At 42.3% G+C, this 141,358-nt stretch overlaps 10 protein-coding genes across 14 annotated transcripts; 7 read left to right on the top strand and 3 right to left on the bottom strand.

The window, feature by feature from the left end:
• The first annotated feature begins 4,829 nt into the window (after positions 1-4,829).
• LOC307015244 (uncharacterized protein) lies at positions 4,830-10,124 on the top strand. Its single transcript, XM_079643749.1, has 21 exons — positions 4,830-4,971; positions 5,049-5,119; positions 5,203-5,298; positions 5,384-5,508; positions 5,930-6,073; positions 6,153-6,239; positions 6,327-6,491; positions 6,568-6,664; positions 6,749-6,966; positions 7,049-7,205; positions 7,523-7,731; positions 7,810-7,927; positions 8,031-8,230; positions 8,299-8,413; positions 8,496-8,665; positions 8,737-8,834; positions 8,914-9,044; positions 9,136-9,325; positions 9,512-9,653; positions 9,738-9,858; positions 9,929-10,124. Exons 1-21 carry the CDS (start codon positions 4,952-4,954, stop codon positions 9,997-9,999), a joined length of 2,745 nt encoding a protein of 914 aa, XP_079499875.1. The 5' UTR covers positions 4,830-4,951; the 3' UTR covers positions 10,000-10,124.
• A 7,590-nt stretch (positions 10,125-17,714) lies between these two features.
• LOC307014717 (uncharacterized protein) lies at positions 17,715-23,005 on the top strand. 2 transcript variants are annotated; one of them, XM_079642826.1, is made up of 21 exons: positions 17,715-17,851; positions 17,929-17,999; positions 18,083-18,178; positions 18,260-18,384; positions 18,794-18,937; positions 19,017-19,103; positions 19,191-19,355; positions 19,432-19,528; positions 19,613-19,830; positions 19,913-20,069; positions 20,391-20,599; positions 20,678-20,795; positions 20,899-21,098; positions 21,167-21,281; positions 21,364-21,533; positions 21,603-21,700; positions 21,780-21,910; positions 22,002-22,191; positions 22,347-22,488; positions 22,573-22,693; positions 22,764-23,005. In XM_079642826.1, exons 1-21 carry the CDS (start codon positions 17,832-17,834, stop codon positions 22,832-22,834), a joined length of 2,745 nt encoding a protein of 914 aa, XP_079498952.1. In that variant the 5' UTR covers positions 17,715-17,831; the 3' UTR covers positions 22,835-23,005. The 2 variants fall into 2 exon arrangements, with proteins under 2 accessions (XP_079498952.1, XP_079498953.1); XM_079642827.1 differs by lacking the exon at positions 17,929-17,999 and having other exon boundaries at positions 17,720-17,851.
• A 4,151-nt stretch (positions 23,006-27,156) lies between these two features.
• On the top strand, positions 27,157-30,772 carry LOC307014718 (uncharacterized protein). Of its 2 annotated transcripts, XR_013801302.1 has the most exons (9): positions 27,157-27,297; positions 27,375-27,445; positions 27,529-27,624; positions 27,710-27,834; positions 28,243-28,386; positions 28,466-28,552; positions 28,640-28,977; positions 29,062-29,279; positions 29,362-29,500. XR_013801302.1 is itself a non-coding variant. In XM_079642828.1 (7 exons), the coding sequence occupies exons 1-7, from the start codon at positions 28,896-28,898 to the stop codon at positions 30,755-30,757; spliced, it is 1,110 nt and encodes a 369-aa protein (XP_079498954.1). In that variant the 5' UTR covers positions 28,862-28,895; the 3' UTR covers positions 30,758-30,772. The 2 variants fall into 2 exon arrangements, 1 of the variants encoding a protein (XP_079498954.1); XM_079642828.1 differs by lacking the exons at positions 27,157-27,297; positions 27,375-27,445; positions 27,529-27,624; ... (1 more) ...; positions 28,243-28,386; positions 28,466-28,552 and adding exons at positions 29,831-30,039; positions 30,120-30,237; positions 30,364-30,563; positions 30,632-30,772 and having other exon boundaries at positions 28,862-28,977; positions 29,362-29,518.
• On the top strand, positions 30,771-32,545 carry LOC307014719 (zona pellucida sperm-binding protein 2-like). Its single transcript, XM_079642829.1, has 7 exons — positions 30,771-30,998; positions 31,068-31,165; positions 31,245-31,375; positions 31,467-31,656; positions 31,808-31,949; positions 32,034-32,154; positions 32,225-32,545. Exons 1-7 carry the CDS (start codon positions 30,786-30,788, stop codon positions 32,293-32,295), a joined length of 966 nt encoding a protein of 321 aa, XP_079498955.1. The 5' UTR covers positions 30,771-30,785; the 3' UTR covers positions 32,296-32,545.
• Positions 32,546-41,945: 9,400 nt separating this feature from the next.
• LOC307016271 (uncharacterized protein) lies at positions 41,946-58,128 on the bottom strand (the record flags this gene model as incomplete). Its single annotated transcript, XM_079645310.1, has 4 exons — positions 54,639-58,128; positions 44,859-54,329; positions 42,540-42,749; positions 41,946-42,056 (listed from the first exon to the last, which is right to left on the bottom strand). Exons 2-4 carry the CDS (start codon positions 45,732-45,734, stop codon positions 41,946-41,948), a joined length of 1,197 nt encoding a protein of 398 aa, XP_079501436.1. The 5' UTR covers positions 45,735-54,329; positions 54,639-58,128.
• A 5,740-nt stretch (positions 58,129-63,868) lies between these two features.
• LOC307014715 (uncharacterized protein) lies at positions 63,869-69,260 on the top strand. Its single transcript, XM_079642824.1, has 21 exons — positions 63,869-64,003; positions 64,081-64,151; positions 64,235-64,330; positions 64,416-64,540; positions 64,949-65,092; positions 65,172-65,258; positions 65,346-65,510; positions 65,587-65,683; positions 65,768-65,985; positions 66,068-66,224; positions 66,505-66,713; positions 66,792-66,909; positions 67,015-67,214; positions 67,283-67,397; positions 67,480-67,649; positions 67,720-67,817; positions 67,897-68,027; positions 68,119-68,308; positions 68,460-68,601; positions 68,686-68,806; positions 68,877-69,260. Exons 1-21 carry the CDS (start codon positions 63,984-63,986, stop codon positions 68,945-68,947), a joined length of 2,745 nt encoding a protein of 914 aa, XP_079498950.1. The 5' UTR covers positions 63,869-63,983; the 3' UTR covers positions 68,948-69,260.
• A 17,423-nt stretch (positions 69,261-86,683) lies between these two features.
• LOC307014716 (uncharacterized protein) lies at positions 86,684-91,981 on the top strand. The gene is made up of 21 exons (XM_079642825.1): positions 86,684-86,830; positions 86,908-86,978; positions 87,062-87,157; positions 87,239-87,363; positions 87,785-87,928; positions 88,008-88,094; positions 88,182-88,346; positions 88,423-88,519; positions 88,604-88,821; positions 88,904-89,060; positions 89,379-89,587; positions 89,666-89,783; positions 89,865-90,064; positions 90,133-90,247; positions 90,330-90,499; positions 90,572-90,669; positions 90,749-90,879; positions 90,971-91,160; positions 91,347-91,488; positions 91,573-91,693; positions 91,764-91,981. The coding sequence occupies exons 1-21, from the start codon at positions 86,811-86,813 to the stop codon at positions 91,832-91,834; spliced, it is 2,745 nt and encodes a 914-aa protein (XP_079498951.1). The 5' UTR covers positions 86,684-86,810; the 3' UTR covers positions 91,835-91,981.
• Positions 91,982-99,440: 7,459 nt separating this feature from the next.
• LOC307016269 (uncharacterized protein) lies at positions 99,441-104,654 on the top strand. The gene is made up of 21 exons (XM_079645308.1): positions 99,441-99,587; positions 99,665-99,735; positions 99,819-99,914; positions 99,996-100,120; positions 100,529-100,672; positions 100,752-100,838; positions 100,926-101,090; positions 101,167-101,263; positions 101,348-101,565; positions 101,648-101,804; positions 102,082-102,332; positions 102,415-102,532; positions 102,658-102,857; positions 102,926-103,040; positions 103,093-103,292; positions 103,366-103,463; positions 103,544-103,674; positions 103,766-103,955; positions 104,142-104,283; positions 104,368-104,488; positions 104,559-104,654. Exons 1-21 carry the CDS (start codon positions 99,568-99,570, stop codon positions 104,627-104,629), a joined length of 2,817 nt encoding a protein of 938 aa, XP_079501434.1. The 5' UTR covers positions 99,441-99,567; the 3' UTR covers positions 104,630-104,654.
• A 5,716-nt stretch (positions 104,655-110,370) lies between these two features.
• On the bottom strand, positions 110,371-116,527 carry LOC307015833 (uncharacterized protein). Its single transcript, XM_079644733.1, has 20 exons — positions 116,437-116,527; positions 116,292-116,350; positions 116,129-116,215; positions 115,926-116,047; positions 115,689-115,832; positions 115,481-115,558; positions 115,239-115,406; positions 114,844-114,946; positions 114,240-114,460; positions 113,669-113,825; positions 113,379-113,590; positions 112,940-113,302; positions 112,724-112,838; positions 112,478-112,647; positions 112,299-112,393; positions 111,675-111,805; positions 111,064-111,253; positions 110,812-110,953; positions 110,612-110,708; positions 110,371-110,477 (listed from the first exon to the last, which is right to left on the bottom strand). Exons 1-20 carry the CDS (start codon positions 116,457-116,459, stop codon positions 110,401-110,403), a joined length of 2,754 nt encoding a protein of 917 aa, XP_079500859.1. The 5' UTR covers positions 116,460-116,527; the 3' UTR covers positions 110,371-110,400.
• Positions 116,528-127,864: 11,337 nt separating this feature from the next.
• On the bottom strand, positions 127,865-130,175 carry LOC307016824 (uncharacterized protein). 3 transcript variants are annotated; one of them, XR_013801918.1, is made up of 3 exons: positions 129,988-130,175; positions 128,894-129,009; positions 127,865-128,682 (listed from the first exon to the last, which is right to left on the bottom strand). XR_013801918.1 is itself a non-coding variant. In XM_079646146.1 (3 exons), exons 1-3 carry the CDS (start codon positions 130,032-130,034, stop codon positions 128,388-128,390), a joined length of 438 nt encoding a protein of 145 aa, XP_079502272.1. In that variant the 5' UTR covers positions 130,035-130,175; the 3' UTR covers positions 127,865-128,387. The 3 variants fall into 3 exon arrangements, 1 of the variants encoding a protein (XP_079502272.1); XR_013801919.1 differs by lacking the exon at positions 129,988-130,175 and adding an exon at positions 129,101-129,963; XM_079646146.1 differs by having other exon boundaries at positions 128,894-128,989.
• Positions 130,176-141,358: the final 11,183 nt, after the last annotated feature.

Here is a 141,358-nt window from a genome sequence, read left to right as displayed (position 1 = left end):
ATAATTTTCGAATCATAAATCTAATCGATAGATTATAAAAGGGTTTTAGGACTTGTCACTGCACCATAGAAGCCAACTCCATCGATCAAGCTGGCTGAAACGTTCTCTCCCTCTTCTTCTCATACTCCCTGTCACTCTCCTTTAACTCCTCCGGTGACTTTCTTTTATTTGAAGATTGTTTTTTGCCCGGCGCTTGGCCGGTTACCGCTGGTATTAAAAACATTTTGGCGAATGGTTAGGTGGCGCGATAGTCTGTAGTGAAGGAGCGCGCTCCCGCTCACGGGAGCCTGCTCGCGCTGCGCTCCGCAGCAAACAGCTGTTTGCTTTTCACCCAACAATGACAAGCGACTCACGAAACGCTATGTTGTAGCGTTGATAAACGAAACAATTTAACTAAATTGATAGTCAAAATACCAATACCACAGGAAACATTTTTTTTTAAACAATATTTTTAGTGGCCCGAGGCAAGTGGAAAGTACGTTATGCTGGCCCGGGGTGTCTAAATAGTGCTTCCGGGCCAGCGGGCCACTTATAATGTCGAGCCCTGGGGTAGTAGGCCTACATGTGTTTATAGGTCCTGCCCTCTGGAGCATACATATAAGACTAACATTCCTGACAATATATCTCAATAGTCATCTTTTCTGGTGTAAATGCCTTTTTAATAATAACATTTTTGAATGGAACATTCTCAACACGAATGCATCAATCCAAATAAATATAACTTAAATATGTGGGAAAATACTGTGTTTGAAATGTATAATTGAAATGAGATGTTAGCTTTTTGTTTTGATGTATATATATATTGTATTCCAGTCTCCCTTCAGATATGTTAAGTGGCATGTAATTCAACACAATGCTGCTCACCTCCTTCAAAGTGAAATTAAAAACCTCTGCATTTTCTATATAGATATTAACATTACTTAATGTCAGCTTTGTAAAAAAAAAAACATAAAAAATATTATTTACAATGGACTACGCTTAGCTAACAGGCTAATTTCCACCACTCATGGACCACACTCACCTTTTCTCTTGAAATACTGGGTGACATAATGTCTTCCTTTAGTCCCTCTCTCTTTTCTTTCTCTCCTTTCTTTTCTTTTTGAAAGCCTGACTTTGTGAGTCATTGAGACATGGTGTTGTACCCTTAAAAAGGGAAATAGTGAGTGAGAGAAGTGAAGACATACAATCACACTGCTCCTGCCTTCACTCGTCTGAATCGAGCCATCTTTAAAATGAAGCTTGTACATTTACAATGAATACACTCAAATTTCAGGACTAATAATTATGACTAAATTCTCCTTTATCTTTAGCTCTTTAACAGTGGTAAAAAACATATGTATGGACATGTGAATGCAACAGTGCCTAGCTTAGCTGCTAATAACATGACAAACGGTCAGATTCAGCAGCACCACAAGGTATACAGCAGCTAGCTTCAATGACCACAAAGTTAGCCAGAGTTAGCAAGAACCTTCAAACAATACGACAAAGTGCAAAATACACACTTTCCTCTCACAACGAACCACGGTGATGTAATACAGATGACATATATAACATGGGTTGATAGATGTATAGTGCTTTGTATACTGTAATTACCTTAAAAAGGGAAATAGTGAGTGGGAGAAGTGAATACATACAATCACGCAGCTCCCGCCTTCGCTCGTCGCCCCAAGGCATTACCAACAGATTAACGCACAATCAGCCCATACAGTAGGATACATCTATCTCTCAGAATAGACTAGTCTTGTCTGTTGCAATGGCACACACGTAAGTATTAGCATCCCTGCTCACATGCTAGAAAGTGCCGTTAGGAGGCGGAGGTGGGACCAAACCATTACATGTAAATAGAGGGGTTTGTACAGAGGCTTTGGATAATTAACTTTTGGAAGAAAATAAGTTAAATGAATTGTAAGTTTAGTGAGTACATTATCAATATAACGTTATATTAATGTTAATTATTGATGAAAGATGAAAGGTTACTTAAACATTTTTTTCTTAATGTTCTAAAATTGTTTGGACCCCGTGGTGAGGGTGTTTGGGGTGGCCAATAGGGTGGCCAGGATTCAGCTGGGGGTGGCCATGGCCACTCCCAGCCACCCCCCAGCTCCACCACTGCTTATAGGGGGACAGTGTTGCTGAGCCTGAAGATGGATATGTTGGTCCTGGCACCAGGGGGAGGGACAACTGATTTAGTATGAATAGCTGATAAACATGTACCTGCATTTAATGTCAGCTAAAAGAGCAGTGAAATGAAAAACCGCTGAATTTTCTGTGAAGATATTAACAGTAGCCTACTTAATGTCAGCTTAGTCACATGCTTTCACTCTGCTAGAAAAGTGCTGCGTTTGGAGGCAGGAGTCTTAGGACCAAACCATTACATGTAAATAGAGGGGCGTGTACAGAGGCTTTGGATAATTAACTTTTGGAAGAAAATAAGTTAAATGAATCGTAAGTTTAGTGAGTAGCCTACTACGCAATATAACGTTATATTAATGTTAATTATTTATGAAAGGGTACTTACATTTTTTTTCTTAATGTTCTAAACATTTTGGGGCCCCCTGCTAGTCATGGGCCCTTAGAATCGTCCTAACCTTTCACCCCCTTACGGCGCCCCTGCCTGTAACACTCTCCAAACTACGACGTCGCCGTGACGTCTGACATTGTCGTGACGTCGCCGGTATTCTACTTCAACCCATTCAAAATTGATGGAGGCGTTGGCGCACGTTGACACGTTAGTTCTCCGCTCAGTCAGCTTAGTTATCTGTTCTTTGCCCCTAATCACACCTCATACCAGCATGGTAAATCCTCACATGTTCAAGTCTTGCCTTGATATCGGGATGGTTTAGTCTATCTATTGAAGAATGTTGATTATTCTCTCTGAACTAGCTAAATATGGGGCAGAGTTCTTCAGAATTGATTGTTGCATCTCAACCGTGTGGTCAGATCGTGGCCCGTGACATGTCTTGTGAATTCTCTGGCCGAAGCTCCAAATAAACCGTCAGTGTTTGCCATCAAAGCTCAAGCTCTCCTCGTGTCTCTCTGAGTCCCGACTCCAATTGCTTCAGAAGTTTCCCACACAGTCATGACAACTATGCAGTTTCTTTATTGGCTGCAATGTTCATTGGCTTCAATATCATATTTGTCCAGTGTAGGATTAATATCTGGTTTGCTTTGGGGGGACAATGCTTCACATGATGCCAGAAAGGAAACAAAATTAAATAGAATAGGTCGACTAAAATCCTATAAAAAAGAGGTGTATTAATACAATGCTGCATTGATTTGGAGTCACATTGTGGTACAGTAGATAGGCTACATAGATTGGTAAAATGATAAATCAAAAAAGCACAGCACTGGCTCAGTGAACTATAGAAACTAAGCTTTCTTTAAATAGCCTTTCCACAAGCTTCCTGTTGGTTGTTTTAGCAGAATACCTTGTGGCAGTGACTCTTTCTTGAGAAGTCAACCAGCTCTCTTTTAATATAGATCTATAACATCTGTCATTAACTGTGTTGTGGTGTGATCCCAGCATTAGATGGGTTAATGTGTGTTTGAGTCAGTTGGTATGTTCTTCTTTTAACACCAGATGGAGCTGTGTACAAACTGCTGACTGTTAATGAGCTAGTTTGGCAATACTTTACATATCATGACATTTATCTATTAACATTTTTAATGTCTTACAGGTTTTTTCGATGACACCAAGAGTGACTTCAAACAAGTATTGAAGATGAATCCAGATTTTGAAGATGCCAAAGTGAGCCTGAAACAGACACTTCTGGACCAGCAGCACAAGATAGACAGGGGATACTGACAACTCCATAAACTATAGAATTTACCTTTTTATAAATCCTGAAATCTGTTGGCTTGAAGAAACAATCTGTGAAGTTTTGTCAAATTATTTCCAATAATGTACAGCTATTGTATAGAAAATTGGAATTGTATTTGATCTGAACATGAACCCTTTGATTAAAGATATCAGAATGGAGATTAACCTTAAAGTAAACACAAACCACATAAAAAATAACCTACACAAGGAACAGAAACAATGAAAATAAAACTATTGCTGCAAAAACATTCAGTTAGAACCTATTAAACCAAGTAGAAATCCCACAGGGATGGGTGCAACATTTTGATATGGTTTTTGTTAAGCAGAGCATTGATTATTCCTTCTTCTGCACTGACTCAACAGTCTTCCAGTTGGAACATATTGTTATGGCCTGAACATATATCATTGCATAATTGGACAGAGCAGACTAATCGACCCGGGTAGAACGATGAGCTCGGGTTTTACTGTCTGTAATAAATGTTAGTGCATCATCTTGCAAGGAGGTTTGAGAATATGCACAAACAATAATCAAATATTAGATTACAGTCATAATAAAGAGGCTCAAAGGCAAAAATCAACAAATGCACATGTGGTTTGAAGGAAAAGTTTAATTTATTATTAATTGTGGATTATTTTGTTGCTTCTTGAAATATAAAAATGTAATATGTGTATAATATCAAATACAAATCTACTTTTGCTGAACAATAAATACTTTTTTGACACTACTGAAGAATGTGTGTTTTTCCTTTCCATACATATGTTTTTACAATATGTTCTTAATAAACTAGGCATACATCACCTCACCCTGTGTGTGTGTGTGTGTGTGTGTGTGTGTGTGTGTGTGTGTGTGTGTGTGTGTGTGTGTGTGTGTGTGTGTGTGTGTGTGTGTGTGTGTGTGTGTGTGTGTGTGTGTGTGTGTGTGTGTGTGTGTGTGTGTGTGTGTGGAGAATCCTTAACAAGCCTCACCTGTGCTTTGTCGTTAAGTGGAATATAAAGCAGCTGCTGATGTCTCAGTTAATCATCCAGTCCCCTTCCTTTTAGACTTGTGTTTTTGTTGGAAGGTGTGCTGGACATTGACACACTCTGATACTGACTGTATTCTTTTTGGTTTTGCTGCTTACAAACTACACCATGCTGAGGCTTGGGAGAATGTAAGTTACATTTCTTGTAGATTTCTTTCTATGTGTGTACTTAATTGTCTCTAAATGATGTGTTTTATGTATTCAAGCTTGTTATGGATGGCAGCAGCTATCATCTTGGGTCAAGCCAGGCCTAATTTGAAGCTACATTTGCAATCAAGTAAGCTTCAATTCTCATGAAGTCATTTTATACAGCATATTAACTCGGTTTACATTCTCCTCACAAGCCTTTTCTTTTAACAGGCAGTGGGTTAAGGTCTGACTGTGCCGCAAATGTAATGAGACTCTCGTTGGACAAGGCTTTAGCAGTGGGAAACCAGCTTGAGGTGGAGGCTATCAGTAAGTACTTACACTGCTAATAATGAGCTGATTGGTTCATCACTGAAGAAAGGGCTCCCTGACAAAGCTTATTCTCTCCCCTCAGATGGCACCAAGCACATTTTGTTGACCCCTAGCATGGCTGCTCAGTGTGGATACAGCATGGAGTCTGACCCATGGGGTAATACCAGAATCTACACCTCCCTGATTGGCTGCTTTGTGGACAACAAGGTTTGTTTTGAGCTAAAGTGGTTTAACAGCATTCAATGTCATTTTCTACGAAGTTTAGTTGGGGCCACATGTGCTAATTCTGTCTCGAGTGATTGAATTAATGGCTCAACAAGCACATGGTTGCGCCCATTTTTGTGTTTCCCTGAGTTTTTATATTTAACCCCTTACCCTTAAAAGACACAAAGTACATTTCCCTTTTTGTTTGGTACATCCCTAAGATATTAACACTGCTCCACTCAAAACTGTATTCCTCAATTAATCTACTAGGTACTTTCTTGACTCATTTGTTACATACACAAATATCCATTTAGACTTCAAATGTGTCCCTGAAGGCAAGGATATTACATTTTCAATGAAAAAAAAAAGCTGGAACCAAAGAATATTAGGGATTTTCTCTTAATTTGTTGTTATATATTTATAGGATGATGCTACATTTAACGTTGGCTTGAGACTCCAGATGTATGGCGAGAATCCATCAGACGTGTTCAGTCATGACGTGTATCAGACTTGCAGCTACACTCGCTGGGCCTCCAGGGAGATCCTCTGCGACAGGAACTACATGGAAGTAGGTCATCTTTACATTGATGATTCCACCATCTTGTGTGTATGGAAACGAATGCTATAACCACCATTTTCTGTTTTAGGTTTCGCACCACATGGCTAACCTTGATGCTGAAGCTAAGGGTCAGACTCGGGATGGTAAAGACGACAAGCTCAACGCCAATCCTGAAGTATGTTGAATTAAACTGTTCAGATACTACAGTTTAATTCCTCCCTACACCAATGAGGATTTAATCATTATTTGTTCTTTCCTGTAGGCCTCTGGTGCATCACAAGGTATCTGGAAGATGACGTTTTACACCCCAGAACCAGTGGCCATGGTGCTGCAAGAGGCTGAACAAGCCGGCTACGCTGCCAAAACTACCTCTAGTCGTCTGGTTATGCGAAGCCCGTACAATACAGCAGAGACTTATTCAGAGGATGTAAGCAACACACTCCTATACAGTGTTTCTTTCCTTTCCCTCCTTGTCAAGTATATTAAACCTCTCCTCTCTTTAGGTGGCTGGAGTCCCCATGGAAGTTTTCAGGGTGAGCGCCTACTACATGGCACCACAGGGTCTGAATGTAGTGAACTTGGCAGCTGCTTGTCCCAAAGGTGAGTCCTGAGCAACATATTGCCTTCACAGTAAGCTTAATAGTTGCACAGTTAACCTCAACAGCTCCATTTTGTCATTAACAGGTGGCGTCCTCTTCACCGAGGATATGATTTCTTGGCACGTACCTCGCCGTGTGACTCCTCTGTTGGACGGCAGAATTACAGTCTCAGAAATGCACATGGGCATCAACGGGCAGAGGCTTGATAGATCTCAGATGGTCGCACGGGGGTACACACTGAGCACCACAGACTTCCACATCGTCGTCGAGATCCCAGTGGGCTCGCCTGATGGTTACTACAAGGTTGGGGGAAATCTCTAGATTAGAAATGCAAGAGTCACTAGTGCATTTGCATGTTTTATTGAAATGTCATGAATTATTGCAGAGCCATGCCCCAGATGACCAGTACCACATCACCTACTTCGTGGAGCCCATGCTAGAGGTACTGTGGAGGGAAGATGACACCCAAGATGATACCAGATACAAGGTTTTGTTCCCCATCATGACCCCTTTGATGCCTCAATCTCCCCAAATCCAGGATGGTAAGTCACATTTTGTAGTGAGTATGAACAAAATGTTGGCGACCAAAAAGAGGTTAGACTTTTACCTAGCTTTGGATCAACAAGTCTGACACAAACTCGAGGTCTGTTTCAGTGGTCATTTATCTCAAAATGGTGTGTTTGTATAGGAATTCAAGAAAGCCAAGTACAGTATAATCCACTTTTGCTTACAAAGAGTGCCTTTTTTAATTGTGTTTTTTTTTTTTTTTAAAGTAGCACTCAGGCCAACTACTCAATTGTTCTCTATCAATGTTGAGGTTGGTTTAAAATTTGTAAACCTGCCACTTTCTGTTCCTCAGACACTGTCCCAGAGACTCGGGTGTTCAGCGTTCTCTTGGGAACCTTCCTCCATGACGTTGAGCTGAGGAACATCACCTTCTCCTCCGGGGTCCTCACTGTTGAGGAGAGCAATGCCAAAGGCTTCACAGTCCAGGAACACAGCTTGGCTAATGGCTCCAAGATTTTCTCTCTTCAAGTGCCCTTTGATGCCGATGTTGTCTTAAAACATGTATGTGACAAGATACAAAATATCACTTTGTACCAGCATATTTTCAGTGTTGCTGAGCTTTTATTTCATTTGTTGCAGAATCCTGAGCGCATGGTTACATCCTACTTCCTCCCTCTGATCTTTGGGTTGATCATCCTGCCTGAAGAAACTCCTTTTGCTCTCCCGGTCGACCTGCAGGCCTCTCTGCAGGATGTTGGTGAGATCATATTGAATTTGCTTTTGACAATATCTATCATAAGCAAACGTATTGGAGTAAAAGCTACACAATCAAATGGATAATGCATGTTTTGCTGCTTTAGTGCTACCCATCATGGCTGGCACCTGTGACCAGAACCAGTTTTACATCAGTGTGAAGTTCGGGAGTCACGGCTCTAATTTCAAGGCTATCGTTGGACCTCGAGAGCTGACGGCTGAGATGGCTGAAGACTACAATTTCTATGAGAACGGCACACACCTCAGCCTCATTCTGCCATACACTGCCAAGGATGCTGTTTTCGAGGTATGTCAAAACTACAACATCCCACCATAGATCTTCTGCATTGGCCAACTTTTCTTTCTTTTCCACAGCTGCTCACTGCAGAATCAGTCAAATCCAGAATTGACCTGCTTCTGTTGGATCGTACAAACGACTGGGTGCTTGCTGATCTCTATCTGGCTTGCTACTTCCCCTTAAAAGCAACTGGTAAGATGTGACATCTAAGTATATTTGCTGCTTTAATTGATGGATTTTTGTTGCTTTACACATTGCCTGCTTCTTCCTCCAGAGTGCCACCCCAATGGCACAATGACCGCTGTGGCTGTGAAGGTTGAATCTACTCGTAATCTGCAGCCAAGTCAGCTGACGCTAAAGGACCAGTCCTGCACACCACAGTTCAGCGACGATCGCTTTGCATATTTCTCCTTCAGTGTGGATACCTGTGGAACCACCAGAACGGTGAGTGTGAATCACATTTAAATATCAAAAGTTTTTTTTGTAAAATGTTTATATATTTTGTTGTTAAATAGTTCTTTGACAACTACATGATGTATGAAAATGAGATCCGCCTGTCTTACAACAACGCCAAAGGAGCAGCCAACACATCACCAGTTGATCCTGATTACAGGTAAAATATTTGATTCTGTATAATTGGAGATGAACACCTTCAATGTATGCGTTTAAATATTTTATTTTTCCCCTAATAGGCAAACCATTTCCTGCTTCTATGTGGTCAATGAGACTCGGACTGTTGCCTTCAGCGCTAAACCAAGAACCTTTGAGCCCGCTGCAGAGATCGGCACCGGGCAGCTGATGGTGCAGATGAGGCTAGCCCAAGGCATGGTGGAATTTTACAACATCTTGTTCATGCATACAAAACACTGTAAATGTCCAGGCCTCCTTTCTCTAACGGGACTCTTCTCCTGCAGATCCATCCTACGAGCTCTTCTACCAAGCAGAGGATTATCCAGTGGTGAAATATCTGCGGCAGCCTCTGTATTTTGAGGTGGAGCTGATGCATTCTACCGACCCGCACTTGGAACTCATTGCTGAGAACTGTTGGGCAACCCTTTATGAAGATAGGACATCTCTGCCAAGCTGGGACATCATTGTGGACAGGTAATGTTGTGCAAAACTAACTACTTCCCTCAGTTTCTTTGCAACATGTTCTCCACTTATGTAATATTGACTAAGACCTTTGGTCAGAAGTGAGTTGTGTAAACACTGTCTTAATGATCCACTAAAACATTCTAATTTCATTTGTTTAACTTCTGCTTTATTTTAACTTTCGAATTTCTCCACTAGCTGTGAGAATCGCGATGACAGCTATGCCACAGTTTTCCATCCCGTTGTGAGTGACTCAAGAGTTTTAGTCCCGTCCCACATCAAGCGCTTCTCTGTAAAGATGTTCACTTTCACTAAAGATGACGAGGTTCTGAAAGACCAGGTAAGACGTGTAAATCCAAATCAGGAGTCTTTTGGCCACTGCTGCATGTAGCCCTGTGTAACAAATCATCCTGTCTGTCCACAGATCTATGTCCACTGTGAGGCAGTGATTTGTGACACAAGCAGCCAGGCAGATGGTTCCTGCAGAGGCCAGTGTGTGCATCCTCCAGGTCAGAGCTACTCAAGACCTGCAGGTGTAAAAAGGGGTAAGTGATTGAGTCTGATCAAATGTAGTCGATCTGGATGTGCAGCTGGTAATCTTTACTTGTTTTGCAGAGCGAAGAAGCACCGACTCAACACGCCGAAAGCAGATCTCCTCTGGGGCAATTATTCTGTCTAACCTCTGAATATTTTCTGAAGTGTTTACATTTTGTCATTTGCACCAGTTTTATCAATGAATGTACTACCTTTTATATTGATGGATGACAATAATGACTCACGTATTTTGAAAAATAAACAAATACAAAAAATAAAAGCCACATTTATTCATATAGTCTCTTTTATCAATGTGTTGCATCTTCTGTGGTCAATTGGAAATTACATATTAGTAAAAGCAGGTTCTGTGTCAACCAGTACCCTCATAACTCCAACAAAATGCAGAGAATCATCAACATATGTAGAAATTATATCTTGTATAATAAACAAACTCAAAATGATAAGTTGTTAGGCGCTAAATTAAATACATTCTGAAGTTATTATTGCCCCATTGATAAGCTCCGCCTACTTGAGACACACTAAAACGTGATTGGATGTTTTTGAGTGTCCTCACTTCCACCTTTAGGAAACGCAACAAACCTTAACATTCACAGCCAATGGAGCAAGACAACCCTCAAATACTTGGAAATGTTCACCAAGTTTAAAAACCAGAACTTCAAATGTACAGAACAACTGTATACAAAGTTGATCTCTTCCTGCTTACAGTCCAGGTACTGTTTGTTCAATTTTTGGCGATATATATAGCAAGTCTGTAGGATGTGTTAGAGCTTATTCTGCTATCAGTCAAATTCTGCTCCCCCGGGAAGATATATCTTTAAATATTGAAGTTAAATGCATCAATCTGGTGCACTTGGAGAGCAAAATTTAAGAGATGTATTTTGTTCTCTCAACACCCATATGAAATATAACTAAACAGATTTTCATTTTCTTTATGGATATCTTACAAATCACTCCCCTTTTAAACTTTATTCTTGTTTTATTGTCATATAGTATTTCATAACTGTTTTTCATTTACTCATAAATGGTGACCAAAACGTTTGAGACCCGCTGAGATAAATAGACTAAAGTTAACTAAACACTCAGTCCCTTACCTCACTGAGTACTGTAGTTATCTCTCAGTCTGACAGGAGAGCTCTCACTCATTGTTTTAGAAACAGCTTCTAATATCCTTTAGCGCAGCTAGCTAACCAGATGCTAACAACAATAATGCAAATAGTGAGTTTGGTAGAAATATAGGCTACTGTATAATAGTAAAGTTATTTGAGATGTTTCATCAGTTATTGAAGATGTTACATTATAAATATTCCCCAAAATTATTAAAAAAACATATTCTTCAAAACTCTTTGCTGTAGTACGACCACCAGGAGTCTATTGATGTGTGTTGTGAGTTTGGTAGTAATAAGCTGTATAATAGTGATTGAATATTATTGTATTCTCTTTTTTCGGAGTTGCACTTTGCAGACTGTCCCTGAGCACTCGTTTCTTCTCTGGCTGCGAATAGAGACCAATGTAATATGTCCAGCTCGGAGGACGGCGCTAATTGGCTTTTTTTTATCAAAATGTGATAGAAGTTCGTTGTCAAGCCTTACCACGGTACGTAGGAGACGTCATTTGTATCTGAATAACGTTTTGTTCATGAGTTATTGTTCCGTGAAATCAGAATCTCGCAATATCGTTCCAACTTTACTGAACTAAGCCAGAAGACCGTCTCATCTCGTAGACTGCTCGGTTTGCTGTTCCTTCACTTTATTTTTATATTTATATACATTTATTTTGGACGAAAACTTAGCGTGAGGAAAGGCAAGTGTGGCGTGAGTGTGTGAGATATGGGTTAATTGCGTGACTCTCACGCTCAATGCGTGAGTGTTGGCAGCCCTGCCGTGTTTATCACAATTCACTCATGGAACTACAGGTTGGGGGTATTGGTCCGCACGGACACACCTGTTGACTGTACCTCCTGTGTACCTACTGTGTTCCCTCCTTTCTCTTCTTCCCTTCTCTTCCCGGATTTCAAGCCGGCGACATGTGCTTTTCTGCTGCTCAAAGCCAACTTTGCACCTTCGATGCACCACCTCCAACTCCCTTCTCTCGGCACTACACTGGTGACCCTGACATAAGTCTCGCAGAAGTTTCCGAGACTGGACCGAACATGGCTAGAAACGCAGTTTTTCTCAAACTGGCAGGGATTTTTGGAGCCGTCCGTGGCTGCCTCGTGCACACGGACTGAGGCTCGGTGCGTCCTCCGCAGAATGCCCGGGGACGTCGCTCGCCATTCCCATATCGTTTCGGCACTGGGGGACAGTAAGCCTTCCGACCACATGGAGACAATACGCGACCTGCTAGGTACGGAAGAACCCGACTTCTTGTTCATGGGACTGTTTCTTCGGGCAACACGTTCTCACTCCCAACATCTACATCTACCTGGAGCTATCTACAACAGCTACCATCTACCTGGAGCTATCTGCAGCAGCTAACATCTACCCAGAGCTATCTGCAACAGCTAACATCTACCCAGAGCTATCTGCAGCAGCTAACATCTACCCAGAGCTATCTGCAGCAGCTAACATCTACCCAGAGCTATCTGCAGCAGCTAACATCTACCCAGAGCTATCTGCAGCAGCTAACATCTACCCAGAGCTATCTGCAAGAGCTAACATCTACCCAGAGCTATCTGCAGCAGCTAACATCTACCCAGAGCTATCTGCAGCAGCTAACATCTACCCAGAGCTATCTGCAAGAGCTAACATCTACCCAGAGCTATCTACAGCAGCATACATATACCTGGAGCTATCTACAGCAGCAGACCTGCCAACCCTACCGAATTGGGCGGTAGTCTAATGCTTTTGACATGTTTCTACCGCCTACCGACTTAGCTGGCTTTCCCTACCGTTTTCAATCTTCCCAAACTATAACAAATAAAAATGACACTACATAGACACTGGACTCGACTTTTGGCGGACACCGTTTGCAGCGTGTCAAAAACAAAAGCAATGGTGTTCGGACCATTGTCAGACATATGCAGCAATCCTCAATTAAGCCTGACACTGGCTGGTCAGCCAGTGGAACAGGTAAACGAGACTAAATTGCTTGGCATTGTTCTTGATTCTAGTTTACGGTGGACAAAGCAAATTGACAATATCGTAACTAAAATGGGAAGGAGCATAGCTGTGGTGAGAAAATGTACAAAGTATGTAACACCAACCACTTTGAAACAAGTCATTCAGTCTCTGGTTTTGTCACATCTTGAGTACTGTCCGGTCATATGGTCATCAGCAGCAAAAACACATTTACAGAAATTACAAATAGCTCAAAACAAGGCTGCCAGACTAGCTCTCCACTGTTCGAAGCGCACTCATATTGGAGTTTTGCATAGAAAGCTATCATGGCTTCCAGTTGAGAAACATCTGCAATCTCGTGTTATCACTTTTCTAAAAAAATTCCAATTTAGCAAAAAACCACTGTATTTTTATGATCAAATAGTTTACACAAGAGACGAGCATGACCATAAGAATAGACAAGCTACATCAGGCCATCTACTGGCACCTAAACCCAGGACAAATCTTCTGAAATCTTCTGTGACTTATAGAGCTATAAAGAAATGGAACTCATTGCCAAACTACCTTGCTGAAATAGAGTCCAGAGCCTCTTTCAAGAAGAGATTGAAGGGCCATCTACTAATGACCATGTACCCTTGTGAGCTGTGAACCCTAATTTAATTTAATTGATCACATGTTGTTGATGATATTGGTGATGTTTTTAATGTTGTTAATGATGTCAGGACTTATGTCCTAAATGTTGCTGTATTATTGTTGTATTGTTTTAAGTGTCGGACCCCAGGAAGAGTAGCTTTTGTGGAGAGCAAAAGCTAATGGGGATCCTTAATAAACATAAACATAAACTCCCAACCCGTCACATGTTGACGGTCGGTCGGGGCCCCTCCCCGTCACACTATTACGGACAGGGTACCCCTTGAGAGTCAGTTTTCAACGGGCAGGGCGTCCCATAGACCTCCCATAGCGTTGATAATAGACTCCATGAGAAGTCTCCTGCAGTATCAATACTAATTCGGCTGATTTTTATATTTGATCCAATCGGTATATTGGTATATTTACACCATAATGGTGGACAGCTGATAGAAAGGGACATAATCTTTATTTATTGAATGTTCAATACCTGACAAGGTTGGAGATGAAAAACTTGAGTCGCCGGTTCCTCAACAGTGCATTACAAGACATCTATCATTATGTGTGTATACCTCCACCATTAAACTGTTGTATTCTGCACATTTCTTATACTATCTACATACATCTTATAAGAGTATAATACATATGTATAATATCAGTTAAAATAAGTGCCTAAACATACAGTAGTTAACATTGCAGGAAAGCAATATATTAGTACTTTGTCAGGCTTAATATGTATACCCCCAAAGCTTTTTTCTTACTCAAAAGAAGACCTTAACCTAAAGTATTCTTTAATGTTTGAATAAAGCTTTATTAGTTTGTCTGTCTGTGTCTCCTATTAATATCTAATAATAAAAATAATAACATTTAATAACGTGCTTTAACCACTAGGTGTCCCTTTCTATCAGCTGTGCACCGTTATGGTGTAAATATAGCCAATCAACCAATTGGATCAAATATAAAACTCAGCCAAATTAGTATTGATACTGCGAGGAGATGTATATTGTGAAGAGAAATTGAAAATGTTGTGTAATTGCTGATATATTTATGATCCATCAAAGACATAAAGACCCTAGGATTTGAGCAAGGATTTTGGTATAATGTACAATACTACTAAGTCCCTTTGAGAAGGAGAACAACTTCAGAGGCTGGTCTTGAATACACCCTGGGTGAACCATAGGAAGTACGGGGGATCACCCGTGCTTCCACTTTACGGACCCTGTTGTCTTGTGTTGCAAGGTATTCTTGTCGCCAAATGTGGGACAGCTCTGGAGGACGGGCAGGAAGGCTGCGACGGGACAGCTCCGGATGAAGGGCAGGAGGGTGGCGTAGGCCACGATGGGACCCCTCCAGAGTCAGCTGGATCGCCGGAGGTGCAGGAGTACTGGGATCGGGAGACTGTAAGACCCCGGAGGGGACAGGTTTCGGAGTAGGCGTGACCATAACCGTTGTCGGCGGGACAGGAGTCGGCGGGACAGTAACCCGTGTCGGAGGGACATGTGTAGACGGGACCCCCAACGGAACAGGTGGCCGATAGGACAGGGTGTTGAAGAGTTGGAGTGTCCACTCGCTCTTTGATGTGCAGATTGTTAATTCAAGGGTCAAAAAGAGATGTATGTCCATTACACAGCACGTTTGTCCTGTAGACATTGACGCTGTCTAGTTTGTGGGCTTTTCCAAGACAGACTTCTCCTATGATCACCCTAGGTCGAGGCGTTGAGCATACGGGGCGTTGTGGGGTCCATTGCACAGCCCCCGAACTTTATGTGCCTGTGGTATATCTCGGCCAAGCAGTATGAGAATGTCGGCAGTAGAATCTAGTGCAGGGATCTTGTCCTCAACCCGGTTGAGATGTGTGTAGTGTTTTGCGATCTCAGGCGTGGGAATTTCAGACTTGTCATCTGGGACCATATCACATTTGATTAGAGTGGGAAGTCAAATACACGTTTTGCCATCCAATGCCTCCATTATGTAATTGTTTGCTCGTCGCTTCAAAGACTCCTGTCTTCAGTGTGTAGGATGCTGTGTCATCATAAATGTCAAAGAGTTCAAAAAACTTTGTTTTTGCCAAGGACTTATTGCTCTGCTCATCTAGGACAACATACATTTTGACAGCTCTCTTTCTCTGGCCTGCTGGACACACTCTGACTAGACAAATCTTGGTGCATGATCTTGGCCTTACTTCAGTCCCACAGATGTCAGTGCATTTTGACGTGACAGCGAAAGGAGGAGATTCGTCTTGCTCCCCGCCTTGATATCTTGAGATTACGGCAGCCCCTGTTGTCCATGTAGCCGGTCCTGGATGTAGTGCAGTAGGGTGGCGGTCACTGTTGCCCTCTCTGCACTGAACCTTTTTGTCACAGTCTTTGACTTGGTGGCTGGTTGATGCACAACACCTAAAGCAAATGTTTGAATCCTCAAGATAGGCTTTTCTCTCATCCAGAGATGTATACCTGAAAACACGGCAATTCATGAGAGGGTGTGGTTTGTGGTGGAGTGGACATTGCTTATCTGGGTCGACAGCTCTTTTTGCTGCTGAGCTTTGATAGCTGTTATCAAAGTCTGCTGAGACCTCTGTCCTCCTTACAGAGAGTGGCGTTCTCATGTTGGGTTTGAAAGGCTCCTCAATCTTGCTTATACTCGGACCACCTGTGAGCTGGGCAAAGCTTGGATCGTTGAGTATCTTGGCCTGGTCACAAACATACTTTGCAAAGATGAAGAATGGTGGATACGATACTCTGTGTGTTTCTTTGTAACGTGATGCTAGAGAGACCCACTTGTCATGCAGGGAATAGGGCAGCTTTTGGAAGATTGGGGTTATACCACGAGATGTGTCTAGTTCAGACCAGGCAGAAATCCATCTGCCTTGGCGGCTTCAAGCTCCAGAAGAATGTCTCCCAGCTCCCCCTAAACTTTTCTCTGTAGTTGATTTTTGTGAAATCATCGCCTTTTTTGAGGAGTGCATTTTCTATTGCTTCAGGTGACCCATAACAATCTTCCAACCTTTGCTATAGCATATTGACACCTGCTGCCGCATTATGGATGGGAACCGATCTGATTCTCTTTGCATGTTCAGAGGATTTCGGTCCAAGCCATTTACACAGGAGGTCAAGCTCTTCTCTTGATGACAGGTTCAAGCCCTCTGTGGAACTGAGGAATGATGCTTTCCAGGCCCAATATTTTTCCGGCTGGTCATCAAAGTGCAATAGCCCGGAGCTAACCATTTTCCGACGTATTAAATACTTGGCCAAATCATCTGTAGCTGATGAACGAGACTCATTGGCTCTGGGTGAAACATCTGCATGTGGCTGAGCAGGTTGATGAACATGACTGGATGGTCTTGCTGCGTGTGACTGCTCATGAAGGCTGTAGATGTTTCTGGATGGACCTTCAGCAGGGCTATATATCTGGCTGGCATCTCGCTCCTGATTGTGTGCATGTTGAGCAGGTAATTTAGGAAATCCACCTTCAATGAACTCACGTGGCTGTACAGCACCTCTTCCCATGTAGCCTTTAGCTTGCTCACCGTCGTCCATTGGTTGCTGGCGCCCCGGTGTGGGTATGGGTTGTAGTGGCTTTGAGTCTTGGTGAGAGTCAGGTGCTGGATTCCCCTTGTACCACTCAGTGTACGCACTCTTTAGGCTTGCACGATCTGGATCTCCATATGCACCCTCAGCAGCTGCTTCGAGAACTTCAGCTTCAGCGATGGCAACTGCAGCAGCACTTTCTAGCCGCAATGTGTTGAGACTAGCTTTAACAGAGTTCCTGCAGGTTTCACCAACTCAAATGTAAGACTTTTTAAGACCTTTTTAAGGCCACTTTGAAGAGGATTTAAGACCTATTTCACGGCAATAAATTATGAAGGAAAATTGCTATGAAAGAAGAAATACGTCCCATAATTACTTACAAAGTAAATGTATTAATGTTCAACATAAGAACGATGACTGAACATAACAGCATAACAGTACACAGAACTGTTTTAGCGTGTTAGACAAAAAGTGTGTATGTGTGTGTGTGTGTGTGTGTGTGTGTGTGTGTGTGTGTGTGTGTGTGTGTGTGTGTGTGTGTGTGTGTGTGTGTGTGTGTGTGTGTGGAGAATCCTTAACAAGCCTCACCTGTGCTTTGTCGTTAGGTGGAATATAAAGCAGCTGCTTATGTCTCAGTTAATCATCCAGTCCCCTTCCTTTTAGACTTATGTTTTTGTTGGAAGGTGTGCTGGACATTGACACACTCTGATACTGACTGTATTCTTTTTGGTTTTGCTGCTTACAAACTGCACCATGCTGAGGCTTGGAAACATGTTAGTTACATTTCTTGTAGATTTATTTCTATGTGTGTACTTAATTGTCTCTAAATGATTGGTTTTATGTGTTCAAGTTTGTTATGGATGGCTGCAGCTATCATCTTGGGTCAAGCGAGGCCTAATTTGAAGCTAAATTCACAATCAAGTAAGCTTCAATTCTCATTAAGTCATTTTATACAGCATATTAACTCGGTTTACATTCTCCTCACAAACCTTTTCTTTTAACAGGCAGTGGGTTAAGGTCTGACTGTGCCGCAAATGTAATGAGACTCTCGTTGGACAAGGCTTTAGCAGTGGGAAACCAGCTTGAGGTGGAGGCTATCAGTAAGTACTTACACTGCTAATAATGAGCTGATTGGTTCATCACTGAGGAAAGGGGTCCCTGACAAAGCTTTCTCCCCTCAGATGGCACCAAGCACATTTTGTTGACACCTAGCATGGCTGCTCAGTGTGGATACAGCATGGAGTCTGACCCGTGGGGTAACACCAGAATCTACACCTCCCTGATGGGCTGCTTTGTGGACAACAAGGTTTGTTTTGAGCTAAAGTGGTTTAACAGCATTCAATGTCATTTTCTACCAAATTTAGTTGGGGCCACATGTGCTAATTCTGTCTCGAGTGACTGAATTAATGGCTCAACAAGCACATGGTTACTCCCATTTTTGTGTTTCCCTGAATTTAATTTTTAACACTTTACCCTTAAAAGACACGAAGTAAATTTCCCTTTTTTGTTTGGTACATCCCTAAAATGTTAACACTGCTCCACTCAAAACTGTATTCATCTGCTAGGTACTCTCTTGACTCCTTTGTTGCATACACAAATATCCATTTAGACTTCAAATGTGTCCCTGAAGGCAAGGATATTACATTTTCAATGAAAAAAAAAGCTGGAACCAAAGAATATTAGGGATTTTCTCTTAATTTGTTATATATTTATAGGATGATGCTACATTTAACGTTGGCTTGAGACTCCAGATGTACGGCGAGAATCCATCAGACGTGGTCAGTCATGACGTGTATCAGACTTGCAGCTACACTCGCTGGGCCTCCAGGGAGATCTTCTGTGACAGGAACTACATGGAAGTAGGTCATCTTTACATTGATGATTCCACCATCTTGTGTGTATGGAAACGAATGCTAAAACCACCATTTTCTGTTTTAGGTTTCGCACCACATGGCTAACCTTGATGCTGAAGCTAAGGGTCAGACTCGGGATGGTAAAGACGACAAGCTCAACGCCAATCCTGAAGTATGTTGAATTAAACTGTTCAGATACTACAGTTTAGTTCCTCCCTACACCAATGAGGATTTAATTTTTATTTGTTCTTTCCTGTAGGCCTCTGGTGCATCACAAGGTATCTGGAAGATGACGTTTTACACCCCAGAACCAGTGGCCATGGTGCTGCAAGAGGCTGAACAAGCCGGCTACGCTGCCAAAACTACCTCTAGTCGTCTGGTTATGCGAAGCCCGTACAATACAGCAGAGACTTATTCAGAGGATGTAAGCAACACACTCCTATACAGTGTTTCTTTCCTTTCCCTCCTTGTCAAGTATATTAAACCTCTCCTCTCTTTAGGTGGCTGGAATCCCCATGGAAGTTTTCAGGGTGAGCGCCTACTACATGGCACCACAGGGTCTGAATGTAGTGAACTTGGCAACTGCTTGTCCCAAAGGTGAGTCCTGAGCAACATATTGCCTTCACAGTAAGCTTAATAGTTGCACAGTTAACCTCAACGGCTCAATTTTGTCATTAACAGGTGGCGTCCTCTTCACCGAGGATATGATCTCTTGGCACGTACCTCGCCGTGTGACTCCTCTGTTGGACGGCAGAATTACAGTCTCAGAAATGCACATGGGCATCAACGGGCAGAGGCTTGATAGATCTCAGATGGTCGCACGGGGGTACACACTGAGCACCACAGACTTCCACATCGTCGTCGAGATCCCAGTGGGCTCGCCTGATGGTTACTACAAGGTTGGGGGAAATCTCTAGATTAGAAATGCAAGAGTCACTAGTGCATTTGCATGTTTTATTGAAATGTCATGAATTATTGCAGAGCCATGCCCCAGATGACCAGTACCACATCACCTACTTCGTGGAGCCCATGCTAGAGGTACTGTGGAGGGAAGATGACACCCAAGATGATACCAGATACAAGGTTTTGTTCCCCATCATGACCCCTTTGATGCCTCAATCTCCCCAATTCCAGGATGGTAAGTCACATTTTCTAGTGAGCATGAAAAAAATGTTGGCGACCAAAAAGAGGTTAGACTTTTACCTAGCTTTGGATCAACAAGTCTGACACAAACTCGAGGCCTGTTTCAGTGGTCAGTTTTGCCAAAATGGTGTGTTTGTATAGGAATTCAAGAAAGCCAAGTACAGTATAATCCACTTTTGCTTACAAAGAGTGCCTTTTTAAAAAAAAAAAAAAAAAAAAAAGATTTAAAGTAGCACTCAGGCCAACTACTCAATTGTTCTCTATCAATGTTGAGGCTGGTTTAGAATTTGTAAACCTGCCACGTTCTGTTCCTCAGACACTGTCCCAGAGACTCGGGTGTTCAGCGTTCTCTTGGGAACCTTCCTCCATGACGTTGAGCTGAGGAACATCACCTTCTCCACCGGGGTCCTCACTGTTGAGGAGAGCAATGCCAAAGGCTTCACAGTCCAGGAACACAGCTTGGCTAATGGCTCCAAGATTTTCTCTCTTCAAGTGCCCTTTGATGCCGATGTTGTCTTAAAACATGTATGTGACAAGATACAAAATATCACTTTGTACCAGCATATTTTCAGTGTTGCTGAGCTTTTATTTCATTTGTTGCAGAATCCTGAGCGCATGGTTACATCCTACTTCCTCCCTCTGATCTTTGGGTTGATCATCCTGCCTGAAGAAACTCCTTTTGCTCTCCCGGTCGACCTGCAGGCCTCTCTGCAGGATGTTGGTGAGATCATATTGAATTTGCTTTTGACAATATCTATCATAAGCAAACGTATTGGAGTAAAAGCTACACAATCAAATGGATAATGCATGTTTTGCTGCTTTAGTGCTACCCATCATGGCTGGCACCTGTGACCAGAACCAGTTTCACATCAGCGTGAAGTTCGGGAGTCACGGCTCTAATTTCAAGGCTATCGTTGGACCTCGAGAGCTGACGGCTGAGATGGCTGAAGACTACAATTTCTATGAGAACGGCACACACCTCAGCCTCATTCTGCCATACACTGCCAAGGACGCTGTTTTCGAGGTATGTCAAAACGACAACATCCCACCATAGATCTTCTGCATTGGCCAACTTTTCTTTCTTTTCCACAGCTGCTCACTGCAGAATCAGTCAAATCCAGAATTGACCTGCTTCTGTTGGATCGTGCAAACGACTGGGTGCTTGCTGATCTCTATCTGGCTTGCTACTTCCCCTTAAAAGCAACTGGTAAGATGTGACATCTAAGTATATTTGCTGCTTTAATTGATGGATTTTTGTTGCTTTACACATTGCCTGCTTCTTCCTCCAGAGTGCCACCCCAATGGCACAATGACCGCTGTGGCTGTGAAGGTTGAATCGACTCGTAATCTGGAGCCAAGTCAGCTGACGCTAAAGGACCAGTCCTGCACACCACAGTTCAGCGACGATCGCTTTGCATATTTCTCCTTCAGTGTGGATACCTGTGGAACCACCAGAACGGTGAGTGTGAATCACATTTAAATATCAAAAGGGCTTTTTGTCAAATGTTAATGCGTTTTTGTTAAATAGTTCTTTGACAACTACATGATGTATGAAAATGAGATCCGCCTGTCTTACAACAACGCCAAAGGAGCAGCCAACACATCACCAGTTGATCCTGATTACAGGTAAAATATTTGATTCTTTATACTTGGAGATGAACATCTTCAATGTATGTGTTTAAATATTTTATTTTTCCCCTAATAGGCAAACCATTTCCTGCTTCTATGTGGTCAATGAGACTCGGACTGTTGCCTTCAGCGCTAAACCAAGAACCTTTGAGCCCGCTGCAGAGATCGGCGCCGGGCAACTGATGGTGCAGATGAGGCTAGCCCAAGGCATGGTGGAATTTTACAACATCTTGTTCATGCATACAAAACACTGTAAATGTCCAGGCCTCCTTTCTCTAACGGGACTCTTCTTCTGCAGATCCATCCTACGAGCTCTTCTACCAAGCAGAGGATTATCCAGTGGTGAAATATCTGCAGCAGCCTCTGTATTTTGAGGTGGAGCTGATGCATTCTACCGACCCGCACTTGGAACTCATTGCTGAGAACTGTTGGGCAACCCTTTATGAAGATCGGACATCTCTGCCAAGCTGGGACATCATTGTGGACAGGTAATGTTGTGCAAAACTAACTACTACATGTTCTCGACTGAGACCTTTGGCCAGAAGTGAGTTGTGTAAACACTGTCTTAATGATCCACTAAAAAGCATTCTAATTTCATTTGTTTAACTTCTGCTTTATTTTAACTTTCGAATTCCTTCACTAGCTGTGAGAATCGCGATGACGGCTATGCAACAGTTTTCCATCCCGTTGTGAGTGACTCAAGAGTTTTAGTCCCGTCCCACATCAAGCGCTTCTCTGTAAAGATGTTCACTTTCACTAAAGATGACGAGGTTCTGAAAGACCAGGTAAGACTTGTAAATCCAAATCAGGAGTCTTTTGGCCACTGCTGCATGTAGCCCTGTGTAATAAATCATCCTGTCTGTCCACAGATCTATGTCCACTGTGATGCAGTGATTTGTGACACAAGCAGCCAGGCAGATGGTTCCTGCAGAGGCCAGTGTGTGCATCCTCCAGGTCAGAGCTACTCAAGACCTGCAGGTGTAAAAAGGGGTAAGTGATTGAGTCTGATCAAATGTAGTCGATCTGGATGTGCAGCTGGTAATCTTTACTTGTTTTGCAGAGCGAAGAAGCACCGACTCAACACGCCGAAAGCAGATCTCCTCTGGGGCAATTATTCTGTCTAACCTCTGAATATTTTCTGGAGTGTTTACATTTTGTCGTTTGCACCTTATGTATATTTGTTCATTGTTTGGCTCTAGGACCAGGGGAACACAGTTTTATCTATGAATGTACTGCCTTTTATATTGATGGATAACGACTCACGTATTTTGAAAAATAAACGAATACAAAAAATAAAAGCCACATTTATTCATAGTCTCTTTTATCAATGTGTTGCATCTTCTGTGGTCAATTGTAAAAGCAGATTTTGTGTCAACCAGTACCCTCATAACTCCAACAAAATGCAGAGAATCATCAACATATGTAGAAATTATATCTTCTATAATAAACAAAATGATAAGTTGTGTTAGGTGCTAAATGAAATAAATTCTGAAGTTATTATTTCCCCATTGATAAGCCCCGCCTACTGGAGACGCACTAAAATGTGATGTTTGAGTGTCCTCACTTCCGCCTTTAGGAAACACAACAAACCTTAACATTCACAGCCAATGGAGCAAGACAACCCTCAAATACTTGGAAATGCTCACTCTAAGTTTAAAAACCAGAACTTCAAATGTGCAGAATAACTGTATACAAAGTGTATCTCTTCCTGCTTACAGTCCAGGTACTGTTTGTCCAATTTTTGGCGATGTATAGCAAGTCTGCAGTCTGTCGGCTACTAGTGTTACAGCTTATTCTGCTATCCGTCAAATTCTGTGACCCCGGTTAAAGCTAACATCCATCGTGTTTCTCTCAATTTGTCATTTCATTACATGTATTGTTTGAGACTTTCTTTAACACTGTCATATTTCCATAGGGAATGTGAAGCCTGTGATGATGACTGTTTATCCTAATTCACTCATGGAACTACAGGTTGGGGGTATTGGTCCGCACGTACACATGTTGACTGTACCTGCTGTGTTCACTTACTCCCTTCCCGGACTTCAAGCCAGCAACATGTGCTTTTCTGCTGCTCAAAGCCAACTTTGCACCTTCGATGCACCGCCTCCGACTCACTTCTCTCGGCACTACACTGGTGACCTTGACATAAGTCTTGCAGAAGTTTCCAAGACTGGACCGAAAATGGCTAGACATGCCGTTTTTATCAAACTGCCCGGGATTTTTGGAGACGTCCGTGGCTGCCTCGTGCACACGGACTGAGGCTCGGTGTGTCCTCTGCGGAATGGCCGGGGACGTCGCTCGCCATTCCCACATCGTTCCGGCGCTTGGAGACAGCAAGCCTTCCGACCACATGGAGACGATACGCGACCTGCTAGGTACGAAAGAACCCGACTTCTTGTTCACGGGACTGTTTCTTCCAGACATGCGGCTGTGGCCCACCCCCGGTGGAGATGCCCTCGCCCTCGTTGGGCCCCTGCTCTCTCCTGCGGCCTCCTTCCGACAGCTCGTTCCATGGCCCGACCCTCGCCTGCGGCCCGACCCTCGCCTGCGGCCCCACCCTCCTCGGCCCCTGTGGTGCTTCCTCCCGGACGCGAGGATTGTGTCCATGTTCTGAATTCTGGGGGGGCTTGTGTAGTGATCACTGTTTATCAAAATTCACTCACGGAACTACAGGTCGGGGGTATTGTTCCGCACAGACACACGTTGACTGTACCTCCTGTGTACCTACTGTGTTCCCTCCTTTCTCTTCTTCTCTTCCCAGACTTCAAGCCGGCAACATGTGCTTTTCTACTGCCCTTTCTGGTGGATTTTAGTCCCTCTTATTTTTTTTATATGAATATAAAACAAATCTTTCAACAAATGGCTTCCATATAATGTGAGCTATTGACCCCAAATCAATGCAGCATTGTACAACATAACTAGACGAGAAGGATACACACCTCTTTGTATAATTAAATTGCCTTTTATATGAATATTGTCATTGTTGGGGAATAATTGACCAACCTTGAGCAGCCGTTATCTCCCATAAGGAGGGGCTGCCCTATCGTATTGTTGATTTTGCCAGTTTATGACGGGGCAACTCTCTGTCAGAGATAGTTATTGCTGTGGGACACCTGGAGCACATCCTTCTCTGGGTGTTGATGACCCCAAGCCATAAGCGACAACAAATGTGATTCAGTGTCCTCAGCTGTTTAGTCTATCTATTGTTTCCTTTCATCGTTTATTTGGCAGGGACAATGCACAGTAATGAACACTTAAAACATTCAAATGTGTCAAGCGTAACAGTGCCAGATTTAGATTTGATCTAATTTCCATCCGCAGTCCCTCACATAAAACATTTAAGAAAATTATATTTTACAAACAAAGCTAAAACAAAATACATGATATGCAAAAAGTTCAAAAGAGCAAGAGCAGCATACACAAGTATTTACCACATGGCAGTACAATATAGCAGCTACGACATATAAAGTGCAAGAGAAGATACCCCTTTATTAAAGTGCATTTAGCGGTGACTGCACGTCTGTTTATTTCTCAACCATTCTTTTAGTTGACCTTTAAAGCTATTGAGAGTGGGACAATCCCGTATCTCAGTTGGGAGGCTATTCCAGAATGAGCTGCCTTTAAAGGAGAGGACATTTTGTCCAAAAGTGGTCCGTCTACGGTGGACTTCACAGTCTCCTCTGGTTTCTGACCTATGCAGCGTCCATTGTGTTTTTTGTGGATGAATTCCCCTAAGGGAATGTAAACATTTATAAAAAAAACACAGACTTTTAAAAGACTTTAAATCGTCAAAACTCAACAAATTGTGTTTTTCAAGGATGGTACAGTGGTGGTATGAATTTGGCTTTCTGTCAAACACCTTGATAGCTCTCTTGTACAGCTGTTCTATTGGTTTCAGGTTTGTGGCACAAGCAAACGACCAGTTTGTAAAACACTATTCAATGTGGGATGGAATCATACAGTGGAGGTATGACTTTGCAGCATTGACAGTTAAGAAAAGTCTGATTTGTTTCAAATTGAATTTAACGTTATTGGATACTTTCTTGATATGTTTCTTAAAAGTCAAGTTTGAGTCCAGTATGACTCCAAGAAACTTGAAGTGGGGGACTAGTTCTAATTCTGCTCCGTTTAAAAACACATTGGATCCTTCGATTTTGACTGGTCGTTTACTGAACATCATGCATACTGTTTTTTTTGCATTTAACTGTAAGCAAATGTTGTTCAGCCAGTGTTGAACCTTGTCCAATGCATTTGAGAGAATGGATGTCATTTTTTCAGTATTTTCCCCCTGTACAAAGATGACCGCATCATCAGCATACATTTGTACATTCAAATCAGGACATACATTAGGCAAGTCATTAATGTACAGAGAATACAGTAATGGTCCAAGAATGGAACCTTGTGGAACCCCAACAGGGTTGACAAGGTAGGGGGATTTGGTACCGTTGACCAAAACACACTGTTTTCTGTTCGATAAGTAAGACTCAACCCACTGTATTGAATCTGCCGAAAAATGGAAATACGTCAGCTTTGTAAGGAGCACTTGGTGGTCAACAGTGTCAAAAGCCTTCCTGAGATTAAGGAAGACAGCACCTACATATGGGCTCGTGTCCAACATAGATTTAACCTTTTCCACAAAGACACAGTTAGCTGTCTCAGTTGAGTGGTGAGCACGAAAACCAAACTGCATTGAAGAATGTTGATTATTCTCTCTGAACTAGCTAAATACATGGGTCTGGGGTAGATTTCTTCAGAATTGATTGTGGCATCTCAACCGTGTGGTCAGATCGTGGCCCGTGACATGTCTTGTGAATTCTCTGGCAGAAGCTCCAAATAAACCGTCAGTGTTTGCCATCAAAGCTCAAGCTCTCCTCGTGTCTCTCTGAGTCCCGACTCCAATTGCTTCAGAGGTTTCCCGCACAGTCATGACAACTATGCAGTTTCTTTATTGGCTGCAATGTTCATTGGCTTCAATATCATATTTGTCCAGTGTAGGATTAATATCTGGTTTGCTTTGGGGAGACAATGCTTCACATGATGCCAGAAAGGAAACAAAATTAAATAGAATAGGTAGACTAAAATCCTATAAAAAAGAGGTGTATTAATACAATGCTGCATTGATTTGGAGTCACATGGTCACATTGTGGTACAGTAGATACATAGATTGGTAAAATGATCAATCAAAAAAGCACAGCATTGGCTCAGTGAACTATAGAAACTAAGCTTTCTTTAAATAGCCTTTCCACAAGCTTCCTGTTGTGTGTGTGTGTGTGTGTGTGTGTGTGTGTGTGTGTGTGTGTGTGTGTGTGTGTGTGTGTGTGTGTGTGTGTGTGTGTGTGTGTGTGTGTGTGTGTGTGTGTGTGTGTGTGTGTGGAGAATCCTTAACAAGCCTCACCTGTGCTTTGTCGTTAAGTGGAATATAAAGCAACTGCTGATGTCTCAGTTAATCATCCAGTCCCCTTCCTTTTAGACTTGTGTTTTTGTTTGAAGGTGTGCTGGACATTTGCCAAGCTCTGATACTGACTGTATTCTTGTAGTTTTGGGTTTTGGGTTTTGCTGCTTACAAACTGCACCATGCTGAGGCTTGGGAACATGTAAGTTACATTTCTTGTAGATTTCTTTCTATGTGTATACTTAATTGTCTCAAAATGATGTGTTTTATGTGTTCAAGCTTGTTATGGATGGCTGCAGCTATCATCTTGGGTCAAGCCAGGCCTAATGTGAAGCCAAATTCACAATCAAGTAAGCTTCAATTCTCATTAAGTCATTTTATACAGCATATTAAGTTGGTTTACATTCTCCTCACAAACCTTTTCTTTTAACAGGCAGTGGGTTAAGGTCTGACTGTGCCGCAAATGTAATGAGACTGTCGTTGGACAAGGCTTTAGCAGTGGGAAACCAGCTTGAAGTGGAGGCTATCAGTAAGTACTCAAACTGCTAATAATGAGCTGATTGGTTCATCACTGAGGAAAGGGGTCCCTGACAAAGCTTATTCTCTCCCCTCAGATGGCACCAAGCACATTTTGTTGACACCTAGCATGGCTGCTCAGTGTGGATACAGCATGGAGTCTGACCCATGGGGTAACACCAGAATCTACACCTCCCTGATGGGCTGCTTTGTGGACAACAAGGTTTGTTTTGAGCTAAAGTGGTTTAACAGCATTCAATGTCATTTTCTACCAAATTTAGTTGGGGCCACATGTGCTAATTCTGTCCCGAGTGACTGAATTAATGGCTCAACAAGCACATGGTTGCTCCCATTTTTATGTTTCCCTGAATTTAATTTTTAACCCCTTACCCTTAAAAGACACAAAGTACATTTCCCTTTTTTGTTTGGTACATCCCTAAAATGTTAACACTGCTCCACTTAAAACTGTATTCATCTACTAGGTACTTTCTTGACTCAGTTGTTACATACACAATTATCCATTGAGACTTCAAATGTGTCCCTGAAGGCAAGGATATTACATTTTCAATGACAAAAAAGCTGGAACCAAAGAATATTGGGGATTTTCTCTTAATTTGTTTTATATTTATAGGATGATGCTACATTTAACGTTGGCTTGAGACTCCAGATGTACGGCGAGAATCCATCAGACGTGGTCAGTCATGACGTGTATCAGACTTGCAGCTACACTCGCTGGGCCTCCAGGGAGATCCTCTGCGACAGGAACTACATGGAAGTAGGTCATCTTTACATTGATGATTCCACCGTCTTGTGTGTATGGAAACGAATGCTATAACCACCATTTTCTGTTTTAGGTTTCGCACCACATGGCTAACCTTGACGCTGAAGCTAAGGGTCAGACTTGGGATGGTGAAGACGAGAAGCTCAACACCAATCCTGAAGTATGTTGAATTAAACTGTTCAGATACTACAGTTTAGTTCCTCCCTACACCAATGAGGATTTAATTATTATTTGTTCTTTCCTGTAGGCCTCTGGTGCATCACAAGGTATCTGGAAGATGACGTTTTACACCCCAGAACCAGTGGCCATGGTGCTGCAAGAGGCTGAACAAGCCGGCTACGCTGCCAAAACTACCTCTAGTCGTCTGGTTATGCGAAGCCCGTACAATACAGCAGAGACTTATTCAGAGGATGTAAGCAACACACTCCTATACAGTGTTTCTTTCCTTTCCCTCCTTGTCAATTATATTAAACCTCTCCTCTCTTTAGGTGGCTGGAGTTCCCATGGAAGTTTTCAGGGTGAGCGCCTACTACATGGCACCACAGGGTCTGAATGTAGTGAACTTGGCAGCTGCTTGTCCCAAAGGTGAGTCCTGAGCAACATATTGCCTTCACAGTAAGCTTAATTGTTGCACAGTTAACCTCAACGGCTCCATTTTGTCATTAACAGGTGGCGTCCTCTTCACCGAGGATATGATCTCTTGGCACGTACCTCGCCGTGTGACTCCTCTGTTGGACGGCAGAATTACAGTCTCAGAAATGCACATGGGCATCAACGGGCAGAGGCTTGATAGATCTCAGATGGTCGCACGGGGGTACACACTGAGCACCACAGACTTCCACATCGTCGTCGAGATCCCAGTGGGCTCGCCTGATGGTTACTACAAGGTTGGGGGAAATCTCTAGATTAGAAATGCAAGAGTCATTAGTGCATTTGCATGTTTTATTGAAATGTCATGAATTATTGCAGAGCCATGCCCCAGATGACCAGTACCACATCACCTACTTCGTGGAGCCCATGCTAGAGGTACTGTGGAGGGAAGATGACACCCAAGATGATACCAGATACAAGGTTTTGTTCCCCATCATGACCCCTCTGATGCCTCAATCTCCCCAAATCCAGGATGGTAAGTCACATTTTCTAGTGAGTATGAAAAAGGATTTGGCGACCAAAAAGAGGTTAGACTTTTACCTAGCTTTGGATCAACAAGTCTGACACAAACTCGAGGCCTGTTTCAGTGGTCATTTTTGCCAAAATGGTGTGTTTGTAAGCAAAAGTGGATTATACTGTTCTTGGCTTTCTTGAATGCCTAAACAAAGAGTGGCTTTTTTTAATTGTGTTTTTTTTTAAAGTAGCACTCAATCCAACTACTCAATTGTTCTCTATCAACTTTCAGACAGGTTTAGAATTTGTAAACCTGCCACTTTCTGTTCCTCAGACACTGTCCCAGAGACTCGAGTGTTCAGCGTTCTCTTGGGAACCTTCCTCCATGACGTTGAACTGAGGAACATCACCTTCTCTACCGGGGTCCTCACTGTTGAGGAGAGCAATGCCAAAGGCTTCACAGTCCAGGAACACAGCTTGGCTAATGGCTCCAAGAGCTTCTCTCTTCAAGTGTCCTTTGATGCCGATGTTGTCTTAAAACATGTATGACATTATAGATTCAAAATATCACTTTGTACCAGCATATTTTCAGTGTTGCTGAGCTTTTATTTCATTTGTTGCAGAATCCTGAGCGCATGGTTACATCCTACTTCCTCCCTCTGATCTTTGGGTTGATCATCCTGCCTGAAGAAACTCCTTTTGCTGTCCCGGTCGACCTGCAGGCCTCTCTGCAGGATGTTGGTGAGATCATATTTTATTTGCTTTTGACAATATCTTAATGCAAAAATGTGTTTTCTAAAATGAAATAAAACATATTGGAGTAAAAGCTACAAAATCAGATGGATAATGCATGTTTTGCTGCTTTAGTGCTACCCATCATGGCTGGCACCTGTGACCAGAACAAGTTTTACATCAGCGTGAAGTTCGGGAGTCACGGCTCTAATTTCAAGGCTATCGTTGGACCTCGAGAGCTGACGGCTGAGATGGCTGAAGACTACAATTTCTTTGAGAACGGCACACACCTCAGCCTCATTCTGCCATACACTGCCAAGGACGCTGTTTTTGAGGTATGTCAAAACTACAACATCCCACCATAGATCTTCTCCATTGGCCAACTTTACTTTCTTTTCCACAGCTGCTCACTGCAGAATCAGTCAAATCCAGAATTGACCTGCTTCTGTTGGATCGTACAAACGACTGGGTGCTTGCTGATCTCTATCTGGCTTGCTACTTCCCCTTAAAAGCAACTGGTAAGATGTGACATCTAAGTATATTTGCTGCTTTAATTGATGGATTTTTGTTGCTTTACACATTGCCTGCTTCTTCCTCCAGAGTGCCACCCCAATGGCACAATGACCGCTGTGGCTGTGAAGGTTGAATCTACTCGTAATCTGGAGCCAAGTCAGCTGACGCTAAAGGACCAGTCCTGCACACCACAGTTCAGCGACGATCGCTTTGCATATTTCTCCTTCAGTGTGGATACCTGTGGAACCACCAGAACGGTGAGTGTGAATCACATTTAAATATCAAAAGGGATTTTTGTCAAATGTTAATGTATTTTTGTTAAATAGTTCTTTGACAACTACATGATGTATGAAAATGAGATCCGCCTGTCTTACAACAACGCCAAAGGAGCAGCTAATACATCACCAGTTGATCCTGATTACAGGTAAAATATTTGATTCTGTATAATTGGAGATGAACACCTTCAATATATGCGTTTATATATTTTATTTTTCCCCTAATAGGCAAACCATTTCCTGCTTCTATGTGGTCAATGAGACTCGGACTGTTGCCTTCAGCGCTAAACCAAGAACCTTTGAGCCCGCTGCAGAGATCGGCACCGGGCAGCTGATGGTGCAGATGAGGCTAGCCCAAGGCATGGTGGAATTTTACAACAACTTGTTCATGCATACAAAACACTGTAAATGTCCAGGCCTCCTTTCTCTAACGGGACTCTTCTCCTGCAGATCCATCCTACGAGCTCTTCTACCAAGCAGAGGATTATCCAGTGGTGAAATATCTGCGGCAGCCTCTGTATTTTGAGGTGGAGCTGATGCATTCTACCGACCCGCACTTGGAACTCATTGCTGAGAACTGTTGGGCAACCCTTTATGAAGATAGGACATCTCTGCCAAGCTGGGACATCATTGTGGACAGGTAATGTTGTGCAAAACTAACTACTACATGTTCTCGGCTGAGACCTTTGGCCAGAAGTGAGTTGTGTAAACACTGTCTTAATGATCCACTAAAAAGCATTCTAATTTCATTTAATGGCAGCTTTATTTTAACTTTCAAATTCCTTCACTAGCTGTGAGAATCGCGATGACAGCTATGCAACAGTTTTCCATCCCGTTGTGAGTGACTCAAGAGTTTTAGTCCCGTCCCACATCAAGCGCTTCTCTGTAAAGATGTTCACGTTCACTAAAGATGACGAGGTTCTGAAAGACCAGGTAAGACTTGTAAATCCAAATCAGGAGTCTTTTGGCCACTGCTGCATGTAGCCCTGTGTAACAAATCATCCTGTCTGTCCACAGATCTATGTCCACTGTGATGCAGTGATTTGTGACACGAGCAGCCAGGCAGATGGTTCCTGCAGAGGCCAGTGTGTGCATCCTCCAGGTCAGAGCTACTCAAGACCTGCAGGTGTAAAAAGGGGTAAGTGATTGAGTCTGATCAAATGTAGTCGATCTGGATGTGCAGCTGGTAATCTTTACTTGTTTTGCAGAGCGAAGAAGCACCGACTCAACACGCCGAAAGCAGATCTCCTCTGGGGCAATTATTCTGTCTAACCTCTGAATATTTTCTGAAGTGTTTACATTTTGTCATTTGCACCAGTTTTATCAATTAATGTACTGCCTTTTATATTGATGGATGACAATAATGACTCACGTATTTTGAAAAATAAACAAATACAAAAAAAGATAAAAGCCACATTGATTCATATAGTCTCTTTTATCAATGTGTTGCATCTTCTGTGGTCAATAGGAAATGACAAATTAGTAAAAGCAGGTTCTGTGTCAACCAGTACCCTCATAACTCCCACAAAATGCAGAGAATCATCAACATATGTAGAAATTATATCTTGTATAATAAACAAAACTCAAAATGAGTTGTGTTAGGTGCTAAATGAAATACATTCTGAAGTTATTATTGCCCCATTGATAAGCCCCGCCTGCTTGAGATGCACTAAAACGTGATTGGATGTTTTTGAGTGTCCTCACTTCCACCTTTAGGAAACACAACAAACCTTAACATTCACAGCCAATGGAGCAAGACAACCCTCAAATACTTGGAAATGTTCACTAAGTTTAAAAACTAGAACTTCAAATGTGCATAACTGTATACAAAGTGTATCTCTTCCTGCTTACAGTCCAGGTACTGTTCAATTTTTGGCGATGTATAACAAGTCTGTAGGTTGTGTTAGAGCTTATTCTGCTATCCGTCAAATTCTGTTTCCCCGGTTAAAGCGAACATCCATCGTGTTTCTCTCATTTTGTCATTTCTTTACATGTATTGTTTTAGAGACTTTAAACACTGTCATATTTCCACAGGAAATGTAAAGCCTGTGGTGATCACTGTTTATTAGGGCTGCCAACATTTGAGTTCAGCTTGGAGTGAGATTTTTTTATTTTTTTGGTGAACTGAAAAAAGAAACGTTCATGTGTACAGTGTTACAAATGTATTGAACATGTACAAACTAGGGTTTCCAATTAATGTATGGGGCGCTACAGTGGAATACGCACATACAGTATACCCGCTACCATATATACAGCTACCATCTACCTGGAGCTATCTACAGCAGCTACCATCTACCTGGAGCTATCTGCAGCAGCTAACATATACCTGGAGCTATCTACAGCAGCTACCATCTACCTGGAGCTATCTGCAGCAGCTACCATCTACCTGGAGCTATCTGCAGCAGCTAACATCTACCCAGAGCTATCTGCAACAGCTACCATCTACCTGGAGCTATCTGCAGCAGCTGACATATACCTGGAGCTATCTACAGCAGCTACCATCTACCTGGAGCTATCTGCAACAGCTTACATCTACCTGGAGCTATCTGCAGCAGCTAACATCTACCCAGAGCTATCTGCAACAGCTAACATCTACCCAGAGCTATCTGCAGCAGCTAACATATACCTGGAGCTATCTACAGCAGCATACCTGCCAACCCTACCGATTTGGGCGGTAGTCTAATGCTTTTGACATGTTTCTACAGCCTACCGACTTAGCTGGCTTTCCCTACCGATTTTCAATCTTCCCAAACTATAACAAATAAAAATGACACTACATAGACACTGGACTCGACTTTTGGCAGACACCGTTTGCAGCGTGTCAAAAACAAAAGCAATGGTGTTCGGACCATTGTCAGACATATGTTAAGCAGCAATCCTCAATTAAGCCTGACACTGGCTGGTCAGCCAGTGGAACAGGTAAATGAGACTAAATTGCTTGGCAGTGTTCTTGATTCTAGTTTACGGTGGACAAAGCAAATTGACAATATCGTAACTAAAATGGGAAGGAGCATAGCTGTGGCGAGAAAATGTACAAAGTATGTAACACCAACCACTTTGAAACAAGTCATTCAGTCTCTGGTTTTGTCACATCTTGAGTACTGTCCGGTCATATGGTCATCAGCAGCAAAAACACATTTACAGAAATGACAAATAGCTCAAAACAAGGCTGCCAGACTAGCTCTCCACTGTTCGAAGCGCACTCATATTGGAGTTTTGCATAGAAAGCTATCATGGCTTCCAGTTGAGAAACATCTGCAATCTCGTGTTATCACTTTTCTAAAAAAATTCCAATTTAGCAAAAAACCACTGTATTTTTATGATCGAATAGTTTACACAAGAGACGAGCATGACCATAAGAATAGACAAGCTACATCAGGCCATCTACTGGCACCTAAACCCAGGACAAATCTTCTGAAATCTTCTGTGACTTATAGAGCTATAAAGAAATGGAACTCATTGCCAAACTACCTTGCTGAAATAGAGTCCAGAGCCTCTTTCAAGAAGAGATTGAAGGGCCATCTACTTATGACCATCTACCCTTGTGAGCTGTGAACCCTAATTTAATTTAATTTGATCGCATGTTGTTGATGATATTGGTGATGTTTTTAATGTTGTTAATGATGTCAGGACTTATGTCCTAAATGTTGCTGTATTATTGTTGTATTGTTTTAAGTGTCGGACCCCAGGATGAGTAGCTTTTGTCGAGAGCAAAAGCTAATGGGGATCCTTAATAAACATAAACATAAACTCCCAACCCGTCACATGTTGACGGTCGGTCGGGGCCCCTCCCCGTCACACTATTACGGACAGGGTACCCCTTGAGAGTCAGTTTTCAACGGGCAGGGCGTCCCATAGACCTCCCATAGCGTTGATAATAGACTCCATGAGAACGCTCCCCGACGGTCGGTTGTTATTGTCAAGGCAACGCAATAATTTACAAACTCTTCAACTACAACCCTAAGGCCTCACAAAATACTTTAATGTAAATTTAAATTTAAATGTGAAGGGGTGTGTGTAATGTGGTGATTGACATTATTCACCCACGGATCTATGGGTTGGGGTATTTTTCCGCACGGACATTTTAGTTAACCGGACTTCCTGTTGATGTGAAATCCGAATAAAATAAATAAATAATAATAATACTTTATTCCGAGTTTGCTTGCTTTTCTCTTTGGAGGTCATCACATAACAGCGTTGTAATACACGGTTCGGCTGCATTAAATATTACATATCTGCCGTAGTTCGCTATTTATAGAGCCCTGATGAGAAGACTTCTAGACAAACAGGAATAACTGCCGCTGAAACTGAATATGTGACGTGGATCATAAATATATAAATTAAACAAAATCTTCCATTTCTCTTCACAATATAAGTATCCTCGCAGTATCAATACTAATTCGGCTGACTTTTATATTTGATCCAATCGGTATATTGGTATATTTACACCATAATGGTGGACAGCTGATAGAAAGGGACATAATTCTTTATTTATTGAATGTTCAATACCTGACAAGGTTGGAGATGAAAAACTTGAGTCGCAGGTTCCTCAATAGTGCATTACAAGACATCTATCATTATTTGTGTATACCTCCACCATTAAACTGTTGTATTCTGCACATTTCTTATACTATCTACATACATCTTATAAGAGTATAATACATATGTATAATATCAGTTAAAATAAGTGCCTAAACATACAGTAGTTAACATTGCAGGAAAGCAATATATTAGTACTTTGTCAGGCTTAATATGTATACCCCCAAAGCTTTTTTCTTATTCAAAAGAAGACCTTAACCTAAAGTATTCTTTAATGTTTAAATAAAGCTTTATTAGTTTGTCTGTCTGTGTCTCCTATTAATATCTAATAATAAAAATAATAAAATTCAATAATGTGCTTTAACCACTAGGTGTCCCTTTCTATCAGCTCTGCACCGTTATGGTGTAAATATAGCCAATCAACCAATTGGATCAAATATAAAAGTCAGCCAAATTAGTATTGATACTGCAAGGAGACGTATATTGTGAAGAGAAATTGAAGATGTTGTGTAATCGCTGATATATTTATGATCCATGCAGTGGCGGCTGGTGGAAATTATTTCAGGTGGAGCTATTGTAATGGTGAATAAACCACACGGGGAACATTTTGAGAAATTACCCCTTAAATTAAATTGGCTACACTATTTCATCGTTGCTGTTGTATGATTGGTGTTTAGCTACGGTATTTAGCGTCTACAGCACCTCCGCTTTTAGGGTTGATGTAGACCCAAACGTCTCCCGGAGGTCCCCCGGTGTTGTTGCGGGAGCTGCTGCACTAGCTAACGGTCCACTAGCTAACGCTACATTAGCAAAACAAACGCTTATTTCTTTTGCAAATGGTGTGGCGGGCTTCAAACACGTTCCCCTCCACTGGTTTCAACCAAGCACTAAATTAGATGTTTTCCAACCAAATACGGTTGAAATGACACTTCCCCATATTATTTTGTAAGTAGATTCGAAGATACATGAGTTTCTGACTGCCGCAAGCTGAAGTTTGGTTGCTAGGTTACTAGCTGGGTGTTCTCCAATAAGGGGCCGGGGGAAACAAAGTTAGTGATTACTGGTTCCATGTTGATTTAATTCAATACAAATTGTTGGGGGGGAATGAAAGGCTATTACCGTACTGGTTACTTTGCAGTCCGGACATTTTCCCCAAAACGCATTTAGACGCTATCGCAACACAGAAGTACCTTTCAAATCCGATCATTTTTAAGACCTTATAAATCATATTTAAGACCTTTCTTATTTTTTTGGTCATATTTAAGACCTTTTTAAGGCCTTACATTCAGATTATTAAATGTAAGACTTTTTAAGACCCCGCGGGAACCCTGAGGAGACTAAATACGAACATTATATGCAGACACAGACGTGGTTCAGAAACAAAGAAATATTAGAAAACAGACCATTAAGGCAAAAAATCTAGTTTGATAGATGCTGTCAAAACTCTACACAATAATATGTGTGTGGTGTGTGTGTGTGTGTGTGTGTGTGTGTGTGTGTGTGTGTGTGTGTGTGTGTGTGTGTGTGTGCGTGTGCGTGTGTGTGTGTGCGTGTGTGTGTGTCAAGTTGGTTGGCTCAGGCGGATGTTGGCGCATCCATCATCCACGGCTCCCATCTCAATGACCAAAGACGCATCGGACTACGCTGTTGGTATGGTGCACGAGCAGTGGGTGGAGGGCGCTTGGCAGCCACTCGCCTTTTTCAGCCGCCAGCTCTCGCCCAGAGAGCGCAGGTACAGCGCTTTTGACCGAGAGCTCCTTGGACTTTATTACTTCCGTTTTTTGCTGGAAGGCCGTGAATTTACGGCGTTTGTCGACCACAAGCCGCTCACGTTCGCCATGTCTAAAGTGGCGGAGCCTTGGTTGGCACGTCAGCAGCGGCAGCTTTCCTGCATCTCGGAGTTCACCACAGACATTAAGCACGTGGCTGGCAAGTCGAACCTGGTTGCAGATTGCCTCTCCAGAGTCATCATCGGAGCCGTCCAGTTGGGCCTGGACTATACTCGCATGGCGGTGGACCAGGTCACAGACCCTGGCGTCCAGGTTCTGGAGGTGGAGGGCGCAGGGCTGCGCTTGGAGGACGTTGTGTTCGGCAACGCAGGCGTTACCCTTCTGTGTGACGTCTCCACGTGCTTGTTGCGGCCAGTCGTTCCCGCCAGCTGGAGGCGCTCTGTGTTCGAGGCAGTGCACGGACTGTCACACCCCGGCGTTAAGCCTTCAGTGCGCTTAGTGGCCGCGAAGTTCGTCTGGCATGGGCTTAAAAAGGACGTGAGGACTTGGGCTGGTGAGTGCGTGGCTTGTCAGCGCGCTAAGGTGCACCGCCATACGAAGGCCCCTTTGGAGCGTTTCCTGGTGCCTGAGAGGAGGTTTGACCACGTCAACATCGACCTGGTTGGTCCATTGCCCTCCTCTCAGGGCTTTTCCTACCTCGTCACCATGGTGGACAGGACGACCCGTTGGCCGGAGGCGGTTCCTCTCGTGTCAACATCAGCTGCAGACATTGCCCGGGCTTTCATTGCGACGTGGGTGTGTCGTTTTGGCACCCCGTCAGACATTTCCTCGGACAGAGGCTCACAGTTCACGTCCGAGCTCTGGAATGCCATGGCGAGTGGTTTGGGGGTTAAGCTGCACAGGACTACCGCTTACCACCCTCAGGCTAACGGCCTCTGTGAGCGGTTCCATCGCTCCATGAAGGTGGCCCTCAAGGCCGGCGGCCCTTACGGACGGTAATTAGGTCGACAGGCTGCCTTGGGTGATGCAGGGCCTGAGGACTGCGCCTAAAGAGGATCTGCAGTGCTCCACGGCTGAGTTGGTATACGGTCAGCCGCTGAGGGTTCCGGGGGATTTCCTCCCCAATGCATCGGCTCCCTGGTCGGCGTCGGCCCAGCGGGCTTTCCTGCAGGACGCCGCTGAGACCTTTGCTCCGATCCCCACTGCTTGGCACGGAACTCAGATGTCCCAGGTTCCCGTGGAGCTCCGCTCGGCGGAGCATGTGTTTATCCGGCATGACGCGCACAAGGGTCCCCTACAGCCTCCTTACGATGGCCCTTTCCGGGTTTTGGAGCGTGGGGACAAACACCTTGTGGTCGACGGGGGTGGTAAGGCTGAGCGAGTTTCTGTGGACCGGGTGAAGGCTGCTCACCTGGACTTGGACCAGCCGGTGGTGCTGGCTCGACCTCCGCGACGGGGCCGCCCCCCGGCCTCGGCCCATGTCACAGGATTGGGGCCTGCGGCTCTGGTTCCATTTCTTCCAGCGGCCGCCCCTTCAGAGGTCGCCTACCCGGCTCCCGTTCTTCGGAGTCGGGGTGGTCGGCTTGTTGTTCCTCCCCGCCGCAGATTTTGTGTATGAGTGAATTCTGGGGGGGGCTTGTGTGGTGACACGTGATAGGACATAATTCACCGTATGTTTGTGTTGCAGCCCGGACCCGTTAGTGAGGGTACCGGGATTAGTTGTCATTCTGGCTAGCATGACATGCAGTAGCAGCAAGTGTACTCACCTTGTCTATTTAAATGTATAATAAAGTGTGGAGTTCCATACTGAACACACCGCCTCCGACTCCCTTTCATCGGCTCTACAATACACAACTTTATAATAAAATGCACACATTTACCTGTTTCTAGACTAAACACAGGTATACGATAAGTTAAAAAAAAATATGAGGTTATCATGAGGTTGTTAACATCGCAATGTATCAGTGGACATTTGCTGGATCTACTTGTAAACAGCGTGTTACCTGACCGACACACAGCGTTGAGACCGGCCAGGTAGAGACCGGTCTCCAGTCAGCACCGATGCAGACTCGCTGTTTGATGGCTTGATAGCCCACTCCCCCTCCACACCGCCGTTGCGGACCCTCTGCGCGAGCGTGCAAAACGGAGGGGTAGTGGGGCATGGGGCCTCACCTCGCGGCGGGGGCCTCACCTTGCGGAGGGTGCCTCAACTGAGCCGAAAATGCGGCGCACCTATGCGCTTATGCGGCAAAATTAGTGTGGCGTGGCACGGTCTTCGACACTCGAAACAGAGGGCCTCATCATATAACTTTGTGTGGGGCCTCATGTTGGCCAGGGACGGCCCTGCACTACATTACCCAGAATCCTCAGCTATCATTTGGGACTACAACATCCGCTTTGCTTTACAAACCCCGTGATTAATCCTCAAGCTCTGTGATTGGATGTTGGAGTGCCGAGCGTCAACAGCTCTTTGAAATGGAATGTAACGACGGCAGACTATCCAAAACTGGACAAGTGCATGTTTTCAGCCCAGCTTGAAACATGCACTTGTCAAGGTTCAGAGGATAATTATGCAAATATGGCAGTAGCCATCAATCATCTTAATGTAGCAGGATGAGTAGTAAATGCTGTTGTAAGGCATATTCTTCTAAGCCTATTACCGCCAGGGGGGCACCCTATAAAGGGGCAGAGGCTTCTAGCTGGCGGCCTCTTGTTCGTTGGTGCCCAGACCTACCCACTTCCGCTCTTGCCGTGTTTTACTTCCGCCACCGGCGTAGGTATGTTGTAGGAGAATAGCTGGCTTCAGGTAAAGTTCCGCAAATTCTCCATCATACTTACGTGTAGTCACGTTTTGTTTTTGAGCATGAAACTCTCTCGTCTCTGCCTGATCGGTATGTACAGCGATTTGTTCAGTCCATTCACCACACCTTTTCTGAACATTAATATTATACTTGTGTTTATGAATCTAGGGCCAAGCTAAGCCTTTAAAGAACCGCTGCTGCTTTCAGGTCTCTAAAAATATACGATTTGAAAAACTGTACTTGTACTATAATGTGACCCCAAATAAATAAATAATTTAAAAAATAAAAATAAATAACCGCTGCTGTTTTGCTGCACCGAAAAAGACGGGTTTCTGACGCAGGAAGAGTCCTCTCCTGCTGATGTTCAGGTGTATATCAGTATGTAGTGTCTCTACTTTAAAGAGTGCTCTCCTGCTGATGCTCAGATGTGTAACAGTATGTAGTGTCTCTACTTTAAAGAGTCCTCTCCTGCTGATGTTCAGGTGTGTATCAGTATGTAGTGTCTCTACTTTAAAGAGTCCTCTCCTGCTGATGTTCAGGTGTATATCAGTATGTAGTGTCTCTACTTTAAAGAGTCCTCTCCTGCTGATGTTCAGGTGTGGTTTTCAGAGAGCAAACAAAGAGAAAACCAGGCAAAAAAAGGTGTGTGTGTGTGTGTGTGTGTGTGTGTGTGTGTATGTGTGTGTGTGTGTGTGTGTGTGTGTGTGTGTGTGTGTGTGTGTGTGTGTGTAACCCGGCTCTATTATAGAACGAAAAAAGCAAAGATCAAGAACTTCAAAGTAAAAGTCTGTAATTATTCAATTTTAAAAAGGAAAAAGTCCCACCATAATAACGAGATGATCCAATCACAGAGCTCCAGTGCTCTGTCACTTATTTCATAAAATAGATCACTAACATAGTTGTATATAAAGGAGAAAATATCATACATAAGAACAAAAATATACAATAAATATATTACACTTCCAATAAATTCAATAATTATTTTTATTTTTGCGATACTTTTCAGAATAAACATAAATGCCATTTGAACTCTCATTGTAAACAGTTAATTAGTGGAAAGCTTTAAAAACATGAATTCACATTCCCTCCCTCTCTTTCCCTCCCTCCCCCCTCTGACATCTCCCCCCCCCCCCCCCCCTCTGACATCTCTCCGCTGACCTCTCCACCCTGCCTCCCACCTTTCCCCCCTGCCCCAAATGGTCCTGGACTTTAACCCCTCCCCCCACATACACATACACACACAACCTTCCCTCATCCAGCACCAGTCACTTTTCTACCCATCTCCGCTACTACTGCACTGAAACTGTGCTTTGAAATGTTTTCTATTTTGCACAAAAAATACTTGCATTAATGTCAATTCATGCTCTGTGGATTGTGTTTTTAAAATATTATATTATTAACCAGCACTTATTAATACTATTACTTAGTTTTATACCCCGTTTATCTAGGCCCTTTTTGTATCTTGTTCTATGTGTCACACTGTGGGACTGCGGGAAACGGTATCTGGAGATTTCTGTATGTATAACACATGGAGACATGTTGACAATAAACCTGACTTTGACTTTTTGACATAGTGGCACATTATCAAAACCCACAGAGCAGAAAGGAAGGGGTGTTCTTTTTTTCATGATGACAGAATCTGGGAACGCTTAATGATCCCAAATCCTGTCACAATGCGGGGGAACCCTGAGACACAGGGGAACCCGATACAGTGACATTACATTTCATTAAAATGGACTCCTTATCTTCTCTAATAACTGTTCTAATAACTCAACTGATCTAATAACTGATCTAATAACTGTTCTAATAACTGATCTTCCTCCACAGCCCCCCCCCCCCCCCTCCTCCCCCACCTCTTCCTACACAGCTCCCTCCTCCTCCTCCTCCTCCTCCCCCACCTGTCCACCTTTACTGAAGTAGACTATGTACTCTGGGATGTTCGGGCGGCCGCTGACGAAGGCGTTGAACCTCTTCAACAAGGATGGTCTGCTCGTCGTTTTTAAGATCAGAACAGAGCTATGTTCAAACTCATCCACCCACTCCTCCTCCACCTCTTCCTCCACAGCCTCCTCCACAGCCTCCTCCTCCCCCACCTCTTCCTCCACAGCCTCCTCCCCCACCTCTTCCTCCACAGCCTCCTCCACAGCCTCCTCCACAGCCTCCTCCACAGCCTCCTCCCCCACCTCTTCCTCCACAGCCTCCTCCACAGCCTCCTCCTCCCCCACCTCTTCCTCCACAGCCTCCTCCCCCACCTCTTCCTCCACAGCCTCCTCCACAGCCTCCTCTACAGCCTCCTCCCCCACCTCTTCCTCCACAGCCTCCTCCACAGCCTCCTCCTCCCCCACCTGTTCCTCCACAGCCTCCTCCACAGCCTCCTCCTCCCCCACCTCTTCCTCCACAGCCCCCTCCTCTTCCTCCTCTTCTTCCTCCTCCCCCTCCTCTTCCTCCTCCACCCCACATCGTAGATTCAGCGTCCGGATCTCCTCTCGCAGGCGGGCGATCTCCAGATCCTTCTCCTCATTCTCCACATGGAGCTTTCTGTTGATCCTCAACAAAGTGACGATCTCCACATCCTTGTCGTCAGCACACGGTTCCTTCAGTTCTCTCAGATCCTGGTTCTCCTTTCTCAAGATGTCCATCTCTGCTTCATGCTTCATCTGCGTCTTCAGGAGATTTCCATATCTCAGGTTCAGGTTCTCCAAGTCATCCCTCAAGATTTTCCGCTCAATCTCCATACAAACATTTACTTCCTCAAAATGTTCCTTCTGTTCTTTAAGATCCTGGTTCTCCTTGAGCAAAGCATCTATCCCTCCATCCTTTACTTCCTCACAAGGTTCTTTAGGTTCTGTGAGATCCTGGTTCTCCTCTAGCAAATAATCTATCTCTCCATCCTTTACTTCCTCACAATGTTCTTTAGGTTCTGTGAGGTCCTGGTTCTCCTCTAGCAAAGCATCTATCTCTCCATCCTTTACTTCCTCACAAGGTTCTTTAGATTCTGTGAGATCCTGGTTCTCCTTTAGCAAAGCATCTATCTCTCCATCCTTTACTTCCTCACAAGGTTCCTTCTGTTCTTTGAGATCCTGGTTCTCCTTTAGCAAAGCATCTATCTCTCCATGCTTTACTTCCTCACAAGGTTCTTTAGGTTCTGTGAGATCCTGGTTCTCCTTTAGCAAAGCATCTATCTCTCCATGCTTTACTTCCTCACAAGGTTCTTTAGGTTCTGTGAGATCCTGGTTCTCCTTTAGCAAAGCATCTATCTCTCCATCATTTACTTCCTCATAAGGTTCTTTAAGTTCTGTGAGATCCTGGTTCTCCTTTAGCAAAGCATCTATCTCTCCATCTTTTACTTCCTCATAAGGTTTTTTAGGTTCTGTGAGATCCTGGTTCTCCTCTAGCAAAGCATCTATCTCTCCATCCTTTACTTCCTCACAAGGTTCTTTAGGTTCTGTGAGATCCTGGTTCTCCTTTAGCAAAGCATCTATCTCTCCATCTTTTACTTCCTCATAAGGTTCTTTAAGTTCTGTGAGATCCTGGTTCTCCTTTAGCAATGGGTCTATCTCTCCATCCTTTACTTCCTCACAAGGTTCTTTAAGTTCTGTGAGATCCTGGTTCTCCTTTAGCAAAGCATCTATCTCTCCATCCTTTACTTCCTCACAAGGTTCTTTCTGTTCTTTGAGATCCTGGTTCTCCTTTAGCAAAGCATATATCTCTCCATCCTTTACTTCCTCACAAGGTTCTTTAGGTTCTGTGAGGTCCTGGTTCTCCTTTAGCAAAGCATCTATCCCTCCATCCTTTACTTCCTCACAAGGTTCTTTAGGTTCTGTGAGATCCTGGTTCTCCTTTAGCATAGCATCTATCCCTCCATCCTTTACTTCCTCACAAGGTTCTTTAGGTTCTATGAGGTCCTGGTTCTCCTTTAGCAAAGCATATATCCCTCCATCCTTTACTTCCTCACAAGGTTCTTTAGGTTCTGTGAGATCCTGGTTCTCCTCTAGCAAAGCATCTATCTCTCCATCATTTACTTCCTCGCGAGGTTCTTTAGGTTCTATGAGATCCTGGTTCTCCTTTAGCAAAGCATCTATCTCTACATCCTTTACTTCCTCACAAGGTTCTTTAGGTTCGGTGAGATCCTGGTTCTCCTCGAGCAAAGCATCTATCTCTCCATCCTTGACTTCCTCACAAGGTTCTTTAGGTTCTGTGAGATCCTGGTTCTCCTTTAGCAAAGCATCTATCTCTCCATCCTTTACTTCCTCACAAGGTTCTTTAGGTTCTGTGAGATCCTGGTTCTCCTCGAGCAAAGCATCTATTTCTCCATCCTTGACTTCCTCACAAGGTTCTTTAGGTTCTGTGAGATCCTGGTTCTCCTTTAGCAAAGCATCTATCTCTCCATCCTTTACTTCCTCACAAGGTTCTTTAGGTTCTGTGAGATCCTGGTTCTCATTTAATGAAGCTTCTATCTCTCCATCCTTTACTTCCTCGCGAGGTTCTTTAGGTTCTGTGAGGTCCTGGTTCTCCTTTAGCAAAGCATCTATCTCTACATCCTTTACTTCCTCACAAGGTTCTTTAGGTTCTGTGAGATTCTGGTTCTCCTCGAGCAAAGCATCTATCTCTCCATCCTTGACTTCCTCACAAGGTTCTTTAGGTTCTGTGAGATCCTGGTTCTCCTTTAGCAAAGCATCTATCTCTCCATCATTTACTTCCTCACAAGGTTCTTTAGGTTCTGTGAGATCCTGGTTCTCCTTTAGCAAAGCATCTATCTCTCCATCCTTTACTTCCTCACAAGGTTCTTTAGGTTCTGTGATATCCTGGTTCTCCTTTAGCAAAGCTTCTATCTCTCCATCCTTGACTTCCTCACAAGGTTCTTTAGGTTCTGTGAGTTCCTGGTTCTCCTTTAGCAAAGCATCTATCTCTCCATCCTTGACTTCCTCACAAGGTTCTTTAGGTTCGGTGAGATCCTGGTTCTCCTTTAGTGAAGCTTCTATATCTCCATGCTTTACTTCCTCAAAAGGTTCTTTAAGTTCAGTGAGATCCTGGTTCTCCTCTAGCAACGCATCTATCTCTCCATCCTTTACTTCCTCACAAGGTTCTTTAAGTTCTGTGAGATCCTGGTTCTCCTTTAGCAAAGCATCTATCTCTCCATCCTTGACTTCCTCACAAGGTTCAGTGAGATCCTGGTTCTCCTTTAGCAACGCATCTATTTCTCCATCCTTTACTTCCTCACAAGGTTCTTTAGGTTCTGTGAGGTCCTGGTTCTCCTCTAGCAAAGCGTCTATCTCTGTTTTGGTCTTTTGGCACCACTTGAGGAGCTCTAAATATTTCTTGTTCAGCTCCTCATTGGTTAAGACTCTCTTCTCCTCCGTCTTAGAGGCCTGTTCCTGCATCTTCTCCTCCTTCTCCTCCTTCAGGTCTTCCTCCTCCGTCTGAGAGGCCTGGTCCTGCATATTCTCCTCCTTCTTTCTTCTTAAACTCCTCTCCAGCTCCAGCTTCCCGTCCTGAACCTGTTTCTTCAGAAGCTGGATCATAAACTCATGTACTTTGCAGCCCTTTGGTTTCACTGGAGGCTGATCTTTCTTCAGAGGAACATCTGAAGGAACATCTGATGGAATATCTGAAGAACTGACCGCCAGCTGCTCTCTGTTGTCCTCCATCTCTATGAATGAGCTGCTGTTTAGCTAACAGGGGCTAAATGTACTTCTTGGACTTTAAGGTCTAGTGAATTGACTAAGTGTTGTTCACCTGTGAATATGACCTGACTAAACTATACGTGAAAGTATCCTAATGTTTGCTGACCACAAACCCTGTTTCTGCTGCTCATGCTGTGATGACCTGTCTCTCAGATATACCTGTAGACTCTGCAGACTCTCACAGACTCTGTATATTCTCAGAGACCAAAGCCAGTGGTGAGGTCATCATTCTGAAGGTTCCATCTCAGAGAACAAAGCCAGTGATGAGGTCACCAGTCTGAAGGTTCCATTCTAGATAAGGAGTGATTGACAGCAGCTGACCATGCTGTTGCCTGGCAACGCTGTTTTGTTCAAATCATATTAAGAAATGTAAACATCAATAAAAAATACTTTATTGATCCCTAAACACAGGAAGTTAAAGTACTGAGCCAGGCCCGGTTCTACGGTGGTGCATAGGCATTCAGTGTCTCTCAGTTTAAAGTAGAGACACTACATACTGATATACACCTGAACATCAGCAGGAGAGGACTATATATAGTAGAGACACTACATAGGCCTACTGGTATACACCTGGACATCAGCAGGAGAGGACTATATATAGTAGAGACACTACATAGGCCTACTGGTATACACCTGGACATCAGCAGGACAGGACTCTTTAAACTAGAGGCACTACATACTGATGTACACCTGAACATCAGCAGGAGAGGACTCTTTAAAGTAGAGGCACTACATACTGATGTACACCTGAACATCAGCAGGAGAGGACTCTTTAAAGTAGAGACACTACATATTGATATACACCTGAACATCAGCAGGAGAGGACTCTTTAAAGTAGAGACACGAGATACTGAAATTAAACGAGCGACCTCCAGAAGTGTTCTTCACTTATTATCATTTAGTTTTCGTGTAGTGATGAAACTGGAGGCAGTTTACAAAGACTCTACAGAGAGATTAAACTCTGCTGTGTGCAGCGATCAGGCAGGCCTGCTTTAATTGGCTCGATTCAATCAAGTAGCATTTAATTTGGGGAAATCCCTGTGGAGCAGTTTAATCAATCCCTATGACTCTCATGCACTTTAGATTAGTTCTCCAAGCTCTTTTAATAATATTTTGCATACAAAAGGACAAGAAATGGCACAACACACTTTTTCCCATACAAAAGTATTCATAGATTTGTTAAAGCCTCTGTGATTGTTTTAAAATGACTACTACTTAGATATATGAATCACCTCCTAGATAATTATGTATTTACATTTAATGCCTGCTTTAATGATTAAAGGGCAGGTTTCTGTATGCATTTACATTTGTACATATTCCCAGATCATTGACATAATCATCGGGGCAACAAGACACAATTAAAACTGCATGAAACAAGGAGGTCAGGGTGTCTGTCTGCAGGATTACAGAAAAACTACCTGTCAGATATAAATGAAACTTGGTGTCAGAGTGTAAGATGAACCAAGGAAGAACACTTTACATTTTGAAGCATATCGGAATAACAGGGAGGATAATACACTTACTTTTTTTTTTGTAGCAGGGGCGTTTCCTGGACCTGGAAGAATTTGGGGCTTAGCCCACAGTGGTTGGGCCAGAGATTTTCTTTAGGGGGTGCTGTGGGGTAGCTTGACGTTTCATAGAGGTTGCTCAAACATGTGGGGTTTTCCCATTAAGGTACCAGGCGCTTCAGTGGAACTTTCTACTGCAACACTCCACACGCCCATACACAGTGTACCTGTGGCGGTTAAAAGGAAGGCTCGATAATCAGCTCACGGCATATAGGTGTAAGCAGGGGTAAAGCGCAAAAATGGGGCGGGCAGACCTCACCTCCTCTAGGGGCGGAAGATCTTTTTTTAATATTGAAGTTAAATGCATCAATCTGTTGCACTTAGAGAGCAACATTAAGAGATCTATGGATACATCTCTCAACACCCATATGAAACAGAACTGTAAACAGATTTACTTTTTCGTTTTGGATATTTTACAAATCATTCCCCTTTTAAACTGTATTCTTGTTTTACTGTCATACAGTATTTCATACCTGTTTTTAATTTATTCTCTTAATTTTTTGTACAACAATAATGATCATATGAAGCTGTGCCTCGGAAATAATCTTTTGAATAATTTGTGACCAAACCGTTTGAGACCCGCTGAGATAACTTACACTAAAGTTAACTATCTAAACACTGAGAGAGTCCTTGTTTAGCTCACTGAGCCTCTCAGTCTGACAGGAGAGGACTCTCCTCTCCAGCTTATTGTGGAACAAACAGCTCCTTATGTCCGTTAGTGCAGCTAGCACCAGATGCTAACAACACAGTCCCTGCTGGCACCCGTGCTTGCTCAATCACACTAGACCAGGGGTCACCAACCTTTTTGTCAACGAGGGCTACTTCAAGGGTACAGAGTAATACGAAGGGCTACTTGTTTGATACAAACTTCCTGAATAACATAATTGCACGGTTCACCTTTAATGATAATATTATTATTAATAATAATCAGAATACATATTAATTTACTGTATGTGAAGGACTGTCTGATCACATGTTAATGTTAATTATTCCTCACAATAATTATTAACAATGATTTACCATTGCTATAGCAACCCCATTGTTTTGTTATGAAAATGTATCTATATTTATACACATTCTCGCGAGATCTATCAGGGGTCGTTGTAATGCAGCGTTCACACCGGACGCGACTTCGCTCTAATCGCTCGAGTTTCACTGCTGCTGCCAGCTGTGTTTACTCGCATCATTCAAACAAGACGCGCTGGCTCGGGAGCTACAACTACAACAAAATGAACATATTTTACCGTGATTAAATTGTAATACACGTTTCTAAATGATGCCGAAGTAACAACATACTGATTCCGGTTAGTAAAAACCATGAATTCATGCTTGACAAGTCTGCAGACAAGACGGCAGGGGAAAAACCTTTTAAAATGCTTGTTTTCTGAATGGAGATTGGGTCGACCAGGCTAAGCTAACGTTGTATATGTTCATTCCACACTCATAACAACGGCCTACAGACATAAATAAACCAGCGACTGTATTCGCCATGACACAGACAGTCTGTGGTTTGTACTTGTTTAACTTTTGTCCAGTTTCTGAACAGATACGAGGAGCTGTGATCTCTGTTTGCTAACTGCTAACAGCTAACTGCTGATGTTTTCTGGTTGAACGTCAGTGGCAGGCTGAGATCCTCACCACTGCTGTGTGTGTGTGTGTGTGTGTGTGTGTGTGTGTGTGTGTGTGTGTGTGTGTGTGTGTGTGTGTGTGTGTGTGTGTGTGTGTGTGTGTGTGTGTGTGTGTGTGTGTGTGTGTGTGTGTGTGTGTGTGTGTGTGTGTGTGTGTGTGTGTGTGTGTGTGGTGATGAGGCCCATGATCGTAGCTGCTCATGCTAGCTTGTCTCAGCTAAAGGTGGAACGGAGATTTGGTGCGTGGAGTTCAACTCTGAACCTATCTGGGTTCAGAGTTCGATTTCACGCACCAAATCTCCATTTCACTTACATATGTACATACAAAATGTGTGCTTTTAAAATGTTATATTCAATATTGTCATTTTAAAAATAAAAATGTATTCAATAATTTTTTTCGACGGAGCTCCATGGTGACTTGTGCTATTTTTAGAACATGCACGCGGGCGACCAATTTCCCCCCTGCGGGCGACTTAGTGCCCGCGGGCACCGCGTTGGCTACCCCTGCACTAGACCGACAACTTTTTGGTGCTTGAAACAAATCGGATTCTGGAGCTTAGAGGCGGCTCCGCTGCGGTGTGAACAGGAAAAAACGGTGCTTTTCAAGCTCCAGCTCCGAAGCGGCCCTGGAACCGCGTTGGTGTGAAAGGGGTATTAGACTCTCGGGAACCACAGCCTGAAGCAGAGCCACAACCCACTGCTCAGGTGGGACTCCCAGCAGCTTGTACTGAAGCCTTCCGAGTAAATCGGCAGAACGCCGACACCTCCTCATCTCCACCGCTCCCTTTTACGGGGCGTGGTTTGCAATTCAGAAATTGGAACCTTTTTCTCCCCAGGAAAGTACCTGCTCTCTAGCAGGGACTGAAAAGGGGGTAAAAGTTCTCATGAACTAAGTTCTCTTTTTGGTGTGAATGTAAAATCCCAGGAACTATCGGAACTAAAAGGGAAAAGTACGGGGAAAAGTAGTCCGGTGTGAAAGCGCCTATTATTTTGTAAAAAATCCAACACCTTATATCTCAACATCCTTTAATTTATTGGTTATTTGTTGTACAGTAATGTTGACACTCTCCACATTACTTGATTTCCCCAAAAGATACACAATAAACATTGGTGAAGATGAGTTTGATAGCACTATTTTTATTTTCTATGGTTATATTTTCTATAAGCAAAATAATATCATTATTGTCAATTGTTTTGGACACCAAAAATATAAAATAATGACATGATTTATCTGAAATATCCCACTAAATGCTTCAGCTTTAAGAGAGAATGCTATTATGATATGAAGGATTACCACACTGTGCTTTCTTCTGGGCAACCCGGTATCACAGCAAGACGTGAACATGTGACGATTTACCATGGGAGACGTGAAGATGTCACAATTTCGTCCCATCAAACGTGACAATTACACGGTATTGTTAACCCATGTTAACCAGTGGAGAAATAACCGGAAATGCCAAGCAAATGCTTCCCCGACGGTCGGTCGTTATTGTCAATATTAATATAATAATGATTTATTTTTTACAGCTATTATACTGAATAAATATTTACTGTGAATGTTTACAAACATTTATGGCATATGGCTGTCTAACAGAAGTTACATTAATTTCTCACTTATTCTGACAATGTACTTAACCCCAAATAAAAGAACCCAATAAAAAGAGTTGTTAAATAATAGTTAAGTCACGTTGTAATAACAATAACTCATCTCTCTCTCGTTGTCTTTTTGAGATTTGCTAAAAGCCACTGTGTCAAGTGTCCATCTTGGGTTGCCGTCCGGAGTTCTCCATCTCGCACATGCGCAGTACCGATCGGGCAGGGGGACAGATCGGGTAGTGAAGTGACAGCTCTGTCCATGCTCTGTCCCCGTTGTTTTCACAAACACCCCCGCCTACACATTTACTGACACAAACAGTTGTATCATCTGTTGTAGACCCCAATAAATAAAATAAAATAAGAACACATTCTCAAAAAAGATAAATGCCATTCTTAAAATGTATAAACGAACAATAGTTTGATTAATATTGATTAGAGTGCACAATAGAAATAAAATAATTGAGAGAATGTTATGTTATCTATCAAAACCCAGTTAGATTAACATTCATTGGATTGCACACTTTGTTTGTGTGGATTGTAGCTCATTAACATTTTAATAGCACTTACTGACTGAATGGAAATGACAATAAATGAAAATGTAAAACGAAAAAAGCGATCATGAAAATGTTTCCAACAAATTAATACAATTAATTTTGACCACTTTTTTGTTCAGATATATCACATATTTGTAACTAAATTATACATTAATTGAAACAAAACACGGTATAAACTGAGGAGTGACTCTCGTGAGTTTCATGTATTTTCTTCATTCCGCTGGGAAACGGCTCTCATGACAAGAAGCATCAGATCAGTGCATGCGCTGCATCGTCCAATCAGTGAGCGATACACAGTAAGGGGGCGGGGCGAGTATCTGAGGATTTCATCGGAGGATGGTCTGGTGGTTCCTCGGTTATCGCTCCTCCATTATCGCTCCTCGCTCCTCGCTCCTCCGGCAGAAATAAGAGCCATGGGACGGTACTCAAGATGGCGCAGACAAATCAACTTCCGGTGAGACAGAGGAAATGAAAATAGTCTACCTGAGACGGGGCCACTGGCTTTTATCAATATTACTGACGTGGAAGGTGGGATGTACTGTCATAGTCCTGGGAAGTCGTAGGCGCACAGAGCTCCGCTCTCTTTCTTGTAGCTTCAGCATCAATAGATGCCTGTGCTTTAATCATGTCAGCTTCTCTTTGTGCAAAAGAGGCCTGGACACGTGCAGCCTCTGCTTTTGCATGAGATCTAGCTGCCATGGTGTCGACTGAGGACATGCGGCTTGAACGTGAGGTGTTGGAGCATTGGGATCATGTTTCCCAATCATCATTGTTGTCTGCCATCATGTGACTGTAGCTTTGATGACAGAAGAATGCGGTTGTTTCTACTGGTATCCCATCTTCTGTGGCAAATCCTACAGGTGTGGTGTCTTTTTACTATTCTGCCCTTGCAAGAATACTTTTTGGATTGCAGGCTTGGCAGATAGCTTAACACGGAAATAAACACCCAGGAGACAGCAGCTCAGTTTTGGATGTTTACTGATTAAGTTCCATTTTCATTTCCATTTTGTAAAAAGACATAAAGACCCTAGGACTTGAGCAAGGATTTTGTTGACAGGAAACCCATGTGCTCCATAGACTGTCAGAAACAGGAAACTACGGCAAGCGTTTATGGACAAACAGTGCAAAACCCTTTGCAGGCCCTCTTAAAGGGGCAGCGCAATAGGGCTGACCCTACCTTTGGTTGAGATGGCTCCATGCATCCTTATAGGCTTCCTCATCACTTCTGAAGAAGATGCCATCAAGAATTATTCGGGCTGGACCTCCTACATACTTTCTCAGATAGTGCAGTTTATCAGCTGAAGAAATGTTCCTTTTGTCTATGAGTGATGTGAATGAAGCCTTGCACTCAATGAAATGGATCGGGTCACCAGTGAATACAGCCACCTGGCTCTGGTATTGGGAGCCTGTTCAGAGAAATGCTATCATGGACTGCTTGAGCCAAGTAAGTCACATCTGTCTGTGGAGTTGATGTTGTCACTGCAACATTAGTGGGCTGCTGGATGACAGCTGTATTCACATATTGCTGTGGAAATACATGTTGTTCTCTACGGTCGATATCAGAAGAATAGACACGTTCCTGCATTACTTCCTGGTCATAGATTACAAGTCTAGCTCGTGCAGCTCTTATATTCTTTTCTGCCTTCAATCTTTCCAACTCACGTCTCTGAGCTTTAAGTTCTCTCCTTTGATGCTCCTCTCGGAGTTGAATCCTTCCCTTTTAGTTGTTCCTCTTCCAACAGCAATTCATACTCTGCTTCCTTCGCTGCTAACTCTGCTGCAGCGTCTGCCCTTTTGGCTGCTACGATGGAGCACACAGAGTGATGGCTGGAGTTGGAGCGTGGACTTGAGGGTGTGGCTGTGGAACCGTAGATAGAGCGAGCATAGTCTTTGTTAAGCAGCTCACGAAGACGTTGCCTAACTGCTTCGCTGTCAAAACGAAGAACATTCTCCTGCATGGCTTGCATGCGGAGTGTTCATGACGAAATCACATTGCTTCTCAGCTAAGAATGTGTTAAGACGGTTAACATCCAGTTGCTTAAGAGCTTGAGTTGGCTCATTTTGGCTCCCATAAAGTTAGTTCCTTGGTCAGATCTTATCTGACGCGCTGCTCCTCTTATGGCAATAAAGCAACGCAGGCCAATAATGAAGCTATCTGCGGACAGGTCGTCCAACATTTCAATGCGAATGGCTCGACAGCAGAGACATGTGAAGAGTGGGCCGTATCCAGTGGCGGCTGGTGGAAAATATTTTTGGTGGGCTATGGAAATGGTGACAAAACCATACTAGGGCATTTAAAATCAGGAGACTAAATACAAACATTGTGTGTGTGTGTGTGTGTGTGTGTGTGTGTGTGTGTGTGTGTGTGTGTGTGTGTGTGTGTGTGTGTGTGTGTGTGTGCAGGGGTGCCGCCAGGGATTTTGGGCCCCGTGAAAAGATATCAAATTGGGCCCCCCCCATCACCAGGCCCAGGCCGCGCCAACCAAGCACAATTGCTAACCACACCTCCAGAACCCAACCCACTCATGTATGCTTTAAATAACTCTACCTGTACAGGCTTGCATCTATCTTGTAGTCCAATACTAACCGCACAATATTTACTGACACTGAGCTGTGAAATATAACACTGTGCAGACGTGCAACATTCTGCTGCAGTAGAATTCACTATTTGATATAACACTAACATTCCTGACAATAAATATCAATAGTCATCTTTTATGGTGTACATGCCTAACAATAACATTTATGAATGGAACATTCTCAACATGAATGCATAAATCCAAATAAATATAACTTAAATATACATGACCTCTTAAATTAAAATAAAGTGAACATTACCACCAACAAAATCATTTATAAAATTCTATAACACAAAAAATAACATAAGCAGCAGATTTTAAAATTAAATATACATACCAACTACAAAATATGCAGGTATTAAAGTGGAATACAACGGAAATGGAAATGAAAAGGCCTTATGGTGGTGCCAAATCAGAGCCTATTGCCTTTTCTCAGTCTTTTTTTTTACAGCTTCCTCACTTTGTCTGTCCTTTTCCTCACTTTGTCTGTCCCTTTCTGTACACCTTCTCTTGTCTTCACTGGAGCCTTCATCCTCCTCATCTACACTGGTACTGCCACTGGCACTGTCACTGTCCTTCACCTCTTCCTCCACTTCCACACACCTTCCTGACAAAACTGAAGAGGGCCCTGGCTCTGTAGAGTGTACATGACACATATGATAATATATTCTTTAATATTAGTATTAATATCATAACCAAAATGTTGGTGATTAACATTTTATTTACCTAATACAGACTGTTCACTCAACGCTTCAAACATCCTAAATAGACTAAAAGCAGTTTTTTGTCTTATATAGATCAGTGGCTATGTGGGAAAATACTGTGTTTGAAATGTATAATTTAAATTAGATGTTAGCTTTTTGTTTTGATATATATATGTGTTGTATTCCAGTCTCCCTTCAGATATGTTAAGTGGCATGTCATTCAACACAATGCTGCTCACCTCCTTCAGTTGGGAGAAAAGCTGGTTCAGGTTCAGCCTTATAGGCAGTGGCGGAGCCAGGATATTTTCAGTGGGGTGGCCAGGATGGAACCAGTGATCATTTTGGGGTGGTATTGCAATCACTATTATATGAACATAAAAATACAAACAAGGGATTATTTAAGGCACCTACAACACACCTCTACATTATTTGGGATTAAGCTAGTGGTGGAATAGATCAAATCATATTCAGTATATCTAACTATTTTTTTCGTATTCCCGCAGGCAAAGTATCAACGAAGCTTACATTATACAAATGTAGTGCAATATACAGACTGTTTAGCTTATGGTGATCAGCAGCCCTATGAGCTCATTCTCTCAGTGTATCATCAGGAATACAGAGACACACACACATCATTTAAATAAGTTTTTTAATTCAATTATTGGTTAAGAATAAACATATTAAAGTAAATAACAATAAACTATAGCCCTTAACCCTGTAAGGCCCCCGGTTGTAATCTTACAACATTACTTTAAGCTATCCAAAAAAGTCAGTAAATGTTTTTAGTTTTTTTAAAAGACTAAATTTACATAGTCAAAAGGTCCTTTTGTTCAGCCTCACAATGCTATTGGGTAAAGGGGTAGACATTAAAGACCCTGTGAAGTGTGCACCTGTGCATGATCTGTTATGCTAATACGTATAGTAATGACCAAAATTGTCCATTGGAACCCATATCAAAAGATGTTGGAATAGCAACGAATTTGATGAGTTTTGAATTTGCCGGGGAAATCTGCAGTCGACCTTCGCCTTCGTGGGCGTGGCTTGCGATCTACTGCGTGACTTCACGAGATGGACGCCGCCGCACTGTTTAAATTCACCACCGTTCATTTTTTCTCTTTTTCAAAGTCGAATTTCTCAACGTTTTTGAGCTAGTATTTTCCTGGAAAGTGTGTCGGAGTCGACTGGAAGTGATTGTCAATCGAGAAAACCTGACAATGGAGGCGACAGTGAAGAAAGAGGGATGAAAAACACAGGGGAAACGATGCATTGCCGCTGGCTGTAGTAATGTCAAGTCTGCCGAAGTGGCGATGTTTCTGTTCCCAAAAGATGAAGGTGAGCCTGGCTGGCGTCATTGTTTCGTAGATTCTTTGATTGATCATGATGATAAATAAAGGCCATTGGTCGATTCGAGAGAGAGAGAAAGAGAGACTGAGAGAGTTACAGTGTTGTCGTTAGCATCTGGTGCTAGCTCGGAGCTAACGGAGATTAGCTGTTTCAACAATAAGGAGAGGGAGAGTGCTCTCCTGTGGGACTGAGAGAGATAACGTCAGCTCAGGGAGGTAAACTGTAGCCTAAGTTATCTCAGTGGGTTTGGTCATCTATGTAAACAAATATTTCCATCTATGTAATATTAGTTGTATAAAATAGGTTAAGAAATCCTTCCAATGTTTTTTGATTATTGAAATATATGTTTCATATGAGTGTTGAGAGCTGTATCCATAAATCTCTTAATGTTGCCCTCAAAGTGCACCAAATTGATCACTTTCCTCATCTATCCTGTCCGAAAAGCTGTCCAAATCAATCATTTCTCTCACACTAGTATCACTTTCCAAAGTCTCCGCCATGTTTACAATCGCAACTGGGTACATCTTGTGACGTCACAGCCACTATCGTCTGCAACTTCCGTTAGGCTCAGACGGCAAAATTAATAATTCATTAATTCATTAATTATGAATTATTAAAAATTATTTTAGCCATGAACAGGCAAAATGATATGTAAGGAATGAAACTGCCATTTCATTTTGGTGCAAAAACATGCACTTCACTGGGTCTTTAAGGGTAAAATGCCACTGGCCCTCCTAGCCGGTGGAATTGTATTATCACTGGCCCCACCATTGTAACCACTGGCCCGGAGCATTCGTCCAAAAAAAATCGACTAATAATGAAGAAAATTAACACATTTGTTGCAATAGTAATTTATGCTAACTACATTACTACTTGTAGTACAACATTTGAATCATCAGTTCTTCCTCACTTTCCTCAATTGATCATATTTGGTTTCTTAAAATAATTATATTGTGGTCATTGTTAAAACATTTCTGCTATTATTATGAGTATTATTATTTGTATAATGCGCTTTCTGCCGTCATTAGGAGTTAGAAATGTAATGGCTATGTCGTAGATTTGATTAGAACCTTCATTATCCTAAACTGCTGGGACATTTCCCTATAGCCAATACCTTTTATATTTTCTACTCTTCACTTACTTGTCAGCATAGGTCGGCATTGATGTACAGAGCCGACAGAAGACCTTGTTTATATTGGCATCATATTGAGAGGTGCAGTGATGCGTCATAAAACCAGGAAGTAAGCCGCTGGTTCCCTCGACAAAAAAGCAATGGGACTTCTCCATAGGGTTTTGGAAAATAGCTGGAAATAAAGTCTGTGGAAAACGAACCTCTTTGATAAATGCAGGTTTTGTTCAGCCGGATAATCTCCACATGTCTACCCTACTTTTATCATTTTCGAATCATAAATCTAATCGATAGATTATAAAAGGGTTTTAGGACTTGTCACTGCACCATAGAAGCCAACTCCATCGATCAAGCTGGCTGAAACGTTCTCTCCCTCTTCTTCTCATACTCCCTGTCACTCTCCTTTAACTCCTCCGGTGACTTTCTTTTATTTGAAGATTTTTTTTTGCCCGGCGCTTGGCCGGTTACCGCTGGTATTAAAAACATTTTGGCGAATGGTTAGGTGGCGCGATAGTCTGTAGTGAAGGAGCGCGCTCCCGCTCACGGGAGCCTGCTCGCGCTGCGCTCCGCAGCAAACAGCTGTTTGCTTTTCACCCAACAATGACAAGCGACTCACGAAACGCTATGTTGTAGCGTTGATAAACGAAACAATTTAACTAAATTGATAGTCAAAATACCAATACCACAGGAAACATCTTTTTTTTAAACAATATTTTTAGTGGCCCGAGCGGGCAAGTGGAAAGTACGTTATGCTGGCCCGGGGTGTCTAAATAGTGCTTCCGGGCCAGCGGGCCAATTATAATGTCGAGCCCTGGGGTAGTACATGTGTTTATAGGTCCTGCCCTCTGGAGCATACATATAAGACTAACATTCCTGACAATATATCTCAATAGTCATCTTTTCTGGTGTAAATGCCTTTTTAATAATAACATTTTTGAATGGAACATTCTCAACACGAATGCATCAATCCAAATAAATATAACTTAAATATGTGGGAAAATACTGTGTTTGAAATGTATAATTGAAATGAGATGTTAGCTTTTTGTTTTGATATATATATATTGTATTCCAGTCTCCCTTCAGATATGTTAAGTGGCATGTAATTCAAAACAATGCTGCTCACCTCCTTCAAAGTGAAATTAAAAACCTCTGCATTTTCTATATAGATATTAACATTACTTAATGTCAGCTTTGTAAAAAACAAAACATAAAAAATATTATTTACAATGGACTACGCTTAGCTAACAGACTAATTTCCACCACTCATGGACCACACTCACCTTTTCTCTTGAAATACTGGGTGACATAATGTCTTCCTTTAGTCCCTCTCTCTTTTCTTTCTCTCATTTCTTTTCTTTTTGAAAGCCTGACTTTGTGAGTCATTGAGACATGGTGTTGTACCCTTAAAAAGGGAAATAGTGAGTGAGAGAAGTGAAGACATACAATCACACAGCTCCCGCCTTCACTCGTCTGAATCGAGCCATCTTTAAAATGAAGCTTGTACATTTACAATGAATACACTCAAATTTCAGGACCAATAATTATGACTAAATTCTCCTTTATCTTTAGCTCTTTAACAGTGGTAAAAAAACATATGTATGGACATGTGAATGCAACAGTGCCTAGCTTAGCTGCTAATAACATGACAAACGGTCAGATTCAGCGGTACCACAAGGTATACAGCAGCTAGCTTCAATGACCACAAAGTTAGCCAGAGTTAGCAAGAACCTTCAAACAATACGACAAAGTGCAAAATACACACTTTCCTCTCACAACGAACCACGGTGATGTAATACAGATGACATATATAACATGGGTTGATAGATGTATAGTGCTTTGTATACTGTAATTACCTTAAAAAGGGAAATAGTGAGTGGGAGAAGTGAAGACATACAATCACGCAGCTCCCGCCTTCGCTCGTCTGAATCGAGTGAGGAAGAGCGCAGTGATCCCTCCCACTGGAACCCCAAGGCATTACCAACAGATTAACGCACAATCAGCCCATACAGTAGGATACATCTATCTCTCAGAATAGACTAGTCTTGTCTGTCGCAATGGCACACACGTAAGTATTAGCATCCCTGCTCACATGCTAGAAAGTGCCGTTAGGAGGCGGAGGCGGGACCAAACCATTACATGTAAATAGAGGGGGGTGTACAGAGGCTTTGGATAATTAACTTTTGGAAGAAAATAAGTCAAATAAATTGTAAGTTTAGTGAGTACATTATCAATATAACGTTATATTAATGTTAATTATTGATGAATGATGAAAGGTTACTTAAACATTTTTTTCTTAATGTTCTAAAATTGTTTGGACCCCGTGGTGAGGGTGTTTGGGGTGGCCAATAGGGTGGCCAGGATTCAGCTGGGGGTGGCCATGAGATGGATATGTTGGTCCTGGCACCAGGGGGAGGGACAACTGATTTAGTATGAATAGCTGATAAACATGTACCTGCATTTAATGTCAGCTAAAAGAGGAGTGAAATGAAAAACCTCTGAATTTTCTGTGAAGATATTAACAGTAGCCTACTTAAAGAGCCTGTGACACGAACCCAACAACTGTTGTGCAATGAAATAGTGGGCTACTAGTAATCTCGAACCGTCAGTTTAAAAAAGAAAAAGCGATACCGTTCCGATAAATATCAATAATTTCGAACATCGCGGGAAAATTCCTTCGACTCATTTTGAGGTTTTGGGGGAAGCCGGAAGTGACGTCAATGCGGGAACGCTTCACTGTGCGGCGAGAGAGCCAAACACGGACAAAGTGTTGTCATGCGTAGAAATGGTGAATTACTGAGATAGGCACGTTAATAACGTTTTAATGAAGTTGACTACAGTATATTCATATTTGTCAGTGCTTTCATGTCAATTCGGCGAACATAAACATAAATGCTCGTGGTGAAGATGATGATTAAATTAGGATTAAAAATCGGTAGTGAGAGCTGCACAATTTCCTCCCGTCGGATGTGATATAAAAACAAATCGATTATTTTTGTAAACTCTAATGGATGAAACTACATTTATTAGTGCTTTCATGTCAATTCGGCGAACATATGACACATTAAATGATCGTGAGGATGATGATTTAAAAATCTTTTGTTTGAGCCGGTCTGCATTTCCTGATGAGAAAACAAACTTTAGCTTTTTGTAGTTGCAGTCAGTGGTGTAGTGGGCGTTGGACGCGGGGGTACGCCGTACCCCCACTTATTTGAAGCATGATTTATTTTTTTAATAGTCTAATACATCTAAAATAATTGCCAGTGTTATCAGTTGCAAGTGTGTGTTTGTTGTAATAATGACGAAAACATAATAGGCAGATTTCACAGTAATTATAATAAAAACGTAGCTCAAGCATTTATGCAACTTGATTTGAAGCGTGTGTGTGTGAGGGGCAGAACTGTGTGTGTAGGGTGACCAGGTGTCCCGCACTGTGCGGGACTGCACACACAGAATTTTTATTATTTGTCCCGCGTCCCACACATTGAGACTATGTCCCGCATTTGAGCGATAGTCGCACAGAAAGGCCGGATCGGTTATATATTGTCTAAACGGCATCATGTAAGTTGCGCTGACAGGCGACACAGAGGTCCCCAAGCCCCCCCCCCCCCCCCCCCGTTGAAAGTTCACGAGCGCGTCCATAGTGTCTCCCGTCCACCCACCACCCCTTCCACCCAGTAAAAACATCCCCACTTCACCACTGGTTGTAGTAGTACACCAACATGGATTAAACGTGTGTGTTTTTTTACCACAATGTTGGGGAAATTAATGGATAAAATGCACGGATTATTATTATTATTATTATTATTATTATTATTCCCACTCCGATCGGGACACTAGGTCCACCGTTTCCCCGCAGCGAGGCTCCCCCCGTTGACAGTTTACGTGGGCTGGGCTGGGTGCAGTGGCGGACTGGCCATCGGGAGGAATCCCGATGGGCCGGTACCGAAGTGGGCCGGTCGGATAAGTCACTAGCACATCCCCCACTCCCCCCGTTGACAATTTACTAGTTGTACCGAAGTGGGCCGGTCGAGAGTCCCGGGCAGGTTTTTAGTCCCTGTCCACCACTGGCTACATGACCGTATGACCGCCCATATTGACGCACCTAATTCCTAAACTTCTAACAGATACAAAATAAACCGATCCTTCAGCCTCATATGAGCTCTCAGACACGTTCAAAATTAAACTGTCATCGCTGTCTGAGCTTGCTGCTGTGTGCGCCATCGTGCATTTACATGCAGATGCTGGGATCCTGAACGGTGCAGCTGGAGCGTTTGGCCCGCAATGACGTCACCCATTATTTGGCGGGACTTGAAGAATCCCCGAGAAGATCCAGGAAATGGTCAACATTGAAGGGCAGATTAATGGTTATCAAAGTACAAATATCCAAAATCAGTTCAGTAACGGTTTTCAAGGGGACAATATTTACTCAAATTGATGGGTTTGGATGATGGGGGAAAATCGTGTCACAGGCTCTTTAATGTCAGCTTAGTCACATGCTTTCACTCTGCTAGAAAAGTGCTGCGTTTGGAGGCAGGAGTCTTAGGACCAAACCATTACATGTAAATAGAGGGGCGTGTACAGAGGCTTTGGATAATGAACTTTTGGAAGAAAATAAGTTAAATGAATCGTAAGTTTAGTGAGTAGCCTACTACGCAATATAACGTTATATTAATGTTAATTATTTATGAAAGGGTACTTACATTTTTTTTCTTAATGTTCTAAACATTTTGGGGCCCCCTGCTAGTCATGGGCCCTTAGAATCGTCCTAACCTTTCACCCCCTTACGGCGCCCCTGCCTGTAACACTCTCCAAACTACGACGTCGCCGTGACGTCTGACATTGTCGTGACGTCGCCGGTATTCTACTTCAACCCATTCAAAATTGATGGAGGCGTTGGCGCACGTTGACACGTTAGTTCTCCGCTCAGTCAGCTTAGTTATCTGTTCTTTGCCACTAATCACACCTCATACCAGCATGGTAAATCCTCACATGTTCACGTCTTGCCTTGATACCGGGCTGGTTTCGTCTATCTATTGAAGAATGTTGATTATTCTCTCTGAACTAGCTAAATATGGGGCAGAGTTCTTCAGAATTGATTGTTGCATCTCAACCGTGTGGTCAGATCGTGGCCCGTGACATGTCTTGTGAATTCTCTGGCAGAAGCTCCAAATAAACCGTCAGTGTTTGCCATCAAAGCTCAAGCTCTCCTCGTGTCTCTCTGAGTCCCGACTCCAATTGCTTCAGAAGTTTCCCACACAGTCATGACAACTATGCAGTTTCTTTATTGGCTGCAGTGTTCATTGGCTTCAATATCATATTTGTCCAGTGTAGGATTAATATCTGGTTTGCTTTGGGGGGACAATGCTTCACATGATGCCAGAAAGGAAACAAAATAAAATAGAATAGGTCGACTAAAATCCTATAAAAAAGAGGTGTATTAATACAATGCTGCATTGATTTGGAGTCACATTGTGGTACAGTAGATAGGCTACATAGATTGGTAAAACAATAAATCAAAAAAGCACAGCACTGGCTCAGTGAACTTTAGAAACTAAGCTTTCTTTAAATAGCCTTTCCACAAGCTTCCTGTTGGTTGTTTTAGCAGAATACCTTGTGGCAGTGACTCTTTCTTGAAAAGTCAACCAGCTCTCTTTTAATATAGATTTATAACATCTGTCATTAACTGTGTTGTGGTGTGATCGCAGCATTAGATGGGTTCATTTGTGTTTGAGTCAGTTGGTATGTTCTTCTTTTAACACCAGATGGAGCTGTGTACAAACTGCTGACTCTTAATGAGCTAGTTTGGTAATACTTTACATATCATGACATTTATCTATTAACATTTGTAATGTCTTACAAGTTTTTTCGATGACACCAAGAGTGACTTCAAACAAGAATTGAAGATGAATCCAGATTTTGAAGATGCCAAAGTGAGCCTGAAACAGACACTTCTGGACCAGCAGCACAAGATAGACAGGGGATACTGACAACTCCATAAACTATAGAATTTACCTTTTTATAAATCCTGAAATCTGTTGGCTTGAAGAAAAAAATCGGTCAAGTTTTTTCAAATTATTTACAATAATGTACAGCTATCGTATAGAAAATTGGAATTGTATTTGATCTGAACATGAACCATTTGATTAAAGATATCAGAATGAAGATGAACCTTAAAGTAAACACAAACCACATAAAAAATAACCTACACAAGGAACAGAAACAATGAAAATAAAACTATTGCTGCAAAAACATTCAGTTAGAACCTATGAAACCAAGTAGAAATCCCACAGGGATGGGTGCAACATTTTGATATGGTTTTTGTTAAGCAGAGCATTGATTATTCCTTCTTCTGCACTGACTCAACGCTCTTCCAGTTGGAACATATTGTTATGGCCTGAACATATATCATTGCATAATTGGACAGAGCAGACTGATCGACCCGGGTGAAACGATGAGCTCTGGTTTTACTGTCTGTAATAAATGTTAGTGCATCATCTTGCAAGGAGGTTTGAGAATTTGCAAAAAACAATAATCAAATGTTAGATTACAGTCATTATAAAGAGGCTCAAAGGCAAAAATCCACAAAAGCATATGTGGTTTTAAGGAAAAGTGGAATTTATTATTAATTGTGGATTATTTTGTTGCTTCTTGAAATATAAAAATGTAATATGTATAATATCAAATACAAATCTACTTTTGCTGAACAATAAATACTTTTTTGACACTACTGAAGAATGTGTGTTTTTCCTTTCCATACATATGTTTTTAAAATATGTTCTTAATAAACTAGGCATACATCATCTCCCCCTGTGTGTGTGTGTGTGTGTGTGTGTGTGTGTGTGTGTGTGTGTGTGTGTGTGTGTGTGTGTGTGTGTGTGTGTGTGTATGTGTGTGTGTGTGTGTGTGTGCGTGTGTGTGGAGAATCCTTAACAAGCCTCACCTGTGCTTTGTCGTTAAGTGGAATATAAAGCAACTGCTGATGTCTCAGTTAATCATCCAGTCCCCTTCCTTTTAGACTTGTGTTTTTGTTGGAAGGTGTGCTGGACATTGACACACTCTGATACTGACTGTATTCTTGTAGTTTTGGGTTTTGCTGCTTACAAACTGCACCATGCTGAGGCTTGGGAACATGTAAGTTACATTTATTGTAGATTTCTTTCTATGTGTATACTTAATTGTCTCAAAATGATGTGTTTTATGTGTTCAAGCTTGTTATGGATGGCTGCAGCTATCATCTTGGGTCAAGCCAGGCCTAATGTGAAGCTAAATTCACAATCAAGTAAGCTTCAATTCTCATTAAGTCATTTTATACAGCATATTAAGTCGGTTTAAATTCTCCTCACAAGCCTTTTCTTTTAACAGGCAGTGGGTTAAGGTCTGACTGTGCAGCAAATGTAATGAGACTGTCGTTGGACAAGGCTTTAGCAGTGGGAAACCAGCTTGAGGTGGAGGCTATCAGTAAGTACTTACACTGCTAATAATGAGCTGATTGGTTCATCACTGAGGAAAGGGCTCCCTGACAAAGCTTATTCTCTCCCCTCAGATGGCACCAAGCACATTTTGTTGACACCTAGCATGGCTGCTCAGTGTGGATACAGCATGGAGTCTGACCCGTGGGGTAATACCAGAATCTACACCTCCCTGATGGGCTGCTTTGTGGACAACAAGGTTTGTTTTGAGCTAAAGTGGTTTAACAGCATTCAATGTCATTTTCTACCAAATTTAGTTGGGGCCACATGTGCTAATTCTGTCTCGAGTGACTGAATTAATGGCTCAACAAGCACATGGTTACTCCCATTTTTGTGTTTCCCTGAATTTAATTTTTAACCCTTTACCCTTAAAAGACACGAAGTACATTTCCCTTTTTTGTTTGGTACATCCCTAAAATGTTAACACTGCTCCACTCAAAACTGTATTCATCTGCTAGGTACTTTCTTGACTCATTTGTTGCATACACAAATATCCATTTAGACTTCAAATGTGTCCCTGAAGGCAAGGATATTACATTTTCAATGACAAAAAAGCTGGAACCAAAGAATATTAGGGATTTTCTCTTAATTTGTTTTATATTTATAGGATGATGCTACATTTAACGTTGGCTTGAGACTCCAGATGTATGGCGAGAATCCATCAGACGTGGTCAGTCATGACGTGTATCAGACTTGCAGCTACACTCGCTGGGCCTCCAGGGAGATCCTCTGCGACAGGAACTACATGGAAGTAGGTCATCTTTACATTGATGATTCCACCGTCTTGTGTGTATGGAAACGAATGCTAAAACCACCATTTCCTTTTTTAGGTTTCGCACCACATGGCTAACCTTGACGCTGAAGCTAAGGGTCAGACTCGGGATGTTGAAGACGACAAGCTCAACGCCAATCCTGAAGTATGTTGAATTAAACTGTTCAGATACTACAGTTTAATTCCTCCCTACACCAATGAGGATTTAATCATTATTTGTTCTTTCCTGTAGGCCTCTGGTGCATCACAAGGCATCTGGAAGATGACGTTTTACACCCCAGAACCAGTGGCCATGGTGCTGCAAGAGGCTGAACAAGCCGGCTACGCTGCCAAAACTACCTCTAGTCGTCTGGTTATGCGAAGCCCGTACAATACAGCAGAGACTTATTCAGAGGATGTAAGCAACACACTCCTATACAGTGTTTCTTTCCTTTCCCTCCTTGTCAATTATATTAAACCTCTCCTCTCTTTAGGTGGCTGGAGTCCCCATGGAAGTTTTCAGGGTGAGCACCTACTACATGGCACCAGAGGGTCTGAATGTAGTGAACTTGGCAGCTGCTTGTCCCAAAGGTGAGTCCTGAGCAACATATTGCCTTCACAGTAAGCTTAATAGTTGCACAGTTAACCTCAACAGCTCCATTTTGTCATTAACAGGTGGCGTCCTCTTCACCGAGGATATGATCTCTTGGCACGTACCTCGCCGTGTGACTCCTCTGTTGGACGGCAGCATTACAGTCTCAGAAATGCACATGGGCATCAACGGGCAGAGGCTTGATAGATCTCAGATGGTCGCACGGGGGTACACACTGAGCACCACAGACTTCCACATCGTCGTCGAGATCCCAGTGGGCTCGCCTGATGGTTACTACAAGGTTGGGGGAAATCTCTAGATTAGAAATGCAAGAGTCACTAGTGCATTTGCATGTTTTATTGAAATGTCATGAATTATTGCAGAGCCATGCCCCAGATGACCAGTACCACATCACCTACTTCGTGGAGCCCATGCTAGAGGTACTGTGGAGGGAAGATGACACCCAAGATGATACCAGATACAAGGTTTTGTTCCCCATCATGACCCCTCTGATGCCTCAACCTCCCCAAGTCCAGGATGGTAAGAGTATGAAAAAAGTGGCAACAAAAAAAGAGCTAAATTGGCTTAACATTTGAACTCATGCTTGCTCGGATATATCCTAAAGACTGCTAAACCCATTAAATAAGGTCTTCAGTTTTTGCAAAATGGTGTATTTGGATGGGATTTGAAGCCAAGTACAAAATCCACTTTTGTTTACAAAGAGCACTTTTAAATAGCACTCAATCCAACTACTCAATTGTTCTTTATCAACGTTCAGGCAGGTTTAGAATTTGTAAACCTGCCACTTTCTGTTCCTCAGACACTGTCCCAGAGACTCGGGTGTTCAGCGTTCTCTTGGGAACCTTCCTCCATGACGTTGAGCTGAGGAACATCACCTTCTCCACCGGGGTCCTCACTGTTGAGGAGAGCAATGCCAAAGGCTTCACAGTCCAGGAACACAGCTTGGCTAATGGCTCCAAGATTTTCTCTCTTCAAGTGCCCTTTGATGCTGATGTTGTCTTAAAACATGTATGTGACAAGATACAAAATATCACTTTGTACCAGCATATTTTGAGTGTTGCTGAGATTCTATTTCATTTGTTGCAGAATCCTGAGCGCATGGTTACATCCTACTTCCTCCCTCTGATCTTTGGGTTGATCATCCTGCCTGAAGAAACTCCTTTTGCTCTCCCTGTCGACCTGCAGGCCTCTCTGCAGGATGTTGGTGAGATCATATTGAATTAGCTTTTGACAATATCTTTATCATAAGCAAACATATTGGAGTAAAAGCTACACAATCAGATGGATAATGCATGCTTTGCTGCTTTAGTGCTACCCATCATGGCTGGCACCTGTGACCAGAACCAGTTTCACATCAGCGTGAAGTTCGGGAGTCACGGCTCTAATTTCAAGGCTATCGTTGGACCTCGAGAGCTGACGGCTGAGATGGCTGAAGACTACAATTTCTATGAGAACGGCACACACCTCAGCCTCATTCTGCCATACACTGCCAAGGACGCTGTTTTCGAGGTATGTCAAAACTACAACATCCCACCATAGATCTTCTGCATTGGCCAACTTTACTTTCTTTTCCACAGCTGCTCACTGCAGAATCAGTCAAATCCAGAATTGACCTGCTTCTGTTGGATCGTGCAAACGACTGGGTGCTTGCTGATCTCTATCTGGCTTGCTACTTCCCCTTAAAAGCAACTGGTAAGATGTGACATCTAAGTATATTTGCTGCTTTAATTGATGGATTTTTGTTGCTTTACACATTGCCTGCTTCTTCCTCCAGAATGCCACCCCAATGGCACAATGACCGCTGTGGCTGTGAAGGTTGAATCGACTCGTAATCTGGAGCCAAGTCAGCTGACGCTAAAGGACCAGTCCTGCACACCACAGTTCAGCGACGATCGCTTTGCATATTTCTCCTTCAGTGTGGATACCTGTGGAACCACCAGAACGGTGAGTGTGAAATCACATTTAAATATCAAAAGGGCTTTTTGTCAAATGTTAATGCGTTTTTGTTAAATAGTTCTTTGACAACTACATGATGTATGAAAATGAGATCCGCCTGTCTTACAACAACGCCAAAGGAGCAGCCAACACATCACCAGTTGATCCTGATTACAGGTAAAATATTTGATTCTGTATAATTGGAGATGAACACCTTCAATGTATGCGTTTATATATTTTATTTTTCCCCTAATAGGCAAACCATTTCCTGCTTCTATGTGGTCAATGAGACTCGGACTGTTGCCTTCAGCGCTAAACCAAGAACCTATGAGCCCGCTGCAGAGATCGGCGCCGGGCAGCTGATGGTGCAGATTAGGCTAGCCCAAGGCATGGTGGAATTTTACAACATCTTGTTCATGCATACAAAACACTGTAAATGTCCAGGCCTCCTTTCTCTAACGGGACTCTTCTTCTGCAGATCCATCCTACGAGCTCTTCTACCAAGCAGAGGATTATCCAGTGGTGAAATATCTGCGGCAGCCTCTGTATTTTGAGGTGGAGCTGATGCATTCTACCGACCCGCACTTGGAACTCATTGCTGAGAACTGTTGGGCAACCCTTTATGAAGATCGGACATCTCTGCCAAGCTGGGACATCATTGTGGACAGGTAAGGTTGTGCAAAACTAACTACTACATGTTCTCGACTGAGACCTTTGGTCAGAAGTGAGTTGTGTAAACACTGTCTTAATGATCCACTAAAAAGCATTCTAATTTCATTTAATGGCAGCTTTATTTTAACTTTCAAATTCCTTCACTAGCTGTGAGAATCGCGATGACAGCTATGCAACAGTTTTCCATCCCGTTGTGAGTGACTCCAGAGTTTTAGTCCCGTCCCACATCAAGCGCTTCTCTGTAAAGATGTTCACGTTCACTAAAGATGACGAGGTTCTGAAAGACCAGGTAAGACTTGTAAATCCAAATCAGGAGTCTTTTGGCCACTGCTGCATGTAGCCCTATGTAATAAATCATCCTGTCTGTCCACAGATCTATGTCCACTGTGAGGCAGTGATTTGTGACACAAGCAGCCAGGCAGATGGTTCCTGCAGAGGCCAGTGCGTGCATCCTCCAGGTCAGAGCTACTCAAGACCTGCAGGTGTAAAAAGGGGTAAGTGATCGAGTCTGATCAAATGTAGTCGATCTGGATGTGCAGCTGGTAATCTTTACTTGTTTTGCAGAGCGAAGAAGCACCGACTCAACACGCCGAAAGCAGATCTCCTCTGGGGCAATTATTCTGTCTAACCTCTGAATATTTTCTGAAGTGTTTACATTTTGTCATTTGCACCAGTTTTATCTGTACTGTACTGCCTTTTATATTGATGGATGACAATAATGACTCACGTATTTTGAAAAATAAACAAATACAAAAAAAATAAAAGCAACATTTATTCATAGTCTCTTTTATCAATGTGTTGCATCTTCTGTGGTCAACTGTAAAAGCAGGTTTTGTGTCAACCAGTACCCTCATAACTCCCACAAAATGCAGAGAATCATCAACATATGTAGAAATGATATCTTGTATAATAAACAAAATGATAAGTTGTGTTAGGTGCTAAATGAAATACATTCTGAAGTTATTATTGCCCCATTGATAAGCCCCGCCTACTTGAGACATACTAAAACGTGATTGGATGTTTTTGAGTGTCCTCACTTCCACCTTTAGGAAACACAACAAACCTTAACATTCACAGCCAATGGAGCAAGACAACCCTCAAATACTTGGAAATGTTCACTAAGTTTAAAAACCAGAACTTCAAATGTGCATAACTGTATACAAAGTGTATCTCTTCCTGCTTACAGTCCAGGTACTGTTTGTTCAATTTTTGGCGATGTATAGCAAGTCTGTAGGCTGTTAGCGCTTATTCTGCTATCCGTCAAATTCTGTTTCCCCGGCGAACGTCCATCGTGTTTCTCTCATTTTGTCATTTCTTTACATGTATTGTTTTAGAGACTTTAAACACTGTCATATTTCCACAGGAAATGTGAAGTCTGTGGTGATCACTGTTTATTAGGGCTGCCAACATTTGAGTTCAGCTTGGAGTGAGATTTTTTTTTTTTTTTTGGTGAACCGAAAAAAGAAACGTTCATGTGTACAGTGTTACAAATGTATTGAACATGTACACACTAGGGTTTCCAATTAATGTATGGGGCGCTACAGTGGAATACGCACATACAGTATACCCGAGACTCTTACAATGAAGGCTCGATAATCAGCTCAAAGCATATAAAATGGCATATAGGTGTAAGCAGAGGTAAAGTGCTATTTTATAAGTAGGGGGGGGGGGAGATTTCGTGCCCAGCCTAAAACATGCACTTGTCAAGGTTCAGAGGATAATTATGCAAATATGGCAGTAGCCATCAATCATCTTAATGTAGCAGGATGAGTAGTAAATGCTGTTGTAAGGCATATTCTTCTAAGCCTATTACCGCCAGGGGGGCACCCTATAAAGGGGCAGAGGCTTCTAGCTGGCGGCCTCTTGTTCGTTGGTGCCCAGACCTACCCACTTCTGCTCTTGCCGTGTTTTGCTTCCGCCACCGGCGTAGGTATGTTGTAGGAGAATAGCTGGCTTCAGGTAAAGTTCCGCAAATTCTCCATCATACTTACGTGTAGTCACGTTTTGTTTTTGAGCATGAAACTCTCTCCTCTCTGCCTGATCGGTATGTACAGCGATTTGTTCAGTCCATTCACCACACCTTTTCTGAACATTAATATTATACTTGTGTTTATGAATCTAGGGCCAAGCTAAGCCTTTAAAGAACCGCTGCTGCTTTCGGGTCTCTAAAAATATACGATTTGAAAAACTATACTATACTATAATGTGACCCCAAATAAATAAAGAATAAAAAAAAATAAAAAAAATAACCGCTGCTGTTTTGCTGCACCGAAAAAGACGGGTTTCTGACGCAGGAAGAGTCCTCTCCTGCTGATGTTCAGGTGTATATCAGTATGTAGTGTCTCTACTTTAAAGAGTCCTCTCCTGCTGATGTTCAGGTGTATATCAGTATGTAGTGTCTCTACTTTAAAGAGTGCTCTCCTGCTGATGCTCAGATGTGTAACAGTATGTAGTGTCTCTACTTTAAAGAGTCATCTCCTGCTGATGTTCAGGTGTGTATCAGTATGTAGTGTCTCTACTTTAAAGAGTCCTCTCCTGCTGATGTTCAGGTGTAAATCAGTATGTAGTGTCTCTACTTTAAAGGGTCCTCTCCTGCTGATGTTCAGGTGTATATCAGTAGGTAGTGTCTCTACATTAAAGAGTCCTCTCCTGCTGATGTTCAGGTGTATATCAGTATGTAGTGTCTCTATTTTAAAGAGTCCTCTCCTGCTGATGTTCAGGTGTATATCAGTATGTAGTGTCTCTATTTTAAAGAGTCCTCTCCTGCTGATGTTCAGGTGTGGTTTTCAGAGAGGAAACAAAGAGAAAACCAGGCAAAAAAAGGTGTGTGTGTGTGTGTGTGTGTGTGTGTGTGTGTGTGTGTGTGTGTGTGTGTGTGTGTGTGTAACCCGACTCTATTATAGAACGAAAAAAGCAAAGATCAAGAACTTCAAAGTAAAAGTCTGTAATTATTCAATTTAAAAAAGGAAAAAGTCCCACCATAATAACGAGATGATCCAATCACAGAGCTCCAGTGCTCTGTGATTGGACGAGAGATGATCCAATCACAGAGCTCCAGTGCTCTGTCACTTATTTCATAAAATAGATCACTAACATAGTTGTATATAAAGGAGAAAATATCATACATAAGAACAAAAATATACAATAAATATATTACACTTCCAATAAATTCAATAATTATTTTTATTTTTGCGATACTTTTCAGAATAAACATAAATGCCATTTGAACTCTCATTGTAAACAGTTAATTAGTGGAAAGCTTTAAAAACATGAATTCACATTCCCTCCCTCTCTTTCCCTCCCTCCCCCCTCTGACATCTCCCCCCCCCCCCTCTGACATCTCTCCGCTGACCTCTCCACCCTGCCTCCCACCTTTCCCCCCTGCCCCAAATGGTCCTGGACTTTAACCCCTCCCCCCACATACACATACACACACAACCTTCCCTCATCCATTACCAGTCACTTTTCTACCCATCTCCGCTACTACTGCACTGAAACTGTGCTTTGAAATGTTTTCTATTTTGCACAAAAAATACTTGCATTAATGTCAATTCATGCTCTGTGGATTGTGTTTTTAAAATGATATATTATTAACCAACACTTATTAATACTATTACTTAGTTTTATACCCCGTTTATCTAGGCCCTTTTTGAATCTTGTTCTATGTGTCACACTGTGGGACTGCGGGAAACGGTATCTGGAGATTTCTGTATGTATAACACATGGAGACATGTTGACAATAAACCTGACTTTGACTTTTTGACATAGTGGCACATTATCAGAACCCACAGAGCAGAAAGGAAGGGGTGTTCTTTTTTTCATGATGACAGAATCTGGGAACGCTTAATGATCCCAAATCCTGTCACAATGCGGGGGAACCCTGAGACACAGGGGAACCCGATACAGTGACATTACATTTCATTAAAATTGACTCCTTACCTTCTCTAATAACTGTTCTAATAACTCAACTGATCTAATAACTGATCTAATAACTGTTCTAATAACTGATCTTCCTCCACAGCCCCCCCCCCCCTCCTCCCCCACCTCTTCCTACACAGCTCCCTCCTCCTCCTCCTCCTCCCCCACCTGTCCACCTTTACTGAAGTAGACTATGTACTCTGGGATGTTCGGGCGGCCGCTGACGAAGGCGTTGAACCTCTTCAACAAGGATGGTCTGCTCGTCGTTTTTAAGATCAGAACAGAGCTATGTTCAAACTCATCCACCCACTCCTCCTCCACCTCTTCCTCCACAGCCTCCTCCACAGCCTCCTCCTCCCCCACCTCTTCCTCCACAGCCTCCTCCCCCACCTCTTCCTCCACAGCCTCCTCCACAGCCTCCTCCCCCACCTCTTCCTCCACAGCCTCCTCCACAGCCTCCTCCAAAGCCTCCTCCACAGCCTCCTCCCCCACCTCTTCCTCCACAGCCTCCTCCACAGCCTCCTCCTCCCCCACCTCTTCCTCCACAGCCTCCTCCCCCACCTCTTCCTCCACAGCCTCCTCCACAGCCTCCTCCACAGCCTCCTCTACAGCCTCCTCCCCCACCTCTTCCTCCACAGCCTCCTCCACAGCCTCCTCCTCCCCCACCTGTTCCTCCACAGCCTCCTCCACAGCCTCCTCCTCCCCCACCTCTTCCTCCACAGCCCCCTCCTCTTCCTCCTCTTCTTCTTCCTCCTCCCCCTCCTCTTCCTCCTCCACCCCACATCGTAGATTCAGCGTCCGGATCTCCTCTCGCAGGCGGGCGATCTCCAGATCCTTCTCCTCATTCTCCACATGGAGCTTTCTGTTGATCCTCAACAAAGTGACGATCTCCACATCCTTGTCGTCAGCACACGGTTCCTTCAGTTCTCTCAGATCCTGGTTCTCCTTTCTCAAGATGTCCATCTCTGCTTCATGCTTCATCTGCGTCTTCAGGAGATTTCCATATCTCAGGTTCAGGTTCTCCAAGTCATCCCTCAAGATGTTCCGCTCAATCTCCATACAAACATTTACTCCCTCAAAATGTTCCTTCTGTTCTTTAAGATCCTGGTTCTCCTTTAGCAAAGCATCTATCTCTCCATCTTTTACTTCCTCATAAGGTTCTTTAGGTTCTGTGAGATCCTGGTTCTCCTCTAGCAAAGCATCTATCTCTCCATCCTTTACTTCCTCACAAGGTTCTTTAGGTTCTGTGAGATCCTGGTTCTCCTTTAGCAAAGCATCTATCTCTCCATCCTTTACTTCCTCACAAGGTTCCTTCTGTTCTTTGAGATCCTGGTTCTCCTTTAGCAAAGCATCTCTCTCTCCATCCTTTACTTCCTCACAAGGTTCTTTAGGTTCTGTGAGATCCTGGTTCTCCTTTAGCAAAGCATCTATCTCTCCATCTTTTACTTCCTCATAAGGTTCTTTAGGTTCTGTGAGATCCTGGTTCTCCTCTAGCAAAGCATCTATCTCTCCATCCTTTACTTCCTCACAAGGTTCTTTAGGTTCAGTGAGATCCTGGTTCTCCTTTAGCAAAGCATCTATCTCTCCATCCTTTACTTCCTCACAAGGTTCTTTAGGTTCTGTGAGATCCTGGTTCTCCTCTAGCAAAGCATCTATCTCTCCATCATTTACTTCCTCGTGAGGTTCTTTAGGTTCTGTGAGACCCTGGTTCTCCTTTAGCAAAGCATCTATCTCTCCATCCTTTACTTCCTCACAAGGTTCTTTAGGTTCTGTGAGATCCTGGTTCTCCTCGAGCAAAGCATCTATCTCTCCATCCTTTACTTCCTCACAAGGTTCTTTCTGTTCTTTGAGATCCTGGTTCTCCTTTAGCAAAGCATCTATCTCTCCATCCTTTACTTCCTCACAAGGTTCTTTAGGTTCTGTGAGACCCTGGTTCTCCTTTAGCAAAGCATCTATCCCTCCATCCTTTACTTCCTCACAAGGTTCTTTAGGTTCTGTGAGACCCTGGTTCTCCTTTAGCAAAGCATCTATCCCTCCATCCTTTACTTCCTCACAAGGTTCTTTAGGTTCTGTGAGATCCTGGTTCTCCTTTAGCAAAGCATCTATCTCTCCATCCTTTACTTCCTCACAAGGTTCTTTAGGTTCTGTGAGATCCTGGTTCTCCTTTAGTGAAGCTTCTATCTCTCCATCATTTACTTCCTCACAAGGTTCTTTAGGTTCTGGGAGATCCTGGTTCTCCTTTAGCAAAGCATCTATCTCTCCATCATTTACTTCCTCACAAGGTTCTTTAGGTTCTGTGAGATCCTGGTTCTCCTCGAGCAAAGCATCTATCTCTCCATCCTTGAGTTCCTCACAAGGTTCTTTAGGTTCTGTGAGATCCTGGTTCTCCTTTAGCAAAGCATCTATCTCTCCATCCTTTACTTCCTCACAAGGTTCTTTAGGTTCTGTGAGATCCTGGTTCTCCTTTAGTGAAGCTTCTATCTCTCCATCATTTACTTCCTCACAAGGTTCTTTAGGTTCTGTGAGATCCTGGTTCTCCTCGAGCAAAGCATCTATCTCTCCATCCTTGACTTCCTCACAAGGTTCTTTAGGTTCTGGGAGATCCTGGTTCTCCTTTAGCAAAGCATCTATCTCTCCATCATTTACTTCCTCACAAGGTTCTTTAGGTTCTGTGAGATCCTGGTTCTCCTCGAGCAAAGCATCTATCTCTCCATCCTTTACCCATCTCAGGTTCAGGTTCTCCAAGTCATCCCTCAAGATGTTCCGCTCAATCTCCATACAAACATTTACTTCCTCAAAATGTTCCTTCTGTTCTTTAAGATCCTGGTTCTCCTTTAGCAAAGCATCTATCCCTCCATCCTTTACTTCCTCACAAGGTTCTTTAGGTTCGGTGAGATCCTGGTTCTCCTTTAGTGAAGCTTCTATATCTCCATCCTTTATTTCCTCAAAAGGTTCTTTAAGTTCAGTGAGTTCCTGGTTCTCCTCTAGCAACGCATCTATCTTTCCATCCTTGACTTCCTCAAAAGGTTCTTTAGGTTCTGTGAGATCCTGGTTCTCCTTTAGCAACGCATCTATTTCTCCATCCTTTACTTCCTCACAAGGTTCTTTAGGTTCTGTGAGATCCTGGTTCTCCTTTAGCAAAGCATCTATCTCTACATCCTTTACTTCCTCACAAGGTTCTTTAGGTTCTGTGAGGTCCTGGTTCTCCTCGAGCAAAGCATCTATCTCTCCATCCTTTACTTCCTCACAAGGTTCTTTAGGTTCTGTGAGATCCTGGTTCTCCTCGAGCAAAGCATCTATCTCTCCATCCTTGACTTCCTCACAAGGTTCTTTAGGTTCTGTGAGATCCTGGTTCTCCTTTAGCAAAGCGTCTATCTCTCCATCCTTGACTTCCTCACAAGGTTCTTTAGATTCTGTGAGTTCCTGGTTCTCCTTTAATAAAGTATCTATCTCTCCATCCTTGACTTCCTCACAAGGTTCTTTAGGTTCGGTGAGATCCTGGTTCTCCTTTAGTGAAGCTTCTATATCTCCATCCTTGACTTCCTCACAAGGTTCTATAGGTTCTGTGAGTTCCTGGTTCTCCTTTAGCAAAGCATCTATCTCTCCATCCTTGACTTCCTCACAAGGTTCTTTAGGTTCGGTGAGATCCTGGTTCTCCTTTAGTGAAGCTTCTATATCTCCATCCTTGACTTCCTTACAAGGTTCTTTAAGTTCTGTGAGATCCTGGTTCTCCTTTAGCAAAGCATCTATCTCTCCATCCTTGACTTCCTCACAAGGTTCAGTGAGATCCTGGTTCTCCTTTAGCAACGCATCTATTTCTCCATCCTTTACTTCCTCACAAGGTTCTTTAGGTTCTGTGAGGTCCTGGTTCTCCTTTAGCAAAGCATCTATCCCTCCATCCTTTACTTCCTCACAAGGTTCTTTAGGTTCTGTGAGGTCCTGGTTCTCCTTTAGCAAAGCATCTATCTCTACATCCTTTACTTCCTCACAAGGTTCTTTAGGTTCGGTTAGATCCTGGTTCTCCTTGAGCAAAGCATCTATCTCTCCATCCTTTACTTCCTCACAAGGTTCTTTAGGTTCTGTGAGATTCTGGTTCTCCTCTAGCAAAGCATCTATCTCTCCATCCTTTACTTCCTCACAAGGTTCTTTAGGTTCTGTGAGATCCTGGTTCTCCTCTAGCAAAGCATCTATCTCTCCATCCTTTACTTCCTCACAAGGTTCTTTAGGTTCTGTGAGATCCTGGTTCTCCTCGAGCAAAGCATCTATCTCTCCATCCTTGAGTTCCTCACAAGGTTCTTTAGGTTCTGTGAGATCCTGGTTCTCCTTTAGCAAAGCATCTATCTCTCCATCCTTTACTTCCTCACAAGGTTCTTTAGGTTCTGTGAGATCCTGGTTCTCCTTTAGTGAAGCTTCTATCTCTCCATCATTTACTTCCTCACAAGGTTCTTTAGGTTCTGTGAGATCCTGGTTCTCCTCGAGCAAAGCATCTATCTCTCCATCCTTGACTTCCTCACAAGGTTCTTTAGGTTCTGGGAGATCCTGGTTCTCCTTTAGCAAAGCATCTATCTCTCCATCATTTACTTCCTCACAAGGTTCTTTAGGTTCTGTGAGATCCTGGTTCTCCTCGAGCAAAGCATCTATCTCTCCATCCTTTACCCATCTCAGGTTCAGGTTCTCCAAGTCATCCCTCAAGATGTTCCGCTCAATCTCCATACAAACATTTACTTCCTCAAAATGTTCCTTCTGTTCTTTAAGATCCTGGTTCTCCTTTAGCAAAGCATCTATCCCTCCATCCTTTACTTCCTCACAAGGTTCTTTAGGTTCTGTGAGATCCTGGTTCTCCTTTAGTGAAGCTTCTATATCTCCATCCTTTATTTCCTCAAAAGGTTCTTTAAGTTCAGTGAGTTCCTGGTTCTCCTCTAGCAACGCATCTATCTTTCCATCCTTGACTTCCTCAAAAGGTTCTTTAGGTTCTGTGAGATCCTGGTTCTCCTTTAGCAACGCATCTATTTCTCCATCCTTTACTTCCTCACAAGGTTCTTTAGGTTCTGTGAGATCCTGGTTCTCCTTTAGCAAAGCATCTATCTCTACATCCTTTACTTCCTCACAAGGTTCTTTAGGTTCTGTGAGGTCCTGGTTCTCCTCGAGCAAAGCATCTATCTCTCCATCCTTTACTTCCTCACAAGGTTCTTTAGGTTCTGTGAGATCCTGGTTCTCCTCGAGCAAAGCATCTATCTCTCCATCCTTGACTTCCTCACAAGGTTCTTTAGGTTCTGTGAGATCCTGGTTCTCCTTTAGCAAAGCGTCTATCTCTCCATCCTTGACTTCCTCACAAGGTTCTTTAGATTCTGTGAGTTCCTGGTTCTCCTTTAATAAAGTATCTATCTCTCCATCCTTGACTTCCTCACAAGGTTCTTTAGGTTCGGTGAGATCCTGGTTCTCCTTTAGTGAAGCTTCTATATCTCCATCCTTGACTTCCTCACAAGGTTCTTTAGGTTCTGTGAGTTCCTGGTTCTCCTTTAGCAAAGCATCTATCTCTCCATCATTGACTTCCTCACAAGGTTCTTTAGGTTCGGTGAGATCCTGGTTCTCCTTTAGTGAAGCTTCTATATCTCCATCCTTGACTTCCTTACAAGGTTCTTTAAGTTCTGTGAGATCCTGGTTCTCCTTTAGCAAAGCATCTATCTCTCCATCCTTGACTTCCTCACAAGGTTCAGTGAGATCCTGGTTCTCCTTTAGCAACGCATCTATTTCTCCATCCTTTACTTCCTCACAAGGTTCTTTAGGTTCTGTGAGGTCCTGGTTCTCCTCTAGCAAAGCGTCCATCTCTCTTTTGGTCTTTTGGCACCACTTGAGGAGCTCTAAATATTTCTTGTTCAGCTCCTCATTGGTTAAGACTCTCTTCTCCTCCTTCTTAGAGGCCTGTTCCTGCATCTTCTCCTCCTTCTCGTCCTTCAGGTCTTCCTCCTCCGTCTGAGAGGCCTGGTCCTGCATATTCTCCTCATTCTTTTTTCTTAAACTCCTCTCCAGCTCCAGCTTCCCGTCCTGAACCTGTTTCTTCAGAAGCTGGATCATAAACTCATGTACTTTGCAGCCCTTTGGTTTCACTGGAGGCTGATCTTTCTTCAGAGGAACTTCTGAAGGAACATCTGATGGAATATCTGAAGAACTGACCGCCAGCTGCTCTCTGTTGTCCTCCATCTCTATGAATGAGCTGCTGTTTAGCTAACAGGGGCTAAATGTACTTCTTGGACTTTAAGGTCTAGTGAATTGACTAAGTGTTGTTCACCTGTGAATATGACCTGACTAAACTATACGTGAAAGTATCCTAATGTTTGCTGACCACAAACCCTGTTTCTGCTGCTCATGCTGTGATGACCTGTCTCTCAGATATACCTGTAGACTCTGCAGACTCTCACAGACTCTGTATATTCTCAGAGACCAAAGCCAGTGGTGAGGTCATCATTCTGAAGGTTCCATCTCAGAGACCAAAGCCAGTGATGAGGTCACCAGTCTGAAGGTTCCATTCTAGATAAGGAGTGATTGACAGCAGCTGACCGTGCTGTTGCCTGGCAACGCTGTTTTGTTCAAATCATATTAAGAAATGTAAACATCAATAAAAAATACTTTATTGATCCCTAAACACAGGAAGTTAAAGTACTGAGCCAGGCCCGGTTCTACGGTGGTGCATAGGCATTCAGTGTCTCTCAGTTTAAAGTAGAGACACTACATACTGATATACACCTGAACATCAGCAGGAGAGGACTATATATAGTAGAGACATTACATAGGCCTACTGGTATACACCTGGACATCAGCAGGAGAAGACTATATATAGTAGAGACACTACATAGGCCTACTGGTATACACCTGGACATCAGCAGGACAGGACTCTTTAAACTAGAGGCTCTACATACTGATGTACACCTGAACATCAGCAGGAGAGGACTCTTTAAAGTAGAGACACTACATACTGATATACACCTGAACAACAGCAGGAGAGGACTCTTTAAAGTAGAGACACGAGATACTGAAATTAAACGAGCGACCTCCAGAAGTGTTCTTCACTTATTATCATTTAGTTTTCGTGTAGAGATGAAACTGGAGGCAGTTTACAAAGACTCTACAGAGAGATTAAACTCTGCTGTGTGCAGCTATCAGGCAGGCCTGCTTTAATTGGCTCGATTCAATCAATTAGCATTTAATTTGGGGAAATCCCTGTGGAGCAGTTTAATCAATCCCTATGACTCTCATGCACTTTAGATTAGTTCTCCAAGCTCTTTTAATAATATTTTGCATACAAAAGGACAAGAAATGGCACAACACACTTTTTCCCATACAAAAGTATTCATAGATTTGTTAAAGCCTCTGTGATTGTTTTAAAATGACTACTACTTAGATATATGAATCACCTCCTAGATAATTATGTATTTACATTTAAAGCCTGCTTTAATTATTAAAGGGCAGGTTTCTGTCTGCATTTACATTTGTACATATTCCCAGATCATTGACATAATCATCGGGGCAACAAGACACAATTAAAACTGCATGAAACAAGGAGGTCAGGGTGTCTGTCTGCAGGATTACAGAAAAACTACCTGTCAGATATAAATGAAACTTGGTGTCAGAGTGTAAGATGAACCAAGGAAGAACACTTTACATTTTGAAGCATATCGGAATAACAGGGAGGATAATACACTTACTTTTTTTTTTTGTAGCAGGGGCGTTTCCTGGACCTGGAAGAATTTGTGGCTTAGCCCACAGTGGTTGCGCCAGAGATTTTCTTTAGGGGGTGCTGTGGGGTAGCTTGACGTTTCATAGAGGTTGCTCAAACATGTGGGGTTTTCTCATTAAGGTACCAGGCGCTTCAGTGGAACTTTCTACTGCAACACTCCACACGCCCATACACAGTGTACCTGTGGCGGTTACAAGGAAGGCTCGATAATCAGCTCACGGCATATAGGTGTAAGCAGGGGTAAAGCGCAAAAGTGGGGGGGGCAGACCTCACCTCCTCTAGGGGCGGAAGATCTTTTTTTAATATTGAAGTTAAATGCATCAATCTGTTGCACTTAGAGAGCAACATTAAGAGATCTATGGATACATCTCTCAACACCCATATGAAACAGAACTGTAAACAGATTTACTTTTTCGTTATGATATTTTACAAATCATTCCCCTTTTAAACTGTATTCTTGTTTTACTGTCATACAGTATTTCATATCTGTTTTTAATTTATTCTCTTAATTTTTTGTACAACAATAATGATCATATGAAGCTGTGCCTCGGAAATAATCTTTTGAATAATTCGTGACCAAACCGTTTGAGACCCGCTGAGATAACTTACACTAAAGTTAACTATCTAAACACTGAGAGAGTCCTTGTTTAGCTCACTGAGCCTCTCAGTCTGACAGGAGAGGACTCTCCTCTCCAGCTTGTTGTGGAACAAACAGCTCCTTATGTCCGTTAGTGTAGCTAGCACCAGATGCTAACAACACAGTCCCTGCTGACACCGGTGCTTGCTCTCGCTCGCTTGCTCAATCACACTAGACTAGACCGACAACTTTTTGGTGCTTGAAACAAATCGGATTCTGGAGCTTAGAGGCGGCTCCGCTGCGGTGTGAACAGGAAAAAACGGTGCTTTTCAAGCTCCAGCTCCGAAGCGGCCCTGGAACCGCGTTGGTGTGAAAGGGGTATTAGACTCTCAGGAACCACAGCCTGAAGCAGAGCCACAACCCACTGCTCAGGTGGGACTCCCAGCAGCTTGTAATGAAGCCTTCCGAGTAAATCATGTTTACAATCGCAACTGGATACATCTTGTGACGTCACAGCCACTATCGTCTGCAACTTCCGTTAGGCTCAGACGGCAAAATTAATCATTAATTAATTAATTAATTATGAATTATTAAAAATTATTTTAGCCATGAACAGGCACAATGATATGTAAGGAATGAAACTGCCATTTCATTTTGGTGCAAAAACATGCACTTCAGTGGGTCTTTAAGGGTAAAATGCCACTGGCCCTCCGGGCCGGTGGAATTGTATTATCACTGGCCCCACCATTGTAACCACTGGCCCGGAGCATTCGTCCAAAAAAAATCGACTAATAATGAAGAAAATTAACACATTTGTTGCAATAGTAATTTATTTATTATTATTAATTTATTATTACATTACTACTTGTAGTACAACATTTTAATCATCAGTTCTTCCTCACTTTCCTCAATTGATCATATTTGGTTTCTTAAAATAATTATATTGTGGTCATTGTTAAAACATTTCTGCTATTATTATGAGTATTATTATTTGTATAATGCGCTTTCTGCCGTCATTAGGAGTTAGAAATGTAATGGCTATGTCGTAGATTAGATTAGAACCTTCATTATCCTAAACTGCTGGGACATTTCCCTATAGCCAATACCTTTTATATTTTCTACTCTTCACTTACTTGTCAGCATAGGTCGGCATTGATGTACAGAGCCGACAGAAGACCTTGTTTATATTGGCATCATATTGAGAGGTGCAGTGATGCGTCATAAAACCAGGAAGTAAGCCGCTGGTTCCCTCGACAAAAAAGCAATGGGACTTCTCCACAGGGTTTTGGAAAATAGCTGGAAATAAAGTCTGTGGAAAACGAACCTGTTTGATAAATGCAGGTTTTGTTCAGCCGGATAATCTCCACATGTCTACCCTACTTTTATAATTTTCGAATCATAAATCTAATCGATAGATTATAAAAGGGTTTTAGGACTTGTCACTGCACCATAGAAGCCAACTCCATCGATCAAGCTGGCTGAAACGTTCTCTCCCTCTTCTTCTCATACTCCCTGTCACTCTCCTTTAACTCCTCCGGTGACTTTCTTTTATTTGAAGATTGTTTTTTGCCCGGCGCTTGGCCGGTTACCGCTGGTATTAAAAACATTTTGGCGAATGGTTAGGTGGCGCGATAGTCTGTAGTGAAGGAGCGCGCTCCCGCTCACGGGAGCCTGCTCGCGCTGCGCTCCGCAGCAAACAGCTGTTTGCTTTTCACCCAACAATGACAAGCGACTCACGAAACGCTATGTTGTAGCGTTGATAAACGAAACAATTTAACTAAATTGATAGTCAAAATACCAATACCACAGGAAACATTTTTTTTTAAACAATATTTTTAGTGGCCCGAGCGGGCAAGTGGAAAGTACGTTATGCTGGCCCGGGGTGTCTAAATAGTGCTTCCGGGCCAGCGGGCCACTTATAATGTCGAGCCCTGGGGTAGTACATGTGTTTATAGGTCCTGCCCTCTGGAGCATACATATAAGACTAACATTCCTGACAATATATCTCAATAGTCATCTTTTCTGGTGTAAATGCCTTTTTAATAATAACATTTTTGAATGGAACATTCTCAACACGAATGCATCAATCCAAATAAATATAACTTAAATATGTGGGAAAATACTGTGTTTGAAATGTATAATTGAAATGAGATGTTAGCTTTTTGTTTTGATATATATATATATTGTATTCCAGTCTCCCTTCAGATATGTTAAGTGGCATGTAATTCAACACAATGCTGCTCACCTCCTTCAAAGTGAAATTAAAAACCTCTGCATTTTCTAAATAGATATTAACATTACTTAATGTCAGCTTTGTAAAAAAAAAAACATAAAAAATATTATTTACAATGGACTACGCTTAGCTAACAGGCTAATTTCCACCACTCATGGACCACACTCACCTTTTCTCTTGAAATACTGGGTGACATAATGTCTTCCTTTAGTCCCTCTCTCTTTTCTTTCTCTCCTTTCTTTTCTTTTTGAAAGCCTGACTTTGTGAGTCATTGAGACATGGTGTTGTACCCTTAAAAAGGGAAATAGTGAGTGAGAGAAGTGAAGACATACAATCACACAGCTCCCGCCTTCACTCGTCTGAATCGAGCCATCTTTAAAATGAAGCTTGTACATTTACAATGAATACACTCAAATTTCAGGACTAATAATTATGACTAAATTCTCCTTTATCTTTAGCTCTTTAACAGTGGTAAAAAACATATGTATGGACATGTGAATGCAAAAGTGCCTAGCTTAGCTGCTAATAACATGACAAACGGTCAGATTCAGCGGCACCACAAGGTATACAGCAGCTAGCTTCAATGACCACAAAGTTAGCCAGAGTTAGCAAGAACCTTCAAACAATACGACAAAGTGCAAAATACACACTTTCCTCTCACAACGAACCACGGTGATGTAATACAGATGACATATATAACATGGGTTGATAGATGTATAGTGCTTTGTATACTGTAATTACCTTAAAAAGGGAAATAGTGAGTGGGAGAAGTGAATACATACAATCACGCAGCTCCCGCCTTCGCTCGTCGCCCCAAGGCATTACCAACAGATTAACGCACAATCAGCCCATACAGTAGGATACATCTATCTCTCAGAATAGACTAGTCTTGTCTGTTGCAATGGCACACACGTAAGTATTAGCATCCCTGCTCACATGCTAGAAAGTGCCGTTAGGAGGCGGAGGTGGGACCAAACCATTACATGTAAATAGAGGGGTTTGTACAGAGGCTTTGGATAATTAACTTTTGGAAGAAAATAAGTTAAATGAATTGTAAGTTTAGTGAGTACATTATCAATATAACGTTATATTAATGTTAATTATTGATGAAAGATGAAAGGTTACTTAAACATTTTTTTCTTAATGTTCTAAAATTGTTTGGACCCCGTGGTGAGGGTGTTTGGGGTGGCCAATAGGGTGGCCAGGATTCAGCTGGGGGTGGCCATGGCCACTCCCAGCCACCCCCCAGCTCCACCACTGCTTATAGGGGGACAGTGTTGCTGAGCCTGAAGATGGATATGTTGGTCCTGGCACCAGGGGGAGGGACAACTGATTTAGTATGAATAGCTGATAAACATGTACCTGCATTTAATGTCAGCTAAAAGAGCAGTGAAATGAAAAACCGCTGAATTTTCTGTGAAGATATTAACAGTAGCCTACTTAATGTCAGCTTAGTCACATGCTTTCACTCTGCTAGAAAAGTGCTGCGTTTGGAGGCAGGAGTCTTAGGACCAAACCATTACATGTAAATAGAGGGGCGTGTACAGAGGCTTTGGATAATTAACTTTTGGAAGAAAATAAGTTAAATGAATCGTAAGTTTAGTGAGTAGCCTACTACGCAATATAACGTTATATTAATGTTAATTATTTATGAAAGGGTACTTACATTTTTTTTCTTAATGTTCTAAACATTTTGGGGCCCCCTGCTAGTCATGGGCCCTTAGAATCGTCCTAACCTTTCACCCCCTTACGGCGCCCCTGCCTGTAACACTCTCCAAACTACGACGTCGCCGTGACGTCTGACATTGTCCTGACGTCGCCGGTATTCTACTTCAACCCATTCAAAATTGATGGAGGCGTTGGCGCACGTTGACACGTTAGTTCTCCGCTCAGTCAGCTTAGTTATCTGTTCTTTGCCCCTAATCACACCTCATACCAGCATGGTAAATCCTCACATGTTCAAGTATTGCCTTGATATCGGGATGGTTTAGTCTATCTATTGAAGAATGTTGATTATTCTCTCTGAACTAGCTAAATATGGAGCAGAGTTCTTCAGAATTGATTGTTGCATCTCAACCGTGTGGTCAGATCGTGGCCCGTGACATGTCTTGTGAATTCTCTGGCCGAAGCTCCAAATAAACCGTCAGTGTTTGCCACCAAAGATCAAGCTCTCCTCGTGTCTCTCTGAGTCCCGACTCCAATTGCTTCAGAAGTTTCCCGCACAGTCATGACAACTATGCAGTTTCTTTATTGGCTGCAATGTTCATTGGCTTCAATATCATATTTGTCCAGTGTAGGATTAATATCTGGTTTGCTTTGGGGGGACAATGCTTCACATGATGCCAGAAAGGAAACAAAATTAAATAGAATAGGTCGACTAAAATCCTATAAAAAAGAGGTGTATTAATACAATGCTGCATTGATTTGGAGTCACATTGTGGTACAGTAGATAGGCTACATAGATTGGTAAAATGATAAATCAAAAAAGCACAGCACTGGCTCAGTGAACTATAGAAACTAAGCTTTCTTTAAATAGCCTTTCCACAAGCTTCCTGTTGGTTGTTTTAGCAGAATACCTTGTGGCAGTGACTCTTTCTTGAGAAGTCAACCAGCTCTCTTTTAATATAGATCTATAACATCTGTCATTAACTGTGTTGTGGTGTGATCGCAGCATTTGATGGGTTAATTTGTGTTTGAGTCAGTTGGTGTGTTCTTCTTTTAACACCAGATGGAGCTGTGTACAAACTGCTGACTGTTAATGAGCTAGTTTGGCAGTACATTGCATATCATGACATTTATCTATTAACATTTTTAATGTCTTACAGGTTTTTTCGATGACACCAAGAGTGACTTCAAACAAGTATTGAAGATGAATCCAGATTTTGAAGATGCCAAAGTGAGCCTGAAACAGACACTTCTGGACCAGCAGCACAAGATAGACAGGGGATACTGACAACTCCATAAACTATAGAATTTACCTTTTTATAAATCCTGAAATCTGTTGGCTTGAAGAAACAATCTGTGAAGTTTTGTCAAATTATTTCCAATAATGTACAGCTATTGTATAGAAAATTGGAATTGTATTTGATCTGAACATGAACCCTTTGATTAAAGATATCAGAATGAAGATGAACGTTAAAACAAACACAAACCACATAAAAAATAACCTACACAAGGAACAGAAACAATGAAAATAAAACTATTGCTGCAAAAACATTCAGTTAGAACCTATTAAACCAAGTAGAAATCCCACAGGGATGGGTGCAACATTTTGATATGGTTTTTGTTAAGCAGAGCATTGATTATTCCTTCTTCTGCACTGACTCAACGCTCTTCCAGTTGGAACATATTGTGATGGCCTGAACATATATCATTGCATAATTGGACAGAGCAGACTAATCGACCCGGGTAGAACGATGAGCTCGGGTTTTACTGTCTGTAATAAATTTTAGTGCATCATCTTGCAAGGAGGTTTGAGAATATGCACAAACAATAATCAAATATTAGATTACAGTCATAATAAAGAGGCTCAAAGGCAAAAATCAACAAATGAACATGTGGTTTTAAGGAAAAGTGGAATTTATTATTAATTGTGGATTATTTTGTTGCTTCTTGAAATATAAAAATGTAATATGTGTATAATATCAAATACAAATCTACTTTTGCTGAACAATAAATACTTTTTTGACACTACTGAAGAATGTGTGTCTTTCCTTTCCATACATATGTTTTTACAATATGTTCTTAATAAACTAGGCATACATCAGCTCACCCTGTGTGTGTGTGTGTGTGTGTGTGTGTGTGTGTGTGTGTGTGTGTGTGTGTGTGTGTGTGTGTGTGTGTGTGTGGAGAATCCTTAACAAGCCTCACCTGTGCTTTGTCGTTAAGTGGAATATAAAGCAACTGCTGATGTCTCAGTTAATCATCCAGTCCCCTTCCTTTGAGACTTGTGTTTTTGTTGGAAGGTGTGCTGGACATTGACACACTCTGATACTGACTGTATTCTTTTTGGTTTTGCTGCTTACAAACTACACCATGCTGAGGCTTGGGAGAATGTAAGTTACATTTCTTGTAGATTTCTTTCTATGTGTGTACTTAATTGTCTCTAAATGATGTGTTTTATGTATTCAAGCTTGTTATGGATGGCAGCAGCTATCATCTTGGGTCAAGCCAGGCCTAATTTGAAGCTACATTTGCAATCAAGTAAGCTTCAATTCTCATTAAGTCATCTTATACAGCATATTAACTCGGTTTAAATTCTCCTCACAAGCCTTTTCTTTTAACAGGCAGTGGGTTAAGGTCTGACTGTGCCGCAAATGTAATGAGACTCTCGTTGGACAAGGCTTTAGCAGTGGGAAACCAGCTTGAGGTGGAGGCTATCAGTAAGTACTTACACTGCTAATAATGAGCTGATTGGTTCATCACTTAGGAAAGGGGTCCCTGACCAAGCTTTCTCCCCTCAGATGGCACCAAGCACATTTTGTTGACACCTAGTATGGCTGCTCAGTGTGGATACAGCATGGAGTCTGACCCATGGGGTAATACCAGAATCTACACCTCCCTGATGGGCTGCTTTGTGGACAACAAGGTTTGTTTTGAGCTAAAGTGGTTTAACAGCATTCAATGTCATTTTCTATGAAGTTTAGTTGGGGCCACATGTGCTAATTCTGTCTCGAGTGATTGAATTAATGGCTCAACAAGCACATGGTTGCGCCCATTTTTGTGTTTCCCTGAGTTTTTATATTTAACCCCTTACCCTTAAAAGACACAAAGTACATTTCCTTTTTTGTTTGGTACATCCCTAAGATATTAACACTGCTCCACTCAAAACTGTATTCCTCAATTAATCTACTAGGTACTTTCTTGACTCATTTGTTGCATACACAAATATCCATTTAGACTTCAAATGTGTCCCTGAAGGCAAGGATATTACATTTTCAATGAAAAAAAAAAGCTGGAACCAAAGAATATTAGGGATTTTCTCTTAATTTGTTGTTATATATTTATAGGATGATGCTACATTTAACGTTGGCTTGAGACTCCAGATGTATGGCGAGAATCCATCAGACGTGTTCAGTCATGACGTGTATCAGACTTGCAGCTACACTCGCTGGGCCTCCAGGGAGATCCTCTGCGACAGGAACTACATGGAAGTAGGTCATCTTTACATTGATGATTCCACCATCTTGTGTGTATGGAAACAAATGCTATAACCACCATTTTCTGTTTTAGGTTTCGCACCACATGGCTAACCTTGATGCTGAAGCTAAGGGTCAGACTCGGGATGGTAAAGACGACAAGCTCAACGCCAATCCTGAAGTATGTTGAATTAAACTGTTCAGATACTACAGTTTAATTCCTCCCTACACCAATGAGGATTTAATCATTATTTGTTCTTTCCTGTAGGCCTCTGGTGCATCACAAGGTATCTGGAAGATGACGTTTTACACCCCAGAACCAGTGGCCATGGTGCTGCAAGAGGCTGAACAAGCCGGCTACGCTGCCAAAACTACCTCTAGTCGTCTGGTTATACGAAGCCCGTACAATACAGCAGAGACTTATTCAGAGGATGTAAGCAACACACTCCTATACAGTGTTTCTTTCCTTTCCCTCCTTGTCAAGTATATTAAACCTCTCCTCTCTTTAGGTGGCTGGAGTCCCCATGGAAGTTTTCAGGGTGAGCGCCTACTACATGGCACCACAGGGTCTGAATGTAGTGAACTTGGCAGCTGCTTGTCCCAAAGGTGAGTCCTGAGCAACATATTGCCTTCACAGTAAGCTTAATAGTTGCAGAGTTAACCTCAACGGCTCCATTTTGTAATTAACAGGTGGCGTCCTCTTCACCGAGGATATGATTTCTTGGCACGTACCTCGCCGTGTGACTCCTCTGTTGGACGGCAGAATTACAGTCTCAGAAATGCACATGGGCATCAACGGGCAGAGGCTTGATAGATCTCAGATGGTCGCACGGGGGTACACACTGAGCACCACAGACTTCCACATCGTCGTCGAGATCCGAGTGGGCTCGCCTGATGGTTACTACAAGGTTGGGGGAAATCTCTAGATTAGAAATGCAAGAGTCACTAGTGCATTTGCATGTTTTATTGAAATGTCATGAATTATTGCAGAGCCATGCCCCAGATGACCAGTACCACATCACCTACTTCGTGGAGCCCATGCTAGAGGTACTGTGGAGGGAAGATGACACCCAAGATGATACCAGATACAAGGTTTTGTTCCCCATCATGACCCCTTTGATGCCTCAATCTCCCCAAATCCAGGATGGTAAGTCACATTTTGTAGTGAGTATGAACAAAATGTTGGCGACCAAAAAGAGGTTAGACTTTTTCCTAGCTTTGGATCAACAAGTCTGACACAAACTCGAGGTCTGTTTCAGTGGTCATTTTTGCCAAAATGGTGTGTTTGTATAGGAATTCAAGAAAGCCAAGTACAGTATAATCCACTTTTGCTTACAAAGAGTGCCTTTTTTAATTGTGTTTTTTTTTTTTTTTTAAAGTAGCACTCAAGCCAACTACTCAATTGTTCTTTATCAATGTTGAGGCTGGTTTAAAATTTGTAAACCTGCCACTTTCTGTTCCTCAGACACTGTCCCAGAGACTCGGGTGTTCAGCGTTCTCTTGGGAACCTTCCTCCATGACGTTGAGCTGAGGAACATCACCTTCTCCACCGGGGTCCTCACTGTTGAGGAGAGCAATGCCAAAGGCTTCACAGTCCAGGAACACAGCTTGGCTAATGGCTCCAAGAGCTTCTCTCTTCAAGTGCCCTTTGATGCCGATGTTGTCTTAAAACATGTATGTGACAAGATACAAAATATAACTTTGTACCATGATATTTTCAGTGTCGCTGAGCTTTTATTTCATTTGTTGCAGAATCCTGAGCGCATGGTTACATCCTACTTCCTCCCTCTGATCTTTGGGTTGATCATCCTGCCTGAAGAAACTCCTTTTGCTCTCCCGGTCGACTTGCAGGCCTCTCTGCAGGATGTTGGTGAGATCATATTGAATTTGCTTTTGACAATATCTTTAAAGCTACACAATCAAATGGATAATTCATGTTTTGCTGCTTTAGTGCTACCCATCATGGCTGGCACCTGTGACCAGAACCAGTTTTACATCAGTGTGAAGTTCGGGAGTCATGACTCTAATTTCAAGGCTATCGTTGGACCTCGAGAGCTGACGGCTGAGATGGCTGAAGACTACAATTTCTATGAGAACGGCACACACCTCAGCCTCATTCTGCCATACACTGCCAAGGACGCTGTTTTCGAGGTATGTCAAAACTACAACATCCCACCATAGATCTTCTGCATTGGCCAACTTTTCTTTCTTTTCCACAGCTGCTCACTGCAGAATCAGTCAAATCCAGAATTGACCTGCTTCTGTTGGATCGTACAAACGACTGGGTGCTTGCTGATCTCTATCTGGCTTGCTACTTCCCCTTAAAAGCAACTGGTAAGATGTGACATCTAAGTATATTTGCTGCTTTAATTGATAGATTTTTGTTGCTTTACACATTGCCTGCTTCTTCCTCCAGAGTGCCACCCCAATGGCACAATGACCGCTGTGGCTGTGAAGGTTGAATCGACTCGTAATCTGGAGCCAAGTCAGCTGACGCTAAAGGACCAGTCCTGCACACCACAGTTCAGCGACGATCGCTTTGCATATTTCTCCTTCAGTGTGGATACCTGTGGAACCACCAGAACGGTGAGTGTGAAATCACATTTAAATATCAAAAGTTTTTTTTGTAAAATGTTTATATATTTTGTTGTTAAATAGTTCTTTGACAACTACATGATGTATGAAAATGAGATCCGCCTGTCTTACAACAACGCCAAAGGAGCAGCCAACACATCACCAGTTGATCCTGATTACAGGTAAAATATTTGATTCTGTATAATTGGAGATGAACACCTTCAATGTATGCGTTTATATATTTTATTTTTCCCCTAATAGGCAAACCATTTCCTGCTTCTATGTGGTCAATGAGACTCGGACTGTTGCCTTCAGCGCTAAACCAAGAACCTTTGAGCCCGCTGCAGAGATCGGCACCGGGCAGCTGATGGTGCAGATGAGGCTAGCCCAAGGCATGGTGGAATTTTACAACATCTTGTTCATGCATACAAAACACTGTAAATGTCCAGGCCTCCTTTCTCTAACGGGACTCTTCTCCTGCAGATCCATCCTACGAGCTCTTCTACCAAGCAGAGGATTATCCAGTGGTGAAATATCTGCGGCAGCCTCTGTATTTTGAGGTGGAGCTGATGCATTCTACCGACCCGCACTTGGAAATCATTGCTGAGAACTGTTGGGCAACCCTTTATGAAGATAGGACATCTCTGCCAAGCTGGGACATCATTGTGGACAGGTAATGTTGTGCAAAACTAACTACTTCCCTCAGTTTCTTTGCAACATGTTCTCCACTTATGTAATATTGACTAAGACCTTTGGTCAGAAGTGAGTTGTGTAAACACTGTCTTAATGATCCACTAAAACATTCTAATTTCATTTGTTTAACTTCTGCTTTATTTTAACTTTCGAATTTCTCCACTAGCTGTGAGAATCGCGATGACAGCTATGCCACAGTTTTCCATCCCGTTGTGAGTGACTCAAGAGTTTTAGTCCCGTCCCACATCAAGCGCTTCTCTGTAAAGATGTTCACTTTCACTAAAGATGACGAGGTTCTGAAAGACCAGGTAAGACGTGTAAATCCAAATCAGGAGTCTTTTGGCCACTGCTGAATGTAGCCCTGTGTAACAAATCATCCTGTCTGTCCACAGATCTATGTCCACTGTGATGCAGTGATTTGTGACACAAGCAGCCAGGCAGATGGTTCCTGCAGAGGCCAGTGTGTGCATCCTCCAGGTCAGAGCTACTCAAGACCTGCAGGTGTAAAAAGGGGTAAGTGATTGAGTCTGATCAAATGTAGTCGATCTGGATGTGCAGCTGGTAATCTTTACTTGTTTTGCAGAGCGAAGAAGCACCGACTCAACACGCCGAAAGCAGATCTCCTCTGGGGCAATTATTCTGTCTAACCTCTGAATATTTTCTGAAGTGTTTACATTTTGTCATTTGCACCAGTTTTATCAATGAATGTACTGTACTGCCTTTTATATTGATGGATGACAATAATGACTCACGTATTTTGAAAAATAAACAAATACAAAAAATAAAAGCCACATTTATTCATATAGTCTCTTTTATCAATGTGTTGCATCTTCTGTGGTCAATTGGAAATTACATATTAGTAAAAGCAGGTTCTGTGTCAACCAGTACCCTCATAACTCCAACAAAATGCAGAGAATCATCAACATATGTAGAAATTATATCTTGTATAATAAACAAACTCAAAATGATAAGTTGTTAGGCGCTAAATTAAATACATTCTGAAGTTATTATTGCCCCATTGATAAGCTCCGCCTACTTGAGACACACTAAAACGTGATTGGATGTTTTTGAGTGTCCTCACTTCCACCTTTAGGAAACGCAACAAACCTTAACATTCAAAGCCAATGGAGCAAGACAACCCTCAAATACTTGGAAATGTTCACCAAGTTTAAAAACCAGAACTTCAAATGTACAGAACAACTGTATACAAAGTTGATCTCTTCCTGCTTACAGTCCAGGTACTGTTTGTTCAATTTTTGGCGATATATAGCAAGTCTGTAGGATGTGTTAGAGCTTATTCTGCTATCAGTCAAATTCTGCTCCCCCGGGAAGATATATCTTTTTTAAATATTGAAGTTAAATGCATCAATCTGGTGCACTTGGAGAGCAAAATTTAAGAGATGTATTTTGTTCTCTCAACACCCATATGAAATATAACTAAACAGATTTTCATTTTCTTTATGGATATCTTACAAATCACTCCCCTTTTAAACTTTATTCTTGTTTTATTGTCATATAGTATTTCATAACTGTTTTTCATTTACTCATAAATGGTGACCAAAACGTTTGAGACCCGCTGAGATAAATAGACTAAAGTTAACTAAACACTCAGTCCCTTACCTCACTGAGTACTGTAGTTATCTCTCAGTCTGACAGGAGAGAGCTCTCACTCATTGTTTTAGAAACAGCTTCTAATATCCTTTAGCGCAGCTAGCTAACCAGATGCTAACAACAATAATGCAAATAGTGAGTTTGGTAGAAATATAGGCTACTGTATAATAGTAAAGTTATTTAAGATGTTTCATCAGTTATTGAAGATGTTACATTATAAATATTCCCCAAAATTATTAAAAAAGCATATTCTTCAAAACTCTTTGCTGTAGTACGACCACCAGGAGTCTATTGATGTGTGTTGTGAGTTTGGTAGTAATAAGCTGTATAATAGTGATTGAATATTATTGTATTCTCTTTTTTCGGAGTTGCACTTTGCAGACTGTCCCTGAGCACTCGTTTCTTCTCTGGCTGCGAATAGAGACCAATGTAATATGTCCAGCTCGGAGGACGGCGCTAATTGGCTTTTTTTTTATCAAAATGTGATAGAAGTTCGTTGACAAGCCTTACCACGGTACGTAGGAGACGTCATTTGTATCTGAATAACGTTTTGTTCATGAGTTATTGTTCCGTGAAATCAGAATCTCGCAATATCGTTCCAACTTTACTGAACTAAGCCAGAAGACCGTCTCATCTCGTAGACTGCTCGGTTTGCTGTTCCTTCACTTTATTTTTATATTTATATACATTTATTTTGGACGAAAACTTAGCGTGAGGAAAGGCAAGTGTGGCGTGAGTGTGTGAGATATGGGTTAATTGCGTGACTCTCACGCTCAATGCGTGAGTGTTGGCAGCCCTGCCGTGTTTATCACAATTCACTCATGGAACTACAGGTTGGGGGTATTGGTCCGCACGGACACACCTGTTGACTGTACCTCCTGTGTACCTACTGTGTTCCCTCCTTTCTCTTCTTCCCTTCTCTTCCCGGATTTCAAGCCGGCGACATGTGCTTTTCTGCTGCTCAAAGCCAACTTTGCACCTTCGATGCACCACCTCCAACTCCCTTCTCTCGGCACTACACTGGTGACCCTGACATAAGTCTCGCAGAAGTTTCCGAGACTGGACCGAACATGGCTAGAAACGCAGTTTTTCTCAAACTGGCAGGGATTTTTGGAGCCGTCCGTGGCTGCCTCGTGCACACGGACTGAGGCTCGGTGCGTCCTCCGCAGAATGCCCGGGGACGTCGCTCGCCATTCCCATATCGTTTCGGCACTGGGGGACAGTAAGCCTTCCGACCACATGGAGACAATACGCGACCTGCTAGGTACGGAAGAACCCGACTTCTTGTTCATGGGACTGTTTCTTCGGGCAACACGTTCTCACTCCCAACATCTACATCTACCTGGAGCTATCTACAACAGCTACCATCTACCTGGAGCTATCTGCAACAGCTACCATCTACCCAGAGCTATCTGCAACAGCTAACATCTACCCAGAGCTATCTGCAACAGCTAACATCTACCCAGAGCTATCTGCAGCAGCTAACATCTACCCAGAGCTATCTGCAGCAGCTAACATCTACCCAGAGCTATCTGCAGCAGCTAACATCTACCCAGAGCTATCTGCAACAGCTAACATCTACCCAGAGCTATCTACAGCAGCATACATATACCTGGAGCTATCTACAGCAGCAGACCTGCCAACCCTACCGAATTGGGCGGTAGTCTAATGCTTTTGACATGTTTCTACCGCCTACCGACTTAGCTGGCTTTCCCTACCGTTTTCAATCTTCCCAAACTATAACAAATAAAAATGACACTACATAGACACTGGACTCGACTTTTGGCGGACACCGTTTGCAGCGTGTCAAAAACAAAAGCAATGGTGTTCGGACCATTGTCAGACATATGTTAAGCAGCAATCCTCAATTAAGCCTGACACTGGCTGGTCAGCCAGTGGAACAGGTAAACGAGACTAAATTGCTTGGCATTGTTCTTGATTCTAGTTTACGGTGGACAAAGCAAATTGACAATATCGTAACTAAAATGGGAAGGAGCATAGCTGTGGCGAGAAAATGTACAAAGTATGTAACACCAACCACTTTGAAACAAGTCATTCAGTCTCTGGTTTTGTCACATCTTGAGTATATGGTCATCAGCAGCAAAAACACATTTACAGAAATTACAAATAGCTCAAAACAAGGCTGCCAGACTAGCTCTCCACTGTTCGAAGCGCACTCATATTGGAGTTTTGCATAGAAAGCTATCATGGCTTCCAGTTGAGAAACATCTGCAATCTCGTGTTATCACTTTTCTAAAAAAATTCCAATTTAGCAAAAAACCACTGTATTTTTATGATCAAATAGTTTACACAAGAGACGAGCATGACCATAAGAATAGACAAGCTACATCAGGCCATCTACTGGCACCTAAACCCAGGACAAATCTTCTGTGACTTATAGAGCTATAAAGAAATGGAACTCATTGCCAAACTACCTTGCTGAAATAGAGTCCAGAGCCTCTTTCAAGAAGAGATTGAAGGGCCATCTACTTATGACCATCTACCCTTGTGAGCTGTGAACCCTAATTTAATTTAATTGATCACATGTTTTTGATGATATTGGTGATGTTTTTAATGTTGTTAATGATGTCAGGACTTATGTCCTAAATGTTGCTGTATTATTGTTGTATTGTTTTAAGTGTCGGACCCCAGGAAGAGTAGCTTTTGTGGAGCGCAAAAGCTAATGGGGATCCTTAATAAACATAAACATAAACTCCCAACCCGTCACATGTTGACGGTCGGTCGGGGCCCCTCCCCGTCACACTATTACGGACAGGGTACCCCTTGAGAGTCAGTTTTCAACGGGCAGGGCGTCCCATAGACCTCCCATAGCGTTGATAATAGACTCCATGAGAAGTCTCCTGCAGTATCAATACTAATTCGGCTGATTTTTATATTTGATCCAATCGGTATATTGGTATATTTACACCATAATGGTGGACAGCTGATAGAAAGGGACATAATCTTTATTTATTGAATGTTCAATACCTGACAAGGTTGGAGATGAAAAACTTGAGTCGCCGGTTCCTCAACAGTGCATTACAAGACATCTATCATTATGTGTGTATACCTCCACCATTAAACTGTTGTATTCTGCACATTTCTTATACTATCTACATACATCTTATAAGAGTATAATACATATGTATAATATCAGTTAAAATAAGTGCCTAAACATACAGTAGTTAACATTGCAGGAAAGCAATATATTAGTACTTTGTCAGGCTTAATATGTATACCCCCAAAGCTTTTTTCTTACTCAAAAGAAGACCTTAACCTAAAGTATTCTTTAATGTTTGAATAAAGCTTTATTAGTTTGTCTGTCTGTGTCTCCTATTAATATCTAATAATAAAAATAATAAAATGTAATAACGTGCTTTAACCACTAGGTGTCCCTTTCTATCAGCTGTGCACCGTTATGGTGTAAATATAGCCAATCAACCAATTGGATCAAATATAAAACTCAGCCAAATTAGTATTGATACTGCGAGGAGACGTATATTGTGAAGAGAAATTGAAGATGTTGTGTAATTGCTGATATATTTATGATCCATCAAAGACATAAAGACCCTAGGATTTGAGCAAGGATTTTGGTATAATGTACAATACTACTAAGTCCCTTTGAGAAGGAGAACAACTTCAGAGGCTGGTCTTGAATACACCCTGGGTGAACCAGTGGAAGTACGGGGGATCACCCGTGCTTCCACTTTACGGACCCTGTTGTCTTGTGTTGCAAGGTATTCTTGTCGCCAAATGTGGGACAGCTCTGGAGGACGGGCAGGAAGGCTGCGACGGGACAGCTCCGGATGAAGGGCAGGAGGGTGGCGTAGGCCACGATGGGACCCCTCCAGAGTCAGCTGGATCGCCGGAGGTGCAGGAGTACTGGGATCGGGAGACTGTAAGACCCCGGAGGGGACAGGTTTCGGAGTAGGCGTGACCATAACCATTGTCGGCGGGACAGGAGTCGGCGGGACAGTAACCCGTGTCGGAGGGACATGTGTAGACGGGACCCCCAACGGAACAGGTGGCCGATAGGACAGGGTGTTGAAGAGTTGGAGTGTCCACTCGCTCTTTGATGTGCAGATTGTTAATTCAAGGGTCAAAAAGAGATGTATGTCCATTACACAGCACGTTTTTCCTGTAGACATTGACGCTGTCTAGTTTGTGGGCTTTTCCAAGACAGACTTCTCCTATGATCACCCTAGGTCGAGGCGTTGAGCATACGGGGCGTTGTGGGGTCCATTGCACAGCCCCCGAACTTTATGTGCCTGTGGTATATCTCGGCCAAGCAGTATGAGAATGTCGGCAGTAGAATCTAGTGCAGGGATCTTGTCCTCAACCCGGTTGAGATGTGTGTAGTGTTTTGCGATCTCAGGCGTGGGAATTTCAGACTTGTCATCTGGGACCATATCACATTTGATTAGAGTGGGAAGTCAAATACACGTTTTGCCATCCAATGCCTCCATTATGTAATTGTTTGCTCGTCGCTTCAAAGACTCCTGTCTTCAGTGTGTAGGATGCTGTGTCATCATAAATGTCAAAGAGTTCAAAAAACTTTGTTTTTGCCAAGGACTTATTGCTCTGCTCATCTAGGACAACATACATTTTGACAGCTCTCTTTCTCTGGCCTGCTGGACACACTCTGACTAGACAAATCTTGGTGCATGATCTTGGCCTTACTTCAGTCCCACAGATGTCAGTGCATTTTGACGTGACAGCGAAAGGAGGAGATTCGTCTTGCTCCCCGCCTTGATATCTTGAGATTACGGCAGCCCCTGTTGTCCATGTAGCCGGTCCTGGATGTAGTGCAGTAGGGTGGCGGTCACTGTTGCCCTCTCTGCACTGAACCTTTTTGTCACAGTCTTTGACTTGGTGGCTGGTTGATGCACAACACCTAAAGCAAATGTTTGAATCCTCAAGATAGGCTTTTCTCTCATCCAGAGATGTATACCTGAAAACACGGCAATTCATGAGAGGGTGTGGTTTGTGGTGGAGTGGACATTGCTTATCTGGGTCGACAGCTCTTTTTGCTGCTGAGCTTTGATAGCTGTTATCAAAGTCTGCTGAGACCTCTGTCCTCCTTACAGAGAGTGGCGTTCTCATGTTGGGTTTGAAAGGCTCCTCAATCTTGCTTATACTCGGACCACCTGTGAGCTGGGCAAAGCTTGGATCGTTGAGTATCTTGGCCTGGTCACAAACATACTTTGCAAAGATGAAGAATGGTGGATACGATACTCTGTGTGTTTCTTTGTAACGTGATGCTAGAGAGACCCACTTGTCATGCAGGGAATAGGGCAGCTTTTGGAAGATTGGGGTTATACCACGAGATGTGTCTAGTTCAGACCAGGCAGAAATCCATCTGCCTTGGCGGCTTCAAGCTCCAGAAGAATGTCTCCCAGCTCCCCCTAAACTTTTCTCTGTAGTTGATTTTTGTGAAATCATCGCCTTTTTTGAGGAGTGCATTTTCTATTGCTTCAGGTGACCCATAACAATCTTCCAACCTTTGCTATAGCATATTGACACCTGCTGCCGCATTATGGATGGGAACCGATCTGATTCTCTTTGCATGTTCAGAGGATTTCGGTCCAAGCCATTTACACAGGAGGTCAAGCTCTTCTCTTGATGACAGGTTCAAGCCCTCTGTGGAACTGAGGAATGATGCTTTCCAGGCCCAATATTTTTCCGGCTGGTCATCAAACTGCAATAGCCCGGAGCTAACCATTTTCCGACGTATTAAATACTTGGCCAAATCATCTGTAGCTGATGAACGAGACTCATTGGCTCTGGGTGAAACATCTGCATGTGGCTGAGCAGGTTGATGAACATGACTGGATGGTCTTGCTGCGTGTGACTGCTCATGAAGGCTGTAGATGTTTCTGGATGGACCTTCAGCAGGGCTATATATCTGGCTGGCATCTCGCTCCTGATTGTGTGCATGTTGAGCAGGTAATTTAGGAAATCCACCTTCAATGAACTCACGTGGCTGTACAGCACCTCTTCCCATGTAGCCTTTAGCTTGCTCACCGTCGTCCATTGGTTGCTGGCGCCCCGGTGTGGGTATGGGTTGTAGTGGCTTTGAGTCTTGGTGAGAGTCAGGTGCTGGATTCCCCTTGTACCACTCAGTGTACGCACTCTTTAGGCTTGCACGATCTGGATCTCCATATGCACCCTCAGCAGCTGCTTCGAGAACTTCAGCTTCAGCGATGTCAACTGCAGCAGCACTTTCTAGCCGCAATGTGTTGAGACTAGCTTTAACAGAGTTCCTGCAGGTTTCACCAACTCAAATGTAAGACTTTTTAAGACCTTTTTAAGGCCACTTTGAAGAGGATTTAAGACCTATTTCACGGCAATAGATTATGAAGGAAAATTGCTATGAAAGAAGAAATACGTCCCATAATTACTTACAAAGTAAATGTATTAATGTTCAACATAAGAACGATGACTGAACATAACAGCATAACAGTACACAGAACTGTTTTAGCGTGTTAGACAAAAAGTGTGTATGTGTGTGTGTGTGTGTGTGTGTGTGTGTGTGTGTGTGTGTGTGTGTGTGTGTGTGTGTGTGTGTGTGTGTGTGTGTGTGTGTGTGGAGAATCCTTAACAAGCCTCACCTGTGCTTTGTCGTTAGGTGGAATATAAAGCAGCTGCTTATGTCTCAGTTAATCATCCAGTCCCCTTCCTTTTAGACTTATGTTTTTGTTGGAAGGTGTGCTGGACATTGACACACTCTGATACTGACTGTATTCTTTTTGGTTTTGCTGCTTACAAACTGCACCATGCTGAGGCTTGGAAACATGTTAGTTACATTTCTTGTAGATTTATTTCTATGTGTGTACTTAATTGTCTCTAAATGATTGGTTTTATGTGTTCAAGTTTGTTATGGATGGCTGCAGCTATCATCTTGGGTCAAGCCAGGCCTAATTTGAAGCTAAATTCACAATCAAGTAAGCTTCAATTCTCATTAAGTCATTTTATACAGCATATTAACTCGGTTTACATTCTCCTCACAAACCTTTTCTTTTAACAGGCAGTGGGTTAAGGTCTGACTGTGCCGCAAATGTAATGAGACTCTCGTTGGACAAGGCTTTAGCAGTGGGAAACCAGCTTGAGGTGGAGGCTATCAGTAAGTACTTACACTGCTAATAATGAGCTGATTGGTTCATCACTGAGGAAAGGGGTCCCTGACAAAGCTTTCTCCCCTCAGATGGCACCAAGCACATTTTGTTGACACCTAGCATGGCTGCTCAGTGTGGATACAGCATGGAGTCTGACCCGTGGGGTAACACCAGAATCTACACCTCCCTGATGGGCTGCTTTGTGGACAACAAGGTTTGTTTTGAGCTAAAGTGGTTTAACAGCATTCAATGTCATTTTCTACCAAATTTAGTTGGGGCCACATGTGCTAATTCTGTCTCGAGTGACTGAATTAATGGCTCAACAAGCACATGGTTACTCCCATTTTTGTGTTTCCCTGAATTTAATTTTTAACCCTTTACCCTTAAAAGACACGAAGTAAATTTCCCTTTTTTGTTTGGTACATCCCTAAAATGTTAACACTGCTCCACTCAAAACTGTATTCATCTGCTAGGTACTCTCTTGACTCATTTGTTGCATACACAAATATCCATTTAGACTTCAAATGTGTCCCTGAAGGCAAGGATATTACATTTTCAATGACAAAAAAGCTGGAACCAAAGAATATTAGGGATTTTCTCTTAATTTGTTATATATTTATAGGATGATGCTACATTTAACGTTGGCTTGAGACTCCAGATGTACGGCGAGAATCTATCAGACGTGGTCAGTCATGACGTGTATCAGACTTGCAGCTACACTCGCTGGGCCTCCAGGGAGATCCTCTGCGACAGGAACTACATGGAAGTAGGTCATCTTTACATTGATGATTCCACCATCTTGTGTGTATGGAAACGAATGCTAAAACCACCATTTTCTGTTTTAGGTTTCGCACCACATGGCTAACCTTGATGCTGAAGCTAAGGGTCAGACTCGGGATGGTAAAGACGACAAGCTCAACGCCAATCCTGAAGTATGTTGAATTAAACTGTTCAGATACTACAGTTTAGTTCCTCCCTACACCAATGAGGATTTAATTTTTATTTGTTCTTTCCTGTAGGCCTCTGGTGCATCACAAGGCATCTGGAAGATGACGTTTTACACCCCAGAACCAGTGGCCATGGTGCTGCAAGAGGCTGAACAAGCCGGCTACGCTGCCAAAACTACCTCTAGTCGTCTGGTTATGCGAAGCCCGTACAATACAGCAGAGACTTATTCAGAGGATGTAAGCAACACACTCCTATACAGTGTTTCTTTCCTTTCCCTCCTTGTCAAGTATATTAAACCTCTCCTCTCTTTAGGTGGCTGGAATCCCCATGGAAGTTTTCAGGGTGAGCGCCTACTACATGGCACCACAGGGTCTGAATGTGGTGAACTTGGCAGCTGCTTGTCCCAAAGGTGAGTCCTGAGCAACATATTGCCTTCACAGTAAGCTTAATAGTTGCACAGTTAACCCCAACAGCTCCATTTTGTAATTAACAGGTGGCGTCCTCTTCACCGAGGATATGATCTCTTGGCACGTACCTCGCCGTTTGACTCCTCTGTTGGACGGCAGAATTACAGTCTCAGAAATGCACATGGGCATCAACGGGCAGAGGCTTGATAGATCTCAGATGGTCGCACGGGGGTACACACTGAGCACCACAGACTTCCACATCGTCGTCGAGATCCCAGTGGGCTCGCCTGATGGTTACTACAAGGTTGGGGGAAATCTCTAGATTAGAAATGCAAGAGTCACTAGTGCATTTGCATGTTTTATTGAAATGTCATGAATTATTGCAGAGCCATGCCCCAGATGACCAGTACCACATCACCTACTTTGTGGAGCCCATGCTAGAGGTACTGTGGAGGGAAGATGACACCCAAGATGATACCAGATACAAGGTTTTGTTCCCCATCATGACCCCTTTGATGCCTCAATCTCCCCAATTCCAGGATGGTAAGTCACATTTTCTAGTGAGCATGAAAAAAATGTTGGCGACCAAAAAGAGGTTAGACTTTTACCTAGCTTTGGATCAACAAGTCTGACACAAACTCGAGGCCTGTTTCAGTGGTCAGTTTTGCCAAAATGGTGTGTTTGTATAGGAATTCAAGAAAGCCAAGTACAGTATAATCCACTTTTGCTTACAAAGAGTGCCTTTTTTTAATTGTGTTTTTTTTTTTTTTTTAAAGTAGCACTCAAGCCAACTACTCAATTGTTCTCTATCAACGTTCAGGCAGGTTTAGAATTTGTAAACCTGCCACGTTCTGTTCCTCAGACACTGTCCCAGAGACTCGGGTGTTCAGCGTTCTCTTGGGAACCTTCCTCCATGACGTTGAGCTGAGGAACATCACCTTCTCCACCGGGGTCCTCACTGTTGAGGAGAGCAATGCCAAAGGCTTCACAGTCCAGGAACACAGCTTGGCTAATGGCTCCAAGATTTTCTCTCTTCAAGTGCCCTTTGATGCCGATGTTGTCTTAAAACATGTATGTGACATTATAGATTCAAAATATCACTTTGTACCAGCATATTTTCAGTGTTGCTGAGCTTTTATTTCATTTGTTGCAGAATCCTGAGCGCATGGTTACATCCTACTTCCTCCCTCTGATCTTTGGGTTGATCATCCTGCCTGAAGAAACTCCTTTTGCTCTCCCGGTCGACCTGCAGGCCTCTCTGCAGGATGTTGGTGAGATCATATTGAATTTGCTTTTGACAATATCTTTATGCAAATTGTGTTTTCTAAAATTAAAGCAAACATATTGGAGTAAAAGCTACACAATCAAATGGATAATGCATGTTTTGCTGCTTTAGTGCTACCCATCATGGCTGGCACCTGTGACCAGAACCAGTTTTACATCAGTGTGACGTTCGGGAGTCACGGCTCTAATTTCAAGGCTATCGTTGGACCTCGAGAGCTGACGGCTGAGATGGCTGAAGACTACAATTTCTATGAGAACGGCACACACCTCAGCCTCATTCTGCCATACACTGCCAAGGACGCTGTTTTCGAGGTATGTCAAAACTACAACATCCCACCATAGATCTTCTGCATTGGCCAATTTGACTTTCTTTTCCACAGCTGCTCACTGCAGAATCAGTCAAATCCAGAATTGACCTGCTTCTGTTGGATCGTACAAACGACTGGGTGCTTGCTGATCTCTATCTGGCTTGCTACTTCCCCTTAAAAGCAACTGGTAAGATGTGACATCTAAGTATATTTGCTGCTTTAATTGATGGATTTTTGTTGCTTTACACATTGCCTGCTTCTTCCTCCAGAGTGCCACCCCAATGGCACAATGACCGCTGTGGCTGTGAAGGTTGAATCTACTCGTAATCTGGAGCCAAGTCAGCTGACGCTAAAGGACCAGTCCTGCACACCACAGTTCAGCGACGATCGCTTTGCATATTTCTCCTTCAGTGTGGATACCTGTGGAACCACCAGAACGGTGAGTGTGAATCACATTTAAATATCAAAAGGGATTTTTGTCAAATGTTTATGTTTTTTTTGTTGTTAAATAGTTTTTTGACAACTACATGATGTATGAAAATGAGATCCGCCTGTCTTACAACAACGCCAAAGGAGCAGCCAACACATCACCAGTTGATCCTGATTACAGGTAAAATATTTGATTCTGTATAATTGGAGATGAACACCTTCAATGTATGCGTTTTATATATTTTATTTTTCCCCTAATAGGCAAACCATTTCCTGCTTCTATGTGGTCAATGAGACTCGGACTGTTGCCTTCAGCGCTAAACCAAGAACCTATGAGCCCGCTGCAGAGATCGGCACCGGGCAGCTGATGGTGCAGATGAGGCTAGCCCAAGGCATGGTGGAATTTTACAACATCTTGTTCATGCATACAAAACACTGTAAATGTCCAGGCCTCCTTTCTCTAACGGGACTCTTCTCCTGCAGATCCATCCTACGAGCTCTTCTACCAAGCAGAGGATTATCCAGTGGTGAAATATCTGCGGCAGCCTCTGTATTTTGAGGTGGAGCTGATGCATTCTACCGACCCGCACTTGGAACTCATTGCTGAGAACTGTTGGGCAACCCTTTATGAAGATGGGACATCTCTGCCAAGCTGGGACATCATTGTGGACAGGTAATGTTGTGCAAAACTAGCTACTTCCCTCAGTTTCTTTGCAACATGTTCTCTACTTATGTAATATTGACTAAGACCTTTGGTCAGAAGAGAGTTGTTTAAACATTGTCTTAATGATCCACTAAAACATTCTAATTTCATTTGTTTAACTTCTGCTTTATTTTAACTTTCGAATTCCTTCACTAGCTGTGAGAATCGCGATGACAGCTATGCCACAGTTTTCCATCCCGTTGTGAGTGACTCCAGAGTTTTAGTCCCGTCCCACATCAAGCGCTTCTCTGTAAAGATGTTCACTTTCACTAAAGATGACGAGGTTCTGAAAGACCAGGTAAGACTTGTAAATCCAAATCAGGAGTCTTTTGGCCACTGCTGCATGTAGCCCTGTGTAATAAATCATCTTGTCTGTCCACAGATCTATGTCCACTGTGAGGCAGTGATTTGTGACACAAGCAGCCAGGCAGATGGTTCCTGCAGAGGCCAGTGTGTGCATCCTCCAGGTCAGAGCTACTCAAGACCTGCAGGTGTAAAAAGGGGTAAGTGATCGAGTCTGATCAAATGTAGTTGATCTGGATGTGCAGCTGGTAATCTTTACTTGTTTTGCAGAGCGAAGAAGCACCGACTCAACACGCCAAAGGCAGATTTCCTCTGGGGCAATTATTCTGTCCAACCTCTGAATAAAAATAAATAACAAATCTTAAACTTCTTGTCCATAATCTTTTTATTTGCAGTTTGTATCAAAGCTCTAAATACACTTTGCTTTCAAACGTTCATTACAGTCACACTATCTTCAGAGGTGGGAAGTAGTACAAATACTTCATTGCTGTACTTAAGTAAATTTCTCTGGTATCATTACTTTAATCCACTATTTTTTTTTATGACTTTTTACTCTTACTTAACACAAATACCTGTACTTTTTCAAAACTGGCTCGTAACTTTAGTTTTAATCTGCGTTTGGTGGTGTGATCATTAGTCATTGCTTGCCTGTTAACAAGATCCGTGTATCCATTTCCTGGTCTCCTTTAAACAAGAGCGACCAATGAGAACTTTGTCATTTTTCCGTTGAGCATCGAAACAGTAATTAGCTAACAATGACATTGTTCTATTATAAAGTCATTTACTCTGTGAAACAGTTGGTAGTCAGTGGCGGCGCCAGAGATTTTCTCTAGGGGGTGCTGTGGGGTAGCTTGACGTTTCATAGAGGGTGCCCAAACTTTAAGGGTTCCCCATTAATGCACCAGCGCTACAGTTGTATTTTCTACTGCAACTCATACTTGTCAACCCTCCCGATTTTCGCGGGAGACTCCCGATTTCATTGCCCTCTCCCGGTTTCCTCCCGGGGTCATAATTCTCCTGATTTCTCACAAAATCAAATTTACACACAACTGTTTCCACTCGGACTTTAATTCAGCTGAACCATTGTTTGGTTTCCATGGTAACACGTCTCTTTAGTGCAACTGAAAGTCTGACAGGGTGAGGCAGAGTCACAGAAAACAGAACAAAAATCGACAACTACTCTACTCTCTGCTCACTCCTTTCCTGCCCACACATATGCTCCATCAAGGATGGTGCTACAGGCCGCAGGGCATTGCACTTAGATTAACATTAAGATGCTTATATTGTAGTTCTAACAGCTCCGGCGATCCACTAGCACCCCCCCCTCAACCTACATATGAAACGGAAACAGATTTACTATTTCTTTATAGATATTTAAAAAATCACTCCCCTTTTTAAAACAAAACGTTTGAGACCCACTGAGATAACTAGACGAAAGTTAACTATCTAAACACAGAGTCCTTTACTTCACCTGAGCTGAGGTTATTTGAGACTCTCAGTCTGACAGGAGAGAGTTCTCCCTCCACTTTGTTGTTGAAAAAGCTCCTTATATCCGTTAGCTTGGCTAGCTAGCACCAGATGCTAACTACAACGATCTCCGGTAGAGACCCACCGGTGCTCGCGCAAGCACACAAAATGGCTCGTGCCACACACACAGAGCAGAGCTTGAATGAAACACAGAGAGCCAGAAGTAAGCTACTTGTACTTACGAGGCCTATTATGTGCAGAATCCCTCTCGCTTTCAGGTGGTTTTGATTGAGTGTCCACACGTGGACGTTTAAGGACTAAAAAACGATCCCTTTGTCACTTTGCTGTTAGCAAATAATTTGGCGCTCCAGCTAACATGAAGTCACTAAAGTGTCACAAAGTAATTTAGCCTATGGGTAGGTAAAAAATCTAATGGGTGCTGGCCATGGCCTAATCACCTGTGTTGGCTTTATGTTTTTGGTCAAACATTTGTTTGTTTCACATTTGCATTGATGTAATCAATAATTTTTCTAATTTAATAAAAAAAAAAAAAAAATCGAAAAAAAAAAAAAAAAACATATTTATTGGGGGTGCTTAGGGGGTGCTTCAGCACCCCCTAGCTCCCCCCCTGGCGCCGCCCCTGTTGGTAGTTATGGGTATTTTTACTTGAGTACATTGTGAAGCCCATACTACACTTTTACTTGAGTAAAGAGTTTAGTCAGTACTTTACTAAGTATTTTTAACCACGAGTATCTGTACTTGAGTAAAGGATGTGTGTACTTTTGCCATCTCTGACTATCTTTTACTAATGGATGTCTTTATGGAGCCTTTACCTAAGGTGCATTTCCTTTAAAACTTTGTGGAGCTTGTGCAGTACATCTTAATGTGTTGCAAAAACTCGGAATCTACTTTCTCACTTTTCCCATTGTCTGTGCATAAATATTGCCAGTTTCTTGTAGGCCAATAATGGGTTTAGAAAGTATTTGATGGTGCAGATGCTTGGTGATAATTTTATACAGTTAATGTCCTTAAAACAAATGTAAATGAGTCTTTGCATTAATAGCGTGCTACACTTTTTAAAAAAGCTATTCCAATATTCCAAACTGGTTTTACTTTTCCACCCTGTCATGCCTTTTTAATCGTTTGACCTTAAGTCACCCTCTGTCCCTGAGATGCTGCCAGCTTCTGGTATTGCTCGCAGCATATCAAACTGAAATGGGCTTTAATAATGCCACTGCAGGTGAAACCCACCTTGCTCTGTAAACCCTCTGGATTTTATTGTATCCAATGTTTATCAAGTGAGATGATGGAAAAATCAACCTCACTGTCTTGTAAGGGATTTGCAACAAAGCAGATGATTGTACACACCCCCCCGCCCGGAAGAATTTCCTGACATGAAGATGCATGTCTAAATGTGAAGAAATACACTCAAGCCCTGTTGGCATGTATCAGAATGAGGCAGCCACCAGTATGCTAATTACTGGTCACTTATGGACTAACAATGCCTAGCTTCCAAAGACTGAGCTCATTGTGCACACTGCAAAATCAGTTGTGCATGACTAACTTAAAGGTCCGCTATTATACTGTTTTTCATCAATATTTATAGGTTATAGGTCTCAGATATATACAAAACATGTCTCTGAAGTGTTTGGCTCAAAAATACCCAACAGATCATTGTAGCATTCCATAATTCCATTCCATATTCCTCTGTTTCAGCCCTGTTTCAAAAGTTCTGATTCTGTGTCTGTTACTTTAGATGAAAATAAGGAGCCACTCAAAGGAGATTCAGGTGATAAGGTGGGCGAGTGTTAGATTGGTTGGTCAAAAAAACCTTATGACAAAGTGGCCAAAATCTGATCAGCTCATTTTTTCAAACTGGTTTTTATATAAATGGACCAGGACAAAAAGAGCTAATCTTTTTTTCTGAAACTTTCAGAATCTCTTGGGGACACATTTATGTATACAAGACATGAAAAAGTGGATTTTGCATAATAGGTGACCTTTAAAGTTAATTACCTAGTTTACAATTACATTCATTCTTAGTGCCAATTTCAATGGTGTTCCACTGTGCCCTCTCCAACATGTTGTGGCTTAAAGAGGCCCTATTGTGTTTTCAGAATTCAAATTTGTATTTTGTCCCCCTGTGACCTGTTTACATGCTTTAATGTTCAGAAAGGTCTTTCTTTTTCTCATACTGCAGCACCTCTTTTCACCACTTAGGCTAAGACGCCAGGGTTGCGGTCGGATAATCCAAAAATCAGCTCCTAACGTCTAACCCTATCGTCTATCCCTTGACCAGCGGACGTCATAAATGTGCGTCTGCTGCTGTGGGGAAACTACAGTTTTCTATACAACGGACTACATGGATGTTTAATAAGAACGAGGGACTACTGTAAACTCATCTAGAGACTCTGCACCGTGCTCTGATGCTGTTGTTTTATGCTTTATGAACGTGGACAACAGAGAAACATATTCTTCATGACCAAAGTTGGAATTGAAATAAAAAAGGAAAGGGAAATTTATGCTCGTCACCCTCTCCCTCCAATCCACATTAATACAAATGATACCAATACGTATGATTGTATGAAAAGATCTCAAAATAAATACAAATGTATTTATAATAAACATTAGTCCTTAACATCTATCACTGTGTATATCACCATTCAAACATCTTTTAAAAGTTGAACAAACTCCACACAGCTCAGTAAAGAAAGAAATGTTGACTTTATTTGATAATTTCAATAAAAACTAACGTTCATATTTCTGTTTTTGATTATAATACTGATGAACGTTCAAGACAAAGCACTTTGGCAAGTTACTGTAAGGGAAACTTCTGTAGCAATGGATAGTCAGGACTCAGAGAGACACGAGGAGAGTTGTAGCTTTGATTTCAAACACTGATGGTTTATTACGAGTATCAGCCGGAGGATTCACATCACAACTCACACAGCCAGAGGTTCTGACTGCACGGGAGAGTTGCCACGTCAATTCTGAAGCGCCTCTCTCTTGCTAGACCTTTTAACTGGTTCACAGAGAGTAATCAACATAGTTGAGGAGATAGCCTAAACATCTGGGAACACTGAATCACTTGCGTCTGATCCCTATGGCCTTGAAGATTACACCTTGGAGTCCACAAACACCTTCCAGCGTTCTCACAACCATAAACCATTTGTGACCGAGAGTTGCCCAGTCATAAACTGGGAACAACATATGGCTGAAGCAGCCCATTCCGTGAGATAACAGACGTCAGGGTTGGTCATAAACGTCAAAGGGCATAAAAAGGTTAGTTATCTAGGAGTAAAGGAGAATTATTCCCTAACAGTTACCACATACGTTTTAAAATGCTTAATAAACACCGTAACTTTCATAATATAATTTCTCGGTCATAATCGGTTGTTTCCGTGAATGGCCGACTGTTGTGTGACGGCAAATGCTGCGGCTGCAAGGCATTGTGGGGCAGCATTTTCTCCTCTCCTTTCGGTGAGGGAGGTCCAGTGGTTCCTACGCTAAAGGAGGTTATCAAGGCAGTTTGAAACCTCCTTTCCTATCTAGAGCAGAGGTTCCCAAACGTTGCCATGCCAAGTACCCCAATATAGCATTATCCTCTGGCGGGGACCCCCCTGTTGCAATTTATTTTTTAAATGACTACATTATGATGGAAAATATGACAAATCATACAGCTTAATACATTTTCTTAATATATATTTGTATTAATAATTAATTAGTTATTCTTCTAAATTGTTTTTGTATTTATCTTTTGTTTGTCATTCATTGAGTCTTGTTATAAACATTCTTAACACAATATTAAACAGTAAACATATGTTTGAAGCATTTTTAAAGTGATTTCTGTCTTTATAATATATCATTTTGAAAAGTAATATGAACATATATATTTTTAGCATTTCTGAAAGCTACTTATGCCTTAATAATAATAATCAACAGTAATATTAACATATATCAATATTTGCTACAGCCGTGCTCTCATCCAGCTGCAGAGCGAAATATTAACTAGCTCTCACTTTCTCCAAAATCTGAGCAGATACTCAGTTTTCACTCAGCTCGATTCTAATTGGCTTGAAGGGTGGTCGTGTGATTTCAAAAAAAAAAAAAATTTTTTTAAAAGATTGGCATCAAAGGACACAGCAAGATATGCAGTTGTTAACATCTAAAAAAAAAAAAAAAAAAGAAGTTTTTAAACACTTTTAAAAACACTGATCTAGAGAATTCAAATGGCACTTACTGTATCATGGCTGCCACTGAGGGACTTCCGGGTCATTGCACTCAGTTAGGAAGGTTCCTAAGCAAAATTGACTATTCGACTACAGTCCAGATGTCACTTCAATGTGTTGCAGTGCTACCCAATAGAAGCGCAAGTGTTACACAATGATGTCACTGTTTCTGAAGTAAATAGGAGTTCAATGGGGGGGGAGGGGGGGGTGTGTGTAAAAGAAACTCCCTCTAAAGGAAACTTTGGGATTGTAGCCTTTGCAGACCACACAGCTGCTGTACAGTAAATACATGTGGTTTGGAGCAGAGAATCATTTTGGACCTCCCATAACCATAGAAAACACAACTATAGATGAAAAGAAAAACTCCAATTACTAGTACAAGTGAATTCATTTAAAATATTTTATTAAGATTTTGTTTAGGAGCTCATTATAATGATGGGTCCTGAAGTCACACTTTTGAAACCGGGGTCATCTGAAATGGCACGTTTTTGACCTGTGGGAGAAAAATAAATAAATATATTAGCCACTTTATTCAAAAGCCATTGTCCCGTTTTATAATTTGAGCCAACACGTGTAAACCTTATCGTACATTACTGGATAATGACATCAGCATGTATGAGAGCATACCCTTCATCGTGTTGTCCTGGTCTGAACACTGCAGATTACAAGCTGCATCCACTGGATTTCTAACATCACAGATGACCACCTCACAGTGGACAAAGACCTACAAAGGTATGAATAGATTTAAGGATTTGTTATAGACTTTTGTTTTCCAAACTCTGAAGCAGCCAAAAATAAAAAGACTATTTATTCTTATGACTGAGTACCTGGCGGTTCAAGTTATCCTTGTCTTTGGCGAAGGCAAACATCGGGACCTCAAACCGCTTGAAGTTGGAAGGATAATTAACTCTGCCCTTAGGCAAAACAGAGTGGAAGATCACTGGGTGCGGGTCCCTTGAGTTTGCACAACTGAGGGAGAAAAAAAAAGAGCACCCTATGATTTTAAACCATCCCTTTTTTTCAGTTTGACAAACATTTCATTGGGACATGAAAAAAATAAAGAAATATATACAAGTTACCCGTTAACGATGAGGTCCCACCGAGGGAGGGACATCTTGTCCTCCTCCAGCGTTGCCCAGCAGTATGCCAGCTCAAGAGATACTTTAGGGTTGTTAGATCCCATCAGTTCCACCTCGAAATACAGCGGCTGTTGTAGGTAATTTGTGAAGGGATCGTCCTCAACGCGGTGAAACACACTGTAGGAGTCGTCTGAAGTGAAGCAGAACATATTGACCCGAATTATTAAGGATTCAGGCAGGAATAGAAACGGCCTGTACACAGAACATTAAGGCGCATAATGCAGAAGAGTTTAACTCAGATGTAGTCAACATCCCAGTTCTCAGTTCATTGGTTTAAAGATTAACTTTTTGAAAAAAAAACATTCCAATTACTTAAAGTAACTAAGTTCATATGAACTGTCTCCAAGTTAACCAAAATCCTGCATTTTGAAAGAAAGTGTTATCCTGTCTCTTTGCATTAACCTTTTTCAACGTGTTGACATGATAGAACTCTTATTTCTACCAGTTTCTAGCTTTGGGAGAGTTTCCAAAGACTTGAAAAAATAAATCTAATCCTCAGCAAGCATGCAAGACAAAAACAAACTACACAAGGCATGAAGAACTTTCTTTACCCAAAGCAACTCTCATTTCAACCTGCATCCCGCCTCGTGCATCGTCAGCGTACGGTTCACTCCTGCGAGGTCGGGTGTTGAAGCCAATAGCCTGGTTAGTGTTGATGTCATAGTAACAGAACACCTTAAGCCTGAAAGAAGAAAACTCTTAAGTGGGAACACTTAGAACTGTTCAATTGTTACCCATTGGCACCGTTAACATCTGGGATTGCACCATGGAAGGATTTATTGCGTACAAGTTGACTTCTGATAAGGAAAATATAATTTAAGAGTCTTTAAAGTTCTAAGTTTTGTCAAATGGTTAGCCTACAAAGTCTGTTTTTAAATTTGGCATCAGACTGTCAGTTTACATAATGGTGAACATGAATGTTTACGGCTGCAAAACCCAGATTATTTGTTAATAATGTCCAAGATGAGAATTTTTCTTTTCTGACTTAAAGTCTAAAACCCAATGACCTGAAGTGTATCACGTTAAGACAAACAGAAAGCATTAAAAAGCTGACATTTAGAAAACCGGAAGCACTTTGTTAATTAATCTTCCATGTCATTTTTCAAGCAACGGCTTTGATAATAAATGAATCATCCAACCTTCAGCTTGGTGATTCTAAGTCTCGAGATACTCACTCAAACTCCGGCTCCTTCGACTGTGAGAGCTTTCTCAATTCAAGTTCATCTGTGATGGAGATTTCATTCTCATACAGCATCATATTGGGCAAAAACTAAGAAAAGAAAAAAATTGAAAGAAGTTGTTTCTCAGTTTGAATCCTATCGCAATCAGCAAGCTGTTCAGCAGCATGCTTTACCTTCCTGGTCGTCCCACAGGAGTTTGCAGTGAAGACAAAATAAGCGTACTGGTCGTTGCTGTATGTGGGGCCACAGGCGGGGTTTCTGAGGGTGAGCCGTCGGGGGTTCAGACTGGGAACAGACTCCAGGGTTATAGCCAGAGCCGTGATGGTCCCATTAGGGAAACACTCTGAAAAAGACGATCAGACATTTGTATGCATTGGAGATTTAAGCCTACATAAGAACACGTATTCTCTTTAACAAACCAATCAGCTTTGTGACGAAGTTGCAAGCCAAGGAGAAGTCTTGGATAGTTTTGTTGGTCTTCGGATATCTCAGAGTCACATCCAGTCTGCTCTTGATGGATGACGACTCAACAGCCTGAGAAGTTTTCAGAAACAATACATTATGATTTAAAGACTATGATCTTGACAAATGTTGCCAAATCCCTGCACATTTAAAACTTTGGTTAAGATTCATACCTCGACCGTAGCATCAGCTGCAGAAAATGGTACAATCAAACTGAAATGTGTGTCGTTGCCCATTAAGCCGTACTGCTGAGCCAGGCTCCCGGTCAGCATTCGTTTTCCAATTATGGTCTGAAAGTTGAATCCTTTGATCCCGTATTTCACGAGGACATAGAAATTCTTATCATCACAGCGACCTGAGACAGAGGGAGGAGCTGCAGAGGGAGGAGCTGCAAAGGGAGGAATTCCTCTTGGGTACAGACCCATGACTTCCAGTTTAGCTCTCAGATAAGCAGTGGCAGTAAATGGAGCATGCTTTGGCAGGACCAGGAAGCCAAAGGTCAGATGAAGGTTGTAAATTGTAACCCCCATTTCTTTCTGTTGGGAGATACAGATAGTTATTAGCCGACCAAAAAAAATGCATTTAATTTCCCACGTTGAGTGTAAGGCTCACCCTTTGTCCTACGACACGGTCCGTGAAGGGCACTTCCACAGTATAGACCTTGGAGCAACCGTTGGGGGACATTTGGTCAAAGACTTTAAAGCCTCTGGCAATGCATTCGGCCAAGGACAAAACCTCAGAGGGGGAGCTGATGTTCTTTAGCATTACATCAAAGCCCACCGGCCCAATCAATGCCTTAAACATCATCTCCTTGGGAACAGTGGCTGTAGGTCAAAAGTGAAGAAATTAAGGCAGGTAGCAATTTATGTAAAAAGGTAGCATGAGTAGAAGATAAGACTCACCGTCAATGACTTGTGGAGGTTGAAGCTGCAGGGGGGTCTCGACGGGGAGGAAGACTTTGTATCTCGTGTCCTCATTAGCGTCGTCTTCAGTCCAGAGCAACTCGAGCATCAGCTCATTCATATAAGAAATGAAGTACTGACCATCCTGGGCATGACTCTGCATAAACAAACATCCTGAGTAAGGTCTTTCCTGAATAACATCATCATCTACAGATTAAAAAGAAAAAAGGGAAATTTGTCTGGCAATGAAGCTCTAGATGTTGCAACAGTCAAACATACTCACACGATCCATTTACATTTGTTTTGTACATACCAACAGGATTTCAGTAGTGTTATCTTCCATGAAACAACAAAGTGTGATTGCTTGTTAAACTGTGTCTCTAAAGTCTAAAATGACTTTAATGTACCATTTAACTACGTCGATTTCTCCACTGTTTTGAGCAATTCTTTAAATCCAAGAAATATAAACATCTACATTTAGCCCTTTTGTATTTCAGATTTTTTTGTTGCATAGCTGCATGCACGACTCAAACGTCCTTGTCAATTTATGGACTAAATTGTTTTAACTAACCTTGATCTGGCAACCAGCAGCCCCAATAGGAATTTCAACAATGACATAAAGGTCATCGAGAGTCAGGGAATAGTTTCTGGCCGATAACTCTGTAGCTTCGAGCTTCCTCCCATCGACGCCCATGTTCACCTCCAACAGTCTGAAGTGTTTCGAGTAAATCAGAGGGTCAATGCGCCTCGGCAGGAACCAGCGGATTGAGGTTTCAGTAAAGAAAACCCCACCTGTACACCAAATAAATACAGCACTTAAAGAAAGGTCTAACATGGAAAGTTTTAAGAAAAAGGGCTAACGTTTCGGAAATAGTGAAACCCTCAAAATATTTTTGACAGAGCAAATGGTTAATCAGTCGTATTTTATTTAAACCATCTGAAAAAGGAGAATTCAAGCCACACATCCTTAAAATAAATAAACATCTTCCTGGATACAAATTCTGGTGGGGAAGATATCTTTGGCTCCATTTTTACAAATGTTTTATATTTAGAAAAATGCTGGAATCAGAAATACTGGCAGATGTGTTATTTTTAATTCCTGACAGTAAAAAGTGCCCCAAATTCCCAGTGAAAAACACTACAAGACATGACATCAGTGAGTCTCTTTAAATTACCCTGAGCTTGAGGACAAGCAGCTCCTGCATAAAGTTGAGACGTCAACTTAGTCTTCTCAAATACAATTGAGGTGCTGAGCACAGTCATCGGCACACCTGCTACCTGTGGGGGGAGATTACACAACATGTGGATGTAAATGCATACTGTGGTAACATAATAATTTCACTCCTAAATATCTGAGGGGATATGAATAAGAACTCACTGATTTAAGAGTGCCAACTGGATTCCAGACAAAGTAATCCATTTGAAAGGCAGTCTGGTTACATTATTTTATCTATGGCTGTAAGTGTAAGCAAGTACCTAATGGGCTGCTTTAGTGATTTAACAAGTCTGCCTGAGGGGAAGATATCAAGCGAGAGTTTTTTGAATCTCAGACAAACTGCAATCCACTTACATCCTTGGTGTATGTTTCACGTGAAGGATTTGGGCTTCGCAGCACCAGCCTGGTAGGAGTGCTTGAGATCCCATAACCATTTCTCTGGGCTTCGACCACCTGCATGACCCTCTCCTCAGGAGTGAAGAACACCACTTTGGTGATTCTGAAGCCTGCGTCCATGGGTTGCTGTGAGGCAAATATCAAGACGTTACATACATGTTTCTAGAATAAGAAAAATGGGCAAAATGAGCCAATCTTACCTCAGCAGCTTTTCGAGGATGCGAGTCGGGGTATGCAGGCAGGTTATAATCATTTGGAGCTGCTTTTTTCACAGACACCTAGAAATGAGGCCACTCCATAAGTGATAATCAATCTCTGCAGTGACATGAAATGTACCGGCCTTGACACTCATGAGGTATCAAGCCACTAATCATATAGACTGGAACATGCCCTGCTGCGTTCACTTGCCTCCATGTAGTTGGGTTTACAGATAATTTCCCGGGAGGCCCAGGAAGAGTAGTAGCAAGTTTCTTCCACCAGGTAAAACTCATCTTCAATCACATTGTCAGACTGTAGCCGCAGACCTAGTTTTGTTGTGAATGCTTTATCATCCTAAAAACACATGGAAACAAGTCTCAAAATTAATTGCCACGTCAAAAGAAACATTTGATGCTGCGTCACAAACTAGCATTCAGTCGTTTTTACCACATTTTGAGCAAAACAGTTTTGGATGGAGGCATAAATCACAGCGTTTCCCAGGTGGTATTTCTTTATGGTGAAGCCACACTGAGAAGATACATTTGGCGTGAGGATGATTGAAGAGTTATCTGAGGAAACGAACAATAAAAGTTTGAATTAAAAGTGAGATTAAGTTAAGAAAAAGCAATATACTTGAAATGTCAGCTTACTTATGACAGCAGACACTTCAAGAGAACTTCCTCTGAGTCGACTGACATCCACACGCAGCAAATTTCCAAGGCATTGAGAGTTGATTTCTGGGATTAAACATTTATATTAGATAGCAGCACACACAAGTGTGTTGAAAAATATCACAAAATGACAAAAACGTACTTATTGGGGGCTTATTTTGTGCCTCAATGTTAACAACTGCTCCAAGGAGAATGAACCACCTGAAAAAGATTGAATATGTTTTAAATGTATAAAGGAAAATAAACCTTAGTTCAAAAATATATACATAAAAAACAAAACTACAAACCCCAATCCAGCTAAACAACCCATGGCAAGAGTTGGGAGACTGGTGAAGGTCCCTGGTTTTTGCACTTTTTAAATGAAGTTTTTGAGGATGAGGGAGGGTCCTGCTCAGCAGATAACCACACACAGGTGGAACACATTACTGCCTGATGAGGTGATTGAGCAGGCCTGTGTGTGTAATCCAGTTTGAAGGGAATCCCAACATTTAGGGCATTGAGGGAAGCAGAATGGCTGACTGGGCAGGGGAGAAGTATAGAAATATATTTTATTAAAAAAGAAGCTGAAGCAATAATAGTGAAGCATGGCCAAAGCAGTGGGATAACATAAAAAATGATTGAGAACAGCTATATCTGTTAATTAGCTACCCAGTTTAGAGATTAGTAAATATTTGGCATTTTTGGCCCAATCCCAAACCACGCTGTACCCTACCCCTACACACTCCCCCTCCGTGACGTAGTGAACTCCGTGGAGTGTTCTCTACGCCACGCCTTGCAGCTCAAAGAGGCTCCTTCCTGTCAGATGGAGGATGTAAATACAGCGGCAAGCTTTGGAACAAACTCCCCTCTCTCCGGCAGAAACAGGAAATGCTGTAACTGTATGTAACAACGGTTTCAAATCAGCATCTCTTGGACAACACATTTAAATTAATAACTCAAATAAAACTCCAAACATCTTTAATTGTGTTACTTTTTTGTAAAGCTCTTTTAGTTTTAAAGGTCCCATGTCATGGCCTTGATCATAATTCCATTGTTGAGGTATACTAAAATAGATGTATACTGTGCAATTTTCCAAACTCACATTGGTTTCTCATACAGCATCTCTGTACAGTATGTGCATTCACTCTCTGTCCTAAACGGCTTGTTGGAGCTCCTGCCCCCCCCCTCCCCCCTCCCTGTGAGCCCAGTGGCCGGCTATGGAAAGCCATTTGCGCCATTATTCGCGCGTTTATTAGTGCGTTTATTAGCGCGTTTATTAGCGCGTTTATTAGCGCGTTTATTCGCACGTAGTTTCGCGCAAATTAGCGGGTAGGTCCATTTATTCGCGCGAAACTACGCGCGAATAAACGGGGAGGTCCATTTAATAAACAGGGAGGTCCTTTTGAGTTCAAAGTTTCAGTAACCAATCGGTGAAGAGCAAAACCAGACCAAAGCAATCTGTAGATGAAAAGTTCCTGACATTGTGAGGCTGTAAATTGTACGTTATTCCATATTCAGGGGACTATGTATTAATTTGCCTTTCAATATAATAAATATATCAATCAATATAACCTGCCTTCATTGTCTTTTAAAATAAAATTGCCTTATCTTACCTTATCTTACTGAAGTGAAGGGTATTTATGTCTCCTTAAATCACCTTTTAAATGTACTTCTTATAACATGGCATGGTGTTACATATCAAAATGTTCAGTCTCTGGTCTTGCTAGAAATACAATGTCACTCACCTTAGAGCAGGGGACCCCAACTCCCGGTCCGCGGACCAGTAGCGGGCCGCGGAGGTGTTACTGCCGGGCCGCGAAATAGCTGCGAGTTTATCGTAATATTTGCAGAATTATAAATATATACAAATATTTTATCAAAAACAAATCAATACTTTTTTATTTATTTTTAATTTTTAAATTTTATACCAGTCATATTATTTCATCCAAAACATACAAAATAAATCAAAATTGGTTAGCATAAGGTCTCAGCCTCTCGTGCGCAGAGAAAGTTACAGGTGGTGCGCCAATAGGAAGTGGAGCACACAGGAGACAACCGTTTAGTCACAGACTGTTCTGATTGTGGGGGAATGGCAGTGCATACATTATTTGAGATATATTTCGAACTCGGACTTCATTTTAAGGACATTGCGGCCAGGGGTGTAGAGCTATTTTTTTTATTTGTAAAGCCTCCTTCACTTCATGAAATGGCTGCAGCATCAGGAGGCAGCCTCTGAGAAGTGCAGCACCAGCGCATACACACCGCCTTCACTGTGTTCCCCACTGCAGGCTACTACGTTTCAGCCACACACACACATCGAACGGCCCGATTATTCCCCCTATTACTCGTTGTATGAAGGAAATGTCCGGTCACAAAGGTGCATGATGTGTGTGTGTATGTGCTCAGCTCCGCTGTGTGTGTGTATGTTCGGTGTGTTTGTGTGTGTCCAACAACGGCATTTGTTTTAAAATTACCATGAACAGTAATTTACACACATCTGGCCAACTCCATAGGTATGTGGGTGTTCGCAAAAGAAGTTAGTTTAATCTTAATCTCGATGTAGTGCTAAATGCTGTCGGAGTGCACCGGAACGAACGCCCCGGTATGACGTTATTATGGCTGGCAAACAAGCCCAGGGGTCTCACTGACATTTCAGTTATATCAATATGTGTACAGTGGTCCTAATTTGTTTTAATTGTATCCTGGTTTTAAACTGTGTTAATATGTTTTGGATGCATATTGTTCTATTATTTGTTCAGGCTGTTGCATACAATTAACCACCATTGCCACCTATATTAGGCTATATTATATTATATTAATATTTGTAAAGCGGTCCTAATTTTTTGTTTTAATTGTATCCTAGTTTTAAACGTTGTTAATATGTTTTGCATGCATATTGGTATTTCTTCAGGCTGTTAAATACAATTAGCCTCTGTTGCCACCTGCTGGTGAGTAAATATTCAAATCAGTTAAAATTGACAACCGGTCCGCAAATCTTTTTTAATGTATCTGCCAGTCCTTGGCACAATAAAGGTTGGGAACCCCTGCCTTAGAGCACTGTCTTATGAGATGCTTAGCTTAGAAATCAGATTTTTGGAAAACTTAAAAACTCTTGTGAAAACACAGATGTACTCATGTCATCAATTTTTTTGGTGTTTCAGATTTGGTTTACCAACGTTTTTGGTTCACAAAAGTAGTGAAATATATGAATTAAACTATAGGGCTATGTAAATGTGTTGCTCATGTCTAAAAAGAAAATGTGTAAATTAGAATATGGAGTAAAATAGTTCTATCACTCTACTTTCACCACAGAAAAGTTACATCAGGACTGATTAATGACTTCATATTCCATACTGAGGTTCATGTGATGTGTACAAATTGAGCATTACAACTTTTTTTTTCAACCAACTATTTATGTTAACATAAGAAATTGTAAAATTTCAATATTTACAATACAGGGTTCATACACTTTTTCACCAATGATTTTCAATGACTTTTCCATGACCAAAACAAATGACTCTTTCATGTGGCTAGCTGCGCTACCTCGCCCATATTCGAAATATCGAATATGTTACAACACAGTTTGCATTTAGCACGTCTTGGGTCAATGTCTTTTGATAACCACAATTGATACTTATCCTTTAGAAGCTATACATTGTTGAAACTGCACTTCCTGAACCAACTATTCATTATAAATGTAAAGACAGGGGGAGCAGTGCCATGGTCTTTGTCTGTCTTCCAAGACAGTGGGTCTGGCTGCTGTGTACAGATGTCGTGCTTCGTTTCGGACGCCTACCCGTGCGGGTCCCTGACCTGACCGCCCCTGCGGAAAAGGAAACCCCCCCGCAGGACTTGATACTCCCCCTTGATAAATACATTTAATTATAATGAAACCAGCTGCAATGGATCATGAATCCACCAGGGGGAGCCGTGATTGAAAGCTGCCACACTGGAACTCATGTGAAATAAACAGCTGATAGATCGCAGGTATCTGATATAGCGGATATTTGTTAAGATATGTCACGGATAGGATCATATTCTGTGCTAAATAAGAGACATGTAATCATTTACTAAACATCACCATGTTTTTATTTAACAAAATAATGTTGTTTAATTCACGTTGGCGTAAGTACAAAACCATTGCTATGTTTTTAGATCAGGAAATGCAGCCCGGCTCAAACAAACTATTTTCAATCATCATCCTCACGATCATTTAATGTATCATATGTTCGCGAGTTGAAATGCATGCACTAGCCTATATTTAATCCACGTGAGTTTACAACAACAAAAATAACCGCTTTGTTTTTATATCACCGGAGGAAAATGCAGCTCACTACCGATCATCCTAATCCCATGGGCAAACAATAATATGTAGCCTACTGTACAGCAGTGCTTGAATTGGGCCGGTACTCACCGGTACGCAGTACCGGCACTTCTGATTTTTACCCATGTGGTACCGGCACTTCTTACTGAGTACCGGCACCTTGCCGGTACTCAGCCGCCGGCAAAATACGTATATATTGTAAACGCAACGCAGCGCAAATGTGGGTCTGACTCTGCCTCACAGAGGGTGACTGGCTGTCTACATGACGTGGCCTGCCGACATTGCCACTTTCATACAGATCATACTAATGCCCTCGATTGGTCTCTGTGTGTCATTCAAGCTCGGGAGGGTGTGTGTTGGTGTATGTGTGGCGCGAGCGAGCGAGAAAGCGTGCACACCGGTTACGTGTATTGTTGTTAGCATCTGGTGCTAGCTAGCTGCGCTAACGGATATAAGGAGCTGTTTCAACAACAAGGTGGAGGGAGAGTCCTTTGCTGTCAGACTGAGAGGCTGATAACTACAGCTCTGGTGAGGTAAATTACTCTCTGAGTCTTTAGATAGTTAACTTAGTTTAAGTTATCTCAGTGGGTCTCAAACAGTTCGGTCACCATTTATGTAAACACATATTTCCATTTGAGGGGGTAGTGATTAGTAAAATATGCATGAATAATACAAACAAAATGTTAACTAGGTGAAAAAAGGTAAGATAAACTTGTTGAGAGCTAAAACTAGTCTTTGCTGTTGCCTCAAAGAGGAGCAGGGGGGAGAGGAGGGAGACAGGAGATGCCGATTCAGGAGCCCAGACACACTCACAACTATAAATGAACCAAAAACAAATAAATAAACAAGTTTCAATGTTTTTTCATATTGGATATTGTATGTTATTGGTTATGGCCATGTACTTATGATTTTATGATTATTTAAATGTATACATTTTTGTTTCATATGGGTGTAGTCTCTTTATTTCCCCCTCAAAATGCACCAGATTGATGCATTTAAGTCCAACATTTAAAAAAAAATCTTACCGGGGGAGCATGCCCCCGGACCCCCCTATAGGATTTGAGACCCGGCCCCACTGTTCCCAAATAGATTTGCAATTTTTTTAAATAGTAACCCATCTCCATATGTTTCTTTTTGGGTAGTAGATTTAAACTAGAGGGCTATCACTTTGTGCAGCAACACTATTGACAAATAAATCCAGCAAAATGGCACAAAAAAACTGGTAGTGGCCTCAGGGACGAGGAGTCATTTAACCAGCCAGTAGGAGTCAAGCTTTACTTTCTTTTATATCCATAAAGAAAAAGTAAATCTGTTTACAGTTGTTTCATTATGGATGTTGAGAGGTATCCATATATCTCTTCATTTTGCTCTCAAAGTGCACCAGATTGATGCATCTAACTTCAATATTTAAAAAAATATTCCCGGGGGAGCATACCCCCGGACCCCCCTAGACTAGAGGGTGTCAGGTCCACTCTCCACTTATAAAAATAGCACTTTACCACTGCACCCCCTCTAATCTCAGATGCACCCTGAGTCATTTTGTTTAAGTACAGTGAGCCTTTCTAAAATATACAGTAAAGAGACAAACCCACCAGCATTATAGGATATACTATGACTTTGTGCCAAATACTTGTTGCTGATTTAGAGTACTGGCACCTTTTTTATTCCCATTCAAGCACTGCTGTACAGTGTTAATAGTTTACTGTATTATTAGTGTTAAGTCTGAAATGCAAAAATGTCCCACATTAGGGCAATTCACCCTACATTTAATCATTCAAACAAAATCATATTTCGTTTCTTTTTAACGAAATAAATGTGGTTTAATCCACATAATTTACTGTGAACAATTGTTTACTGTTGTGCACATTACTTTTCGCTGCGTGATGTAGCCTACCCCTGGTTAGAAGCTAAACTGCATTTCGTTGTCTCATTTCGTTCGTTGCAATAACAATAAAGTTGAATCTAATCTTGGGCAGGAACACATTTATTTACTTAGTACATATCTGACATTAACGATTAAACACATTTGTGCATTCTTTAAACAGAGTCAAGCCGACTCCGGAGGTGGCGGCACATTAACGTGTGCACCTTGTTTAACTTGAAGGTGCCTGATGACATGTAATCATTCAAACAATATCATATTTTGTTTCTTTTTAACGAAATAAATGTGGTTTAATCCACATAATTTACTGTGTTAATTGTTTACTGTAGGCTAGTATTGTTTAACTTGAAGGTGCCTGATGTGAACATTTCCAGCCCAACCAGTTGTGTAGTCTACGTGATACGCAGGTATACGCCATATAATGAGCGATGATACGTAACAACATCATTTTGTGACTTCGCTTTCACGCTTTCGCCCCCTTCTGTGTTAATACTTTTGGACGTCTGGGGCTTCCGTCGCCTTTGGCCTGTTGCTAAGCAACAGCAACACACTTTGTTCGGCTCTGACAAACCCCACGTTTCTCTAACGTTATCAGAATTTGATCCTTCCATCATTCAAGTTCGCGGAGCGCTAAACAGGAAGCAAACATGAAACGAAAACAGACGAAAATATTTTAATGTTTTCCGAAGTTTTCCCCTATTACCACTACAGAAGAAGAGCCAGGTCAGGCGGCTGTCCTAAAGGTGACAGAGAACGAGCCCGGCGCTACCGCAAATTTACCCGGTAAGTGGAATTAGCATGGTTATCATTAACGTAACAGTAGCTGGAATGTAAGAACAGGCCTCCTTGGTTACAGTGGAGGGAGAGAAAGTTAGGTAAATGTCAGCACACATGCAAAGGAAAGCTGATCTAAACAACAGAAATTCATAAAGTCAATGACTATGCAAATGAGAGTTAATTCATGGTCATGTTAAAAGTGCATTTAAAACATTTGCACCATTATATTACTATATGTTAGTTATCAGTAGTTGTCAAATAATTAGCTATTGAAAAAGTGGAAGATTTTTCTCCTTTTATCTGCTTTTCATGCATTTGTTAGCCATGATGTAAATATTGTAAGCAGTTTATTAAATACTTTTGAGTAAATCTTGGCTCTTTTCTGCAGATATTATTGGTAAAAACTTGTATTATGCTAATTAGTCATGGTTTTGTTTATTTCCAGGTTGTGCTCTTTGCAGCGCTACAAAATCAACAGGTGTCCTCACAGAACAACGAGTGTCTATGTCTGAGGAGTGGGTGCCCTTTAAGATCCAGTCCTCAGATTCAAGCAGATCAACATCTCTGGCCTCTTTGAGAAACAAGATTAGACGACATGAGACGTCCAGAGCACACAAAATAGCCCAGGAGCTCACGGAGAAGGGTGGACCGGATTTAGTTGGAAATTTGGTGAGAGCTGTGTCAGAGACAGTGTTTGCAGTAGGCCATATTGAGATTTTGATAAAAATGTCGATTAATTGTTCAACCCTAGAAGATAAGTGGGCTTTTTCCATCATTGTTCATTCTTTTATTTTTTTATTGTTAATGTCTCTGGCAGTTAAAAGTCACATAAAAATGCTTATAATACATTGACATGTTGATAACACATAACCAGTCTCAAGACTAGTCTATGCATTACTAAGTGTGATGGTGTTCATGAGGTGTTGCTTCGAGACACGATGAATACAATTATTACAGTATACCCACTACAAAAAAGTAGACTACACCACTGAGCCCAACCATTTACACCTTCCTTTTTTCCCGTCCAAAGTTTGAATTGGAGAAAGGTAATGGTTATCGATGGTGCTTTTATAGCCTATTGTATAATAACTGTGATTTATATTGCTTTTCAAATGCATATGGCCACCCATTTACACTGCTCTTCCTGTCAAGAATATGAATAGAACTTAGTTAGATCACTTTACATTTCTGCGAATGAGTTTTTAATCACACACATCTCCCCACGTCCCCCCGTCCCGAAAATAATAAATAAAATAAAAAGAGGAAACAATTTTCAAGTTCAGTTTTCACCGTTTTATTTCAAACAACTGACATAACAGACACCATACTGTAGGCCTATCTGCTGCGGAAACCAGGACGAGCTATTTCGGGATCTGTTTTTCGGGAGCTCCTCCGTCTCTCATTTACCCGGCTCCTGATCTTATGACACTGGTCAATGTTCAGATTTGGGAACCAATTGGAAACATAGGGCTCAATCTTTTTCAACCTCTTGACGGGAAAAAAGGAAGGTGTAAATGGTTGAATGATGAATAAACAGTGAGGAGGGGTACAGTATGAATACACTAGATATACACAGCCGCCCAGCTTGTGAGCAGTATGAACACCAATGAGCGCTCAGCTCGAGATACCAGCGAGTCGAGAGAGAGAATTATATCTGCATTTTCTCTTTTGGTTTGATTACACATGCTGGGGATGGTTTTACAAACATTGACCAGACCGTTCACCAGCCCCACCCCCCATGTTGCCTATGCTGTGTTGCGAACTCTTTGTTTAAAACGAATTGGCCATCGGAATGTGTGGAGGAATTCTCCCAAGGGGGATGTTCACACTCCACAGCTCTCCCCCCTTCTCCTGTGATCTCCCAAACCCCAGTCTGTAGGTTTGTGTTCGCATATTTCTATGCCGTAATTCATACTGGTCCTCTCACGCACATACATTCTTCTTACAGTATACATACATACAGGACTGTCTCAGAACATTTGAATATTGTGATAAAGTTCTTTATTTTCTGTAATGCAATTAAAAAAACAAAAATGTCATACATTCTGGATTCATTACAAATCAACTGAAATATTGCAAGCCTTTTATTATTTTAATATTGCTGATTATGGCATACAGCTTAAGAAAACTCCAAAATCCTATCTCAAAAAATTAGAATAGTTCCTCAGACCAAGTAAAAAAAAAAGATTTATAACAGCAAAACACAATCAAACATTTGAAAATGTCCATTAATGCACTCAGTACTTGGTTGGGAATCCTTTTGCACGGATTACTGCATCAATGCGGCGTGGCATGGAGGCAATCAGCCTGTGGCATTGCTGAGGTGTTATGGATGCCCAGGATGCTTCAATAGCGGCCTTTAGCTCATTAGCATTGTTGGGTCTGGTGTCTTTCAGCTTCTTCTTCACAATACCCCACATATTCTCTATGGGGTTCAGGTCAGGGGAATTTGCAGGCCAATCGAGGACAGTAATGCCATGGTCAGTACACCAGTTACTGGTGGTTTTGGCACTGTGGGCAGGTGCCAGATCATGCTGGAAAATGAATTCCTCATCTCCATAGAGCTTTTCAGCAGACGGAAGCATGTAGTGCTCTAAAATCTCTTGGTACACAGCTGCATTTACTCTGGGCTTGATGAAACACAGTGGACCAACACCAGCAGCTGACATGGCTCCCCAAACCATCGCTGACTGTGGGAACTTCACACTGGATTTCAAGCAACTTGGATTTTGCTCCTCTCCAGCCTTTCTCCAGACTCTGGCGCCTTGACTTCCAAATGAAATACAAAACTTGCTTTCGTCTGAAAAGAGGACTTTGGACCACTGTGCAACTGTCCAGTGCTTCTTTTCCTTAGCCCAAGTCAGACGCCTCTTCCGTTGTCTTGAGTTCAGAAGTGGCTTGACCATGGGAATACGGCTATTGTAGCCCATTTCCCGGACACGTCTGTGAACAGTGACTTTTGATACCTGGACTCCAGCTTCAGTCCACTGTCTTTGAAGCTCCCCCAAATTCTGGAAGCGACTCTTCTTCACAATGCTGTTAAGGCTGCGGTCATCTCTCTTGGTTGTGCAGCGTTTCCTGCCACATTTCCCCCTTCCAACAGACTTTTTGTGGATGTGCTTTGAAACTGCACTCTGTGAACAGCTTGCTCTTTGAGAAATTTCTTTTTGTGTCTTACCCTCCTGATGGAGGGTGTCAATGACGGTCCTCTAGACAGCAGTCAGATCAGCAGTCTTCCCCATACTTCTGATTTAGTTTACTGAACCGAGTGTTTTTCAAGGCTCAGGAAACCCTTGCAGGTGTTTCGAGTTAATTAGACGATTCAAGTGATTCGTTGAACACCCTACTAGTATACTTTTTCATGATATTCTAATATTTAGAGATAGGATATTTGAGTTTTCTTAAGCTGTATGCCATAATCAGCAATATTAAAATAATAAAAGGCTTGCAATATTTCAGTTGATTTGTAATGAATCCAGAATGTATGACATTTTTGTTTTTTTAATTGCATTACAGAAAATAAAGAACTTTATCACAATATTCTAATTTTCTGAGACAGTCCTGTATATGAGTCCATTTTACGGACCATTTGTTTTTCTTTATTAAAAAAGTAAAAGGAAGAGCGTCTGAGAGGCATTTTTGCCGTTTTGCTTTTTACCTTACTAAATGGTCTAATGGTCAGTGGAGCGAGGGGGGAGGGGGGCCGCAAAACTCGCGGAAGTGATTTCAAAACAAAAAGCACTCATTTGCTTGGAACAAAGAAAAAGGCCAAGACACACATTGAGTCCAGAAAATGAATGTTATTAATGGCTGTAAATATAATAAGCCTGTGTCTAAAATTGACAACAGGCTTATTATATTTACAGCCCTTAACATTCATTTTCTGGTCTCAATGTGTGTCTTGGCCGTTTTCTTTGTGATCGCTAAATTCCCCTTGTTTCCTCTTGCATACATATGGTCTCCAGACATACACACATTCTTCTCTTGCATACATATATTGTCTTCAGACATACATGCATTCTTCTCTTGCATACATATATTGTCTTCATACATGCATATATTATTTTTAATATTAAATGTAAACATTGAATGAATGTGCATGAGAGCAAAATGTATAAATATGAGCATTAAAATATATTAATATGAGAACAAAATGCATGAATGTGTGAGTAACAATGTATGAATGTGTGCATTGAAATATGATAATATGAGAGCAGAATGTGTGAGTGTAAATATATACATGTGTGAGAGTGAAAATGTATGTATGTAAAAGGAGAATATATACATGTGTAAGAGTGAAAATGTATGTATGTAAAAGGAGAATATGTGTGTAAGAGTGAAAATGTATGTAAGTAAAAGGAGAATATATGTGTGTAAGAGTGAAAATATGCTGCATTTTGAATGTCCGATAGTCCACCATTTCCACCGGAAATATCAAAAATGTAATTAAAGTGAAAAACAATGAACAAGACTTAACGTATTAATAATAATTTATTATATTTATTCTGTTTGGATGTTGGATTTTTGACTTTGTTTATAGCAGTGATCTTCTCTGCAGCAGAGAGCTAAGCGCTGTCAGACCGGACCTAACCCTAAAAAGTATTATCATCTGAAATTAATCATTATGTTATTAATATTAAATATAAGTATTGTTACAACTTGTATTTAGAAATACTCTGTTGTAATTATTGATGCATAAATGTGTTCATTCATTCAATGTGGCATCTGCTATAATGGGGTTAATGTATGATATTACTTAATAATACAATACATTAGAATATATGATATGATAATTACATTTGAGTTTTATTCATTTCTTATTTCATAGTTTCTCATTATTATTTTTATCGCTCATCTTATTTTTGATTTTATTAATCTGTGCTATCCTGTTTTTCACTCTCATTACTGTGTAAAAACACCCCAACAATACTACAAAAAATATACTGCATAAAGCAAACTATATACTTTATTTGATCTAAAACATTTATGTTTTTTCATTATATTAGCCTATGAAAACCATAACAAATAAGTGATTAAATGCTACAGTATTCAGCAAACACAACTGCAGAGCTGCAAACATTGCAAACAGACTAAGTTCTTCAACACCCAGTTGTCTTTGTGTATTTGTGAATGAAGCGCCATCTCATGGTTAAATCCTGTAATTGAACAAATGGGGAAATTGGGCAACGCCCTCTAGCAATTTGGCAACACCCCCAGCCACTGGGATCCGCTGGGCTTTTGACTGGGACACACCCATGTGAGTCCTATCTGGAGTGCTACATCTGTAGGTGGGGGTGATGGTGCATGGGCTGCTGGTGGCTGTGTCGGAGGGAGGGAGGTGTGCTAGGCAAGACTTCTTTGCTGGCTGGGTTGATCGTGATGGCTGTGGTGGAGGCCTTTGTACCGAGGTGTATCTTAAGCTTGTGGCAGGAACAGATGGAGGTGGAGGCCGCTGTAGTGATGCTGGTCCTCTGGTCCTTTGTGATGGCTCTGGTGAAGGCCCTTGAGCCACGGTAGATCTTGACCTGGGTGCAGGCACAGATGGAGGTTCTTGCTGCTAGGCCCAGGCAGCTGTGAAATCGGAAAGAAAAATAGGACAATAATTACTACTAAGTTCATTAAAATATAAAGTTCAAGTGGAATGTTTCTCAAGCATAAATAACAATGCACAACTCAAAATAAAATGGGGAGGTGGGACAGGAGTCTCTCTCTCTTACAAGCTATTTAACTATGTTACACCCACACAATGAAAGTACACTATTACTGTAATATTTACATTTACCTATCTTCAAATGGATTCTTGTTGTTGTTGCTGTATTCTCCAGGTTCTGATGCTCCATGTCCACTGCTGCTAGTGTTACAAGTCCGCTGTGCAGAGCTGGTAATCAGATAATAAGCCTGTTAGAAAAGAATGAAGCAGAGGGAAAGTTGCTGCCGTTTGTGTGGTTGTCCTAGCCAGAATTTATTAAACACTAATAAATTCACTTACAAATTATATCCGTTTTCTCTATTTATCTTATCATTCTCTGGTTTGACGCCACATGTATCTCTGCGTTGTGTTGTGTGGTCGAATGAATATGACTTCCTTCTTGCCAACCAGGTTTATTATCTGTGCAAACAGAATATAAGGAAATGGCTTCACCAGCTTTTTACCTCAATACTTCTCCTCGGTGAGGCCTGAAGCTAACTGAGAATGTAAAAATACATTTAGTCAATCAAAATAACTGTATGTCTGACAAATTTCGTTTTCTAATAAAAAATGGACATAAATCCACATGCCATATTATGACTTTCATTAAGGATTAAAGCCTTTTTCATTTACAGTATAATACAGTGATAACAGATAACACACACAACCCGACTGTACTCACTTTAACATGGCTATGTTGTACAGGCACAATAATAGCATAGCATTAGTGCTTTAGCATTTAAATAATATGAACAATTATGACCTCAGTCCAGCATTTCACATATTTATACAAACAGAATAAATTTAAAATGTAAGCCAGACTAGTGGGACTCATTACACATAGTAATGCTATGTTGTACAGGCACAATAATAGCATAGCATTAGTGCTTTAGCATTTAAATAATATGAACAATTATGACCTCAGTCCAGCATTTCACATATTTATACAAACAGAATAAACTTAAAATGTAAGCCAGACTAGTGGGACTCATTACACATAGTAACATAGTAGAGCCCTACATTATTCAGGGAGCAACAGCCTGTGTTAAAGGAGCTAGCGGACGCCATAAGCCATTAGCTACACGCTTGTGGCGGAGCTCACAGAATGACATTAAACTACACATAAAACAGTTTCAAACACACTTCTCAGATCGAAATATGAAATAATCTGTGTACACACTACTAACCTATTGAACAGGAGAAATGAATGAAGCAGAGGGAAAGTTGCTGCCATGTGTCTGTCGTCTGTCGTCTGTCGTTGTGAGTCCGAGAGAACAGTATCGAGAGCTATTAACCCAGCTCTGACGGACAGAGCTTACCGAGAGAGAGCATACCAGGGGAACCCCCCCTCTCTCTCGCTCTCTCCCCAAAAAGAAAGTTCTGTTACAGAATGGTTTAGGCTAGGTTGCAGCTCCACCCTGTGGACGTATTGTGCCTGTGTTATATATATATCTGCCTCACGTGACTCTGCCCCAGTTGTATGATTACCTGCTTAATGTGAATACACGGCGTTGAGACACAGCCTGATTTGCCTTGTTTATTAATGCACCTACATCTACAAACATGGTGTCAGAAGCTCAAATAGGACCCAGCTGTGGATTGCATGCTACTATCCGTCGCTGAGACGGCGTGCATTTATTTGTTTTGGTGAGGTTTAGCAGTTTCAGTTAGCCTGTTAGCATTAGCGTCACGTTGGAACAATGGCATCCAGCATCCCACCTCCGGAGCCTATGAAGATGGCGGGGGACATCCACGGCAACTGGGTGAGCTTTCGAGCAGAATTTGAGGATTATCTGCTTGCGACCGGGCTCAGCGAGAAAGAAAAGCCGGTACAAGCAGCTGCGCTAAGGAGGCTAATGGGGAACGACTGCCGCCATGTTTACAAACACAACCTGGGACTCACCGCGGACCAACAAAAGGATGCGGGTGATATACTGGTGGCACTGGAGCAATACTTCACGCCCGCAAAGAACGTAATCTTTGAGAGGTACGTTTTTGGCAACCTTAAACAAGAGGATGGAGAGCTCTTGGATGCGTTTGCTACCAGGCTGAGGGAAAAGGCTGCCTCTTGTGAATATGGAGCTTTAAAAGATGAACTCATAAGGGACAGGCTTGTTCTCGGGATAACTGACGAGGGTGCTAGACGTCGTTTACTAAGGGAAAAGGACCTTAAATTGGACGAGGCCATTAAAATTTGCCGTGCAGCCGAGGTCATGGACAGCAAGTTAAAAACCATGTCACTGGGCAGCTCTGGACCTGGAGACAGCGTTAATGCCACACAAGGACAGCGATATGGACGGAGGTCTGCCAGCAGGCCATCCGAGTCCACCAACACATCTGCACAACCACAGAGCATGAGAGACGCTGGCGAATGCAAGTACTGTGGCACACGGCACAAGCGTGGGCGGGACCTGTGCCCTGCTTTTGGTAAATCGTGCCGCTCGTGTGGCACTGCTAACCATTTTGCAAAAGTATGCATGAAAAGAGGCCAGCAGGCACGCCAGTTGAATGCTGTGGATGACCCGTTGCCAGGGGAACTGGAGGACAGCGATGAGAGAGACGTGTACACAGCGGAGAGCGTGGGGGCTGTGAACAGTCAAGGTAAAAAGTGGTTTGTCAACCTGCCACTGCAAAGTGGGGTTCAGAGGTGCCAGCTCGACTCTGGAGCCACTTGCAATGTGATGAGCATCAAGGACAAGACGAGACTGGCATCTAGAACGCCTCTTCTGAAGAGTCTCACCAGATTAAAACTATACAACAGTGAGTGGATGAGCTCATTGGGTGTGTACAGCACACAATGCGTCATTAGGGGTAAGACGCACAGACTGGACTTTGAGATCGTGCATACTGGCCAGAGGCCCTTGCTTTCGGGTGAGACATGTGAGAGACTTGGTCTGATACGCTTCACCATTCCTGAGGAGCTGAATAAGGTGGAGCACTGCAGGAAGGGAGACCTGACCAAGGAGTGTCTTGTCAGCACCTACCACGACGTGTTCACCAGCCCTGTTGAGTCTCTGCCTGGTGATATTCACTTTGAGCTGGACAGCACTGTGACACCGGTGCAGTGTGCTCCCAGGAACGTTCCAGTGGCCCTCAAGGCAGCTGTTAAGGCTCAGCTTGATCGATATGAAGAGGAGGGACACTTGACCACAGTCACTCAACCCACGGACTGGATGAGCAATCTAGTCATAGTAAAAAAGCCAGACAAATTGAGACTATGCATTGACCCGAAGCATCTCAACCGTGCTCTGAAACGGTCCCACTACCTTATGCCCACTTTAGATGACGTGTTGTATAAGCTGCCAAAGGCACGTATATTCACCCTGGTGGATGCACGTGATGCATTCCTGCAGTGCCGCTTGGATGAAGAAAGCAGCCTGATGACAACATTCTGGACACCGTGGGGTAGGAAACGCTGGCTGAAACTTCCTTTCGGTGTGTCAGTTGCCCCGGAGCTGTATCAAAGGAAGCAGCATGAGCTGCTGGCTGGCTTGACAGGGATTGAGCCCATAGCTGATGACATCCTTGTAGTCGGCTGTGGGGACACAGAGGATGAGGCCAATCGCGACCATGACACAAACCTCATCGCTCTGATGGACAGATGCAGGGAAGTAAAGCTGAGACTGGGCCTGAAAAAGCTGCAGTTCCGAGTGAAGGAGGTCCGCTTCCACGGCCACATACAGGACTGTCTCAGAAAATTAGAATATTGTGATAAAGTTCTTTATTTTCTGTAATGCAATTAAAAAAACAAAAATGTCATACATTCTGGATTCATTACAAATCAACTGAAATATTGCAAGCCTTTTATTATTTTAATATTGCTGATTATGGCATACAGCTTAAGAAAACTCAAAAATCCTATCTCAAAAAATTAGAATAGTTCCTCAGACCAAGTAAAAAAAAAAGATTTATAACAGCAAAACACAATCAAACATTTGAAAATGTCCATTAATGCACTCAGTACTTGGTTGGGAATCCTTTTGCACGGATTACTGCATCAATGCGGCGTGGCATGGAGGCAATCAGCCTGTGGCATTGCTGAGGTGTTATGGATGCCCAGGATGCTTCAATAGCGGCCTTTAGCTCATTAGCATTGTTGGGTCTGGTGTCTTTCAGCTTCTTCTTCACAATACCCCACATATTCTCTATGGGGTTCAGGTCAGGGGAATTTGCAGGCCAATCGAGGACAGTAATGCCATGGTCAGTACACCAGTTACTGGTGGTTTTGGCACTGTGGGCAGGTGCCAGATCATGCTGGAAAATGAATTCCTCATCTCCATAGAGCTTTTCAGCAGACGGAAGCATGTAGTGCTCTCAAATCTCTTGGTACAAAGCTGCATTTACTCTGGGCTTGATGAAACACAGTGGACCAACACCAGCAGCTGACATGGCTCCCCAAACCATCGCTGACTGTGGGAACTTCACACTGGATTTCAAGCAACTTGGATTTTGCTCCTCTCCAGCCTTTCTCCAGACTCTGGCGCCTTGACTTCCAAATGAAATACAAAACTTGCTTTCGTCTGAAAAGAGGACTTTGGACCACTGTGCAACTGTCCAGTGCTTCTTTTCCTTAGCCCAAGTCAGACGCCTCTTCCGTTGTCTTGAGTTCAGAAGTGGCTTGACCATGAGAATACGGCTATTGTAGCCCATTTCCCGGACACGTCTGTGAACAGTGACTTTTGATACCTGGACTCCAGCTTCAGTCCACTGTCTTTGAAGCTCCCCCAAATTCTGGAAGCGACTCTTCTTCACAATGCTGTTAAGGCTGCGGTCATCTCTCTTGGTTGTGCAGCGTTTCCTGCCACATTTCCCCCTTCCAACAGACTTTTTGTGGATGTGCTTTGAAACTGCACTCTGTGAACAGCTTGCTCTTTGAGAAATGTCTTTTTGTGTCTTACCCTCCTGATGGAGGGTGTCAATGACGGTCCTCTGGACAGCAGTCAGATCAGCAGTCTTCCCCATACTTGTGATTTAGTTTACTGAACCAAGCTGAGTGTTTTTCAAGGCTCAGGAAACCCTTGCAGGTGTTTCGAGTTAATTAGACGATTCAAGTGATTCGTTGAACACCCTACTAGTATACTTTTTCATGATATTCTAATATTTAGAGATAGGATATTTGAGTTTTCTTAAGCTGTATGCCATAATCAGCAATATTAAAATAATAAAAGGTTTGCAATATTTCAGTTGATTTGTAATGAATCCAGAATGTATGACATTTTTGTTTTTTTAATTGCATTACAGAAAATAAAGAACTTTATCACAATATTCTAATTTTCTGAGACAGTCCTGTACTGTCCGCGGAGGGCCTCAAGGCTGACCCTGACAAAGTCAGGGCGGTGCTGGACATGCCAAACCCCACAGACGCAAAAGGGGTCCAGCGGTGTGTCGGATTTGTGAACTATCTGTCCAGATTCATGCCACGCTTGTCAGCGGTATGTGAGCCGCTGAGGAGACTGCTGGACAAGGATGTGATGTGGCACTGGCTGCCCAAACATGATGCCGCCATGAAGGAAATCAAGGCACTGGTCACGGCGGTGCCAGTCCTAAGGTACTATGACGTCCGCAAGCCAGTCACCGTACAGAGCGACTCCAGTCAGGCGGGTCTGGGCTGCTGCTTGCTTCAAGGGGGACAGCCTGTCGCATTCGCCTCCCGGGCATTGACCCAAACAGAGCAAAATTATGCACAGATTGAAAAGGAGTGCCTGAGCATCGTATTCGCCTGCCAACGCTTCCACTACTATCTATATGGGAGGGGTGATGTGACTGCAGAGACCGACCACCGCCCGCTGGTGTCCATCTTCACCAAGCCCCTCCTCAGTGCGCCAAAGCGCCTTCAGAGCATGCTCCTCACACTTCAGAATTACTGCCTTGCGGTGGTATACAAGCCAGGCCCTGAGATGTACATAAGTGACACGCTCAGCAGAGCCACCACCCCGCCACAGAGAACAGACACACTGTACCAACGTGAAATGGTCTGCAGCATCCAGCAGGAGCAGTGTGACACGGCGGCCATTCAGCAGGCAGACTATTTAAATGTCAGCAGCCAACGCCTGGCACAGATTCGGACACACACTGAGGAGGATGTGTGTCTTCAAACACTTAAGTCTGTCGTGCTGGAGGGATGGCCAGGACACAAAGAGGAGACCCCTGTAGCCGTCAGGGACTACTGGGCCGTCAGAGATGAGATAAGTGCACAGGATGGCGTGCTCTTCAGGAGTCAGCGCGTCATCATTCCAAAAGCTATGCGCCCGGAAATGCTGAGACGGATCCACTACAACCACGTGGGGGGCGAGGCGTGCTACAGGCAGGCCCGTGATACACTTTACTGGCCCGGTATGCAAGGGGAAGTCAAGGATTATGTGCAAAAGTGCTCTGTGTGCAATGAGTATGCACACGAACAACAGAAAGAGACTATGATGTCACACCCGCTCCCCACACGTCCCTGGCAGCTAGTAAGCATGGATCTGTACAGCTACGCAGCACAGAACTTCTTGCTCGTGGTGGACCATTATTCTGACTTTTGGGAGATCGACCTGCTCCCTGACCTATCAGCGGACACCACGATCCGTAGATGCAAGGCACAGTTTGCACGCTACGGTGTCCCAGACAGGGCCATTTCTGATGGTGGAGGCCAGTTTGCCGGTGGAGAGTTCCGGGCGTTTGCGAGAGAGTGGGGTTTTGAGCATGTCATGTCCTCACCGAGGCACCCAAAGGCTAATGGCAAAGCGGAGTCAGCAGTGAAAATTGTAAAGAGCCTGTGCAGAAGGGCAGACCGTGCCAAAGAGGACCCCTGGAGGGCCATATTGCATTGGAGAAATACGCCCACTGAGGGTATGCATTGCAGCCCAGCACAGCGGCTTATGTCGCGGAGACTGAGAACCCTTCTCCCTGTGGCCGACCAGCTACTGGTGCCTCAGGTCGTCACGGGTGTTCCTGACAAGCTGAAAGTGAAACATCAAGCAGCAAAGCTGACATATGACAGATCTGCCAAGGATCTGCCGGAGCTGAACGTCGGCCAGCCCATACGGATGAAGCCGCTCCCAGGAGACAGGACGGGCCGATGGAGGAGAGGTGTGTGCCTTCAGCAGTTGGGACTCCGGTCCTATCTGGTCGGTGTGGAGGGGACCACGTATCGGCGCAACAGGGTTGATCTTCGACCAGCAGAGGCGGCCCTTCTCCAGCCGTCAGTTCTCCCAGAATCGGCCCCGGAGCAGCCTGCGAGTGGGGGGAGCGCCAGAGAGGTCGTCTGCGTCCCCGAGGAGTCTCCAAGGCCATCACCCCCGAGGTCGTCGCGGTCTTCCCCGCAGACTGGGGGTACACCATGCCGTGAGTTACAGGGCCGGGCCTTCTCCCGGAGCGGACGGCTGATTAGACCTCCTGACAGACTTGACCTCTAGGACACACACACGCACTCACACACACACACTTGGACTGTGCGCACTCAAACACACATGGACGATAAAGATTTAAAAAAAGAAAAAAAAAAAGGAAGTGGAGAGATTGTAAAACAAATGTGATTGATTGTTCTGAGTTTATTGCTGATGTGTTCTGATCCAGCTATTATTGAAGTGTCTTTGCTAGGTGCACTATTTGTTGTTGAAATCATTTGATTAATGTTCTGTTTAAAGGTCAACAGTTTAATGGCAGTATTGATCCTGTGTTGTTACTTAACAAAAGGAAGGGAGATGTTACAGAATGGTTTAGGCTAGGTTGCAGCTCCACCCTGTGGACGTATTGTGCCTGTGTTATATATATATCTGCCTCACGTGACTCTGCCCCAGTTGTATGATTACCTGCTTAATGTGAATACACGGCGTTGAGACACAGCCTGATTTGCCTTGTTTATTAATGCACCTACATCTACAAACAAGTTCCTCCCTCTCTGCCAATGTCTTTATGCTCAACAACAGGATATAGAAACCTAAAGACACCTCCTCTATAGAAAACCGCAGTCACGCGTCATAAAACCCGGAAGTAAGTTAGCATTTTTAGCACTTCCGGTTCCTTCGTCAAAAAGCAATGCATTTTTTCCATAGGGTTTTGGAAAATAGCTCGAAATAAGTTCTGTGGTTGACACAAATTTAAGAGATAAATCACGTTTTGTTCTACGACATCAAATACATCAGCAGTGACCCCACTGGTGATTTTTGAAGAGTTTACGTGTCTGAAAAACGATGGTTGTTACCGAGTGGCTGAATAGGACTACAGAAATTGTCGAGACCGTTGTACGTCATTAAGCCGAACACGCAAACACTCCCGCTAAGTTTGTTTTCCCCTGTGTTCTGCTTGAAAGCAAGTACCTGCCTATCTTTAGTATCTGTATATCTATATCTGACCATTAGAATCTGTATTTTTGAAATTGTCGTTTTTAACACCGTAGTTTTACAAATGATAGAATAATTAATTAACAGTGTTTTCCAATTTTACTCGGCAGTTCGTTTCGTTAGTTAACGTTAGCTAAAGCTAGCGTTACTAGTTAGCTACGCAATGGTTCGTTGCTTTGCTCCGGGTTGCAGCCACAGGTCTTCGCATGAAACGTGCTTGTTCTATCGTTTCCCGGCCAATAATTTTCCAAAGGAGAGTCTGGATTCACTTGGATGTGAAATCACATTTACATTTTACATTTATTTTCAATTTAATATTCCATCCCTCACATACTTTTGTATATATAATAACTTATATTTTGTTTTTCTTGTTATGCTGCTGCAACACAAATATTTCCAAAATTGGGATCAATACAGTAATATCTTATCTTAATTAATTAAGAAATACAACTATTATAATTAGTGTGGCAGCTGACACCTATTTTCAATATGGATTAATCTACCATTTATTTCTTTAGTTCAATTTTGATCTATAAAAATGTCAAAATAGTGAAAATGTTCACGAGACTTATCAAAGTGCAAGGTTATATCTTTAGATGTTTTGTTTTAGCCTATGTACTGTATGTCTTAATGCTCTTATATTTGACGGTGTGACTTCCATGAAACTAATATTTTATATCTTCCCAACAGACGAGCTGACAGGAAACCTAACACTCTAACAATCACAACATTGCAAAGGCGAGTAAATGTAAATTAAAACGATTCACAATTTTTTAATTTCTTCTTCTTCCTTGCAGTGAGGTGAAGCTGACCTTGCACTTGGTGCCAGTAAGGATGTTTCTCACGCAGGCTGAATGTTTCTCCTTCCTTACTGACACAGAAGCCCTTGATTTGCAATGCTTCACTAATTGTCATTTCCCTGGCTCTGTAGGGACACTTTACCTCCAGCACAGCGGAAGACCCTACCAGACCATCTGGAGATGCCCCCAACAATCCTGACTCATGGACCTGCATCTGGGTTGCAGTGGTGAATGCCCTGACGCCCTCACATTCATTCATAGTCCCCCACTGTACAGACAAAACACCATCAAGGGCCTGTTGTTGCCCTAGCACCCTGGCAATAAGGGAAGCAGTCACACGCTTTGACCTCAGGACAGCTCCAAAGTTGCTGGCAGTCAACCTTCCTTTCCTGAACAACTGCCAGTTTGGGTTGGTTCGCTGACCAGTGGTAGCCACCTGAATTGCCGTCTGTTGCTCCTCAGACAATGCCATGCCTGCCACAATTGCCTCAGGTCCCTGATGCCCAACAGATTTGATACTTTCAGGAACAGTAAGTGTTTCCAAGCTGTAGTGTTCCTCTTCTGGCTCGGGGGAGAGAAGCCAATAGATTCCTTAGAACCTGCCCCCGAGTCTGTCCCTCAGCCAGTCACGATTTTCGGAGGTGGGCTCTCTTGTCAGCGGGTTAAATTAGTTATTGGTTGGAGGAAATAGCTCCTCCACTGAATGCGTACGTTTAGCTGCCTTTGGCTTCTTCCACTGACAGGGGGTGTCAGTGCAGCTGAAAGTGTGGATGGCAAAGATGGCTAATGCAGCCGCATGACTGCATTTCCATTCTCCACGTGGGCATTCACATTTTGTGGAGAGAATTCCCTCTTCTCCTGTAGATACCTGTGGTGGGGGGATTGTTTTATTATTTAAAATATATTTACATTTGTAATGCCTTCCCAATCATCCCTTTAATTGTTTATAGGCTACTGTATGTTTATTTCATGGATATTTCTGTGTTTTCTGGTGTGTAATATTTGTAATAAAGATTTCATGTGACACATAAAATGGATTTGTTGATGGGAATGTATGTGAATAAATAAACTCTAGGTTAACGGTACTCTTGCTATCACTACTCACCGACAATAAACCTTGTCCCTCATGCTAGCCCTGACAACACCGGTAAGCACACCTTCATCTAGGCTGCACTGTTTTACGTGTCCTGACTTGTAGTGGTTCTCTCCTATCTACACTCTTGTCATCTTTGTAAAACGATATCAGACTGGTAATTGACACAGCCATGACTTCTAGTTAAATTCAGTGTGGCTAAAATGAAAAGCTTTGTTAAAATATGCAAGCGCGCGAAAGTCAAAGTCAGCTTTATTGTAAAAAATTCTACATGTGTTATACATCCAGAAATATCGAAATATCGTTTCCCACAGTGTGACATGTATACATAAAACAAAACAAAAAGGGCCTAGATAAACGTGGTATGCATGAAACAAAACAAAAAGGGCCTAGATAACCGGGGTATACAGTTTAAAATGTTAATATATTTAAAGTGTTCAAAGTGCAGTTTCAGTGCTAGTCAGCTGAAACGATCTTAAGTTGGCGTGACGTTGAAGTCGTGCGACCCTGCTGCTGTACTGGCTTGTAGTTCGTCTATAGCATAGCGTTAGCATTTTGCTTCTGGCGAATAGATTTATGATTCAAAAATTATAAAAGTAGGGTTGACATGTGGAGATTATCCGGCTGAACAAAACGTGATCCCTCTCTTAAATGTGTGTCAACCACAGACCTTATTTCGAGCTATTTTCCAAAATTCTATGGAGAAATTGCATTGCTTTTTGACAAAGGAACTGGAAGAAGTTTACTTCCGGGTTTTACGACGTGTCACTGCGGTTCTCTATTAGGGAGGTCTCCTACTGTCTGTCATTGCAAACGTTGCGCATTGCCCCACTCACTCAAATTCAGTTCATCTACAATAATGGGGCCCCCACTATTGTAGATGAACTGAATTTGATGAAGGCTTATGGCAATGTATGATGTCTGTTTAATTGTATTTTTTGTATAATTTGTTGTTCTGAATTTGGCATGAAAAAAAAAAACCGACACTGTTTTCATTTTAAAGATGTGTCGCCCCTCGGGGGCCCCCTACTGTTCTAGGGCCCCAAACAGTTGCCTGCCTTGCCTGTCCGCAAGCGGCGGCCCTGGTTTCTAGCTAAATGCAATTTAGTGGGAATACTGTTAACAGCATTCCAAGTAACTGTTCTTCTACGGACGAAAAGTTTATTATTATTCCGCCGGGTTATTTTGGCCCTCTTCTCCTCCCGCATTGAACATCGCAGAAACTCCGTTCAAACATCAAAACGTTCAGCTCGGTCGGGAATCGATGGCTATTACTTTGCTCATTCATAACTTTCATAATTCCAGAGATACATCCCATAATATATCACATTTTTAACATTGAAGTCAATGGAGGAAATCTTCAGACTTCAACAAATTTTCATGCGACTTCAACTGCTAACTCTTCATTCCTACTTTCAATCAGAAACCTCATTCCAACTTTAAAATGTTACACATCTTTCTGACATTATTCGTGTAAAACAACTTTTAAATCTGATTCTTACTTTTAGAGATATTAAACATTGTTCAGACCTTGTTTTAGAGGTTTTCTTCACATTTTAACATTAACTAAAGTGTGGGATGTCACAGCTAGAGGGTAGAACATCTTGAAATTTGCCTTCATATATTTTTTTAAAACTACCATAATTCCCAAACCCTACATTCCTGAGACATAATTTATAATGACAAACGTAGGAAAACATCTCGTAGCTTGAAAAAAAAAAGACAAATAATTAAACAAAATGCTTTTTGAGGGCATGAAGTAGTGCTGCATACCGGTACGCCAAACCGGTACTGGACTTGTAAAAAGTTTCGGTTCAAGTCCGGTTAAAACCGGAACGTCGGGAACCGGTACTTACGAATATTCTCCTTTTTGTTCTAAACCATCTAAAACCTTCCATAGATCGAGAAATTTGCGCTGAGAAAAGACGAAAAACATTGTTTTGGCTTCTGATATGGCGGCCATTACTGAACTCACGAAGTCTCGCAAAAATATCGCAACTGCTCGCGAGATCTGTGTGACGTCGTAGTGTAGTTTACTGACAAGCATGGGATACTGGTTGCCAGCTAAGCTAACTCCTTTGTATGTATGGTGATATATTGTCTGCCGAAAGAGCAACACTTCACCCAGACAATGTCAATATGCTGTTGTTCTTGAACAAGAACACATAGACTTGTACTCTTGCATATTGAGTCTTGTATGTACATCACTATGTATGTAGTTGTGTTGTGTAGTTAGTAACACATGTAGAGTTCTAGAAAAGACATGGTGTAGACACAAGTTGGAAGGGGGCACAATAAACCTGACGAGTTTGAATTTGAGTTGATTATGAGTTTATTTTCA

Source organism: Notothenia rossii, assembly GCF_949606895.1.
Source record: "Notothenia rossii genome assembly, chromosome: 8".
NCBI classification, from domain to species: Eukaryota; Metazoa; Chordata; class Actinopteri; order Perciformes; family Nototheniidae; genus Notothenia; species Notothenia rossii.
The sequence above is the reverse complement of the archived record's forward strand: the minus strand, read 5'-3'. Positions and strand labels throughout refer to the sequence as shown.

Bases quoted from the DNA above. Each gene is read 5' to 3' on its own strand.
- LOC307015244 (XM_079643749.1), top strand. From the start codon at position 4,952: ATGCTGAGGCTTGGGAGAAT. The intron at 5,299-5,383 runs GTAAGTACTTAC...CTCTCCCCTCAG, and splicing joins GCTTGAGGTGGAGGCTATCA to ATGGCACCAAGCACATTTTG. The intron at 8,231-8,298 runs GTATGTCAAAAC...TCTTTTCCACAG, and splicing joins CCAAGGATGCTGTTTTCGAG to CTGCTCACTGCAGAATCAGT.
- LOC307014717 (XM_079642826.1), top strand. From the start codon at position 17,832: ATGCTGAGGCTTGGAAACAT. The intron at 18,000-18,082 runs GTAAGCTTCAAT...TTCTTTTAACAG, and splicing joins GAAGCTAAATTCACAATCAA to GCAGTGGGTTAAGGTCTGAC. The intron at 20,796-20,898 runs GTGAGATCATAT...TTGCTGCTTTAG, and splicing joins GGCCTCTCTGCAGGATGTTG to TGCTACCCATCATGGCTGGC.
- LOC307014718 (XM_079642828.1), top strand. From the start codon at position 28,896: ATGGAAGTTTTCAGGGTGAGCGCCTACTACATGGCACCACAGGGTCTG. The intron at 29,280-29,361 runs GTTGGGGGAAAT...GAATTATTGCAG, and splicing joins CGCCTGATGGTTACTACAAG to AGCCATGCCCCAGATGACCA. The intron at 29,519-29,830 runs GTAAGTCACATT...TCTGTTCCTCAG, and splicing joins ATCTCCCCAAATCCAGGATG to ACACTGTCCCAGAGACTCGA.
- LOC307014719 (XM_079642829.1), top strand. From the start codon at position 30,786: ATGGATTTTTGTTGCTTTACACATTGCCTGCTTCTTCCTCCAGAGTGC. The intron at 31,166-31,244 runs GTAAAATATTTG...TTCCCCTAATAG, and splicing joins CCAGTTGATCCTGATTACAG to GCAAACCATTTCCTGCTTCT. The intron at 31,376-31,466 runs GCATGGTGGAAT...CTTCTCCTGCAG, and splicing joins GCAGATGAGGCTAGCCCAAG to ATCCATCCTACGAGCTCTTC.
- LOC307014715 (XM_079642824.1), top strand. From the start codon at position 63,984: ATGCTGAGGCTTGGGAACAT. The intron at 64,004-64,080 runs GTAAGTTACATT...TATGTGTTCAAG, and splicing joins ATGCTGAGGCTTGGGAACAT to CTTGTTATGGATGGCTGCAG. The intron at 68,602-68,685 runs GTAAGACTTGTA...GTCTGTCCACAG, and splicing joins ACGAGGTTCTGAAAGACCAG to ATCTATGTCCACTGTGAGGC.
- LOC307014716 (XM_079642825.1), top strand. From the start codon at position 86,811: ATGCTGAGGCTTGGGAGAAT. The intron at 87,158-87,238 runs GTAAGTACTTAC...TTCTCCCCTCAG, and splicing joins GCTTGAGGTGGAGGCTATCA to ATGGCACCAAGCACATTTTG. The intron at 87,364-87,784 runs GTTTGTTTTGAG...ATATATTTATAG, and splicing joins GCTGCTTTGTGGACAACAAG to GATGATGCTACATTTAACGT.
- LOC307016269 (XM_079645308.1), top strand. From the start codon at position 99,568: ATGCTGAGGCTTGGAAACAT. The intron at 99,588-99,664 runs GTTAGTTACATT...TATGTGTTCAAG, and splicing joins ATGCTGAGGCTTGGAAACAT to TTTGTTATGGATGGCTGCAG. The intron at 101,264-101,347 runs GTGAGTCCTGAG...TGTAATTAACAG, and splicing joins GGCAGCTGCTTGTCCCAAAG to GTGGCGTCCTCTTCACCGAG.
- LOC307015833 (XM_079644733.1), bottom strand. From the start codon at position 116,459: ATGGGTTGTTTAGCTGGATTGGG. The intron at 115,559-115,688 runs GCAAGTGAACGC...CCTCATTTCTAG, and splicing joins GTAAACCCAACTACATGGAG to GTGTCTGTGAAAAAAGCAGC. The intron at 110,709-110,811 runs GTACTCAGTCAT...ATACCTTTGTAG, and splicing joins AGGATAACTTGAACCGCCAG to GTCTTTGTCCACTGTGAGGT.
- LOC307016824 (XM_079646146.1), bottom strand. From the start codon at position 130,034: ATGGCAGCAACTTTCCCTCTGCTTCATTCATTTCTCCTGTTCAATAG. The intron at 128,990-129,987 runs GTTAGTAGTGTG...TCTGATTACCAG, and splicing joins TCATTTCTCCTGTTCAATAG to CTCTGCACAGCGGACTTGTA. The intron at 128,683-128,893 runs GTAAATGTAAAT...CCGATTTCACAG, and splicing joins AAGAATCCATTTGAAGATAG to CTGCCTGGGCCTAGCAGCAA.